Source organism: Glycine soja, chromosome 4, assembly GCF_004193775.1.
Source record: "Glycine soja cultivar W05 chromosome 4, ASM419377v2, whole genome shotgun sequence".
NCBI lineage: Eukaryota > Viridiplantae > Streptophyta > Magnoliopsida > Fabales > Fabaceae > Glycine > Glycine soja.
In genome coordinates, this window is record NC_041005.1 from 25865852 (window position 1) to 26010030 (window position 144179).

Below are 144179 nucleotides of genomic sequence, written 5' to 3' on the forward strand. Positions count from 1 at the left end.
TCAAAGTTTTGTTTGTGAAAGTCAATAGTGGCTTAGTGACAAAATAATACTTGGGTGTTCTTAGATCTAGAGGGAGTCTAGGGGTTGTACCAGTAATAGCCATGAGAATATTTGTAATCCAAAAGTGGAAGAAAAGAATACTTGTTGTAATCAAGGCAGATTAGTGGAACCATTTAGTGGTTGGTAAAGGAGAACTGGATATAACTTAGGTTGAGTAAATCAGTATAAAACAAAATATTTTTACTGTTATTCATTAACTTATTAAAGTATCTCATTGTCCATTACTGTCACACTCTACACATAAGGTTTTTACTGAAAGACAAGTTTTACATCTCAATAGACGATAGTCCACCTTTTGTCACTAGACGAGGTTTATATAAACTTGATTATTATAATATCTTCCATTTTGAAAAGGTTTTATATTTTGACTAATACACTATTCAACCCCCTTCTAGTGTGATTTGTTATATTTCAAACTAACCCTCAAGGTCCTTAGTTGCAGAGATTTAAAAAGAGCAACCAGTGACTTCGCAGGAAAGCGTCAAGGAGCGACTCGTGAAGGTTAGCTCTCAGAGTTCATCATTAGTTTGGTACTCCTTTGGATACTCATCATATCGACGAGGTACTTGTTGCTAGTAAAAGGGAAATAAGGAATTTTGGGCCGAATCATAAAAATAATTTCTCCCAATTTTTTACTTTATTACCACCTTTGAAGTCACCGGTCTTGAAGTTTTTATATGAAGTTGTCATCTTGTATGGCCGACAACAAAAATAGTGTAGAAATTAGCCAGGGGTGGCCTTAACATAATTATACAAATAGAGGACTCAACACTTAGATGGCAGCCCAACCATTTGGATGCAATTGAGAAGGAGCCACATTGAGCACCCGATGGCCCCCATGATGAAGTCGTCAAATCCTCACATGTAGGTTTCAGAAGACTAGTCATACATAAAGAAGAAGTCCCAATGCTCTTTTGGCTCATTCTCCTCGTGATTTTGTACATGCTCAGACTCTTTATTTAAAAATACAAAATTGACCGAAAGGTCTGCATCGGTCTAACATGTCCAGAAAGCAAACGTACACAATTAATGTTCTTGTATTGGCGAGGTAGTGAGCTAGCTTAGCAAATTCTCTATATTAGACCTATCATTGTAACAAGAAAAGGATGTGCCGACTTCCCTATCCACCCAAGTATAGCTGGGAAGGGTGATAAGAGGATACTCTTCCTTTTCCTAAACAACCCTTTGACGCCTCTTTGGGTGAACCTCCACCAAGTGATCGGATTCATCGGCCTCTACACCTATTGCAATGGCAACATCATTTGCATCTCCCTTAACCCTCTTACTATTTACAATGTTGTTGGCCACACCCTCTTACAATTGTTCCAATAATGTCAAGAAGTCCGTTGAGTCCCCCCCATCATTTGAGTTGTCATTGGAATAAAAAAAGACCCTAACAACCCGGTGTTTGATGAAACTTTCAACACATCATCGGTGTTGGCCCTAACCCCAAAACTCACCTCCTCGAACTCCTTTGTGTGACCTTTTGTCGAACCCATTATTGCTATAATACATGTGTACCTAAAGAGTGATTGAGAAGAACTACTCAACTGGGAGGAAATTTTTTAAATAAAGTGTGTGAGGATGATAACGTTCTAGGTCCCCTTTTATAGAAAATGGGCCCTATTCCAAAAGATATATGCACCGTTGGATCAATATAGATCAACAGTTGGCAATCAAAGGTGTTTCCGTGATCAATGATGGAATATGAAAAGACGTCGTGTTAGAACACATTCTCACATTCCAATTGCCATAACGAGAAAACTATAACCACCACAACAGCCGAATACCCCCTTTCTCTGATGTAAGCTCCATTGGAGCTTGTAGGCCTTGGATCTTCTTCATCAATGGATTCCTTTGCTTCTCGAAAGATGAATGACAGAGGAATGGAGAAGGAAGAGAGAGAGGAGACGCCACTTCAAGGAGAAGATGAGTCTAGAAGAAGCTCACCACTATAAGAGGCCATGGATAAGAGCTTGGAGGAAGAAGGAGATGAATGAAGGGGGAGGAAGAGAAGAGCACGAAATTTTGTGCTCTAAAAGAGCTCTGAAATCTGAAGTTTAATTTTCAAATGATCAAAGTTGAAAAAATGCACACACATGACCTCTATTTATAGCCTAAGTGTCACACAAAATTGGAGGGAAATTTGAATTTCTATTCAAATTTTACTTGAATTTGAAATTGAATTTGTGGAGCCAAAATTTCACTAATTATGATTAGTGAATTTTAGATATGATTCAGCCCACTAATCTAAGATCAAGTCCAAGATTCTCCACTAAGTGTGCTTAGGTGTCATGAGGCATGTAAAGCATGAAGGACATGCACAAAGTGTGACTATATGATGTGGCAATGGGGTGTAGCAAGCAAATGCTCACCTCCCCCTCTAAAATTTAATTGGATTGGGCTTCTACCAATTCAATTAAATTTATTTCTCAACACACACATCAAATATTCACTTAATGCATGTGAAATTACAAAACTACCCCTAATACAAAAACTAGTCTAGGTGCCCTAAAATACAAGGGCGGAAAAATCCTACTTTTCTATGGTACCCTACCTACATTATGGAGCCCTAAATAGAAGGCCGAAAAATAATGAAATCTTAATCTAATATGTACAAAGATAAGTGGGCTCATACTTAGCCCATGAGCCCAAAATCTACCCTAAGGCTCATGAGAACCTTAGGGCCTTCTCTTGCATCACTGGCCCAATCTTTTTGGAGTCTTCTATCCAATGCCCTTGGGGGGTAGGATTGCAACATTCCCTCCCCCTTGAAAAGGATTTGACCTCAAATCCATAGGTTCTTGAAACTCAGGGATTCTTTCCTCAACACCTGTAAAAAGAATAAAAACATATGTATTAGTGATGTTGGGTATGTTAGAGTAGGGTAAGGACAAAAAACCCCTTTCTTGACCATCTTCCCATGAGAGAACATAGTTCCTCACCAACTCAATGAGTGGTGCTATAGGTATAGAAAAATATGGGACAAACCTTTCGTAAAAGTTTGTTAAGTCATTGAAGCCCCAAATTTCCCTTATACATGGTGGAGTAGGCCACTCAAGAATGACCTTTATTCTCTTAGGGTCCATGGGAAGCCCTTGATCACTATTTAAAAAGTTAAGGAAAGTAATGGAATAAAACATACCTTTTTCTTTATTTTCATGTTGATTATTCCTACAAAAAATTATGACAAACCTAAGGTGTCCCATATGAACACCTAAGTTTGTATTGAAACAAAAAATAAGAACAAACCTACCTAATGAGTCCCTATGTACACAAATCATGAAGATGTTGGGTGCATGAGTGATTTTACAAAAGAGGGTTGCACCACTCAACACATTCATCATACCACCTATAATAGGGATTTGGTGCCTCATAATACTTATTTTGGGCACCAACGAAGCACAAGGATTTAAACTCTTACGAACCAAACCCTCATCCAACAACTCCTTTACTTGAGGAATAACCTCAAGCTCAAGAGGTATGGCGGTGCTAAGGGATGTTTCCCTTGATAGGAGAAGGTAGAAAGATTTTTTTAAGAAGGAGTGCTCTTTTGATATCACATTTTGTTGAAAAATGATTTTCCTTCTTAACAATATTCTTGGAGGAATCATTTTCCTCTTTTTCCTTCCCCTTGGCCTTTGAAGACAAGGCCTTACTATCTTTCTTTTTTCTTTTGGTTTTCTAGTTTTTATTCCTCATCCCTCTTATCTTTCATAGTTACTTGATCCTTGGCCACCTGTGAAGGTGTTTGAGGATGCAACACAAATTTAGTGCCAAGACGGGTGAGGGTAATCTCATTAGTTAGGCCATTGTAAATGATCTTTCTATCAAATTCCCATGGCCTTCCTAAAAGAATATGCCTTGCCTCCATGGGAACTATATCACAATTAACTTCATCCTTATATATCCCAATGGAGAAACGTACCTTCACTTGTTGGTTAACTATCATTTCCCCTTATTCATTGAGCCATTGAAGTTTATAAGGTTTTGGGTGAGGACTGATAGTGAGGTTCAACTTGGAAACTAATCTTGTGCTACAACAATTGCAACAAGATCCACTATCCACAACGAGAGAACAAGTATTATTTAAAATTTTGCATCTTGTATGAAAGATGTTCTCTCTTTGGGATTGAGATAGATCACAAGATTGACCTCCAAGGAGCCTTCTAACCATTAGGAGGTCACCTTCTTCATGGGGGTAGACTTCCTCACTAGTCTCTTCACCCCTTACTTCATCTTCACTTCCACTAGAGGAAGGGGAAGAAGTAGTCTCCTCTTGACTACTATAAATGTCTTGACCCCTCATAATCATGGTTTTCTTTGTGGGGCATTGAGAGGCAATGTGACCTCTCCCAAGACATTTGAAGCATTTAATGTTGCTAGTCCTTTCTTGGGAACTAGTCTTAGGGGTGGATTTCTCTATGGTCTTACCCTTATCTTCCTAGGGTTTTGAAGGTGCAGCCCCCAAAATTCCTTGGGCTTGGTCCTTCCTTGGATAAGAGTGAAAGCCATAAGATTTGGAAGAAGGCTTTCTTTTAAGTTGTTGCTCCACTCTTATACAAAGTTGGACTAGTTCATCTAGGTCCCTATATGGAAGGAGTTCAACCTTATCCCTCACTTCCATATTAAGCCCACCAAGGAACCTAGCTATGCTTGTTCTTTCCTCCTCCCTAAGTCCAGCTCTTAAAAGGAGTAGTTCCATTTGTTATCTATATTCTTCAACACTCATACTACCTTGTCTAAGCCTTTGGAGCTTGTCCACCCTTTCATAGTAGGAGGGAATGTGCCTCTTCCTAAGGGCACTCTTAAGATCATTCCAATACTCTACTAGAGGATCCCCATGAATCCTTCGTTCCCTAACAAGGGAAGTCCACCAATAGAGGGCATACCCTTGAAAGCTAAGGGTAGCCAATGGAACTTTTCTCTCTTCACTAGTATGACGGCAAGCAAAGAGTTGTTCAACCTTTATTTCCCAATCTAAGTAGGCCTCAAAATTTTCTTTTCCATGGAAATATGGGAGGCTAATGTTAACCTCTTGAGGCCTTCTATCCTTTTCTCTTCTTTGGGAATGATGTTTAGTATGTGAACTATGGCGCCCTCTATAATAGTCGCTAAGTTCTTTACTTAAAATCTTGCAAGAGTCATGACTACTAAAGGAAGCATGTTTTTCTCTTTTCATTTCTTTCATTATTTTTCTTCTTTCTTCCTCTCTTATTTTCTCTCTTTTATCTTGACTTATTTCTTCCACTCTTTTTTTCCTTTTTCTTTTCTCTCTTGTTTTTCTTTCCACAACTTAAGGGATCTCAACTCATCTAATATCTTATACAAGGGGTCCTTAGGAGTAGAACCCTCACCATTAACACTAGATGAAGAATGAAGACTCATGTTGATTCCTAAGTTGTGATTCTTTCTTGTTGGGGATTTGAAAACAAAAGGTCAAAGAAACTATGGTTGAAACTAGCCAAAATAAACACTAAAAGATGTGTGAAAGATAAGGTAAAAACTAATTGGTAAAAGGAAAGCTATCTAGGTGGTTTGACAATGGAAGGTAAAGGAAATAAGCTATGAAAGAAAGCAAGAAATTAAAGTGCAAGAAATACAGACTAGACGGATCCTAAGAGTGTTTGGATGACCTCATTTAAGGTTTGCAAAAAAACACTCACTATCCTAAGGGAAAATTGCGTAAAATTATTACACACAAATGGAAGTAGGGTGACCTATTGGAGGCTCCCAACATACTTCCAATGAAAGGCCTTTTTGTTACAAAATTTGAAAGCAAAGAAAATTGCCAATTTAAAAAAAAAGTCCTCAATTTTGGTGGCTATTCTCTCTTTTGTGTTTCACTCAATTTGGAGTGCTTCTTATTCCAATAGCTCTTAAGGTGGTTGGCCCCTTGCTTCTTGACTCAAATTCTTCAAGGGATGACACCAATCCTCCTTTCCAATTCCCTATATTGCAACTCACAAACAAGGAAACAAAGAGACAAGCAATAACCAAAGACCAAAAAAATGAGATGAAAGCTAAACCAATAGAGTTTTAACAAGACAAATTTTCAAGGATGATTCAACAATTAAAGCAATGAAAAGCACATAAAAGCAAGCTAGGACTCAAAGAGAAACTTAGAATGGCTCTAGAGTAGAGTAAAAAAAAACAAAAAAAAGACTCAAGAAACCTCTAGTTTTGGCACTTGTTTTCACACTAATTTTCAATTGAAATTTCAGAACTAAGATTGGTATAAAATAGGCACCAATTATAGAACAAATTTTTGAGCCAAAACAACAAGCACACTTCCCTTTCACTTTTTTTTTTCCTCGAGACTGATTTTTTTGCCAACTTGTGTGATTTTTATTATTTTTTCCTTTAATCCAGATGTCTAGAAAATTCATTAAAAATTTCATCTCAAAAAACGTAGTGACCAATTCCCAGTAATTTATACAATGTGGTATGTTCAAGCTGCCAGCACCAGCGATTTCAACCTAGAAATCAAGAGTAGTGTTTATGTTGCTTAAGGCTTGGATAATTACAATTTGTGTTTGCTTATGCTCAATTATCTTGAATAACACAATTCAAGAGAGCTTAAGACTTATTTTGATTCACAAATCCAGCCACAACTCAGCACCACTACTCAACTTCATCATAGGCATCATGTGGGAAACTTATAAAACAAAAAAAAAAAAGAGTTCAACAACAAGACTACTTCTAGGAATTGATTTAGAACATGTTATGAACTAAATAACATGCATGAATTAGACTCAAAATTCAAAAGATAGGCTAAGAATGACAAGAATACATGAACAAATGTATCTAGAATTCAATCAACAAAATAAAAATTCAACACAAACTTAGAACATAATGTGACAATTACTATGACTAAACATGACTCTAAGACAACATGGATTAAGTGATTTATACTTAGATTTTTGTGTTTTTTTTTCTAATCAATATTTTGGAAGAAAATTTAGATCTAAGGTTCAGCACAAGAATATTATGAATGAAAAATGATAGAACCTAAAATCAACACAAAAACATGATTCAAGAGTAGATCTACAAAATTTGAACCATAGAAATGCAAGAACAAGTGTAGATCTAAGATTTAATCGGTTTATTTTTTTTAATCTACTCTAAACAATACCAAACCACAAGACAATGAAGGATATACATGGAGAATAAGATGAAGAACAAGAAATTAAAGAGAATTCATCGAACAAAATGATAGAGGAAGCAAAAGAGCATCACCTAGATGAAGATGCTCTTGATACCACATGATGTAAGCTCCATTGGAGCTTGTAGGCCTAGGATCTTCTTCATCAACGGATTCCTTTGCTTCTTGGAAGATGAATGGCAGCGGAATGGAGAAGGAAGAGAGAGAGGAGACGCCACTTCAAGGAGAAGATGAGTCTAGAAGAAGCTCACCACCATAGGAGGCCATTGATAAGAGCTTGGAGGAAGAAGGAGATGAATGAAGGGGGCGGAAGAGAAGAGCACAAATTTTTGTTCTCTAAAAGAGCTCTGAAATTTGAAGTTTAATTTTCAAATGATCAAAGTTGAAAAAATGCACACACATGACCTCTATTTATAGCCTAAGTGTCACACAAAATTGGAGGGAAATTTGAATTTCTATTCAAATTTTACTTGAATTTGTGGAGCCAAATTTTGGAGCCAAAATTTCACTAATTATGATTAGTGAATTTTAGCTATGGTTCAGCCCACTAATCCAAGATCAAGTCCAAGATTCTCCACTAAGTGTGCTTAGGTGTCATGAGGCATGTAAAGCATGAAGGACATGCACAAAGTATGACTATATGATGTGGCAATGAGGTGTAGCAAGCAAATTCTCACCTCCCCCTCTAAAATTTAATTGGATTGGACTTCTCCCAATTCAATTAAATTTATTTCTCATCACACACATCAAATATTCACTTAATGCATGTGAAATTACAAAACTACCCCTAATACAAAAACTAGTCTAGGTGCCCTAAAATACAAGGGCGGGAAAATCCTACATTTCTAGGGTATCCTACCTACATTATGGAGCCTTAAATACAAGGCCCAAAAATAATGAAATTCTTATCTAATATGTATAAAGATAAGTGGGCTCATACTTAGCCCATGCGCCTAAAATCTACCCTAAGACTCATGAGAACCTTAGGGCCTTCTCTTGCATCACAGACCCAATCTTTTTGGAGTCTTCTATCTAATGCCCTTGGGGGGTAGGATTGCATCACTCTCACTCACCAAAAAACCCTCTCAATCTTTACAGACCAAGATGGCTTGGGGGGTTTTGTATACATGATATGTATTCGGCTAAGGGAGAACAACAAACCTAAGCCCTTGGTTTCCTAAGGCGTCTTAGGGAGTATTCAACCATTATGAGAATGGTTCTAATCTTATAAAGTACTTAGCTGAATACCCTCATAAACCTTGCTTTGTCATTATCTTAGATTAAGCCGAACGTTTAGGTTGTCTAAACTCACTTAGAAAAAGATTACCTAAACGATAATCTACCTACCAAGGCCCATAAATGTTTATATAAATAAGGTAAGACCCCCCCAGGTAAAAACAGAGTTCATTTCTACACATCTTTACTATCCTAGTATTTGCTCAAAGTCAAGATCTTATTTGAGTGTCAGAGTGTCTTTTGCAGATACTTTCCTTTCGGGCAAACCTTACTTGAGACAGTGGAGGACAAATAGGAGCAAGGAACTCGTCGACAGAAAGAAGTGTCTGGCCACTATTTAGCAGGAACGATAATTATAATAATTAATTTCTAATTAATAATTATAATTATATTTTATTTTCTAAAATATACTTATTTACATGTATCAAATATCAAATTCATAGTACGCTAGTAATAAAAACTTAAAAAGTGCCTCTAAAAAAACTTAAAAGTAGATTCGTGATTTGTTTTCATCCATAGGAATTGAACTCAGATACCAAAATTTATAATAACTAACACACACAAATCAATCAATTGGACTTTCTTAGTAGTAGACTAGTGATTGTAATTTTCTATTTAGAAGTATAACCTGCTCTCTCTTTTCCACTTTTAATAACATACCATAAACCATTTTTTTTTTTAATAAAAACTAGTGGTTGATTCAAGTAGCATATATTTGATTTTTTTTAAGTAAGGTTCTAAATTTGAGTCTTGTGTGTGAAATTTTTTTCACTAGAAAATTTGGTATCATATCATATTATGAAATTTGAATAAGATTGTTTCCTAATTTGAAGGAACTCGAGGGAAATAGGTTTACACTTAAATTAGATGTTTCTTTTGGTGGTTGTTAATCTAGGAGTAATGCAACACATAACATAATGATTATGGTGGTAATACCTGTAAAGATTTTCATGTCCAAATTAGAAAATAATTTTGATAGAGTAATAGTAGAAGGCTTCAACCTTGTATTTATAAGTAAGGATGCTTGGTTATGCGACAATTATTAACTATAATATATTTATGATTGCCCATAGCCATATTTTGGTGCTAAAATTTGGGAAATTATTGAATGCCTGCTATTCTAATTAGATTAGACGATTAAGGTTGTCTAATGGTATTTCAGAAGACATGGTATGATTAGACATGATGTGCAGAGTAAAGGTTGTCCAATGATTTTTTCAAAAGACTTGGTGTGAGAGGACATGATGAGCATAGCACATGGCTCTTTCTAAAAGAGCATTACCTTGTAATTGTAGTTATTACTTTTCTTTGTGACTTGTGTTAGGGTGGATTTATCGAACAGTTTGAGTAGGGTGTCGGTCTAAACTAATAGTTGACCAGGTTTTGTGATGCTCCATTATCTTGAAGTTTTACTAAAATGTTTTGTCTTAACCGTTAAGGGATCTCGAGTCAGTTTAATGTACTAAGTCTGTTAAAAGTTCCAACCCAATCTAAAATACTTCTAATGAAAGATACCTACCATAATATTGTAAGTGACCAAAAATAGTTTTATTTAACATGACAGCATTGATATAAAGATTCATTGTAATTATGGGGATCATTGTAATTTTGTAGAACAAGGTTCCTTATGAATTTCATTCAATGTTCATACATACATACGTGCATACGTTTTATTGTCTTACTATATGTAAGTATGTATCACAATGTAATGTATGTATAAACATGAAATTTAGAAGGAATTATTATGAATCACCTAAACATAGTTTGTGAAACTGTAACTCAGTAATTATAATTGCAATCACTTTCTTTTCTCTTTTTTGATTTTAATATAGCAGCCAGGCACGCACATGACATGAGGAAGGCAGAGCAGGCAAGAATTTCCATTCATATTTTCTTGTAGACTATTAAATTCTAGGTCAATCAAGAATGAAAGAATAGACACAAACAATGAGAGAGAGACAAGGCAACTTTGGCCACGTTAAAGATATATAAATAAAGAGCATAATAGAGAAGGGATGTGGGGGGAGAGAGAGAGAGAGAGAAGAGGGAGTGAGAAATGGATGTGAAGAAAATTGTGGTGGTTGTAGAAGATGTGAATGCAGCAAGAACTGCTCTAGAATGGGCTCTTAGAAACATCATTCGCTATGGTGACATAATCACCCTTCTCCATGTCTATAATCACTCCACAAGATCAAGAAGCAGAAGCAAAGCACGTCTTCTACGCCTTAATGGCTTCAAATTAGCCCTTTCCTTTCAAGACATGTGCAACAGCTATCCCAACGTACGTACCCTTTTTCAGTTTGTTTTTGTTCTCTTTCAATTATTATTACGTTGTGGATTTTGCCGTGTTCAAATTAACGGATATGTGTCATATATAATAATAGGATTGTGTTACAGACAAAGGTTGAAATAATTGTCATAGAAGGGGACCAAGAAGGAACCAAGATTGCTGCCACGGTGCGAGAGATTGGAGCTTCCATGCTTGTGGTTGGACTCCATGATTATAGTTTTCTATACAAGTAAGTCCAATTTGAAAACATTTCCATGTTTTGAGTTCAATTTCAAAAGATAAATGCATATTGGAATTATTAGTACTTCTAACATAGTTGTGATGGGTGGATGATGTTGATGACCCTCCTTAATGATGTTATATGGGTCCTCCCTCAGTCCCTCTCCTTAGAATTTATAGCTATTTTAGACAAAATTGCAGTGGAATTTTCTCTCTTGTCATTGTCAACATGATCTGGGTGATCAATGAACACCTGAAATTCAAGGTTCTTTGGATATGCATTTGAGGGAAACAGAAAGGTTAGGTTCTAATAAGAGGTCAATTTCAACAAACTGATAGGTTTTGGGGATTTCACTTTATCTATCTTAATCAGCAAGATCAGGGCCTTCATAAGACAATATCAACATGGATATTAGTGGGACCTGGGTTTATTAATTGTCCAATTTGTGTTTGTTAGTACATTCTTTCTTTCTGCTGCTTTAGCTTAAAAAGGTTTATGCAAGTGAGCTTCAAAAATTGGTCACGAAAAGCCTTTGCAAATGCACGTGCCTTCTTTAATGGTGACAAAGCCTTTTGGGATCCACTTTTAATTTTAATCTGCTTTGCCTTTAAAAGAAGCACCCATGTTGCGTTCAGAGATGACTATGCTCTAACCATGTATCTATGCTCTAACTTAATGTGAATAAATCCTTTTTGTCAAATTTAAACATGATAAGGTCATTTCTCTCTTGATGGAGATTACTAGTGTGTTTGATTTGGTGGTAAAAATTATGGTGAATACAAAATCATGTAAAATCATTACAAAAATTACTATTTGTTTTAAAAAATTATGGTGAGTTTAATTCACCTTATTACCAAACATGCACTCTATATGTGGCAGTATCATTTCAATTGCATTTGACACCTAATCACATTTCTTAAGCTCATACCAAATAAATGCATTGATTTCTGTTATTGTTTCTTTAATTTTACTTATGCAACATTGTAGTGTTACTAAGAGAACTCAAAACAGTGTTTTTATTCATTTGTAACATAGATTGGCAATGGCCCATTCCCATAATAGCATAGCCAGCATTTTCAACTGCAGAGTACTTGCAATCAAGCAGTCTCATGCGTCATCAGTGAGGCCCATGATATGTGCACTGTCTGTGCTAGACAGTTCAACCAACATGGATTTTTCTCAAATTGATGTTTCTAGATTACAGTAAGTTTCGTGACAATATGTCTTACCATCAATAATTTCTCAACATATTCAATTATTTACTAGAGATTAGGAATTTGGAGTTTAAGCATTATTAGATTGTTTCCTTGTGCTTTTTAAGTAATGACTCGTTTTATGGTTCATCTTCGTTTGTTTTAACCAAAAGGGATTCATAAATTTTTAGTGAATAAATCATCAATTTGGTCCTAGAACCGAAATTCACCATTTCTTTTAAATAGTTCTTAAACTAATTAAATTATATAACTAGTCCTTGAAATATTATAAATGTTATATAATCCCTCAAATATTGAATTTATTATCAAATCAATTCCTTAATATTATTAAAAAAATATTAATCCAGGGACTAAATTGATGTATAGTCAATATTTTAGAAATTGTTTATATAATTTCATTAGTTTAAGGACTATTTGAGAGAGTGATATTTTAGGAACTAAATAGATGGTTTATTTAATTTTTAGTTGTTATAAATGAGCCGTTAATTAAGGTTGTTTAATACAACAGTAACAGTTTATTCAATTATATTGCAGAGTCCCTCGTAGCCCTCCCCCAAAAATTCCATACCGAATCTGTCCTAACCCATCTGCAATTATTTGGAGATCAAAGAAGTCTAGGGGAGAAGGTGAAGGACACAATTTCGTACAGAAAATCTTTTCACTAAAGTAGCCCCCAAAAGTAATTTAGACTCTTTTTTTCTGTGTTCTAATTTCCTATAAGTTATGTCCACCTGCCACACATACACATACAAAAGGGTGCAATTGACATAGTATAGTTTGGTTGTTTATGCCTACATTTTTGTGGTTGTATAAAGGATCTAGTGATATATAACATTACCTTGGTACAGATTCGAAGAGTATTAGAGTTTTTATCCCCAATTTATTTATTATCTTGTATCCATGTATAACGAATCTTGGCCCCTGCTAAGTGCTAGATGACGAGGGAGATGACGAGACAGTGCCTCATTGACAAAGTTTAATTTTTTTTGCTTGTTCATGCTCCACCGAATTAAAATATATGTTTATTCAATTTATGAAAAGGAGTTCATTTCAGGAACAGATTATGATTGTATCACTGACACAAACTTATCTTTAGTCCAAGTTTAAGAATCTCGGTTTATAGAAAGTTTTAATTTACTATTTTAGATTGAGACACCACTTCTTTTTCATAAAATGTTTTTACTATAACTAACAAACAAACTAGATAGTTTAATTGGCTTTATTTTCATACAACTTCTATTTTACATAAATATTTTAGAGACCCTTGAAATATCACCACAAGAAATTGACTTCTCCAAAATTATGACAATTGATGTGTATAATTAACTTTTCCTATTTTAAAATATTTTTTAAAATGATCACGAGATGTTTCAGAATGAGTTTAAAATATATTTTGCTGAAACCAAAGATATAAAGCGCTCAAATTCTATGAAGTGTTTTGATGATAATAAAGATTATTGAAATTAATGGACGGCTAATAATGTTATGTACAGACGTATATATGTATGTTATAAGAACAACGCGCTCTTTCAAGAAAAAGAGAAAAAAAACGACGCTCTTTATCATGCTTTAAAACATGTGTAAAGGACTTTAAATAAAAATGGTTTTATACTAAGCGTCCAATATACTGTTTTTGAACTAAGCATCCGATCCTCTCAAAAAAAAAAAAAAGAAAAAAGAAAAACTATGCATCCGATATCCTTTAAATAAAATAGATTGAATTAAATATATTTTTCATACTTATAGTATTTTTTTTTTTCATTTTACTACCTAAAAAATATTTTTCTTTTGTTTTACTATCTAATATCACTACTACAAATATTGCCTTTTACATCACCTGTGCTACGACGGTTATTTAGATAACCGATTTAAATAGTGACGCGGTGGCATTTTTGCAATTATTTTGAAAAAAATTACATTTTACGACATACATTCTAAGGCGGTTATTAAAAACCGCCTTAGAATGTTATATTATATAAATTTTACGACGGGTTTTAGTGTAAAACCGTCGTAGTTGGGTTAAAAAAAAACAAAGCCCGTTAAAACCTTCCCCTCTTCGTTACTGAACCCTAGCCCCTCTTTCCTGTTCTGTGAGTGAGCACATTGACAGAAGCAACGTAGCCCTTTGCTGTTCTTCCATTCGATCAACCCGACGATGCACGTGGATGACTCTTCTTACGGCTCAAAGTTCCTTTGAATCAGGGAGTTCGTGAAGAGCAAGGCTTTCTCTTCGTTTTTGCCTCTTCATTTTTGTTCTGCAGCATTCTACAGCCATTTCTGGCAGCCTTTTATTCCACTAATGGTCAGAATAGCTTAGTATGTAATCTTTTTTTTAGTCATGGTACTTTTGTCATACATGGGATATAATTTTAATAGGTGATATTTGGTTTTATGCTGTGCATGCAGGTGCTTTAATTGGTGGGAACAAAGCTAGAAGGCATAATAACAGATATGTGTTTGGATAGTCATGACAAATCTCATACGATCAAAGGAACTTTGCTTGTGAGGCCTAGTGACCACTTTTTCTGGTTTGGATAATTGGAAGTCCCAAGCTGCTACTTCATCTTATTAGCTTCATATTGTTTCAGGTTATTCTTTAACACCGTACAATTCTTGATTCTTATACTTGGAAAACATGTATTTAAACTCATTATTAGAGTATTTTGCATCATGCAGAATTTCTTTCAACTAGCATTTTTCACATGGACTTCGATAAGTTCCCCATTTTATTCGCTTGGAAAATAACAATAATAAAAAAATTGGAAAATTTGTGTTCTGAAAATATTGTTTTTAAGAAAAAAACGAGATTGAAAATAAAGAAAATTAAGAGAGAATGTATTAAAGTAGAATGAAAATACTGTATAGCCAGAGCCTTTTTTTTTGTCAATTTTTTTCTTCCACAATGAGTTAGAATTTGAGTTGAGTATTGATCATTGGGTAAATAATTGGTAGTTACTATTCTAATTTATCTAACAAAGTCACAATTACCTTAGCTGTATAACTGTAATTAAAATAGGAAAAAAAAAAGAAGATAGCAAAATCAAATGGAGGATATGAAAAATTTTATTCTTTGTTTCAGTAACAAATATAACATATTGTTTTCTGTGAAGTACAGATCCGATTCGACATCAGATCATGCTTTCATCAAGAAACTGAGAATATTATCATAAGGGTACTTCGAAATCTCAAAGTTGGGTTAGTCACTTACTTACCTTCTCAACAATTTCATTTGCCTTCCCTGCATGGTTTCTCAAACAGATTTATTTTTGATAGAGAGAAATTTAAAGTATCATTTGAGGGTCCTTAGTCACAGTCACACATGTTGTTGGAAGATTTTTTATTTTTTTTAATAAGCAAAAACAAATTTAATCATAAGCACGAGGTCTGCCATTCAGTGGGTAGCATGCCTTGGAACTTGTCTAGCCTTTTGGTTCTGGTTCTGTGGTTATTAAGGATGTTCCTCCAAGGACTACTGTTGTCGGGAACCCAGCAAAGCTGGTAGGAGGGAAGAACAACTCTGTTAAGTTGGATAAGATTTCTATCTTCACCATGGACCATACTTCACATATTGCTGAATTTTATGATTATTGTGTTTAGACTTTAGAGTGTAGTGTAGTGTAATGTAATAATCCTCAAGCATGTATGCTTTGCAGTTTTGTGTTTGGGATTTTAGGTGAAGTGATTTTGATTTTTGATTGGGGCTATTTTGTTTTTTTACTATTTGAGTGTGTACAATAGCAGCAATGAGATTTGAACCTAGGACTTCATGTAGACTACTCAAATCTCTTAACCACTAGGCCAACTCTGGTGGCTACTGGGGCTATACTTGTATCGACAGCTAAAAAGCATTGATATAACATGATGCATGTGACACAGATATGATACCTAGAGGACAGGGGGATGCAACAAATTTTTAAAATTATAAGACACAACATGACTAAAAGTACATCATAAACGAAGTAACATGAAAAGTTAATCTTAAATCCAAAGGGAATTTATTTTTGAAAGTGAACACTAGTAATTGCAGACATCATGGAATGCTATATTTTATTTAAGTATTGTAATATCTTATTTGTGTTCACATAAAAGTTTAAAAAGAAATTTAAAGCAATTGTGAGATGCAGTTAGTAATATTCAAATTTACTTTTGGTTTAAAGGAGGAGAGTGGAGGAATTTTAATGCAAGGGAGAAGTTCCTTGTTTGTTTCACAGGGGAAAGGGAAGTGAAGGGAGGTGAAAACCATTATATATTAAGAATGGTCTAATAAAGTTATTAACGATAATTTAGTTCAATGAATGTAAAAGTTTCTCTCCCCTCCAAATTCCCCAATTCTTGAGGGAAAGCTAAAATTAAGTGAGGAGAGATTTTAACCCCCTCCCTTTCCCTCCAACCAAACACTATGGAAATGTTAGTGAAGTATCCCACATGGGTATGACATGGTTACTATTTTGAAGTGTCTGTGCTTCCTTGATTCAGCTGCTAGTTAGTTAGCTATAACTATATACTAGAGTCTACGGTCACATTTGATTTGGATTCAGGGAGAAAAGTGATATCAATAAAGGTTATTTTTTACTATCTGTTTTTCTACTTTTCCTGCTCTAGTTCTATAATCTATTCTGACAAATTGTGATCCATACATTCTGTCTTGTTTTCTAATACTAGCCTCAACCATTCAAAGTCAGCAGCCTGTCCTCTTAACTATGATAGACTGTTGATCACAGACTGAAGTGCTGAATTGAGGAGGCATACATCTTTCAGGGTTTGGAGTCTTGATGGTGGCATGTAATTGTTTCTTAGCTTAGGCTAGTGTTACACCCTAGAGAAAAAAAGGGGGAGGGGACCGGGGAGGTATATTTAGGTTGGTTATAATAGTTATTCTTTATTCAATGTTGTAACCACTTTCATGGTATTCATGTTGTTCTAAAATTTTACTTTTTTACCTATCATTAGTCTTGGTCCGTTAATAGGGATGTTTGTGGGTCGGTTTTGATCGAATTCAGGATTCAACCTAATCAAATTTGATCGGTTTGATTTTCACATTTTTTAAAACCCAAACCAACTCATTCATGTATGGTTTTGTTTGGTTTGGACCAACGAGTTATTTATTTAAATTTAATCTTTTTTTTCCTTAGAACTACTATTTTATATTATAATTCATCTAATTATCCAATACAATTAATACAATATTATCAAATGTCTGGAAGTAGTAAAATTGATTCATTTAACATCACCAACATAATATTCTATAATAGTCAAATACAAATTAAAATAAAATATTCTTCAACTAGATTTATTATAATAGTATGAATTATAACTATTTCTTACAATAAGTTTTACTGCAACAATATTTGCTACAACCAGATTTGTTGCAACTAGATTTGTTAAAACAAATGAACAAAACATGATCCATTAATATTATAAACATGAAAAAAAAGTAAAACAAATAACAATGTACTTGAAAGTACTACCTTAAGAAGTCCCAACACCTGCTGTTCCAACACTTGAAGTTTTAATATTAGCAGAATTTAAAATCAAATCAAACAACTCTAAAAATTAACACAAAAATTAATTGATATTTTATAAAAATATAAAAATGAAATAAGAGATTACACACCTGATTTAATCTTTTCCACTTCATTTATTTCAACTTGCAAGTCATTAACATTTTGCTTAGTAGATCTAAGCAAATTTTGGGCACAAATGAGAGCTTCAAAAGTAATAGAACTCAAGGAACTATGAAATGAATCTAGAATTTTATCCCTTGTACTAAATGTAGACTTAGATGATACAATAAATACAAGAATGACCAATATATCTCTAGCCATACTAGAAAGAATATAATATTTACATACTTTCAATTTCCACCAATTCAAAATGTCAAACTCAGGGTGGTCATCTTCAACATCATCCTCTAAATACCTATATAATTCATTTTTTTGCACCTCACCCTGTTTTTTCTTCATTTTCATTCTAAATTCATCATCCTTATCATTGTTGTCATCATTACGTTGTGAGGCCATGTTTGAAGCCAATGTACTAGAATTAGCTGAATTGCTAATAGAATAGGAAATGGAATGCTCTAGTACATATTGTTGAATCAGTTTGTGAATGAGCTCTTTCAATTTTTTCATCATCTCCATACTCTTCTCAACACCAGACATGCGATTGAAACAAAATTGAATGTACTCACATTTATAATGAGGATAAAAAACATCAATAAGCAAAAGGTAGTTAATTCCACCACTTTCCCAATATTTGTTAAACTTTAATTGCATATTTGTTGTCATCCTTTGTATCACTAAGTCATCACTATCCCTCCACTTATTTAGTGATTTTTGAATACTAACCAGATTCTTAAAAAAAGTGTTAGGAGTAACATGCAATGATCCAAAAAAAGAAAGAGTTGCATCATAGAAAGTCTTCAAAAAGCTAACAAAAACATGAGCATGTTGCCAATCAATCTCTTCAGGACATCCTTCCCCTTCACTAGATATAAGATTTAACACATATGCAAGCTCAACATACTCATAGCAATAAAATGCATGTTCATATTTTTCAGCAACATCTAACATCAAATAAGTAGAGTTTCACCTAATTGGTACATCAAGTATTAACATGGCCTTAGTGGATACACTTACTTCTTCAACATACCTCTTAAAACTTGCAAATCTACTTGGAGAAGACTTCACAAACTTACATGTAGCTCTTATTTTTCTAATGGATTGGTCAATTTCTTTCAATCCATCACTAACAATTAAATTCAAAATATGAACAGAACATCGCATATGCATGAACTCTCCGTTCAATAAAGTATGCCCATTTTAAACATTCAATGCTCTAGCTAAATACGAAATAGTCATGTTATTAGTACTTGCATTATCCACTGTTACATCACATACTTTTGAAACCCCCCATTCTTGTAAACAATTCTCTAGGGTTATCCCTATGGTTTCACCTTTGTGGTCAGAAATCAAACAAAATTTTAATATTTTTTATTCAATTCTCACCCTTCATCAATGTAATAACTTGTCACACACATGTAATTCATATTTTGAATTGACATCCAAGTATCCATAGTAAGTGAAACCATTTGTTTATTTGCAAACAGCACATGCTTCAACTTCTCCTTTTCATCATTAAACACATGCATGCAATATCTGGCAATAGTGACATGAGAAGGAATTTTAAATTTAGGTTGAGCATCTTCCATGAACTTCCTAAATCCTTCATTTTCAACAAACTTAAAGGCAAGTTCATCAATAATTATCATCTTTGCAAGTGCTATTAGAGTCCACCCTTGATTAAAATCAACAAGTTTCATACTAACTTTACTAGGGTCACTCTCACTACCACTTCCAAAAACAATTGTCTTTTGCTTTTTATCAACCTGCCTATATAGGCTTTTCGTACATTGTTGGAACACATGTCTTCTCAAGTTATAGGTTCCATAGATAGAACTAGTTGTTGCATATGATGCATTACAATACTTACAATAAGCCCTACCATCTTCCTTTTTAATAAAATGTTCCCAAACATTAGAAGGGGGTCTAGCAGCTTTATTTCCCTTACATCTACTTGTGCAGATTCAGGTTGTTGTTGTCCTTGCCCTTATTGTGGTGGAGTTTCATGTCCTTGTGGTAGTGAAGGAGCTTCTGTCCCTTGTTATGATGGACTTCGAGTATTACATGGAGAAAGAGTGCTAATTGGTGGAATTGGAGATGAATCATTAATACTCCATATACCACTTTTCTTTTCCAATTGTCTCATTTGCAAATTCTAAAGAAACTATACAATAATAAAAATAGAAAATTCACTAGCAAAATAAAAATCAAATTCATTGCATGAGAGAATGAGAGGAAACAAATAACTCTTCAAGAGAACCTATACAATAATAAGCTCTTTCACAGAGATTGACCCTATTCCATATTATCAATGACATAGAATACCTCTTCGACCCCTTTTTCTTTGAGACTTGATTTCCGCAAGAGCATCCCCAACCCAAGCTCTCTATCTTTCTATGCAAATGAACCAATCCAACATAAAAATAATCAGAGTTATTTCAATATAAAGATTATTCACTAAATACAAAAAACAAATAGAAACATTGCCATATATAAATGCGCATTTTAATTATAGCAAGCTTTGGATAGAGGTATTAATTAAAATTCTAAAAAATCTATCCACAATAAAAAAATAGAAGTGAAGTAACATGGATTTGTGGTGGTGCGGACAACGAATTAAATTGTAACCCCCAACATTAAAATGTAATGTGTCAAAATGAAAATGTGTTTCTAATTCTATTAGTGTAATGTGTTTCGGTGTTTGTAACCCCCAACATATTAAATTGTTAATATTTTATTAAAAGCACTAAAGGAAATAACGCAGTACCACACCTTCCCTGATTGTCAAATTATTTTTTTAGTTTTTAATATATATATATATATATATATATATATGTGTGTGTGTGTGTGTGTGTGTGTGTGTGTGTGTGTGTGTGTGTGTATGGATGTATAATAAAATTTATACTTTAATTACGGGTTCACAAGTTGGGTCAACGGATCTATAAATCTACACTCGTGACCCAACCCATACATAAATGATTTTGATCAGTTCGGTTTAGTTTTGACCTAAATACATAAACGACCCAATCCACATTGTTCGGATTGGTTTAAGTCAATTCGGATTCTTAAGTGATAACGTGACATTTTATTAGCTTGTCACATCATCACTTAATAAATTTAAACTAATGATAGATACCAAAAGTAAAAGTTTAAAAATATCAAATGGTAAAATAATATAAAAAATTACTTAGTAAATTTTAAAAAAATATATATTATAGCTATAAAAAAAATATTTAAATCAAATGTTTAATATATAAGCTAATTTTAACTTATCATTTTTTTCTTATTTTGTTCCTTTTTAAGTACTTCTAAATTAATTTATCCAAACAACCTCTAAATGAGTTTCACTCATTTTTGTAGTTATAATAAATTTTAGCAAATGATCAAATATAGAATCTTATTAGAAAATGTGTTGTTATTACTCTTCTAAATTCTCTAAAACTCAATGTCACACACGAATCATGGCTTCTTGCCCAACCCAGCTTCCTCTATGCACATCACTCTCATTGTCTCCACGGCCATCAGGAAGGCTAGGACAGATGCTCCCTTGATGTTTCGTTTTGTGTGTTTTGAGATTCTCAATTTCTTATTTTCTTCATCAATTTATGTTCTACTCATTCACTCTACACCTTGTAATCAAAGTATTTTCCTTAGGTGAGATTTTAGCTCTACCTCATCCCTCCTAAAAGGGACTAGATTTCATTAGAGCTAAAGAAAATGATCCGTTTTAAGCTGTAGCAGGTTGTGGACAATTTATTTATAACATGGTAGATAGAGGAAGCCTTGTTTCCTCATCATCCATTGACAGTACGAGGGGCGTTTAAATTGTCGTGTGCATCCAACATACATTCATATTGCCAATTGAGATGGTGATAGTGACATTAAATATATTTTTAGTACATCAAATTTAAAATAATATTTTTTACACTCAAATTCATGAAATGTTTTTTTAGTCCCTCTGACTCATTTTTGACAATTTGATAACATAATTTGTGACAATTTAAAGAATAAAAAAAGCATTCATAAATTTGAATGACTAAAAACGATATACCTCCAAATTTGAAGAACCAAAAACATATTTAAACCATTATAAAATAAACAAATTTTATGTAACCATACAACACAAAGTAAATCCTTTTATTTCATTCCTTTCTCAATTCCAGCAATCAAAACAACACATTTCCATTCAAAATTCACTTCTATCTCAATTTCTTTCATCTCTATTTCTTTACCTCCTAATTTTAACTTGTATCCAAACAAAGTATTACAGATGACTATCGAGTATACAAAAAAAAGGAAGAATTGAAAGAATATGCATCTCCATAATCGTTGAGGGATAAAGCTATACAGTAAAATTTCCTTTATCAAAATCGGTTGTGGGTTGTTAAAACCACTTGCTGACTTCTTTGCATCTCTAGATTAAGTGCTCTCGTCCATAGTCATGCACAATTACAGGCACAGTTATAGGAGGGATCTACAAAAGAAGCAGATAACAGTTTGGGTAACCAAAAATTATGTTAAAGCGAAGAATTAAAAAGAAAGGGTATACAAAGATATTCACAATTTTATCATTGCTCAAGAAGAAAATAATTGGATTTAAGAGTAAAGAGCCAAAGGATAGGTAATGTACACGAAAAATTAATCATTTAAATTCAATCATAAATCACCTAACAAAAAAAAGTAACCCATAAGAAAATCAGAATGGAAGAGTTGTTAGCATTCTAAAAATTCAAAAAACGTAACAGAAATCAAGTAACTGAATGTCATCTAATTTAAAAGATAGTACCACCAAGGGGTGACAAAGAAATCACGGTGGAATGAAGGATTCTACGACGGTTGCTAATTGTATCACCCTGAGATATTATAAGTTATAAATTGATGTTTAATTGTATTTATTGTGTTATTTGAGTATATAATAGACTTGAACAAGTTGAAGTATGCCTTGAATGAGTCATGTGTGAATTTCTTGATGTGGATGTTGAATTATGTGGAGTTTTGTTGGGCGAAGTTGAAATTATGAGATTTTAGATTTTACCAAAACCTAGTTCAGCGAAATCGCAATACCGAATTCATTAACCGTTGGATCGTCTTCAAATTTTGTCTGCATCTCCCTAAGATATGTTTCTACAGTCTGACCATTGGGATTTTGAAAAGTAATAACTTTTGGTCTCCCACTAAGTGAGAATGGTGTGCTAAGCGCAATTCCAATCGAGGGGAATTGCGCTGAGCGGCCCAAAGGTGCGCTAAGTGAGCCCTAGTGCAGGGGGGCTGCACTAAGCCTAAATTCTTGCGCTAAGCACAAGAAGTGAACTTTGGCTTAGCGCGACAGGCCCGCTAAGCCAAAGTTGCAGGTTATAAATACGTCCTCAGCGTGAAAAACAAGATTTTTCACTCTCCTCTTCTCCAAAAATGCCACCCAAACCCTAAAACCTCATTTTCCACCACCCAAGACCACCGGTGGCCGCCGTAAGCCTCCGTTGCTTGCCGTTGGACCCCCACACCAAGAGGAACACTTTAATCGGAGTAGAATTCTCAGAATCCTCCTCGAAGATTCGATGGAGAAAATCCCTCAATCCTCCATTTCAAAGTTTCTCTGAGGTAATCTTGACTTCTAAGCCTTCTCCTAGCTAGTTTGAGTTCCTGTTAGTGTCTCTTATGTGTTGGGTACTGTAATAGGGTGTTTTTACACTTCCTTTGAAAAACCCTAGAGAATGAGACATTGTAAAAGTTATATTTTTATAACATTGAGGTTATTTTTGTGGCATTCATTGAACCTTGATCACATTGGCGTGATCGGAATTTCAAAATGATGTTTCCATTTGTAGAATCCGAAACACCCCTCAGCTCTTTATGTTTTGACAAGGGTATTTGACCCCGAATGTTACCTTTGACCTTGTTTTTGAAATCCATACTAAATTCCTTTCGTTTTGGCGTAATAGAGACTTGCGTTGGACCGACAAGCGCGATCGATAGAGAGACCTCTAAGTGACGCAAAGAGAAACCGACGGGGAGCTCACGATAGGTGAGGGGAGTTATTATAAAATTTACTGTTTTGACGCCATAGTTATGGTCAGGGAACCTAGCTATGAGAATATCTACCTGTCCCTGTTGCATGCTGATTTTCTTTCAAGAAAACTATGTTTTTAACGAATGGGATGCGATATATCTATTATTGATGAATAACATTATTATTTATTAAACTTGTGTTGTTTGAAGACCTGGGGAGTGTGGACCTCAGGCATGAAAAATATATTTATATGCGGAATGCGACTTATTGTTGATGTTGCTATTGGTGACTTTAATTGATATGTGGTGATGTTGATATTTACGATGATATTGATTTGAGATGACGTTGTTAATGGTGATCATGTCAACATGAATTGATGTTATTATTGATGGTTTTATCAATATGGAATGAGGTTGTTGTGGTTATTGGTGATGTCATTGAAATGGAATGTTGATGATGTTGGAAATGCATTGACAAGTGCATGTTGTGTATGTTCGTGGGGGGCGGAGTGCACTGACCTTGTTGGATGGCCCATTCGTGGGGGACAAGCGTGGTTAAGGAATCTAAGCATTTCTGAGGGGATGCTTAAGCGCTTTAATTGGTTCATGGTCTTTGGCACTTGCTTTTGGCCACATTCATACGTCGTATGTTGTGTATGTCCATGGGGGGGGTGCATTGACCTTGTCGGACGTCCCTTGTATGGGAAACTAAAGTGGTTAAAGAATCTAAGCATTTCTGAGGGGATGCTTAGGAACTTTAATTCATCCATGGTCATTGTACTTGATGGTGCCCATGTTTCATACCTCATATGATATGGGAAATAGTATAAACTATGGCAGTATGTACTTTGTACTAGGGGGTGTGTCACTTGGTAGGGAACTCCTTGTGGCCCCAGGTTGATCACCTAGGGGGGGGGGGAGTTACGGTGCACGACTGGGTGACCTCGACAAATACTGCATGGTTTCCTAAGTGAGGTGTCGTGTAGACACGCTTAGGGCTATTTCCTTGGTATTGGATATGGTACGTATCGCATTGCATCTAAGAGTTGAGGTCAGGTGCATGCATCATTTTGAGCAGTCTTGATAGGATCCATGGATGGATGATGTGTATGATGAATAATTGTTGAATGTGGGTGTTGAATATGAATGTTATGTAAGCTCATGAATAATTGTTGAATGTGGGTGTTGAATATGAATATATATTTGTGAAATTCAAATTTACTATGATTTTCATAAGCAAAATAATGGAGTAAGAAAGAAAAAGAATTTAATTTTTCCAATTATTAGAGTGGTGATATCGTAGCGACGAGGCGGGTCGTTACACTAACCATCTTTGAAGGCCGCATCGTGACGGTCCTCTAACAACCGCCGTAGAGTGCTTGCATTTTACAACGTCTATTAACTTGAAACCGTTTTAGAATTGAAGAATTCTATGATGATTATTCCTTAAAACCTGTCGTAGAATGAAACTTGCACCCCTTAATTAGCATGAAACTTATTATAATAAAAATTGAGCTAAAATTAAATAATAATGACAGCTCCAGAACATACAATGGCCACATCCACCTATCCATTGAAGGACAAGTTGGGTATGTAATGCTTTAACAGTTAGTTTAGTAACAAAAGATTGAACTCAGCAAAGGCGTGTCCCAAAAATGAAATGGACATTAAAAAGCAACCTCTTTATGCTCCACTGTCAAAGATCCTCTTCAAATATTCTGGTAAGAAACATATAAAACTTAATGAAATGAAAGTAAAAAAATGTTTCCAAACATACACCATGACCAACAAAGTCAGTCTCTAGAGTATTAGCTATTAGGCTATTAGTGCATGAAAAAAAAGGATGAAATACACAAAAAAGATAGATAACACAAACCTCACCGCCAACCTGTCCATGGTAAGTGCCAGCTAATGATTGACCCCACAACCAATTTGTTGTATCACCTCTATATATTAAAGCTTTAACGGGATTATCAATGAGCAATTGACTATGATCACCATGACACAACCTGGGAAAGTCACCCCTGCAAACCCGTAATAAGATGCTAAACGACTTATAACATGGACAGAGGTTAGACATACATGCATAACAATGTAAGCATTACCACTACACCAACAAGCGCTAGAATGGGACTCATCCCACTCCATTAATGCAAATTCTGCATCAGGGAAGCCTAAGTATTGTTTGAAAAACATAGGCTAAAAAAACATATTAAGAATGGAACTTTTATTGAAAGAACCTTCAACAACAATGATAAGGCTATGATGAAGCTTCATAACCATGTTCCCATTGGACACGCCTGTGTAAGAAACAACTTTATGCATTCGATATCAACATCAACGATAGGTATATTCACACAAACCTATCCTTATTCCCCTCATATAATTTGCTGAAGTTACAGTTGTTTAGATAGACATGTACCTCTTTCCAATAACGAGGCACTTGCTGAACTTAGAAACGCATACACAATGCTCCATCCATCCAGCACATTAGTAATTTTGACGCAACAAGCACATGTTAACATATAATATATAGTATGAATTAGTTCAAAAATTGGTAATAACCACAAATTATAAATAACAGCTTCATATGAACATTCATCAATGTAGTTGTGGAACCTCATATTTGTTGATGTCAATTGGGCTATCATCAGCACTATCGACATTCTCAGCTACACAATAACCTGCATAATGGGTAATTCGGTCGCACAAAAATAACTGATCCTATTGACACACCTACCAATTGCGATATCAATGCATTGTCTAAGGGCTTTGTTGCATAGAAAATGAAATAAAGAAATATCTATATTAATTCTCAAATAATTGCCAATAATTGTACAAAATTGTTTATAACAATTATGTTAAACATCAAATACACCACAATGGTTCTTCCTATCTCATCTAAAGATATGTACATAGATGTTTTTAACTTTTAAAAAATATGCTGCCCATTTCTTGTGAATTGTTGTCATGCTCTTAATGTCTAATGGTGTGCCATCACCAAACCACTACAAAAAATTTAAAGTATAGAAATTAGTGACCTACATGTGAAATGAATAAAAAGGTGATACTCAACAATTAATTTTTTCTTAAAAGTAAATATACCATGCTCCAATCATTCTTCAACCCCTCGCTTACTATGTTCCACGTCAAATGCATGAGATAATAACCACACTCATACCCACCGATTTAAACATGACTCTACATTGAATATAAAAAAAAAGATTGAATCAGACAATTACAAACTTACCAAACATCACTAGTCAGAAATAAACATTCATTATATGACTAACCTTTATTTCAATCCACTGCATTGCAACTTTATCAATATGGCCATCCAAACTACTTTTTAATGTCCTCATTGCACTGCTTAATAAAAAATGTCAACGTGTAAACGAGCACACAAATATTAGTGTTTCGATGTTTACAATATATTAAATGACTTATGATATAATACTTAACTTGTTAACTGCAGTTTTGATATGAATATCAGGTTTCTTACGCAACGAAAAGAACCAAACAACAACATCCTTCATAGGATACAAAACAACTAGGTGCTAATGGGCCCTACATTTGAAAATAATTAGGTACATAAAATACAAACATTCTATACATGCATTTGATAAATTTTACTTATTGATTCAAGTAAGCTCCTAGGTAGACCTCTCGTTGGGATTCCTTAACCATGTTTCATTGTAATGTTGACATTCAGCATGTTTGCCCTTTGCATTGTGTATGGACTGAAGCTCAAGGAATCCATACACCAAACCATGTCCCAAGGTCAAACTCCACTCATCCATAAACCTATTTTGATCATTTGAAATGAAAAATTTAAAGTCTTGTATGTTTTAACCACCAATATTAATTAATAGTCAATTATATAGAATGTACTTACATCATCCACAACTACAGTATAGCTATGTCTAGACATTTCTCACCTGATATTATTTCATTTACATAAGAAAATGTTAAGAAGAACAATGCATCCGCATTTGGAATCCCAAATTTACTCCTATCCCATAACAACTTATCAGGGTTGTCGTAAATGTCATACATGGCCCTAATCAACTGACGCAATAGATCCTTTGCACCAACATCATTCGACCTTTTAACATGTTCAACCACTTTCTTAGGAGTAACATGTGAATCCTATATGAAGAATGAAAAGAAAAATTAAAGTAATGATAGTAACTAATTTATATCAATCTATGGTTGTCTTAATACATGTTAAACATAATAAAAAATACCTCATGTGATACAAGTTTGACAAGATTTTCCGGCCATGCAATGAATGTGTCAAGGGCTTGCCTGACATAATTTCTGACGTTGAAAATGGGACTTCAGCGTCACCATCATAAATTTTCATAACACTGACCCTTACCACATCATCTGTGTCACAACCTACCCTACGACAGGAGTGCGGGCAAAAAGCCAAAGGAGTGTCTTTCAAAAAGAAAAACGCGTGGGAGTCGCCACCGATGTTTATTCAAGGAAAACATTAGAAAAACCAAAAAGAGTTATGCGAATTTTGAAACTAAGGGTTCGGGAGTTGTTTATGCATAAGGAAGGTATTAGCACCCTATGCGCCCGTCACAAGGGACGAAAGTCTTTAATCAAGTGTGCAAAAACATGACTTCAATATTATTTACTTTTCCTTTTTTATATTTTAATTTTTTTTGGGGTCAACAAGGGTGTTGCCCTTGCTCCTACGTATCCTCAGGTGCGATGAGGAATTCAAACCTACGTAGTTCTTTAAGTCTAAAAGTTTGTGTTTTAAATTGATTTTATGTTTTTGAAAGATTGATTTTAATTGCGAACAAAAAGTCGTTTAAGACGTTGGACTTTGAAACGATGTTTTAAATTTTAAAAAAGCGGAGAGAATCATTAAAGCGTTGGACCTTGAAATGATCTTTTAAATTTGAAAAGCGGAGAGAATCGTTAAGGCGTTGGACCTTGAAACGATCTCAAGTGATATTTGATAAAAAGAAGTTAGTTATGAGTTGGTTTTATCTTGGTTTTGTTTATTAACTTTCAATCTCTTTTAAGACAACTTTACAACACTAGCGATCGGTTAAGATTTACTTTACAAAAAGAAAAGAGATTACCGATGATAGAAGAAGGAGATGAATATGCACAAAAACAACAAAGAGGACCCCTAAGGGGCATAGATCACGCTCAAATCTATAAGAACACACACTAACCGAATGATGAACGAAGAACATGGAGCGAGAAACGACATAGGGATCGATCACGGTCGTGATTCGGCAGCGCTATGGCCTTGTTTTCATCTTCTTTCTTCTTCTTTTCTCTTAATTCTCTCAATTCCCTCAAGTCTGAACCTTAGAACCCCTTCCTTAACTCCTCTTCCCGCCTATTTATAGCCAAAAAAGGCATTTGGGACCATGGCAGCTCGCCCAAGCGAGCTCATGCCTTAGTCATGAAGTAACTGACTCACCCAGGTGAGCTGCAGCTCGCCCAAGCGAACTGGTTTCTTAACATTGAAGTCTTTTGATGGCCCAGGCGAGCCAGAGGCTAGCCTAGGCGAGCTAAGGTCCAGGAAACTCAATAAAAAGACCCTTTTGCCCCTTCTTTTTGGTATCCTTTGCATTCTTGATCAAAACATTGAACGATTTTTCATTTCGTGCGGTAATTGGTGTTGAACAACGCATTTTAGCTAGCGAGAATCAGTGAATGATAGTCCCCAGACGAAATTAGAGTATGACAATCTGCATAAGCGACATTGTGTATGGTAGACCCCCTATCATATATGTTTCCCAAGGCCACCAAACGTGTACAATTATCACCTTGCACATACAACCCCATAGTCAATATAACATTAGCATCATGTTCTTCCCCTGATGCATGGACAACAATTTCAGCATTGCTACCCTTTGTGCTCACGCGTGCACCTAATATCTGTATATCCATGTCAATCGGGGGTGTGTACACCAATCCCCTTTGAGACAACTCTATTTTGATGGCCTCGTTCAACTCCTGTTTCATTTTTCCTAGAGTTTGCTTGTTTTCTTCTTCAATTTCATTCCTCATTTTTGATGCAATCCTCCCAAGAAGGGGACCCAGCACTAGTGCCATGGCTAGGAGACTCCAAGAAGATTGCGCCAGAGATGCAGGAGAAGGCCCTGGGTTTTCATGAGCCTTAGGGTAGATTTTGGGCCCATGGGCTAAGTATGAGCTCACTTGTCTTTGTACATATTAGATTAGGGTTTCATCATTTTTGGGCCTTGTATTTAGGGCTCCATAGTGTAGGGAGGGTACCCTAGTAATGTAGGATTTTTTAGCCCTTGTATTTTAGGGCACCTAGACTAGTTTTTGTATTAGGGGTAGTTTTGTAATTTCATATTCATTAAGTGCACTATTTGATGTATGTGTGTTGGGAGAGAAATTTAATTGAATTGGGAGAAGCCCAATCCAATTAAATTTTGGACCATCCTAAGGGGGACGTGAGCATTTGCTTGCTACATCCCATTCTCAAATCATATAGTCACACTTTGTGCATGACCTTCATGCTTTATATGCCTCATGACACCTAAGCACACTTTGTGGAGAATCTTTGACTTGATCTTGGATTAGTGGGCTGAACCATAGCTAAAATTCACTAATCATAATTAATGAAAATTTGGCTTCACAAATTCAAATTCAAATTCAAGTGAAATTTGAATAGAAATTCAAATTTCGTGCCCCTTCTATCCCTCTCCCTCCACTCATCTTCTTATACCTTTAAGCTCTTACCCATGGCTTCCTATGGTGGTGAGCTTGTTCTTGCCTCATCTTCTCCATGAAGTGGCGTCTCCAATCACCTTTCCTCCTTCTCCATTCTGCTGCCATTGATCTTCAAGAAGCAAAGGACTCCATTGATGAAGAAGATCTAAGGTCTACAAGCTCTACATGGAGCTACATCATGTGTTATCAGAGCATCTTCATTTAGGTGATGTTCTTTTGCTTCCTCTATCTTTTTGTTTGGTCAATTCACTTTAACTCCTTGTTCTTCATCTTCTTCTTCATGTATCTCCTCCATTTTCTTGTGGTTTGGTGTTGTTTAAAGTAGATTAAAAAAAACCCGATTAAATCTTAGATCTACTTTTGTTCTTGCACTTCTATGGTTCAAATTTTATAGATCTACTCTTGAATCATGTTTTTGTGTTGATTTTAGGTTCTATCATTTTTTAGTCATAATTTTCTTGTGCTGAACCTTTAGATCTCAATTTTCTTGCAAATTATTGATTAGAAAAGAAAACACAAAAATCTAAGTGTAAATCACTTCATTCATGTTGTCTTAGAGTCATGTTTAGTCATAATAATTGTCACATTATGTTCTAAGTTTATGTTCAATTTTGATTTTGTTGATTGAATTCTAGGTACATTTGTTCATGTATTCTTGCAATTCTTAGCCTATCATTTGAATTTTGAGTCTAATTCATGCATGTTATTTAGTTCATAACATGTTCTAAATCAATTCCTAGAAGTAGTCTTATTGTTGAACTTTTTTTTTTTGTTTTCTAAGTTTCCTATATGATGCCTATGAAGAAATTGAGTTGTGGTATTGAGTTGTTGCTGGATTTGTGAATCAAAATAAGCATTAAGCTCTCTTGAATTGTGTTATTCAAGACAATTGAGCATAAGCAAACACAAATTGTAACTATCCAAGCTTTAAGCAACACAAGCACTACTCTTGATTTCTAGGTTGAAATTTTGGTTGCTATCAGTTTTGGCACACTATCTTCTTAACTCCACCATGGCTTGAATTCTTTGCATTTTGAGCTGAAACTTTAACTAGATAAAATAGACATCTGGACGAAAACAATGAACAAAAATAAGGAAGAAAAGGTGATAAAGATTAGCATCAAAATACACGTCTAGAACAACAACAAAAAATGTGTTTGCTTGATTTGCTTAAAAAATTGTTCATTATTTTGAGTTGTATTAGAAGCCTATTTGACTCCTTGGAGTTGTTCGTCTTTTAGATGTGTTGATAAATTGACATAACTAGAATTTTGTTTTTAATTTGTCAATCTAATCTAGTGCCATTCTAGGACTTCCTTTGTGTTCCACCTTTGCTTGTGGTGCTGTCCTTTTGCTTTATTTTTTTTTGAATCTCATTGAATTAATGTCATGTTAAATTTCCTTTTGGTTTAGCTTTCATTTCATCTTTTGGTTTCTTGCTTGTCTTTTTATTTTTTTTTTTGTGTTTTTTAAGTGTTGCCTACAATAAGAATTGGAAAAGGAAATCAGTGCATTGCTTGAAGGAATATTTTTTAGTCTTGGAGGTTAACCATCCTAGGAACACCATTAGATTTGAAGCAACAAAAGCCTCACCAAATTTTGAGTGAAACACTTGAGAAAACAAACAAGCATTGAAGACCTTAATTGCTTTGTTAAATTTGTTGTAATAGAACAATTGAGTGATGAATTTTTTTTTCTATTGCAATTCCTTGTATTTGGACATTCTTCAGGGGTGTATTGGGAGTCTCCAAGAGACCACCCAAACCTCTATTTGTGTGTAATAGCTTAGTGTAAACCATGTAGACTAAGTGAAGAGCTAGTTGGGAGCTCCAAAGGGTCATCCAAGCCTTCACATAGGAAACCGTCTAGCTTGCTTTAAATTTCCTTTACCTTCCATTGTCAAACCACCTAGATAGCTTGCTTTTTACCAATTAGTTTTTACCTTATCTTTCACACCTCTTTTAGTGTTTATTTTGGCTAGTTTCAACCATATTTTTTTTTACCTTTTGTTTTCAAACCCCCAACAAGAAAGAACCACAACTTAGGGACCAACATGAGTCTTTATTCTTCATCTAGTGTTAATGGTGAGGGTTTTACTCCTAAGGACCCCTGGTATAAGATATTAGATGAGTTGAGATCCCTTAAATTGTGGAAAGAAAAACAAGAGATAAAAGAAAAAGGAAAAAAAAGAGTGGAAGAAATAAGTCAAGATGAAAGAGAAAAAATAAGAGAGGAAGAAAGAAGAAAAATAATGGAAGAAATGAAAAGAGAAAAACATGTCTCCTATAGTAGTCACAACTCTTACAAGAGTTTTAGTGAAGAACTTAGTGACTATTATAGAGGGCACCATAGGTCACATACTAAACATCACTCCCAAAGAAGAGAAAAAGGATAGCAAGCCTCAAGAGGTTAACATTAGCCTCCCATATTTCCATGGAAAATATAATGTTGAGGCCTACCTAGATAGGGAAATGAAGGTTGAACAACTCTTTCCTTGCCATCATATTAGTGAAGAGAGAAAAGTTCCATTGGCTACCCTTTGCTTTCATGGGTATGCCCTCTGTTGGTGGACTTCCCTTGTTATGGAACAAAGGATTTATGGGGATCCTCCAATAGAGTATTGGAATGATCTTATGAGTGCCCTTAGGAAGAGGCACATTTCCTCCTACTATGAAAGGAAGCATATGGACAAGTTCCAAAGGCTTAGACAAGGGAGTATGAGTGTTGAAGAATATAGACAACAAATGGAACTACTCCTTTTAAGAGCTGGACTTAGGGAAGAGGAGAGAACAAGCATAGTGTTCGTGATTGTCGGCAAGTGTACTAATTCGCACAAGTAGTATAAAACGGTAAAACCGAGTATCATATCCTCAGGGAATTTGTTTCACCTAGACCACGTATATTCAGTATGTAAACACTTATAAGGATTGAAATAAAGCAAATGTTGGGTTTTGTACTATAAAATCTATTTGAACATAAACAGAATATTTAAAGCTACAAAAAGTGACAACTATCAAGTTTAAAACGCTGGGGAGTGTCCTACTAAATTTCTCTTGCTGTATACAATGTGTTTTTCTCTATTTAACGTTATCCTTGTGTTCTTACACTGATAAATTACTCAAACCATGATTCCTCATATGAATGAGCCTAACTCTTTTTAGACTTTGTTCTTGATTCCTCAACAAACTTGATCTAAAAGAGTTGCACTAAGCCTACAGTGTAAAATGGACTAGATTATTGCACTCCATTCCTAGACATACAAATTTCTAGCTTGCTCTATCAAGTTCTAAGGTTTTAAAGCATTTTCCAATACTAAAAAGCCTAGCTAGACATACAAATGGGTGATTAAGCCACAAGCATGTAAAATAAATATAGATAGAAGCAATGAACACAGAGAAATAACATTAAAAAGATAGTAAGAGTATTACATCAAGAGGTTCAGTAGTAACTCCCCAACAAAGAGGCTTATCCTTCCATTACAAGCAAAACTTCAAAAATACAAGAAAGAAACTATTTTTGGTGAAAGAAATTGGAAGAAGATGATGGAGAATGTCTTCTCCAGCCTCTAAACCCTAAATCTCTCTATTTTTCCTGAAGCTAAGCTCTCTTTGCTGCTCAAAACTCGTCTCTACCAACTCTCTACCGGCTCTCTTTTGAAACTCCGACAACTTCAGTGTTTTAAAGGCTCTTGGACTCTTCAGCGAGCATGTCTTGCTGAGTGCGAGTTAGTGAATTTACGCTTAGCGACCATGGGCGCGCTAAGCGCGAGAAGAGACAACGTCCTCACTGGGCGGGCTGGCTGTGCGATGGGCGTGCAGATCTTTGGATTATCCTCTTGTAGGGTTTCCCATCCGCTAAGCAAGCTGGATGCCTTGCTAAGCAAATGCATCTCGCTGAGCGGATTTGCCTCGCTAAGCGAGTCATCAACAACTTTAACTTTCTCTTCTTTGGCTTGAAACTGAGTTGGATTCATTATTAGGTCACAAAATTGGAGTTTTTACCCTCTAAAATCACACAATAATGAAAATATGTACAATTCCTACAAAAAGAACCACAAATTGGAGGCACAATGCTATTTCCTTGCAAATTTTCAATACCAATTTAACTTATGAATAACAACTAACAAACTCCCCCAAATTTACAGTTTTTCTTGACCTCAAGCAAAGAAATAACAATTTACTTGTCCTCAAGTGAAAGGAATCAATAGTGGTTAGCCACAATCGTGTTTGTTTCTAATGTTTCAATCACATGAACAGAGAAACCTAGCAATGCTTCAACCATCAACCTTTCACAAAAATATGCAGTATTTCAAAGATATGAACATGTCTATTAAGCAGCACAAATGAAATAAGTTAGCAAGCATGATAGGTATCAAGGAAGGTTAACCATGCTTAATCCTCACGACCACTGTTTCTCTCACAAGCACAAATGTTTAAGGTAGTTCTTCAATCAACAACCAACATAAGTCTCAACTTTTGCATTTCATCTCATTCCATACAATCACAAACACACAAAATGAATCTGAAGGACTTTCTTAGCTTGTAACAAGGTTGGGTTACAAACAATTCATAGTTTTTCTAGGATGCAAAACTTAGGTTCTGAGAGAGCATTCATCCTTAGAGCATCTTCTTCTTTAATTCCCAGCTTTTATTAATATGCCACAAGCATAATAGACATTCAGCTCAAGCAAAAACACACAAAGTTTCACTTATTCTTAAAATTTCCATCTTCTTAAAGTTTCAATCATGGCCTTCATCATTTCCAAAATCATGCGTTCATTCAGTATTAAGAGATTCATGCAAATATCAGTACTTGATGCTAGTTGTTCTCTCACAATTTAGATTCACACATCTCACCGGGTTATAGCAAATGATTACCTTCGCTATTTACTTGTCAAACAAACTAACATTTTCATTCACACCCCTAATTTCATGTTTTTTCTCTTCTAACTACCACATACTTATTCAAGGCATGTGATCTAGTATCGCAATTCATGCAAACAATCTAATTCAAATAGATCAACAAACACCAGAAATTGAAACCAAAACATGTTTCAAAAACCAATGTGCGTAGTTTAAAAACCATAAACTGTTCAAAAAGCTATAAAAGTGCTAAGTAAATAAATAAAACTAAGCTAAACTGAAAATTAAAAACTATATCTAAATAGAAGAAAAATAAATAGAATCCTGTCTTCACTCCTCCTGAGCCGGTGCTGGGTCGTCCTGAGGTGATGTGGGGGCATCCTGGGCTGGCAAAGGTGTGTCATGAGCTGTAGTGGGCCAGGGGTTCCAGGTGCTCTGCGCTGCGGTGAAATTTGCAACGTAGTCTATGTCAGCAGTGCCATCTCCCTCATCTGTGACCTCCATAGGCGTGGTAGCAGGGGTATCCTACGGTGTCTCCTCTGGCTCTGGATGTGGCTCCTGGGCTATAGGAGCCTCACCTCCCCCTACAGGAGAAGGCTGGACTCCTGAACAGGCCACCTGGGCCATAAAGTCCTCCATGATGATGATGGGCTGATGTTGAGCCAAGTCATGGATACTCTACATCACCAGGCATAAGCCATGGTGGAGGCTCTGCAGCATCGGCACGATCGTGTTTGTGCTCAAAGTGGAGGGGCCGGAGGGTGCAGTGAGTGCTAGGGGAAGGACTGGTGTTGGCATACGTGCTGGTGTGGGAGCTGGAGTAGAGGTAGAAGCATCTGAAGGTCCTTGAGCCCTGGCCTAGCGGGACCTAGGGAATGTGATCATCGGATCATCCGGGTTCTAGCAGTTCTTCCTGATATAGGCTAAGTTAATGGCCGGGCTCAGGGACTCGAAAGTAAGGGAATCTGGGACCACTCCTCTGGCTATGCATAAAGCAGTGATTAAGGAAGGGAAGCCAATGTAGATGCAAAGACTTTGGCTTTGATGTTTTGATGATGCCATGTGATCATGCACTTCTCAAGTTTAATTCAAGACAAAAATCCAAGAAATTCAAGATACATTATCAAGAAGATCTCTAGTGATTTAGGAAGGGAATTCCAAGTTGAAATAGCAAGAGGTTTGGCCAATGAATTTAAGCAAAAATGTTTTTACAAGAGATTTACTCTCTGGTAATCGATTACCAGAGGATGTAATCAATTACCAGTGGCCAAAACACTTCCTAAAACGTTTTTAAAATAATTTTGAATATTTTTGAAGGCATGTAATCGATTACATGAGGATTCTAATCGATTACCAGCAGCTGAAAATGTTTACAACAGTCATTAGAAATTTGAATTCAAAATTTAAAAGTGTAATCGATTACTCATGGATGGTAATCGATTACCAGCAGTTATTGAATGTTTTGATTCAAATTTTAAAGCCTGTAATCGATTACACAAATCTTGTAATCGATTACCAGAGGAGAATTTTACAAAATAATTTCCAAGAGTCACATATGTTGAAATGACTTTTTTAATGGCCATCAAAGGTCCATTTATATGTGACTTGGAACACGAATTTGCTCAGAGTTTTTTAGAACAAAAAGATCTTATCCTCTCAAAAAGAAAAATTATCTTATCCTCTTAAAAATTCCTTGGCCAATACACTTGCAATTCAATAAGGAATTATTTTGAGTGCTCCATTGTTCAATCTATCTCTTTCAAGAGAGATTTCTTCTTTTCTTCATCTTATTTCTGAAAAGGGATTAAGAGACCGAGGGTCTCTTGTTGTAAAGCAATCTGAACACAAAGGAAGGGTTGTCCTTGTGTGGTTCTGAACTTGTAAAGGGCTTTTGCAAGATAGTGAAACTCTCAAGCGGGTTGCTCGGGGACTGGACGTAGGCACAAGGGTGTGGCCGAACCAGTATAAATCTGAGTTTGCATTTTCTCTTCCCTTAAACTCCTTTATTTATTATTGTTTATTGCTTCTATTCAGTAAGTTTAATTTGCATAATTATTTAGGAATTCATTTTGAAAGGAATCTTGGGTTTTGGGTTAAAATCAAAATAGAATTTTTAATTAGGAAAAAGTTTGTGATATCTTAATTCAACCCCCCCCCCCCCTTCTTAAGATATCTGAGGCCACTTGTCTAACAGCCAAGCCGAGAGGAGTTGGACTGGACCATCTGTGATATCTGTCCAGAAATGATGGAGCCCACATCCATGTCCATCTTCATCACCAGTCCGTAAACTAATCTCGCCCTGTCCATATTAAGATCGGACGTGTGAGAAGTAGGGGCGATGTTAGAATATGATAGAAAACTCAAGGTCTGAGCAAGAGTCGTGAGGTCCTTCCTGAGAAGCTTCCAAGGTGCTCCCTCAGCGTTAAGAACAAATCCTCGCCATGGGATACAAAGCTTTGATGCTAGCTCCTACGGGTCCGGATGTGTGTGATAGAACTTCGAGTAAGTGGAGTATCGCTCCCATGGCTCCTAAACCACGGGGGTCTCCAGAAACTCGTTAAGAGTTGCAGCATCAAACTTAATCAACTTGCCCCGTACCCTGACCTATCTTGGAGATTTATCTTCTGAATCAAACAGGTTAGCATAGAATTCCTTGACCAAGGCCACATCAATGTGATTATCTGGCTGCCTGGTCAAGGCTCTGCTCCATCGATGCCTCTCATGCTCCTGACAAGACTCATCATACTATGTAATCTGTAGCTTAACATTCCTCTCTGTGAGGATGTTTCTGGCATGCATGTTCTGCTCGTACCTCTCCCACGCGACCTCAGACACAAACGTGGATGTGTCATAAGGCTTCTGAGGTCGGGAGTGGACACTCTTCTCTTCCAGGAGGTCATCTACACCAAAACAAGCAAAGGAATTGATGTTAGACAAGGTTTATTGAAAATAGATAATAGAAAACAAAACAGGAAAACAGAGTTGGCGGTGTTAGTAATCTTTTATGACTAACTTTTGTATAGAAAAGTTTTCCAAAATGTATATAAATCTCCCAATTTATGGTTCTTTTTGGTAGGATTGTAAATATTTCTAGTTTAGTTTTCATATGTGCTCAGTAGAAGCCTTTCTTATGAATTTAATGTAAATTTAACCTCAATTTCAGGTAAAAAAGAGAAAATTATGAAGGTGCAAAAGTTGCTGTCTCGCTAAGCCTGAACCATGTGCTTGGCGAGACCAAACCGCTAAGCGAGCCAATAGTGGCTTAGCGATTGAGGATAAGCCTGAAGAGAGTTCTTTCACGCCAACAAGCGCCTAGCGCGTATGCAGTTGGCTAAGCAAGATGATTGTCTCTTCCGCACTAAGCGCGAGATTGGCGCTAAGCCAAATCTCACTTGCGCTTAGCGCAAGAATGGCGCTAAGTGCGCCTTCGCGGACAGAAAGCCATTTTTTAAGCCTAACTTTTAGGGAGATTCTAGGTTAAAGAGTAAGTCCTAGGTTTTTAGAGGTAGAGGAGGAATCCCCATTGCTTTGTAATCTGGTATTTTCTCTGAAACCCTTCTCCTATTTGTGAAAGCTGCTCCCTTGTAATGGAGGGCTAAAATCCTTTGTTGGGAATCTCTGCTGAATACTTGATGTAAATATTATTATTATCTATTTGAAGTTATTTTCATGTGTTCAATGTTTCTATCTACGTTTATTGTATGCATGCTTGTGGTTTGATCACCCATTGGTGTGTGTTAGGAACTTTAGCAATTGGAAAATGTATTGTTTCCTTAGAACTTGATAGAGCAAGGCTAGATAACTGCATTGCTAGGAATAGAGTGCAGGGTTTTGGTTTATATTATGCTGTGATTATAATGCTGTTTAAATTAAGCTAAGTTCAACAAGAGACATCTACGAATGAAGTTTAGTTTAAATTAGTTCAAACTCATGAGACATCAGTGTTTGGTATTTTTGTCCTCAGTATAGAATACATAAATAACTTTAAATAGAGAAAAACTCTAATTGCATCAAGTATCTAGGTAGAAGGACCCAACGCTTTTACTTATTTGTTTTCACACTCAATTGCTTACGTTTACTGTTTCTTTGATTAGAACATAAAATACCTTTGTTTTCAATTCATGACACTTAATTCTTTTTACAAGCACTTGCATTTTGAATGACACTTTTCCAAGTAAAACAAGTTCCCTAAGTTCAATACTTGGTTCATTCCATTTTAATTATTTACTTGATGACTTGGTGCACTTGCCGATTAGATTTCACATCCACAAAAATAAGTAGTAGTACCAGGTTGTGAGCAAAAGTATTTTGGCGCCGTTGCCGGGGAACTTCTCTTTATTTGGAAAAGTTTAGTTCAGTTTGTAGGTGTTTATTTTTTATTCTTTGATTCATTGTTTGTTTTGTGAATATTTAGTTACTACATAATTAATTGTTCTTTTGAATTGGTTAACTGCTGTTTGCTTGTTTTGCATGCTTAGAAGGTCTTCTGCAGGTGTTTTGATTCCTATAGATTTGGAGATTTAAGCCACTTGTAGGAGGAAAAAGCCGTTGAGCGAAGAAAAAAAATCTTGCAATACAGGACAGTACAACTAAGTCCGAGGGAACCCATTAGATCTTTAAGCAATAAGTTTTGTCTTCTAACGTGTATTTTTGGTTACTTATTTTGTTTAACTCTTTCTTTCTTGAGAACCTATCCTTGCAGTGTGGAAATCCATAAGAACTTATTCCATGACTAAACTTTAGAAATGGAAGACCTTTTTAAGAGGTGGAATGAGCATCTTGACAGCACACGTTTAAGGGTGAACCAACCACCACTGATAAATTGTGATTTTTGTGGAGGAGAGCATTACAATGACAATTATCATCTCTACTCCATCAATAAATTTGGGTGGGGACGGGAGTTAAGTCCTTACAATCAATATGAAGAAGAAAGAACTCCTAGTCTTGAAAGTGTGTTTGAAGAATTCTTGGCATACCATGCTAGCTCTAAAGCCGATCAAACTTCAATGAAAAGTCAGGAACTTCAATTTGGCAAGAGCTACTCCATAGAAGATTACCAAGGGGGACTCGAGTTACAACCTTACAATCAAAATGAAGCATAAAGAGGTTCCAATCTGCATAATTTGTTGATGCAATTTAAGGAAACAACTAAATCAACTCAACAAGCATTCAAAAGTGCAGAAATTCAGTTTGGTAAGCTGGTAGACGAAGTGACTCAATTTGTGGCCAGAAGAGGAAAAGATTTTGTAGAGGTTGAAGATCAAGAGGAAAGCCCTGTAAAAGAGCATGAATCAAGATAAAAAGATAAAGAGAAAGGTGAGGAAAAAGCGCAACAATGGGAGGAGTACTCAACAGTAGAAAATCAACAAGAAAGAATTCTCCAAGCCAATACCTTTCCTCGTCAACTGATTGTCAAGGAAGAAAGGCAGGGAGAACATGAGAAAACCTTTAAGTGTCATTCCTTCCTTGATCACCGAAACCTCTCCTACAATGAATTGGAATGTACTTCCAAAATACATGAAGTTCATGGAATTTCTAGCTAAAAGGCGAAACTGCAAGGAAGATGTGTTCTATGCGACCTTCATGCCACCTTGAAGGCATTTGACTTGTCAAGCTAATGACATTAAAGAATCGTTTACTGGGAGGCAACCCAGATTTTCCTTTAGTTTTTTTTTTAATTATTGTTTTTCTGTTTACTTTTGCATTTAGTTAGGATCATCTTGCTTGTGATTGCTTGGATTCATCATCTTGTTTTGTATTGCATAAAAGGGGTTGAACTACTTCTTTGAAGCAGTGGACGAAAAATTTAACTTACAAAAATTTTCAGTAGTCCACTCGCTAAGCGCACATCCCATGCTAAGCGGATTTTCCTTCTTGCGCTGAGCGAGCTCTTGCTTATGCTAAGCGCCTTAACCCCTGATCATTGGCTATAGTGGTCTCGCTAAGCGCATGCTTCACACTAAGCCTAAAAACTTCTTTGGATTTCAATTCTTTTGAATTGGTCTGAGCGCAGTTGCTCGCCAAGCGCGCAAACCTTTATGGAATTGAATTTATGAGAATTGCGCTAAGCAAGCCACCTTGCTTAGCGAGACCCACTCTCTGCATTTAAGAAGCAATTTATTCGCTAAGCACGGCCATTGCCTGCTAAGCGTGGGTTGTAGGACAATCAGATCTGCAGAACCCGCTAAGCGCGTATCTTCGCGCTAAGCCCAAAATCTTCTCTGGAATTTCAAATTTTTGAATTGGGCTTAGCGAGCAGATTCGCTAAGCACGCTTGTTTAAAAACTCAAACGTCACTTTGGGCTCGCTTAGCGAGTCTACGCGCTAAGCGAAAGGATCGAAATTTGCATAATGTAAAGAGGCGTAACTGCCTTTGGTAGTTACCACCCCATTCTCTTCAGCATCTCCTCCTTCCCTGCATTTTTCTACACCTTTCTTTCATTTCCAAATTGCCTGCAATTTTTGCTTCCTTTGCACACTCAATCTCAGCAATTCAAGTAAGTGTTTCAACCTTGTCTTTATTTTCTTAAAATTTTTAAACTTTTGGTTAGTTGACTTAGTTACTATTTAGGTTTAGATAGTTGTCTTGATTAATGCTTTTAACTTAGTTGCTAGTTAGAGTAGAGGTTAGGGTTTTATTGTGTATACAATGTGCTTGTTCTGTTTAGGTTTAGATGGCCTAATAGAGGCCTAATTGAGGGGTTAAGAAAGCCCCTGCTTTTCTAGAAATCGCGATGAGTGGGCTAAGCGCCTTGCTACACTAAGCGAGTTCATCGTTTCTGTTGAACATTTGGATTTCCAGATGAACTCGCTAAGCGCGTTCATCTTCTCTAGTTGAAAGTTCAATTGCTTATGAACTCGCTAAGCCCGTCTTTGCGCTAAGCAAGTAATGTGTTTTCAGACACTTAGAAATTTCTATTTTTGTTGTGCGCTAAGCATGCCCTGTCACGCTAAGCGCAATTATCTCTCTGTTTTTCTATTTGTTGGAATTAGGCTTAGACCTTCTCGCTAAGCCAGTGTTGTTCAGTAGAGTAGTCGCGTTAAGCATGCCTTGCCGCGCTAAGCTCAAATCCTTATATGTTTTGAAAATTTATGGAATTGGGCTTAACGAGCCTGCTCACTAAGCCAGTTCTATAGAAAAAATTGGATCCGTGTTCACTCGCTAAGCGCGTGGCTATCACGCTTAGCGCATGAGTAGTTTTTCCTGAGGCACACTGAGTCTCTTGCGCTAAGCGCCCAGACTGATTTTTAGTTTTATTTTCTGCTTTTCAAATTGAATAATTTCCTGTCTAATCTTGTGTTTTGATTCTTTTGTGTTGCAGATGGCTCCCCGTAAGAGAAAAGCCACAACTTCATTGTCCTAGGCCAGTTATGACTTATCCAGATTTGTATCAAGGGATGCCTGGGACCGTTACTTAGATAACATCCTCAGCCGAAACATTCTTCTGGAGAAGAATGTGAAGCTATACATTACTAAGTTTGATGACTTCAGAAGAGAAGTTGAGAGGAGGAACTAGCACAGGGAGCTTACTAATTTTTCTAAAGGAAGCATAGATGTGGCAGTTGGTAAATAATTCTATGCAAACCTATATGTCCCTGAGGACAAAGCACCAAAGCAAGTTAGGGTTCGAGGGCACCTTCTTAAGTTCGATGTGAAATCCCTCAACACCTTCTTGAAGACTCCAATGGTCTTGGAGCAAGGGCAGAGCTTACCTTCTTTCTTTAGGTTGCAGGTTGAGGCCAGACCCTCAAGAGCTGGCAACCCGGCTATGTATCGCTGGAAGGGAATTTGTTCTTAACACTGAGGGCTTGCCATGGAAGCTCTTGAGGAAGGATCTTACAACTCTAGCACAGACCTGGAGTGTTTTATCTTATTCTAACCTAGCCCTGACTTCACATACCTCTGATCTTAATCTTGACAGGGCTAGGTTAGTTTATGGGCTAGTAATGAAGATGAACATGAACATAGGAGCACTTATATCTGAACAGATCTTGCTCATTGCTCAGTCCAACTCCTCGAGGCTTGGATTTCTAGCCCTCATCACTGCCTTGTGTAAGGCCCGAGGAGTCACCTTAGATTCTCTCACTTATGAGTCACTCAGCCCAGCCATTAATTTGGCTTATATTAAGAAGAATTGTTGGAACTTGGATGACCCTTCGGTCACTTTTCCAGGGACCCAAAAATCTAGGGCTAGAAGATCTGAGGCCCCATCTCCTTCAGCTGCCCCTACTCCCCCTACTTCTTCTCTCCCTTCAGCACTAGCAGCCCCAGTTCTTCTAGGTCCCTCTGCTCAGAGCTCAGAGCCTTTCATGTCTATGCTTAAGAGCCTGCACCAAGGCTAGCTCCTGATTATGCAGAGCTTGCAGGATGTGGTCCAACAATGACCAATTATGAGCATGGAGGAGTTTTTGCAGAAGGTTGCTTGGCCAGGAGTCCAGCCTTCTCCTTTGGGAGGGGGTGAGGCCTCCGCAGCCCAGGAACCTCAGCCAAATCAGGAGGATGACTCTTCTGAAGCCACTCCCACTCCACCTGAGCCATTTATTTTTTAGGATGATCCAGTGACCACAGAGGGTACTCAGCAGGCATCTCCAACAGGCATTCTTGCACTGGACTTGAACAAGGAGGTCATGGATCAGGACCCACCACCAACACAGGACCAGGATCACTGACAGGATTTTTATTTCCCTGCTTTTTGAATAGTTTTAATATTATCTCGTCTTTAGTACATTTTATAATTTAGATTTATGTTTATGTTTTAGTCTTTAAATTTCAGTTTATAGTTTTTATTTTGGTTGATAGCTTGTATAAAGCTTGATTGAACAGTGCACTTATATTATCCAGTGGTTTGATGCTTGGTTTTGAAATTCAGTGTTTGTTGATTGGTTTGAAGTGATCAATTGTGTGATTTGAGTGAATTGGGATGCGTAAATCATATGTTTTGAATGAGTGTGCAGTGATTAGAAGAGAAAGAACATGGATTAGGATCATGACTGAAAATGTTAGTCAGTTTGACAATTTGATTGTGAAGGTACTCATTAGCCATAACCCGATGAGAGTGTGATCTTTAATTGTGAGAGAGCGACTAGCATTAAGTAATGGTTTTTGCATGAATCTCTAAATATGGAATGAATGCATGAGTTTGAATAGGATGAAGGCCATGTTTTGATTGAATCAGCCACTTAGCTAAAAAGCTTACCTCGTGAATGAATGACATATCCTTTGCACCCATTTTGAACTGAAAGTATGATTGTTTGATTGAACCTTGAGCCTATACAGTTTATCTCCTTCTAGCATGTCTTAGGTTGTAGGAGAGCATCATTCATAAAAGGATATTACGGTTCAAAGTAAATTTGCCCCAAATTTGGGGGAGTTCACTGGGTGAAAGCTTCCAATGGTAAGGAAATAATAGCACACACAGTAAGTAATAAGTAGTTCAAAAAAAAATTGTCTATAAGTATCATAAATAAAATGTGTGTGCTGTTAAATGAGAAAAAGAAAAGCTAAGTACTTAAAGGAATGTAATAGAGGTTGAGAATTATTATAGAAAAGGTTAATCTAAGGGTAAATGCTCTCCTAGAACCTAAGCTTTTGCATCCTAGAAAAACCATGATTTGTTGCAACCCAACCTCATTACAAGCCTAGTAAAGTCCTTCAGATTCAGTTTGTGTGTTCTTGACTGTATGATATGATATGAGATGAAGTGAAAAGATTGAGACTTATGTTGGTTGTTGATTGATGGATAACCTAAACACTTATGCTTGAGTGAAACAGTGACCGTGAGGCTTTGGGTGATGATCCTTCCTTGATATTTGTCATTCTTACTAGCTTATTTCAATTGTGTTTCTTAATAATCATGTTCATATCTTTTAAAAGCTGCATGTCTTGTGAGAAGCTGTTGATTGAAGCAATGTATGTCATTCATGTCATGTGATTGAATTCTTTGGAATAAAAACCTTGTGGATAACCACAGTGATTTTGTCACTTGAGGACAAGTGAACTATTTTTTCTTTGCTTGAGGGCAAGCAAAACTGTAAATTTGGGGGAGTTTGTTTAGTCGTCTTTTACAATAAACTTTTGTATAGAAAAGTTTTCCAAAATGTATATAAATCTCCCAATTTATGGTTATTTTTGGTAGGATTGTAAATATTTCTAGTTTAGTTTTCATATGTGCTCAATAGAAGCCTTCCTTATGAATTTAATGTAAATTTCACCTCAATTTTAGGTAAAAAAGAGAAAATTATGAATTTGCAAAAGTTTTTGTCTCGCTAAGCCTAAACCATGCGCTTAGCGAGGCCAAACTGTTAAGCGAGACAGCAGTGGCTTAGTGATTAAGGATAAGCCTGAAGAGAGTTCTTCCACGCCAGCACGCGCCCAGCGCATATGCAGCTTGCTAAGCGAGACGGTTGTCACTTCTGCGCTAAGCGCAAGATTGGCACCAAGCCAAATCTCACTTACTTGCGCTTTGTGCGAGAATGGCGCTAAGCGTGCCTTCACAAACAGAAAGCCCTTTTTTAAGCCTGACTTGCAGAGAATGGGAATAGGTCTGAATAGACTGGCAATTGTGTGCAGAGAATAGAGGAAAAGCTGAGCAAGGAAGCAAAGGCCTTAACTTTTAGGTAGATTCTAGGTTAAAGAGTAAGTCCTAGGTTTTTAGAGGAGGAGGAGGAATCCCCATTGCTTTGTAATCTGGTATTTTCTCTGAAACCCTTCTCCTATTTGTGAAAGTTGCTCCCTTGTAATGGAGGGCTAAAATCCTTTGTTGGGAATCTCTTCTGAATACTTGATGTAAATATTATTATTATCTATTTGAAGTTATTTTCATGTGTTCAATGTTTCTATGTACGCTTATTGTATGCATGCTTGTGGTTTGATCACCCATTAGTGTGTGTTGTTAGGAACTTTAGCATTGGAAAATGTACTATTTCCTTATAACTTGATAGAGCAGGGCTAGATAACTGCATTGCTAGGAATAGAGTGCAGGGTTTTGGTTTTTATTATGCTGTGATTATAATGCTGTTTAAATTAAGCTAAGTTCAACAAGAGACATCTGCGAATGATGTTTAGTTTAAATTAGTCCAAACTCACAAGACATCAGTGTTTGGTATTTTTGTCCTTAGTATAGAATACAAATAATATTAAATAGAGAAAAACTCTAATTGCATCAAGTATCTCTATAGAAGGACCCAAAGTTTTTACTTATTTGTTTTCACACTCAATTGCTTACGTTTACTGTTTCTTTGATTAGAACAGAAAATACCTTTGTTTTCAATTCATGACACTTAATTCTTTTTACAAACACTTGCATTTTGAATGACACTTTTCCGAGTAAAACAAGTTCCCTGAGTTCGATACTCGATTGATTCCATTTTAATTGTTTACTTGACGACCCGGTGCACTTGCCGATTAGATTTCACATCCACAAAAAAATAAGTAGTAGTATCAGGATGTGAACATGCGCTTAGCGAGACAGACTCGCTGAGCGCGCCTTCAAAAAATAACAGCATGCGCTTAGCGCGACAACAAAAAAACATAGACATTGGCTAAGCGAGACACCTTCGCTTAACTGAAACAACACAGTGGCTAAGCGAGCATGGCTTGCTAAGCCTTATTCTTTAACAGAGAACTAATTGTGCTTAATGAGCATGTCTCACTTAGCGTGACACACTACACAGGCTTAGTGCTAGTGGGCGCTTAGCGGGACTTGACTACTGTAATATTAATGGCTTAGCGAGCAAGCTCATGAAGCCTTATTCTAAAACAAAGACGAAATTGCTCTTAGCGAGCACAGCTCGCTTAGCGCATGCACAAAAATTCTATAGAACTAAATTGCCTTGGGCTTAGCGAGACAGACTCGCTTAGCCCAGGCTTATTCACAATCAGAGGCATGTTGGCTTAGCGAGTGTGGCTCGCTTAGCAGCAACGGGAATACCAAGCGCCTCTATGTCACAGTCCTAACTATGTGTACTCGCTAAGCGCGGCATGCCGGCATAGCGAGTTCATGCAAACTCAGAAATTAAAAAACTGAAATTTACAGGCTTGCTAAGCCGTTGTGCAATGGCTTAGCGAGTTCATACAAATATGCATAAATTTAAATAGAAATGATGAACTCGCTTAGCGGGACAGGGCCCACTTAGCGTGCTCATCAGAAAACCCAGAAATTCAACCAAAACGGATGAACTCGCTTAGTGAGCCTGGCTCACTTAGCGAGTGCATCGAATTTCCAAAAAATGGGGGCTTCGAAGCCTCAACTCCCTAGCCACTTTTCAGGCATAGGAAGCCTGAGGCTTAGCCCTACAAACAACCTACATTACATCCTAAACTAAAGCCCTAACGACATACTAACTAAACAACTAATTACAAAGCCACAACATCATCAACAAGAGCAAATCACAGAACAAATAATATGTCTTCTACCCTAGGGTTCAAAAATTTAAAATGAAAATTGAGTAAAGAAACTTACTTGGATTGCAGAGATTAACTGAAATGTGAGGCATGGAGCAGAGACAGAATGAAAGCACAGTGAAAGGATGGAAATGATTGCAAATGATGTGTGTGGGAAGTTATAATTTTTGTGAAGTGTAACTGCCTAAGGTAGTTATGTTTTATTTTTGGCAGTTTCAATCTGCTCACTAAGCGCGAGTGACTCACTAAGCAAGCACTCGGTGACATTTGATTTTTCAGAATTTAAACTCATGTGCTTAGCGAGACTAACTCACTTAGCCCAATTCAAAAATTAGGAAACCCGAGAGGTTTTTGGGCTTAGCGCACAGGTGCACGTTTAGCAAGTTATGTAGCTTTGATTGGTCTGAAACTTTCGCTAAGCGAGACATGGCTCGCTTAGCGGATTAAATGCCTTATGATGCAGTAGTTGGGTTGCGCTTAGTGAGATGGTCTCACTTAGTGCTATTGCCATTCCAGAGAGGGTTTTGGGCTTAGCGGGATGACCCGCTTAGCCCAATTTCCATGAAAGTCCAGGCAGAGAGCCTTTTGCGCTTAGTGCACAGGTGCGCTTAGCGAGAGACTATATTGCGCTTAGAGAGCTGACTCGCTTAGCCCTATTCCATTAAATGCACAACCCAAGAGGTTTTTGGGCTTAGTGCGACTATCTCGCTTAGCGACACCCCAACAGCCAATGGATGGGGGTTGGCAGGCTTAGCGAGAGATGCTACTCGCTCAGCACATAGGGTATGTCTCGCTTAGTGCACAGGGCGCGCTGAGCGAGTAGGATGATTGAAGATTTTCTAAGTTCTTTTCTCATCCCATGCTTTAGAGAATCTTTTGGCCAACCCTTTATAATACAAAACATGCTTAGCACTTTACTCTAGCAATCTCAAATGATTCAAAACCTAACCACATGCATTGATGAATAGAAAAATGAATGAGAAAACTAAGAAAAAGCTGGGTTGCCTCCCAGCAAGCACTTATTTAACATCACTAGGTTGACGTATATTACCTCTAAGGGTCTTGTAAAACCTTAGCTCTGGCCACAAGAAGAGCTGTCTCATTCTCAATCTTCTCCATCTTGGAATAGACATTTTGGTCCTTTGAATGTTTCACTGCATCAAATAGGTTAAAAGTAACCTTCTGATCATCTATACTCATCTCAAGGTTACCCTTTCCCATATCAACGACACAATTGGTTGTTAACATGAATGGACGACCTAGAATCAGTGGAATCTTAGCATCCTCTTCAATGTCCATAATCACAAAATCTGCAGGGAAAGTGAATTGACGCACTTTGACCAACACATCCTCCACTACACCATATGGCCTTGTGATTGAGCGATCTTCCAGTTGCAATGTCATCCTTGTTGGTAGGATTTCCAACTCTCCTATCCTTTTACACATGGATAGGGGAATTAGATTGATGCTAGCCCCTAAGTCAATAAGCGCTTTCCAAACTGACACAACACCGATTGAGCATGGAATAGTAACACTCCCTGGATCCTTATATTTTGGTGGAAGGATCCTCTGGATGACCGCACTACAATTTCCTTCCACCACAATGTTGTCTCTATGGATATATTTGCCCTTCTTGGTCAGCAGATCTTTGAGAAACTTGGAGTAGAGTCGCATCTGTTGCAAGGCTTCCCCAAATGGAATAGTGATCTCCAATTTCTTGAAAATATCAAGGAAACAAGCAAAGTGTCATTCCTTGTCCTTCTTAGACAGCACCAAAGGATATGGTACTTCCTTTCCAAAACTTGGGTCAGCCTCTTTTTTCTTCTCTCTTGCCAACTCACTCTTGGTCTTTTTCTCTTCCTCACTATCTCTCTTTTTTGCATTTTTTTCTTCCTCATCTTCATTTATTTTTCTCTCATCCATCTTATCTCCCTCATTTTCTTTTTCTCCCTCAGCTCCTAACTCCTTCTCCTTATTGGTCTTACTTTCATTCTCCACAATGATCTCCCTCTTGCTTCTGGTCATGACATCCTTGCATTCTTCCTTGGGATTTTTCTTAGTATTAGCTCCAAAACCTCCAGAAGAATTCTCAGCTATTTGGTTGGCTAGCTGCCCTACTTGAATCTCCAGGTTCTTGATGGCTGACTCAGTGGTCTTATGATTAGACATTGAAACCTATATAAACTGAGCCAAAGTTTCTTCCAGCTTGGTGGTCCTCTCATACAAGTTAGGCCCTTGATTAGGAGGTTTGTTGGAAGGTCCTACTTGATCTTTATTGAAATGATTCCCTAGATGTGACCTCCATCCTTTCCCTTGATTTTGATTGAAGTTCCCTCCTTGCTGGTAACCTGAAAAGCCGCTTGAATGAAATCCCTGTTTGTTTTGATTCCCCATGTAGTTTACCTCTTTAGCAGAATCATCTTGGGGTATACAACATCCGGATTCTTGGGCTCCTCCACAAATGCTATAGCCTTCAACCTGCATAATAGCTTAATGAGAGGGCTGGGCAACTTGTAACTATGTTGGCAATTTGATGAGTGTTTCGGTGAGTGATTCCAGCTGCTTAGATAACAGCTTGTTCTGTGCCAACAATGCATCTTGTGAAGAGAGTTCCAACAGGCTTCTCTTGGTGGGTATATGAGTTCTATCACACAAGATAGCATGATCACTAGCAACCATATTCTCAATGAGTTCCATTGCTTCTTTTGGAGTTTTCAACTTAATTTTTCCTCCAGCAGAAGCCTCTAACAATTGTTTGGACTGAGGTCTCAAACCATCAATGAAGATATTCAACTGAATAAGCTCTATGAATCCATGAGTAGGTGTCTTCCGCAGTAAACCACAGAATCGTTCAAGCGCTTCACTCAAAGACTCATCTGGAAACTGATGAAATGAGGAAATAGTTGCCTTGCCTTCAATTGTCTTTGATTCAGGGAAGTTCTTCTTCAGAAATTTTTCTACTACTTCTTCCCATGTCTTCAAGTTGTTCCCTTTGAAAGAATGCAACCATCTCTTAGCTTCACAAGCTAAGGAGAATGAAAACAAGCTCAACCTTATTGCATCTCCCGACACCCCTACGATCTTCACTGTATTGCAGATTTCTATATATGTTGCAAGGTGTGCATAAGGGTCTTCATTGGGCAGACCATGGAATAGATTTCCTTGGATCACCTGGATTAAGGAATGTGGATATGAAATGTTGTGAGCTTGGACTTCCGACCGCACAATACTTATGAAAAATTGTGGCACGGTAGAGCTGGAGTAGTCCTCAAGAGTAACCCGCTGTGGTTGGTCTTCCGCCATGATGTAAGCTTCAGATGCAGCAACTTCGGATTCCCTCAAGTCTGCTGGAAATGCTGAAGATGATTCAGATGAAAGAGTTCTCTTGGTGCTTGGTTGAACTTTCCTTTCTTGTAAATCTTTCTTACTTCTTTCTGCGTTGTTCCTCTTGCAAGTAGCTTCAATCTCCAAATCTAATGAGCTAAATCACCTACTGAAGAATTACCTCGCATACAAGAAGCAACTAAACAGAGCAGCAATTAACCAAGTCAAGAGAAAAATTGAATTCTGTCTATTCACAAGAAATAATTAAAGAATAAAGAATAAATGTTTCCAAACTGAATTATACTATCTAAGTGGAAAGAAATTCCTCGGCAACGGTGCCAAAAACTTGTTTGTGATTGTTGGCAAGTGTACCGATTCGCAAGGGTAGTATAAAACAATAAGACCGAGTATCGTATCCTTAGGGAATTTTTTTCACCTAGACCATGTTGTTGGATTTCCCCTATAGTTACTTTTTGGTCCACTTTTTCTTTATACAAATATGTTCAAGGGAAATCCGGTTTGCCGAAAAGCGTACCGGGTCGTCAAGTATTTAAAATTAAAACGGATGAATCTGAGTATCGAACTCAGGGAAATAGTATTAGACAGAGTTAAATTCATAAATAAGGAATTGTTGAAAGAAACATTGATAATTGATGATTTAGAACAGAATTAAACTAAGTCTAGGCTAAAAAAAGAAACAGTAAAAATGCAAGAAAGTAAGATTGATAGCAGTAGGTAAAGGTGTTGGGTCTTTCTAACAAACCAACTGATGTATATAAAGATGTTTCTCTAATCAATTATGATTTTGTGTTTTATGTTGTAGCCTAAATTACTAAACCTCGATCCCTAGTTAGACTGAATCAATCCAAGCTTTGTCCTCAGATCCCTCTTGTTGGACTAGGCTTAATTTGGACAGCCCTCCAAGGTTTAGACTAACTTAAACTAAGCTTCGTGCTCAGATCCCTCTTGTTGGACTAGACTTAGCTTAAATAGCTTACAAAAGTTTAGACTAATTTAGCCTAAGCTTTATCCTCAGATCTCTCTTGTTGGACTAGACTTAGACCAAACAACATTATTGTAACATCATATTTAAAACGAGAACTTAATCCGCAAATCCCTCATTTAAGACTAAGTTCCAATCCTGCTTCATTCAAGTTCTAAGGCAACAATACATTTCCCAATGCTAAAGTCACCTAACTATGCACACAAATGATTGATCAGACCAAGAGCATATAGAATGTAAGCACTGAAAGAAGCATTGAACACAAGAAACACAATTAATTAGATATTAAAGTAATTACTTCAACTGTTCTTTAGAAATCCCCCACAAGGGTGTTTAGCCAGCCATTACAGGAAAACCCTAACAATAATGAGATTAAGAGTAGAGAATAACTGCTCATTACACAAGAAGGGGATCCTTCCTCCTCTTCTCAGCATTTCACAATCACTCTGCAACACACTAATCTCTCTCTAATTAGAAAACCTAGGTATCTCTGCAAAAGCTGCTCCTCTTGCTGCCTCCAGAGCTCTTTTCCCGAAATAGGCACTGTGGTGTGCTTTGGAATTCTGTGCAAAAATCTCTGTAAAAGTGTGTACCCTAATTCTACACAACATAGGCTTTAAATAGACTATGAATCTGTGACGTTGTGCTTAGCGCCACCCTCGCACTTAGCGCAAATAAGTGGATTTGAGTTTAGAACCAGTCGTGCGCTAAGCCTGGCTGAAGACAACTATTGTGCTTAGCGCACTGATCTCGCGCTTAGCACGCGGCCTTGATATTGATGCTCTGCTAGATTGTTCTATCGGGCTAAGTGCGCTGAAGCTGCGCTTTGCCCAACTGATGAGCTAAGCTCAACTGTCACTTTTAGCAATTCATGACTTAGCCTCTTTTTCACCTAAAATTGCACAGATTTCATCATTAAATCCAATGAAATATTCTAGAGACAACTTTCACGTTAAAACAAGATTTATTTACAAACTACTATGAAATAACCATAAATTGGGGGGAACAATACAAGTTTTGGAATGTGTTTTCTATACAAAAGTTATTCGTATAAGACGACTAACACACGTATATTCAGTATGTAAACACTTATAAGGATTGAAATAAAGCAAATGTTGGGTTTTGTACTATAAAATATATTTAGACATAAACAGAATATTTAAAGCTACAAAAAGTGACAACTATCAAGTTAAAAGCGTTGGGGAGTGTCCTACTAAATTTCTCTTGTTTTATAAAATGTGTTTTTCTTTATTTAATGTTATCCTTGTGTTCTTACAATGAGAAATTACTCAAACCATGATTCCTCACATGAATGAGGCTAACTCTCTTTAGACTTTATTCTTGATTCCTTAACAAACTTGTTCTAAAAGAGTTGCACTAAGCCTATAGTGTAAAATGGACTAGATCACTACACTACATTCCTAGACATACAGATTTCTAGCTTGCTCTATCAAGTTCTAAGGTTTTAAAGCATTTTCCAATACTAAAAAGCCTCACTACACATACAAATGGGTGATCAAGCCTCAAGCATGTAAAATAAATATAGATAGAAGCAATGAACATAGAGAAATAACATTAAATAGATAATAAGAGTATTACATCAAGAGGTTCAGTAGTAACTCCCCAACAAAGAGGCTTAGCCTTCCATTACAAGCAAAACTTCAAAAATACAAGAAAGAAACTATTTTTGGTGAAAGAAATTGGAAGAAGATGATGGAGAATGTCTTCTCCAGCCTCTAAACCCTAAATCTCTCTATTTTTCCAGAAGCTAAGCTCTCTTTGCTACTCAAAACTCATCTCTACCAACTCTCTACCGGTTCTCTTTTGAAACTCTGCCAACTTCAGTATTTTAAAGGCTCTTGGACTCTTCAACTTCCGAAGGCTCGCTCAGTGAGCATGTCTCGCTGAGCACGAGTTAGTGAATTTTTGCTTAGCGAGCATGGGAACGCTAAGCGCGAGAAGAGACAACGTCCTCGCTAGGTGGGCTGGCTGTGCGCTGGGCGTGCAGATCTTTGGCTTATCCTCTTCTAGGGTTTCCCATCCGCTAAGCGAGCTGGATGCCTCGCTAAACGGATGCATCTCGCTGAGCGGATCTGCCTCGCTAAGCGAGTCATCAGCAACTTTAACATTCTCTTATTTGCCCTAAAACTGAGTTGGATTCAACATTAGGTCACAAAATTGGATTTTCTACCCTCTAAAATAACACAATAAAGAAAATATGTACAATTCCTACAAAAAGGACCACAAATTGGAGGCACAGTGTTGTTTCCTTGCAAATTTTCAATACCAAATTAACTTATGAATAGCAACTAACACATAGCTAGGTTCCTTAGTGGGCTTGATATAAAAGTGAGGGACAAGGTTGAACTCCTTCCATATAGGGACCTAGTTGAACTAGTCGAACTTTATATAAGAGTGGAGCAACAACTTAAAAGAAAGCCTTCTTCAAAATCTTATGGCTTTCACTCTTATCCAAGGAAGGACCAAGCCCAAGGAATTTTGGGGGCTGCACCTTCAAAACCCAAGGAAGATAAGGGTAAGACCATAGAAAAATCCACCCCTAAGACTAGTTCCCAAGCAAGGACTAGCAACATTAAATGCTTCAAATGTTTAAAGAGAGGTCACATTGCCTCTCAATGCCCCACAAAGAAACCATTGTTATGAGGGGTGAAGACATTTATAGTAGTTAAGAGGAGATTACTTCTTCCCCTTCCTCTAGTGGAAGTGAAGATGAAGGGGTGAAGAGTCCAGTGAGGAAGTATACCCCCATAAAGGTGACCTCCTAATGGTTAGAAGGATCATTGGAGGTCAATCTTGTGATCTATCTCAATCTCAAAGAGAGAACATTTTTCATACAAGATGCAAAATTTTAGATAAAACATGTTCTCTCATTGTGGATAGTGGATATTGTTGCAATTGTTGTAGCACAAGATTAGTTTCCAAGTTGAACCTCACTATCATTCCCCACCCAAAACCTTATAAACTTCAATGGCTCATTGAGCAAGAGGAAATGATAGTTAACCAACAAGTAAAGGAACCTTTCTCCATTGGAACATATAAGGATGAAGTTAATTGTGATATAGTTCCCATGGAGGTAGGGCATATTTTTTTAAGAAGGCCATGGCAATTTGACAGGAAGATTATTTACAATGGCCTAACTAATGAGATTACCCTAACCTATCTTCGCACTAAATTTGTGTTGCATCCTCAAAGACCTTCACAGGTAGCTAAGGATCAACTTACAATGAAGGACAAGAAGGACGAGGAAAAGTTAGAAAAACTAAAGAGAAAAAAGGATTGTAAGGCCTTAGCTCCAAAAGTCAAGGAGAAAGAAAAAGAGGGAAGGTGTTCCTCTATGAAAGTTATAAAAAAGAAGAGTCATTTTGCAACAAAAGGATAGTAAGGCCTTAGCTCCAAAAGTCAAGTAGTCTTTCTACCCTCTCCTTTCAAGGGAGACTACCCTTAGCACTGCCATAATTCCTCCACTTGAGACCATTCCTCTAAAGGTCCAAGAACTCTTACAAGAATTTGGTGATGTATTTCCCAAAGAGATACCCCCTGGGTTACCTCCACTTAGGGGAATAGAACACCAAATAGACTTAGTCCCAGGAACAAGCCTTCCTAATAGGCCAGCTTATAGGACTAATCCTCAAGAGACCAAGGAGATTGAATCCCAAGTTAAGGAATTGTTGAAGAAGGGATAGGTCCAAGAGAACCTAAGTCTTTGTGTTGTGTCTGTGTTATTGGTGCCAAAGAAGGATGGTAAGTGGAGAATGTGTACAGATTGTACAGTCATCAACAACATAATTGTGAAGTATAGGCACCCCATTCCTAGGCTTAATGATATGCTTGATGAGTTGCATGATGCAAATATATTTTCCAAAATTGATCTTAAAATTGGTTACCACCAAATAAGGATGAGAGAAGGTGATGAGTGGAAAACCGCTTTCAAGACCAAGTTTGGGTTGTATGAGTGGCTAGTGATGCCTTTTGGGCTCACTAATGCACCAAGTACCTTCATGAGGCTAATGAATCATGTCCAAAGGGAGTTCATAGGTAGGTTTGTAGTTGTTTATTTCGATGATATCTTAGTCTATAGTAGGGATGTTGGATTTCCCCTGTGGTTACTTTTTGTTCCACTTTTTCTTCATACAAATATATTCAAGGGAAATCCGGTTTGCCGGAAAGCGCATCGGATTGCCAAGTATTTAAAAATTAAAACGGATGAATCTGAGTATCGAACACAGGGAACTAATGTTAGCCTGAGTTACGTTCAGAAATGAAGCATTGTTGAGAGAACATGTATGATTGATAATTTCAAACAGAATTTAAACTAAACCTTTATGCTAAAAACTATATAAAATGCAAGGTAAGTAAAAGTTACAGCAGTAGGTAGAAATGTTGGGTCTTTCTAACAAACAAGCTGATGCATATAAATATATTTCTCTAATCAATCATGCTCTTGTGTTCTATGTTGTACCCTAAATTACTAAACCTCGATCCCTTGTCAGACCGAATCAATCCAAGCTTCGTCCTCAGATCCCTCTTGTTGGACTAGGCCCAATTTAGACGACCCTCTTAGGTTTAGACTAACTTAAACTGAGTTTCGTCCGCAAATCCCTCTTGTAAGACTAGGCCTAGACTAAACAACATTATTGTAACAACATAATTAAAACCAAAACTTAATCCACAGATCCCTCTTATAAGACTAAGTTTCGATCCTGCTTCAATCAAGTTCTAAGGCAACAATACATTTCCCAATGCTAAAGTCACCTAAGTATGCACACAAATGGATGATCAGACCAAAAGCATACAAACATTAAGCATTGAAGGAAGCATTGAACATAAAAAACATAATCAATTAGATATTAAGTATTTACATCAGCTGTTCATTAGAAATCCCCAACTAGGGTGTTTAGCCGGCCATTACAGAAGAAACCCTAACAATAATAAGCTTCCAAAGACTAGGTATCTCTGCAAAAGCTGCTCCTCTTGCTACCTCCAGAGCTCTTTTCTCGAAATAGGCATTATGGTGTGCGGTGGAATTTAGTGCCCTGGGCCTTGTCAAAGTTATTTCCCTAATTCTACAGAAGACAGACTTTAAATAGGCTCTAAATTCGCAACGTTGCGCTTAGCGCCACCCTTGTGCTTAGCGCGAGTAAGTGGATTTGAGCTTAGTGTCAGTCGTGCGCTGAGCCTAACTGAAGACAACTGCTGCACACTTAGCGCACTGATCTCATGCTTAGCACACGGCCTTGATATTGATGCCCTGCCAGATTCTTCTATTGTGCTAAGCGCGCTAAAGATGCGCTTAGCGGTGGATGCACGCTTAGCCCACTCATGAGCTAAGCTCAACTGTCACTTTTGGCACTTCATAACTTAGCCTCTTTTTCACCTGAAATTGCACATATTTCATCATTAAATCCAATGGACATATTCTAGAGATAGCTTTATCCATAAAAAAAATTATTTACAAAAATTACTTCAAAACAACCATAAATTGGGGAACTATACAAGTTTTGGAAAATGGTTTCTATACAAAAGTTAGTCGTATAAGGCGACTAACAAACTCCCCCAAATTTAAAGTTTTGCTTGTCCTCAAGCAAAGAAAGAATAGCTCACTTGTCCTTAAGTGACAAAGACAGTGGTCAATCAAAAGAAAATGGTGTCTGATTCATAAAGGAATTCAACCATATGAACTGAATATCATGGAATTCTTAAATTAATTACTTCTCAAAAGCATGTGGCTTTTCAAAGATAGAAGCATAAGCATTAGAGTCACAAATGAAATAAGCTAGTAAGCATGACAAAAATCAAGGAAGGATCATCAACGAAAACCTCACAATCATTGTTTCACTCATGGTCAAGTGTTTAGGCTTATTCCTTCATAAACAACCAACACAAGTTCCAACCTTTGCATTTCATCTCATATCATACAACAATGAACACACAAAATGAATCCGAAGGACTTTCTAGGCTTGTAATGGGGTTAGGCTGCCAACAATTCATGGTTTTGCTAGGATTCAAAAGCTTAGGTTCTAAGAGAGCATTCATCCATAGAATAACCTTCACCATTTTCATTCATTCCTACCCCATACTCGCCCTTTATTTAGGCACTTAGCTTCCATTATTTTGCAACATACACACTTATTAATTTCATTTGTACTTACAATTTTTTTTTAACACAAAAAACATTATATACATAAACAGTGTGTGTATACTATTTTCTTTGACCATTTCAATTCTTACCCAGTGCCTCCCCAAATTTGGGACAGATTTACCTTGATAATAACTCCCCTAAATTTGGGACAAATTTGCTTTGAACCCAGCTTCTGTGGATGATGCTCTCCTACAACCTAAAATAAGGTAGCAGAAGATACAACTGAATAGGCTCCAGGTTCAATCAATCAATAAATTCATTCAGCTTAAATTGGGTGCAAGGGATAATTCATTCAAACATATGGTCAGCTTTTTGGCTAAGTGGCTATTCATAATCAAACATGGCCTTCATCATCCTCAAATTCATGCATCCAGTCCATACTTTAGAGATTAACGCAAAAATCAATACTAAATGATAGTCATTTATCTCAAAATTTAAAGATCACACTCTCATAGGGATACGATTAATGCATTCCTTCACAATCAATCTGACAACCAACTAACATTTTCAGACATACTTCTAATCACATGCTCATTCTCTTCTAATGACTGCAAACTTAATCAAAACAATCATCTAATCATCCCAATCAATTCAATTCATACATTTACTCAATCAAATCATTTTCAAACACTCATTTCATACCAAACAAGCCACTGCATACAAAGTTCAACCAATTCACTGTTCAATCAAGCTTTTTGTACAAGCAAACAAACAACTACACTACTGAAATTTAAATGCTGAAATTTAAAGAACTGAAACATAAAAATTGAAATTTAAATGACATAAATCATAAAATAACTGAAAATAAACTAAAGTGTTCAGAATGCAAAAATTTAAACGTCTTGCTCCTCCTGTGGCTGGTCTTCATTAAGATCCAATGCTGGAGCTACTGATGAATCCTATATAAGCTGCTCAGGCTCTTCAACTGGTGCATCATCCTCAGGTATATGCACAGGGGCTGGAGATGGCTGTGGAGTCTGATCTGGAGTAGTCTCCTTCTCTACTGGTGCTGGTGCTGGTGGCTCTTCAGTATCAGGCTCCTGGTGTTGGTGCTGGTGCTTAGCACGAGTAAGTGGATTTGAGCTTAACACCAGTCGTGCGCTGAGCCTGACTGAAGACAACTGTTTTGCTTAATGCACTGATCTTGCACTTAGCGCGCAGTTTTGATATTGATGCCCTGGCAGATTCTTCTGTCGCGCTAAGCGCGCTGAAGCTGCGGTTAGCAGTGGATGCGCGCTTAGCCCACTGATGAGCTAAGCTCAACTATCACTTTTGGCACTTCATAACTTAGCCTCTTTTTCACTTGAAATTGAACATATTTCATCATTAAATCCAATGGACATATTCTAGAGACAACTTTATCCATAAAAAAAAAATTATTTACAAAAATTACTCCAAAATAACAATAAATTGGGGAACTATACATGTTTTGGAAAATGATTTCTATACAAAAGTTAGTTGTATAAGGCGACTAACAAGGGACCTAGATGATCACTTAGGACTTCTAAGGCAAGTTCTTTTAATTCTTAGGAAACTCACTCTCTTTGCTAATATAGATAAATGCCCATTTTGTGTCGATAGTGTAGTCTTCTTAGGTTTTGTGGTTAACAAAAATGGGGTCCATGTGGACCTTGAGAAAATCAAGGCCATCCAAGAGGGGCCTACCCCAAAAAGTGCAGGAGATATTAGGAGCTTTCATGGGTTGGCAAGTTTCTATAAAAGGTTTGTTCCTACTTTCTGTACACTTGCTTTGCCACTCAATGAGTTGGTGAAGAAGAATGTGGCATTCACATGGGGTGAGAGAGAAGAGCAAGCCTTTGCTTTGCTATAAGAAAAGCTCAACAAGGTACCCGTTCTAGCTCTCCCTAACTTTTCTAAAACTTTTGAGCTAGAGTGTGATGTCGCTGGTGTAGGTGTGGGGGCTGTGTTGTTGTAGGATGGGCACCCTATTGCTTACTTTAGTGAGAAACTTCATGGCGCCACTCTTAACTACCACACGTATGATAAGGAGTTTTATGCCTTAGTTAAAGCCTTCCAAACTTGGGAACATTACCTTGTTTCCAAGGAGTTTGTTATTCATAGTGATCATGAATCACTTAAGTACATTAGAGGGCAATGCAAGTTAAATAAGAGGAATGAAAAATGGGTAGAGTTTGTAGAGAAATTTCCATATTTTATCAAATACAAAAAGGGAAAGACCAATGTGGTTGCAGATGCTCTTTCTAGGGGACACACATTGCTTTCTTCCCTTGGAGCTCAAATTTTAGGATTTGATAACATAAGGGAATTGTATGTTTCTGATGAGTACTTCTCTCCCATTTATGCTAGTTATGGGCACAAGGCCCAAGATGGATTCTACATTGCAAAGGGATATTTTTTCAAGGAGGGAATGCTTTGTATACCCCAAGGATCCATTAGAAATTTTTTGGTCAAAGAAAGCAATGAGGGTAGGCTAATGGGGAATTTTGGAATTGATAAGACTCTTGTCTTCCTCAAGGAAAAATTCTTTTGGCCCTATATGAAAAAAGATGTCCATAGGTATTGCACTAGGTGTGTGATTGGTTTAGAAGCCAAGTATAGGGTGATGCCTCATGGGCTATACACACCCTTATCTGTTCCATTTGCACCCTGGGTAGATATTAGTGTCGACTTTGTCCTTGGGCTTCCTAGGACCCAGAGGGGTGTAGACTCTATCTTTGTGGTGGTGGATAGGTTTAGCAAGATGGCACATTTCATACCATGCCACAAGGTATATGATGCTAGTCACATCTCAAGATTCTTCTTTAGAGAATTTGTGGGGCTTCATGGTTTGCCTAAGACTATTGTGTCTGATAGAGATGCTAAGTTCCTTAGCCTTGTTTGGAAAACTTTATGGGCAAAGCTAGTAACTAAGCTCCTTTTCTCCACCACTTGTCACCCACAGACTGATGGGCAAACAGAGGTAGTGAATAGATCTCTATCCACATTGTTAAGGGCTCTCCTAAAAGGAAATCACAATTCGTGGGATGATTACCTTCCTCATATGGAGTTTGCCTATAACAGGGCGATTCATAGAACTACCAGCTAGTCATCTTTTGAGGTTGTCTATGGGTCCAATCATCTCACACCTTTAGACCTAATTCCCCTTCCACTTAACACTTCTTTTATACATAAAGAAGGGGTATCTAGGTCAAAGTTTATGAAGAAATTACATGAGAGGGTTAGGGACCAAATAGAGAACCAAATAAAGGTGTGTGCAGGTAAATGCAATAAAGGAAGGAAGGAGTTGGTGCTTAATGAAGGGGATTGGGTTTGGCTCCATCTTAGGAAGGATAGATTTCCTACTAAGAGAAAGTCCAAACTTAGCCCTAGAGGTGATATCCCTTTTCAGGTCTTGGAGAGGATCAACAACAATGCTTATAGGATAGACCTCCCAAAGGTGTATGGAGTTAGCAACACCTTTAACATTACTGATTTAGTTCCTTTTATAGGTGTAGCTGATTCAGATGATGAGGGGTCTGCTGATTTGAGGACAAATCCTCTTTAAGAGGGAGGGGATGATGCAATTCTCCCAAGGAGGGGACCCATCACCAGAGCCATGGCTAGGAGACTCCAAGAAGATTGGGCCAGATATACAGAAGAAGGCCCTAGGATTCTCATGAGCCTTAGGGTAGATTTTGGGCCCATGGGCTAAGTATGAGCCCACTTATTTTTGTACATATTAGATTAGGGTTTCATTATTTTTGGGCCTTGTATTTAGGGCACCACAGTGTAGGGAGGGTACCCTAGTAATGTAGGATTTTTCAGCCCTTGTATTTTAAGGCGCTTAGACTAGTTTTTGCATTAGGGTAGCTTTGTAATTTCACATGCATTAAGTGCCTTATTGGATGTGTGTGTGTTGGGAGAGAAATTTAATTGAATTGGGAGAAGCCCAATCCAATTAAATTTTGGACCATCCTATGGGGGAGGTGAGCATTTACTTGCTACACCCCATTGCTACATCATATAGTCACACTTTGTGCATGTTCTTCATGCTTTACATGCCTCATGATACCTAAGCACACTTAGTGGAGAATCTTGGACTTGATATTGGATTAGTGAGCTGAACCATAGCTAAAATTCACTAATCATAATCATAATTAGTGAAATTTTGGCTCCAAATTTGGCTCCACAAATTCAAATTCAAATTCAAGTGAAATTTGAATAGAAATTCAAATTTCCCTCCAATTTTGTGTGACACTTAGGCTATAAATATAGACCTTGGGTGTGCATTTTTGCAACTTTGATCATTTGAGAAATTACACTTCAAAGTTCAGACCTCATTTGAGTCATAAATTTCGTGCCCCTTCTACCCCTCTCCCTCTACTTATTTTCTCATACCTTTAAGCTCTTATCCATGGCTTCCTATGGTGGTGAGCTTGTTCTTGACTCATCTTCTCCTTGAAGTGGCATCTCCAATCACCTTTCCTCCTTCTCCATTCCATTGCCATTGATCTTCAAAAAGCAAAGGACTCCATTGATGAAGAAAATCCAAGGCCTACAAGCTCTACATGGAGCTACATCAATTTCCTCCTTAAGGTTGACTATAATCTCATTCCTCCACTCTTCCTTAAGGCTTCCAATTATCTCAACCAACTGTTGTTGGCTGATGGATGTGGAGGAGCTGCTTGAGCCACATGATGCCCTTCCATAGTATTGAGAAATTGTCACACCTGATCTTGCTGCATGAACACGACCTCCATGCTCCGGTCGCCTAATGGCAGTGTTCAGTATATCGTCACGACCTTGGGGAACAAAGGATCTCTGTGTCATTTGTTCTTCTAACGAGTCCTATATGAACCATACACTCACAATGGTGATTTTTTAAATAACAAATTAGTCAAATAAAATATGAAAGATGAACTCACAATTTTATAAGATATTTCCTTTGTTGCTTGAGATGTCATCTAACCATATCGCTTTGTTCAGGCCAATTTCCACTTAACATGTCTTTCAATGGGAGATGGGGGGGGGGTCGTCAATTCATGGAGTATTCACAATCAACATTGCTTTCTGTTGTCTTTTCTTAATTTTTTTGTCTAACAACTTCTTTTCGAGCAAACCATATCCTCCACGAGCAGTAAATGGGGACAACCGTTGTGTTTTTGAATTTCCCGTGCTCTTTTCCTAATTCCCTGTCATGCATAATATATAATTTCCATCAAGCTAATTAAAATTAAATCATATAATTAAATTGAAAATAATAGTTAAAGGCATCCATATCTAACCTACCAATTAGATGTCTTCCGGGTTGTAGCAAATTCCTCCCAAGTATGTGGATCTATACCATATTTTACAGAAGGATCCTCTTTATGTTGTCCCTCATTATTATCATACACAAATTTGGTGGTGAACTGAGACTTAAATTGCCTCAATCTAGTGGCCACTATTGACATGACCTTCTTCTTGGCATTTGCTACTTCTGGGATATCAAATTTGGCATGCATAAGAAATTTGGATGTCAACATTTTTAATTTTTCATAACAGAAAATTAAATACACCTCCCTGTTAACTGGACTTACCAATATTTCGTCCCACACTAGCTCCTTTAGAGATTCCGGTACATCTATCCAATTGCTATGTACAATTGGAATCTTTTCTCGAGCTACTACCCCCAAATAGCTGTGGAGCTTCTCTTTATGTGGGTCTGATCCTCTCCCAGTTGTAGCATCGAAGTTAACCGCTGGTCTAGGTTGATCTAAGGTTCTTAAAGTCAACCTTCTGAGTCATGTGAATTGTCTACTTCTCTTAGACGCAACCTGTGAATGACCATCTAAATGCGGAGGGGAGCTTGGCGGTGATCCTATGACCCTGTGCAAATAAAACAAATTCATGATCAGTAAATTGATTACATATAGATATAGTAAGAAATTATAAATATCGACATTAAAAAAATTGGTTACAAATAATGCAATATGGTATACATTACTTTCATACAATGCAGTTACATAGGAATGTTCTCCCATAACCCTTCATCATGATCAGTATGGGTTGCATGTACATCATCCACGTCGTTGTGTTCATTTATAGAAGGCAATTGTTTTCAAAAAGCAGGCATCTCACTAATGTCAAGTGTTGAATCATCATTTTGGTGACTGATACCACTTGCTCTTCCTTGTAGAACCATTGACAATCTTGAATCACATGGATCTTCGACGTAAAAGACTTTTCTGGCTTGTTCTGCCATAATGAAAGGTTCATCTATTTAAGCCACCTTATTAAGGTCAACTAAAGTAAATCCCAGTTGATCTTGATGCACACCAGTATTCGCATTAACCCACTTACACTTAAATAAAGGCACTCTAAATTCACTGTAATCAAGTTCCTAAATTTGATCAATGACTCCAAAGTAAGGCATGGACGCTTGATTGAGGTCATACCCGAATCAAATAAACATTAAAATGCAGTAACTAGGAAGTGATCCTAGGTCGTTTCCCAACGAGCAATGACTAATCAAATGTTCATAATATGCTTCGTTATAATAGTAACAGGAACGATTGGGGGGGTTGTTTTGTGAATTTAAGAACAAGCAAATTGGAATACGAAATTAATAGTATTAAAAACGTGTTGTTTCCTTTGATTCAGAAGCTATTCTCTTATCCTAGGTTGTGAGGATTTCACCCCTAGCAGTTAACCACTTAATCCAACCCTAATTTAATTTACTAAGCGAAAATCAATTTAGGGTTATCAATATGTGATTAAGCAACACATACACCAATTAAGCCCTTGTTCATTAAGCACGAACGTAATTTAAGCACACAGGCAATTAATCGAACACGAAGAATGCATAGATTAACAGAACGCATGTGGGTTAATTGGTGAAGGGAAAACCGATAAGAGAGCAACATTAAAAACAGAACCTCAAAGAGAATTACGCTTCATCCTCAGAGGGAAACAACAATAGAATTTTAGCCTTCCATAGTTCAATAGAAGCAGCAAATATAAATGAAACTAAAAGCAGAAACGTAAATGAAGCTAAAGGCAGAAAACGTAAATAAAGCTAAAGGCGGAAGAAGGAATAAAAACGAAATTGAAATTAGAAGCATAGAATGGATAATTGAATTCATGTGAACAGTAATATCAAGCTCCAAACGTAAAACCCTAAAACTCCTCAATAATAGAATAACAGAATAGCCCCCCTACACGAATCCCAAGGCTGCTATTTATAAGGGTCACTCAAAGTCACTAGGCCCTATTACATTATTTTGGCCCAAAATGAAATAAACACTGAACAACATAAAATAAAATTGCAATCTCCTAATTAGAAATTAACTAAGGTAAACATTGCTTTATTTTCCCTCTTTAAGTCCACAACCAAAATCAGGATTAAGCTCAATGCTTCATTAATTCCTGAAATTAGGTTAAAATCATCAAATTAGCTGAATGAGCCCAAATAATAAAACTGCCTAATTAATTTGACAATTAAGACTAATTAGTAATTAAAAAGGTGCAAAAAGGTTTAAGAAATAGGAGAAAATAATGGCACATCAACGCTTGAATCAGATTGTTTTCTGATGCACTACAAAAGTGATCAAAATTAGCATGAACACTGACCCCACTTTTCTGCATGGTACTTTTATCATCTTGTGATTTGGTGTAGAAGGAATAATTGTTGATATAATACCCCTTCCAAGTAGGGACATTGAGATTTCGCCCAACAACTAACAATCTTAATATTTTAGAAGCACTGTTATTAGCTAATATTGTTTCTCTAACCTAGTTGATGAAAGTTTTATTGTGCTCTTGCAACACCCTCATAATGTTAATTTTTGGGTGACTAAAACTGACATTTTTTTGTGATAGAAATTGTGTTGTTTAATACATATAGATGCGCTTGTGAGACCTCCTGTCGAGTCATTGTGACAACATTGTATCCTCGTGTACCTTTACCTCCCCATGTCCGGTCATGACGAGTTTCAGGAAGCCCGACAGATTTAACTGTTTTAATGTAATGGGAGCAAAACTCAATACATTCTTTAGCAATGTACCTTTCAACAATGGAAGCTTTTGGATGGTATTGATTCTTGGTATAACCCTTTAAAACCTTCATGTACTGCTCAATTGGATACATCCACCGTAAATAAACGGGATCACACAATCAGATCTCCCTCATGAGATGAACTATTAAGTGAACCATTATGTCAAAAAATGATGGAGGAAAATACATCTCCATTTGACAAAGGACAATGGCAGCCTCATTCTCCAAATCATCCAATTGTCGAGGGTCAATAACTTTGCAACAAATAGCATTAAAAACAAAGCATAAACAAATTATGGCTACCCTAACTTTGTCAGGCAAGATACCGCAAATGGCTACAGACAATAGTTGTTGCATTAACACATGACAATCATGAGATTTCAAGACAACCAATTTTGAATCATTGACAGATACAAGGCTCTTAATAGTTGAAGAGTATCCTTGTGGGACTTTTAGACTTTATAGACATTGACAAAAGCTTCTCTTCTCTGTTGTTGACATTGTATGACATGTTGGTGGCAAGTACGTTCGTCGATCGTGTGATATTGGATGCAACTGCTCTCATATACCCATTTCAACCAGGTCTTGATGATACTTCAAACCATCCTTTGTCTTGCCTTTAATGTTAAGAAGGGTGCCAATTAAACTATCACAAACATTTTTCTCCACATGCATAACTTCTATACAATGTCTAACATCAAGATCGGACCAGTATGGAAGATCAAAGAATATTGACTTTTATGGGTCAAATGATGCCTTCTTTTGGGTCTTCCCAAAGATAGTTATGGTGTCATTGACCCAATCATAAACTTCTTTTCCAACTAATGGTTTCAGTGCACTTTCATTTTCCTAAATCTCATTAAAAGCTTTCTTTAATCAAATGATATGGGTGATAAGCTTTGAGAAATATTTGGTGTCTGGTATATACTGTCTTCTTTCTGTTTTTTAGTTGGATGAAGCTCGTATTTTTCTCACAGATAGGACATGCATGATGTCCATTGACACTGTACCCACTTAAATTCTCATATGTTGGAAAGTCATTAATGGTACAGAAAACCATTGCGCATAACCTAAAGGTCTGCTGTAGATACCCATCCCACACATCAACCCTGTCTTCCCACAATTTTCCCAAGTCTTCAATCAAATGAGTGAGATACACATCAATATCATTCCCTGCCTGCCTTGGACCCGCTATTATTATACAAAGTATTATGTACTTTCGCTTGATGCACAACCAAGGAGGCAGGTTGTAAATCATCAACAAAACAGGCCATGAACTGTGGTTACTGCTTAGGTTACCAAAGGGATTCATTTTGTTGGAAGCAAGACCAAGCCTTAGGTTTCTTGCCTCGGCCACAAAATCTGGATACAAATGATTGATTGTCTTCCATTGCAGAGAATCAGTCGGATGTCGCAGCAATCCATAACTTTTTCTGCCATCTACATGCCATGTAAGGTTTTTTGTATCATGTTCATTAGTAAACAACCACTTAAACCTTGGTATTATTGGAAGATACCAACACACCTTTGTTGGACATTCGATGTTTGTGGTTCATCATCATTGCTTTCGTCGTCCTTCACTTTGTACCATGAAACACCACATGTGGGGCACTTAAGCATTTCTGCAAACTGATTTTTGTACAATATGCAGTCATTAAGGCATGCATGGATTTTCTGGTACTCCATTCCCACTGGACATAAAATCTTCTTTGCCTTGTAATTATTCTTCAGAAACATGTTATCTTCCGGAAGCATCATTTTCAATAACATAAGCAATTCAGTGAAGCTCTTGTCACTCCACCCAAATCGTGCCTTCAAGTTGACCAAAGCTAACACCGCTGACAACCTTGTGAAAGTTGTGCACCCCGAATACAGAGTCCTCTTTGAATCATTTTCTATTTTTTCATACAACGATGCATGTACTTGTTCAAAACCGTGTTGCCAAGATCGCGAATCATGTCTTCTATACGATGTCCCATGTCTACATTAACTGGCTCATTGTGAGAGACTGTTAGCCTGTCTGGCAACTCTTCGTACCTTATCTATTTTGTGTAATTAGGAATGATCCCATCACATATAAGATGTGACATTTTGTCATTTAATGATTGATGCCTCCCATTTGCACAATTAACACATGGATAGAAAAATTTTCCACACAAAGATGCATTACGTTCAGTAAATTGCAAGAAGTCTTCAACACCATTCTCATACTCTTCAGTAACACGTGATGCTTTCATCCAACTTCGATCCATGTTTCCCATTTGTTGTGGCACTTCTTTAAGTTATCCAGCATACATGAAAACCTCACTTTTTTCATTAAAAGTATGGCCTAACCCCATTCAGGAAGACATTTTTTATAGTTGATTTGTACGTATAGGTTAATTGTCTTTTGTTAAATTTGATGAAATTTTGGTAGCATTTCGCATTGGTCTCCAAGTACACGACATGAAAGCGGTGTCATTTGATCATCCACCACATTCAAGTATGGACTTGGAGAACAAATTGAAATGCAATACACCGAAATTTCATCAAATTTAACAAAAGACAATTAACCAATACATAGGAATCAACTATAAAAAATGAGTCTTCCCAAACCATCCAAACTGACAATTCAAGATTCAATACATTAATTAATGCAAATTTTCTGCATTAATCGTTGTATTGAATCTCAAACGGGAAACTAAGGTTTACTCGCAATGCACATAACTGTTTAAGTAAAACAATAGTGATATATCAAGAAGCATGTAATAATGATAGGTGTGGGACAATCAAATACATACCTCGTAAGATGGTCACTAACGAAAGTAACGAGTGCGACCAGGGAAGTGTTATATTATACAAAACTGTTGACTCAAGTACAGTGCTTGAAAAACACAACTTGGTTAAAAGGAACACTTCCACTGTTTTGTAAATTAAAAGAAATTCTTGTAAGTTAATTAATATAGAAGCCATTCCCTCTTATTCCTTTTACATTTATGGTTAAAAGGAAACACACAAATTTTAGCAAATGGACCCGAAAGAGAAAGTAGGAATAAAAAAATACCAAATCATGTTGTTCACAAATTATCAGACCCGAACACCATAATAATGTGACAGAACACTAGAAAATTGTAGCATTTGTTGCATCATGGAAAGCATCAAAATTTACTACCCAGAGTATAATTATTTTTGTTTTCTCATGCATACAAAATGTGCCTCAATTTCATCAGAATGTGCCTCAAAACTTTAAAATAAAGAATGCAAAAAACTATAAACGGAATTAAAGTGCATGAAACATAAAAGAAATAGAAACGACGGCAGAGCCGAACAAAATCTGTGAGGGGAAGAAGAGAAGAAACCGAAGCGACGACAGAGCCGCACATGATCAATCAAGAGGGAGAAGAGATATGAAAATAAAACTTTGAATTTATTGAAACAGAAAGAAAAGCTTACAAAAGATTGTTTCCTAGCAGAGCTTTTCTCTCTAAAATCTAAAATCTGACTATCTGGAAGGGTACTTCACAACTAAGTCGAGGACTTCTTTTATAGCCAAATTGAGTTATTGTTGCTACAGTACCGGTTATGTGATCGAAACTATTTGTACAATAGAAGTAAATTGCAATTAATCATCATTTAAAGAAATACCAAAACAGTCATCTTCGTTTTGGTAAAAAGGATCATCATCTTCTGAAGAGTTAGTTTCTTCCTTCTTTGAGGAGGAACCTTCATCTTCTTCTTGCTGCAGGATTTGTAAGACTTCTTTGAGATTTTTGGCCAAACTTTCTTTTGATCTGGCACTTGCAAGGAATGCAGCGAGTTGGGACTTCTGGTTAAGAAACAACGAAATCTCAGGATCAACTGCTTTGAGGAGCTCTAGATGAGCCTTAAACCAATACTTGACCTATTCTGGTTCTTCTTTAGAGGCATTGAATTGTGTCCACCACTTTACAAAGGCATGCCTCTGAAGTGACGGGAAATTCTTTTTTCCTTTGGTTTTGTTGTACCTGTATTTCCAGGAGAAAATCTAGGATAAAGCAAAACTAGAAAAATATTTGAGGTCTGCTGGAATTCTTGATTCTTGGGAATTGTATAGTTTGTTAAATTGAGCATATCCTTGTTGGACTTGTTCTGGAAAAATTTCAGGTATTGGGCCGAAGAAGTCCCACCATTGAAGAAACCAATTGGGAAGTCTTAAAGTAAATAAGCCATGAATGTTTGAATTCGGTATTTTGGTGCCATAATACTTTGGTCCAAGCATCGATATAATCCCAATAGGTATAACCTACAGGATCAAAGGTGCAAAAAATTTCTAGGCTTGATTTAGGTTTGGTCCAAATTGTCTTGGTTGCATTACCTTTAGGATCTGGATTGTTGAATGAGTGTTTAAAGATTGGTCTTTTGGATCTTTGAAATGTTTGATAGACACTGAGTTTGAGTCTATCAGTATGAACTCATAAAAAGTCCTTGTTTTATTGATAGTAGTGGGTTTGAAATGGAATCCTGGAGGGAAAGCCTTATTTGTAGCCTCGAAGGGATTTTTGTCCCAATATTCTGGTTCCATCTACAAAACAGTTGAAAATTTATTTTTATAAACATAACTGTTATTTGTTTTGGTGGTGTTTGTGGTTGAGATAGGGTTTATTTCCCTTTAGGATTGCAAATTATTTTCGATTGTGAGGAATTTAGAATCATGGTTTGTAAGTCTCTTTCAAAATCATCATTAGATTCTAAGACAATATCTGCCCAAGTCTTTTTAACTATTTTTGGGAGTTTGGTAGACCCATTTCTTGTAGGGCCTGGACAGTTTGTACTGAGAAGGCATAGTCGGCCTTTGTCTGTTTTGCGGTTGCAGGTTTTGGGGGTTCCTGAGTGGATGACGCAGGTTTAATGGTGACTATTTGGGACAATGACCCTTCTTTTTTAGGTTTTTGGGAAGATGCTCCAGCCTGGGTTGGTGACCCAGAGGATGTGGAAGAACTCCTTTTGATGGTTGGCTCAGGCAGGGCCAACTTAAAACCTTTACCTGTGTTTTTTCCTCCCCGTAGGGAGGTTTCAAACGCCTTAGGCGGCATGAGAATTTTTCTGTAAGAATTCATGGGTAAAATAGTTAGGTAGAGAGTTTGAGGTGCCCTTGATATATTCTATATCAAAATCAAAAACACTTAAAATTGTTTGCCATCTTACAAAAATCTGTTTCGAGACAAGGTTTTTTACATCCTTTTGTAAAATATCTTTGACTGATTTACAATCAACCCGAATTAAAAATTTCTGATTTAATAAATCAGATTGAAATTTGGAAATGCACAAAACAATTACTAAAACGTCTTTTTTAACAGTTGAATATTTTAGTTGTGCAGAATTCCAATGCTTTTATGTGTATGCAATGACATGTTCTTGGTCATGAACTCTTTGTTTGAGGATACCACCATAACCTATGTCAGATGCATCAGTTTCAACAATTTTGAATGCCTGCGGAATTGGGAGATATAGACATTTTATGGATTAAACTTTGAGTTTGATGTCCATCACAGTTTGAGTATGGATGTCAGTCCAAGGAGGCGGATTTTTCTTCAGCCTATCATGCAATGGCTTGACAATATTGTTTAAGTATGGTACAAATTCTCCTACATAGTTCAGACAACCAAGGAATCTTTGTAGCTGAGTTTTGTCTAAAATTTGGTTAGGGAATTTGTCCGCGAATTCTAGTGATCTATCTATGGGTATGATTGTACCCTGGTGAATGTTATGACCAAGGAATCAAATCTTTGTTTGAAATAGATTGATCTTTGTTTTGGAGACAGCGAGGCCGTTTTGTTTGATGATGTGAATAAAAGTTTGCAAATGTTTAAAATGTTGGTCTATGTTTTGGGAGAAGATTAAAACATCATCTATGTAAACAATGAACAATTTTGAATAGGGATTGAAAATATTGTTCATGATTTTTTGGAATTCTGAAGGGGCCTTCTTCAGACCGAATGGCATAACATTCCATTCGTGTTGCTCGAAAGGTATTGTAAAGGAAGTTTTTTACGTATCAAATTCTTGTATCTGGATTTGCCAAAATCCGGATTTCATGTCAAATTTGGAAAATAAGCTATGAAAGGTTTATAATTAAGTAAATCTTTTTTGTTTAGAATAGGATACCTAATCCATTGTAAAGCTTGGTTTAAAGGTTTATAATTTATGACTAAATGTGGTGTACCCTATTCAAGCTTTGATTGTTTATTGACGTACAAAGCAACGTAATACCATGGGCTTGTACTCTTTCTAATCAAACCTTTATCAAGCAAATCTTTAATTTCTTTTTGGAAATATTGGAGAAGTTCTTCATTTATTTGGATTGGTCTAGCTTTTGTGGGAATTTGTTTTTCCATAAACTCTTTCTCATAAGGGAGATCAACAATATGTTTCTTACGGTTCTAGAATGTATGTGCCAAGTCGGAACAAATGGTTAATTGGATATGTTGTAACAGGGTTTGGATTTTCTCTTTTAATTATGGTTTTTCCAATTGTGACTGAATGTTATTGCAATAGATTTCTTCTTTTAAGAAATTGATTTTACTAATTTTCTTTTCTGAAATTTATATTTCTTGTGATTGGGTTAGTAGAAAGATTAAATATAATTTTTCTTTCCAAATGAGTGGTAGTTATTCCTTCCCTAGATATCTGAAGGGGGAATAAGGCTCTAATGAAGGGTGTTCCTAAGATAACCTCATTCTTTAGGTTTTTTACCAGAAGAAAGTTTGTGTTAATCCTAAGACCCTGATTTTCTATGATTCCGCTTGATAATTTGTAAATAATCTTTAATTTTGAGCCATTAGTCGTACTTAGTTTTTCTGAGGTTTTCTCAAAGAATTTTGTTGGAACTAATCCTTTCAAAATACAGTTTGAATCAACCCCAGTGTCAAATAGGGCCATTGTTTCTAAAACAAAATCATTAATAATGATTCTAATGTTTATATTAAATTTTTGGATCTTAATCTTGTTGATTAATCCCATAAACATTTCATCTTCTAGATTTTCATTTTCTACATCCTTCTCAAAATCACTATTTTCTTCTAGTTAAGATAGGATGATCTGATGAATTTCTTGTTGTTGACGAATTTCCTTAACTACCTTTTTCAAATTATTAATCTCTGTTTTGAGATCTTGGATTATGGTTGGTTTTGCTGAAGTGTTTTCTAATCTTTTGAATATATTGCAAACATCAAATTTATTATTTGTAATAAAGTCTTTTGGCCTGGGTTTGGTTTCCAGAGACTTTCTCAGTTTTTCCAGGAAAACCTTCTTTTCCTGGGGGTCTGGCATGGAATTGATTGCTTCAAACAAGAGATCTTGTTCTCTTGTTATAGTATTGATTTCTAGTATATCTTCATCGTCTGTAGACGATGGTTGGTCATCTTGTTGAATTAGGTTTAGATTCTCTTCAGAGGATGTAGAGGATGTATTTTCCGATTCTTCCTCTGAGGTTTCGATAAGCAGATTATTAATCTGCTCTTCAATGGTTGGATCTAAGTTAAGGTTTCTTAATTTTTTCTTTAACCTACAGTATTTGCTAATGTGGCCTTGTTTCCCATAATTGTAGCATGTTATCTTGGGTTTTATTTTTGGCTTTGAAGTTTCAGTTTATTTGCTGGTTGAGGGTTTATGCGAGTATTTCCTTCTTAGAAATCTCTTTTTGTTGAAGGTTTTACTTCCATGGGATTCTTTGCTAAGGTTTTGTTTCTTCTTTTGCTTTGGATAGGCGGGTAGTCCAAATTGTTTGCAGCAGGATCCTAAATCTCTCTTTGTCTGGGCCTTCTCTTTGGCTAATTGTCTTTGGATTTTGGAATCTTGACAAATTTTCAAAGCTACTTTCTGAACATATGAAATTAATTGACCATAACTTAAACTCTCATATGGGATGTCTCCATTGATAGATTGACTACGGATTTTGTCTCTAACCTTATCTCCGAATGATCTTGGAAGACTAACTAGAAATTTTTCTTTCCAGGAAGGTTGTTGGCTATCCTCTCTTGTGTAAACTCGAGTTAGGAAGGTGTCTCTATACCACCTAAAATCTGCTAAAGTTCTACACTTAAGATTGGATAATAATTCTATTGACCTATCTTTCAAAGTGATGGGTCACCGATAAAATGTTGAGCTATTGTAAAAATAAGGGTATTAACAACGTCACCAATCTCTTTATTATCATCATTTGTAATGACTTTTCCATTGAGATCCATTTTGACTGCGCCGTAAATTTTTTATTTTTCATCATTAGTGAGATAATTATCCCACCATCCCTTTAATTGGCCGGAAAATCCTACCACTAGGATATTGATGATTGTTTCCTTCGAACACTCATGGGATGTCTGGTATGTTGAAGCTACCATCATCATGTGTTGGAGTGTATTCATAATATTATACTCTATTTGGGCATCTATATTCCATTCATAGATGTTGTTTGCGCTGAAACTTTTAAAATTATTTTCGCCTCTTTCTTGTAACAAGAGGTTAGGGGTGGTTGGTCTTTCGTAATAAAGTTTGGAGGGTGCTTTCCAATGTATGGAATTTATTGGATTTATATCCTTCTCAGATACTGAACCTATTTCAGTTTTGTGTTCTGAATTTTGATCACTATCTTCATTAGTAACATTAATTAATTTGGAGGTGCTTCTTGTTCTCATTTTTTATGTTTCTTTCGAAGGTTGGGGTGTTTCAAGGATGACTCTAAGTAAACTATCAATCTTGTTTAATAATTCACTGTTGTTGTCACCTACTCCTTTCGTAAGGATTTTGTTTTTTCTAAGTTCCCTAATTTTTTGTTTTGCCTCTTCACTAGCCTTAAAAGGTTTGAATAAGGGTTTTTCTGTGGGGACATCTGACAAAGATTCATCATGAGTTTTTGGTTTAGGAGTTGCCTTTGTTTTAATGGATTCTCCTAAAACTTGAAGGTATTTATTGGTGTAATTAGCCTGTTCCTTTAGGCTCTTGGTGTCTTTGGAAGTTATTTCTTCATTGACATCTTTTTTTTAAATGGCGTGGCCATGACAGGTTTGTCATTACTGTCTTTGACCTTTGGTAATTGGTATTGAGTTGTTGGAGGTCATTCCCATTGGATTAACTCACCGTCTTTGATTTGCCAGTTTGTAATAAGATTGGTTGTTGGATCACCTATGATATCTTGTTTCCACGGGTAATCTAGGTTCTCTTTGATGGTATAAGCATGAAACCAATCAAAGAAAAGGACATTAATTTGGACTCTTTCCACAAACTCATAAAATTTGTCTTGGATTTGCTTTCTGTTTGAACCCTTAAAATGCTGAAAAAGCCATCTCCTTTGAGGTTCATTCTCTAGAGAATAAAAGTCTTTTCTAAGGGTATCCTTATCAATGCTAAATTTGTTAGATAACATCATAAGGTTCATGCATAGAGGAGTATGTTAGAGATTGGATCGACTTCTAGTCATCCTCTTGTTCTTAATTGTATGTTGTTCTAGGTATACTAAAAGTTGTATCTAATCCTTGGAGGTTTATACTAGTAAACTGGTTTTGTGACGCAGATCTAGTTAGTCCTATTGGGATTGATCGGGTTCTTATCGAAAAAGACCTTCTTGTCGATTTGTATTCGGATCTTGAGGCTTCTATTCTTGATGAAAAAGAGTTTCTCCTACTAAAGGTTATTTCTACTTTGCTGGAGTTATCTTGCTTAATTTGTTCTATGGTTGGAGTGGGTCGAGGAACTGACGGTGTTGCCTTGTCCATGACACATTTTTTAAGGAAAGTTACTTCGTCCCATTTTATGGTTCTTGGGAGAGAAACATTGGCCTTTTCATATTAATGATTGAAATTCTGATACCGATGACAGATGTCGTACCGGATGTCACGACATCACGCTTCAGAACATGCAGATTATATTTGACAGTATGAACAGATTAAACAAGTAAATAACACAAGAGAATTGTTAACCCAGTTCGGTGCAACGTCACCTACATCTGGGGGCTACCAAGCCAGGGAGGAAATCCACTAAAATAGTGTTAGTTCGAAGATCTAACAGCCACTGTTTACAACCTTCTCACCTAACCACTACCCATGCAACCTCTACCTAAGAGCCACTCTTAGATATGAGAACCCCTCTCACTCCCTCTCAATCACTCTCCCGTGTTTACAAATAAATCAAAGACACACCAGAGATTGCTCTCTGAACAATAGAGATCAACTCTACACACTCAGGTCCAACACTTGATGTTAGGGTACCATCAAGGTGGCTCACAAAACACTCAAGTCCCAAAACTCACAAAATAACTCTTCAATCTCGGACTTGGTGGAAAACCCGTGCAGCCTTCATGTTTATATAGCAGTGTACGTATCTGGGCTGCAACAACTTGCGCTGGATAAGATCTATCATTCTCCTGAAAATCTGCACTTAAAGATCTAAAAGATAAAGTTTTATCTTTTAGTTTTTATCTTCAATCTCTAATCCCTGAACGAAACTATTCAAGTTTGTAATTCAAACTTTAATTATCTTTTAATTCGTTCCTAAAGATTATAGCGCCTAATCTGTTGCTAACTGCACATTAATCTGTTAAAGATATAACAGATTTATGTGTCCAGTATTTTCGGGCAGGATGTCCTGGACATTGTATCCGACATCGTGGATCCTGCAGCTTCAATTCTTCATTTGACATTTTATCTTGCCTTGTGCATTGTGCAGCCCAATCTGATTCCTTGACATAATGTTAGACATCATGTGCAGCAACTCCAGCTTTCCTTCATTGTCTAAGTGCTTATGTTTTAACAAAATTTTAGCCAATCTTTTAAATCTCAGTAAAGCTAAGCACTAACAATGATAAACAAAGTTGTCTCTCCTTTTTGTGGTTTCAAAAGGACTCTTGATGCACAAGTGTTCATGACCTTGTACTGAATTCTGTATATTAATGCTGTTGGGATTGATCCTTCTTTCATGTCAAGACCATGAAAGTGGATGTTTAGGAATAGAGTCAAGAATGTTTCTATCCATCAAACTCACTGTTTTGTTTGGGTAACAATTAAAATAAACTGGACCTTGTCCTAGGCTTATTTCTACTATTCCTATTAAGGAATATTCAAATTTGTTGTGCCTAATATCTCTAAGACACATTAAAACTGCGGCATCGATGCCCATATCTATTAAAGGTTTGATGGGTACCTGGACACATCCTATGTAGGTACTTGTATTTTCGATTGTGTTCATAAATTAAATTTTTTGAAAGTAAATGAAATTCTTCCCATATGTCTTGTCCTAGAGGAATATTGTTTTCTACAGTTTTGATTATGTAATCAAAATTATGTTTGTCTTTGATTGTCTCAGGAACATACAGTGAGTCCTAAGGGATTTCTGGAATACTCCAATCATCCATATTTTGGTTTATTTCTTCGAATCGGACCTCCTCATTGAAGAGATTGTGTTTTGGGGCGACCTCGTGGTTCTGGTTTTCTTGCTCATTGAGCAAATTTAGGTGCCTAGAAGAACTGCTTAATTTGAGGATGATGATGATGAATTAGAACGAAAGGAAATACGGGAGAAGGAACATAAAAGACGCGACATAATAATTTCATCCTCTAGTATTTTTGCTTTCGTTTGGTTTCATAGAAGTAATTCCATAAGGTTATATGTTACTAAATTTCTTGGATCTGAAAAATTAAAAATTTTTAACTCTTTTTTTTAGAACAATACAATTTAAATGTTACTCTTATAGTCACCAGTACATTATGTCTTAATATTTTACTTGAACAGTACACCTTAGCCTTACTGCCCTTTCTCATTCACGGGACTTACTGCTACAATACCATTCAATTAAAATATCGGACTGTTGTACGTCCAAGAGTACTGTTCAAACATGTACCGTTTAAATTAAACGTATTGTACATCATCGAAAAATATTTTCTGTACATAGTTTCAGATCCATAAAATCAATCTGCATATATCTTTATGGACACTATTCCTACTTATAATATGTATATTGCCCTTCTAATGTCAAATATGACAGATTGTAACTGTAGTCATATGATTAAATGCATGTTTGGTTGAGCTATTGTTTGGAAAATAATTACATGCATTTTCAAAAGCATTCTCAGAAAATTACAAGAAAAATTGCTTTTTCCCCCAAAAAAATGCACTAAGTCTTGGTAAGACCGAAACAGTACTAGTTGCAGCAGCAGTACTAGTTGATTTTTTCTACATCAACGCCTTGGATCATTTTTTTTCTCATAAGGGAATATTTTCTGCCACTGTCAGCCCAACGGGTAAATGGGACTTGCACGAAGGCAACATTGAGGTTCCTAATTTATTTAAGGTCATGTTTGGGAGGGTTGGTCTTTGCTTTCTTGAGACATTGCTGCTACTGTTTCGTTCAAACTCCTTAAATGGTTAAGGTATGCATATCTAATTGGTGCGGACAATTGATAACGTGACATGACCTTATTGGCTTATCAAATGGCGTTGAACAATAAAATAATAGGGTTACAAATACTATGGTCACCTAATCACTGACACTATTGGTTCAACAAATTCCACTTAGATACAACTCCAATTTGCAAGTAAACTTTGTTTGTGGTTAATTATTTGATCAGGCATATAACCTTGAGCTGGAAAAGTTGAGAATTGAACTAAGACATGCCTAACAACTGCATGCAGTATAAACCCGTCAGAAAATTGACCACCCAATTAAGGTCTTCATACACCTTCAACTTCTATACAAGAAATTAATGAAAAGCATGTTTCATGGGCAGTTGCATCATCATCACGATGTGATGATAGCCTGTAAGAACAATTATCATTATTATTTAATTATTTTAATAATAATAATTAATAAAAAGAAGAACAAGAGTTTAGTTTGATGTATATATATAAAAGCCAAGTTAGCTAGAAACACTGCCAATGTACGTGAGACATATGGTCATGTTGTCATCCGTACGATTATTCACTTTTATGTGTTTTTTCATCTTTTGCTTTGGATTAACATTGCTTGACAGTTTGGTGAGTGTGTATGGACACATGTGCATGGCTGTTTACTAATAAGAGTAAGAATGCCAAAGCAAAATTAACAAGTTTCATAGCCAAAGTGACGGATCATAATGAAAAACTAGCTACCTAACTCTCCCTATTTTTCTTTTAATCCATTGTATTATTGGTATTCAAACATTTTACAAGATTTTGGCATATCTCAATCTTCTTCGGGTCAATGACCTGCTGCACTTTCACTTTGACTATGGTTGAAAGACTTGAAAATTTTTACTTTTTGTGGAAAATAAAGATTAAGGAAGGCGTTTGGGTTGGCTTTTCTTTTCCCAATCACAGCCACACGAGACACAATGATTTTCACTTTTTGACAGAAACAACGTTTTGGTTTGATTTAAAATAGTTGCAAATGGAGTATTACAAGTTAAAACATTAATCTAGGAAAAGTAAACAGTTTGTAGCGCTACACTACTATGGATAATAGCCTGTTTTTTGTTCTTTGTTTAATGTTGAATTGGACAATGTATACATAAAGCAAAGCAATATATATACTATACGAGAGCATATGAAGAAAAGGTTTATGAGGTCATGGCAGAAAAGAAAACTACAGAAAATATAACATGTAAACTCATAATGATTTGGATGTAATGCCCTGAGGACAATACATTAATATTAGATATATGACATATATGTCACAATACATATATAAGTTCATCTAATTCATGTTGGGCGTAAACGTTACATATATTCAACAACACAAAAGGACTAGTTCCTCGCTATTTAATTATCTGGAGACTTAATAAAAAAAAAAAAGTCATTGAATGAGAAAGGATTTCAAAAATAAGAAAACGAAAACTAATTATGGGATAATCATTCCAAATGAATATAATTTTCTCAGGACCTCAACATATGATGCAATCATACCCCCCAAAGGCATTGGATAGAAGACTCCAAGAAGATTGGGCCAGAGATGCAAGAGAAGGCCCTAGGGTTCTCATGAGCCTTAGGGTAGATTTTGGGCCCATGGGCTAAGTATTAGCCCACTTATCTTTGTACATATTAGATTAAGGTTTCATTATTTTTGGGCCTTGTATTTAGGGCTCCATAATGTAGGTAGGATACCCTAGAAATGTAGGATTTTTCAGCCCTTGTATTTTAGGACACCTAGACTAGTTTTTGTATTAGGGGTAGTTTTGTAATTTCACATTCATTAAGTGAATATTTGATGTGTGTGTTGGAAAATAAATTTAATTGAATTGGAAGAAGCTCAATCCAATTAAATTTTAGAGGGGGAGGTGAGCATTTGCTTGCTACACCCCATTGTCACATCATATAGTCACACTTTGTCCATGTCCTTCATGCTTTACATGTCTCATGACACCTAAGCACACTTAGTGGATAATCTTGAAGTTGATCTTGGATTAGTAGACTGAACCATAGTTAAAATTCACTAATCATAATTAGTGAAATTTTGGCTCCACAATTTGGCTTCACAAATTCAATTTCAAATACAAGTGAAATTTTAATAGAAATTTAAATTGCCCTCCAATTTTGTGTGACACTTAGGCTATAAATAGAGGCCATGTGTGTGCATTTTTTCAACTTTGATCATTTGAGAATTATAATTCAAAGTTCAGACCTCATTTGAGGCACAAAATTTCGTGCTCCTTCTCTCCTTCTTCCTCCCCTCATCTTTTCCTCCTTCAAGCTCTTATCCATGGCTTCCTATGGTGGTGAGCTTGTGCTTGACTCATCTTCTCCTTGAAGTGGCGTCTCCAATCATCTTTCTTCCTTCTCCATTCCACTGCCATTGAACTTCAAGAAGCAAAGGACTCCATTGATGAAGAAGATCCAAGGCCTACAAGCTCCACATGGAACTACTTCATGTGGTATCAGAGCACAAGAGCTTCAAGTAGGTGCTCCTTAAACCTCCATTAATTGTCAGCTTTACCTTCTCCTCCATTATTGTTTCTTCATTTTTCTCCATGTATCACCTCACATGTCTTGTGCTAAAAGTTGTTAACATGATTCTTTGGAATTTCCACCGATTAAACTTGCTATAGAAGCTAGATTTGATTTTCTATGGTTCAAATTTCTTATTCTTGTTTTAAAACCATGAATTGTGTTGAGTTTAGGTTCCTTTGAGTTTTGTCTTGCTATTTTTTGTGGCTAATACCTAAACCATAAAATTCTTACAAAAACATTAAAGTAGAAGAAAACCTCAAAAATCTAGAGTGACTTGTTCACCTATTGTAGTTTTGTCATAGAAGTCATGTCTAGTCATGAAACTTGTCACATAAGATTTCTTATGTTGTGCTGAATTTTATTTTTCTTGTTTCTTTGTATAACTCATTTGTTCATGAGTGTATGAAATTATTTTAGCCTATTAGTTGATTTGAGTCAAATCTTTCATGTTCATTTGTCCTTAACATGTTCATGCAAAATTCTTAGAGAGTTTTTGATTGTGAACCTTTTCTTGAACTTTTAGGTTTCCTTATGATTTTGTCTAATGTGAATTTCAGTTTTGGTGATTGAATTGTTGATATTTTGATCCTAAGTGAATATTGAACTCCTAAAACTGTGGTAAACACGCCTAGTGAGTTAAACGTACATAAGAAGGTTGAGCTTAGCTATTATAGGGGGTGTGTAGCTAAGCTCTAGCTTCTCATCTCAAGGAGGTGAGCTTAACTATTAGAGAGGTGTGTGTAGCTAAGCTCTAGCTTCTTTAGGAATCTTCTCAAGGAAGCTTCTCAAGGAGGTGAGCTTAGTTACTAGAGGGGTGTGTGTAGCTAAGCTCTAGCTTCTCAAGGAAAAAATTATAAAAAAAGAACCATGTGATTTAGATAAAAGGAAAAAATATAAAAAATCCCACAATTTGGCAAGAAAATTAGTGTCCAGGAAAAAAAGTGAAAGGGAAGTGTGCTTGTTGTTTTGGCTTGAAATTTGTTCTATAATTGGTGCCTATTTTATACCAATCTTAGTTATGAAATTTCAATTGAAAATTAGTGTGAAAACAAGTGCCAAAACTAGAGGTTTCTTGAGTCTTATATTTTTAGTTTTTTTTTACTCTACTCTAGAGCCATTCTAGGTTCCTCTTTGAGTCCTAGCTTGCTTTTATTTTCTTTTCATTGCTTTAATTTTTGAATAATACTTGAAAATTTGTCTTGTTAAAACTCTATTGGTTTAGCTTTCATTTCATTTATTTTGGTCTTTGGTTATTACTTGTCTCTTTGTTTCCTTGTTTGTGATTTGCTATATAGGAAATTGGAAAGAAGGATTGGTGCCATCTCTTGAAGAATTGGAGTCAAGAAGCAAGGAGCCAACCACCTTAAGAGCTATTAGACTAAGAAGCACTCCAAATTGAGTGAATCGCCAAAGGGAGAACAACCACCAAAATTAATGATGCAATCCTACCCCGCAAGGGCATTGGTTAGAAGACTCCAAGTAGATTGGGCTAGAGATCCATGGAAAGGCCCTAGGGTTCTCATGAGCCTTAGGGTAGATTTCGAGCCCATGGGCTAAGTATGAGCCCGCTTATCTTTGTAAATATTAGAATAGGTTTTTCCTTCGTCAAGGCCTTGTATTTTGGCCATTCTAGTAGTATAGGGTTTTAGCCTTGTATTTCGGGGCATTTTGAGTTGTCTTTGTAATAAGGACTTTTTTTTTATTTTCATGTTTTTTGTCATGGGGGTGAGCTTAGCTATTATAGGGGGTGTGTAGCTAAGCTCTAGCTTCTCATCTAAAGGAGGTGAGCTTAGCTATTAGAGAGGTATGTGTAGCTAAGCTCTAGCTTCTTTAGGAATCTTCTTAAGGAAGCTTCTCAAGGAGGTGAGCTTAGTTATGAGAGGGGTGTGTGTAGCTAAGCTCTAGCTTCTCAAGGAAGTTTTCTCAAAGAAGCTTCTCAAGGAAGTTTTCTTAAGAAAGCTTCTCAAGGAAGCTACCTAGTCTATAAATAGAAGCATGTGTAACACTTGTTGTAACTTTGATGAATGAGAGTCTTGTGAGACATACTTCAAAGTTCCACTTCTCTCCCTCTTTTATTCCTTGAATTTCGTGCTCCCCCCTTCTCTCTTTCTTTTCCTCCATTAAAGCATCCTCTTCAAGCTTCTTATCCAAGGCAATTCTTGGTGGTGAAGCTCCTTCTTCCTTGGCTTATTCCCTAGTGGATGGTGCCTCCCCTCTCCTCTTCTCCTTTGCCTTCCGCTGCATCTCTATGGTGAAAAATCACCATTGAAGGACCTCATTGAAGCTCAAAGATCCAGCTTCCATAGAAGCTCCACAAGCAAGCTTCCATCAAGTGGTAATCAGAGCACAAGAGCTTCAAGTAGGTGCTCCTTAAACCTCCATTAATTTTTTTGCTTTACCTTCTCTTCCATTGTTGTTTCTTCATTTTTTCTCCATGTATCTCCTCACATGTCTTGTGCTAAATGTTGTTAACATGATTCTTTAGAGTTTCCACCAATTAAACTTGCTATAGAAGCTAGATTTGATTTTCTATGGTTCAAATTTCTTGTTCTTGTTCTTGAACCATGAATTGTGTTGAGTTTAGGTTCCTTTGAGTTTTGTCTTGTTATTTTTTGTGGCTGAAACCTAAACCATAAAATTCTTACAAAAATATTAAAGTAGAAGAAAACCTCAAAAATCTAGAGTGACTTGTTCACCTAATGTAGTTTTGTCATAGAAGTCATGTCTAGTCATGAAACTTGTCACATAAGATTTCTTATGTTGTGCTGGATTTTATTTTTCTTGTTTCTTTGTCTAACTCATTTGTTCATGAGTGTATGAAATTCTTTTAGCCTATTAGTTGATTTGAGTCAAATCTTTCATGTTAATTAGTCCTTAACATGTTCATGCAAAATTCTTAGAGAGTCTTTGATTGTGAACCTTTTCTTGAACTTTTAGATTTCCTTATGATTGTGTCTATTGTGAATTTGAGTTTTGGTGATTGAATTGTTGGCTGAAATGTTGATCCTAAGTGAATATTGAACTCCTAAGACTGTGGTAAACAATCCTAGTGAGTTCAACATACATAGGAAGGTTGAAAGTAAGCCCAAGGCAATCAATATACCATGCTTAAAAAAAATCGTTGGTGCTGGCAACTTGGACATACAAACTTGTAAAAATTACTGAGAATTGGTTACTTCGAATTTTGAGCTGAAATGTTTACTGAAATTTCTAGACATCTTGAAAAAAGTTATAAAAAAAGAACCAAGTGATTTGGGTAAAAGAAAAAAATAATAAAAATCACACAAGTTTGCAGAAAAATCAGTATCCAGGAAAAAAAAGTGAAAGGGAAGTGTGCTTGTTGTTTTGGCTCAAAATTTATTCTATAATTGGAAATTTCAATTCAAAATTAGTGTGAAGACAAGTGCCAAAGCTAGAGTTTTGTTGAGTCTTTTTTTTTCAGTTTTTTTTACTCTACTCTAGAGCCATTCTAAGTTTCTCTTTGAGTCCTAGCTTGCTTCTATGTCCTTTTCATTGCTTTAATTGTTGAATAATCCTTGAAAAATTGTCTTGTTAACACTCCATTGGTTTAGCTTTCATTTTATTTTTTTTGGTCTTTGGTTATTGCTTGTCTCTTTGTTTCCTTGTTTGTGGGTTGCCATATAGGAATTGGAAGGAGGATTGGTGCCATCCCTTGAAGAATTTGAGTCCAGAAGTAAGGGGCCAACCACCTTAAGAGCTATTGGACTAAGAAGCACTCCAAATTGAGTGAATCACCAAAGAGAGAACAACCACCAAAATTGAGGACCATTTTGTAATTTTGTAATTTGCAATTTACTTACCTTCATTGCTTTCAAGTTTTTGTAACAAAAAGGCCTTTCATTGGAAGTGTGTTGGGAGCCTCCAATAGGTTACCAAACTTCCATTTGTGTGTAATAATTTTCGGCAATTTTTACTTAGGATAGTGAGTGTTTTGTTGGGAACCTTGAATGTGGTCATCCAAACACTCTTAGGATTCACCTAGTTTACATTTCTTGCTTACTTACATAGCTTATTTCTTTTACCTTCCATTGTCAAACCACCTAGATAGCTTGCATTTTACCAATTAGTTTTTTTACCTTATCTTTCACACCTCTTTTAGTGTTTATTTGGCTAGTTTCAACCATAGTTTCTTTTACCTTTTCTTTTCAAACCTCCAACAAGAAAGAACCACAAATTAGGAACCAACATGAGTCATCATTCATCTAGTGTTAATGGCGAGGGTACTAGTCATAAATACCCTTTATCTAGAATCTTATATGAGTTGAGTTCCCTCAAGTTATGGAAAGAAAAACAAGAGAGAAAAGAAAAAGGAAAAAAAAGAGTGGAAGAAATAAGTCAAGATGAAAGAAAGAAAATAAGAGAGGAAGAAAGAAGAAAAATAATGAAAGAAATGAAAAGAGAAAAACATGCCTCCTATAGTAGTCATAACTCTTGCAAGAGCCTAAGTGAAGAACTTCGTGACTATTACGAAGGAAGGCATAGGTCACATCTTAGACCTCACTCCCATAGAAGAGAAAAGGAAAGAAAGACTCAAGAGGCTAACATTAACCTCTCATACTTCCATGGGAAGGACAATGTAGAGGCTAACTTAGATTGGGAAATAAGGGTAGAGCAACAACTTAAAAAGAAGTCTACTTCAAAATCTTATGGCTCTCACTCTTATCCAAAGAAAGACCAAGGTCAAGGCATCTTTGGGGTGACACCTTCTAAGCCCAAAGATGATAAGGGGAAGGCAATAGAAAAGCAAGCCCCTAAGGCTAGTATGCAAGAGAAAACTAGCTCTATAAAGTGCTTTAAATGTCTTGGAAGAGGACACATTACTTCTCAATGCCCCACCACAAAAACCATGATTATGAGGGGCCAAGACATTTATAGTAGCCAAGATGAGGCTACTACTTCACCTTCCTCTAGTGAAAGTGAAGAAGCAAAATGGGAAGAATCTAGTGAAGAAATCTACCCCCAAGAAGATGGACAACCATTAGTGGTTAAAGAGAAGTGTAAGGAGGTAAGTGTCTCCTCCAAGAGGTTAGCTAAGAAGGAAACTCATTTTACAATAAAGACAAACATTAAAGAAACTTTTCCTCTTAGACAACCTCCACATTTTCTCTTTTGTTAAAAGACACTTGCTAGCATTGCCACACCTCTTGGGCTTGAGTTTATTCCTCAAGTAAAGAAGTTGTTGGATGAGGGTTTGGTTCGCAAGAGCTTAAATCCTTGTGCTTTTTTGGTGCCCAAAATAGGTATTATTAGGCACCAAGTCCCTAAAATAGGTGGTATGATGAATGTTTTGAGTGGTGCAACCCTCTTTTGTAAAATCACTCGTACACCTAACATGTTCATGGTGTGTGTACATAGGGACCCATTAGGTAGGTTTGTTCTTATTTTTAGTTTCAATACAAACTTAGGTACTCATATAGGACACCTTAGGTTTGTCATACTTTTTGGTAGGAATAATCAATATGAAAATACAGAAAAAGGTATGTTTTATTGCGTTACTTTTCTTAATTTTTCAAATAGTGATCAACGGGTTCCCATGAACCCTAAGAGAATAAAGGTCATTCCTGAGTGGCTCACTCCACCAAGTATAAGAAAAATTTGGGGCTTCCATGACTTAACAAACTTTTACAAAAAGTTTGTCCCATATTTTTCTATACTTGTAGCACCACTCATTGAGTTGGTGAGAAACCATGTTCCTTCATGGAAAGATGCCCAGGAAATGGGTTTTCAGACCTTACCTTACTTCAACATACCAAACACCACTAATACATGTGTTTTTGTTCTTTTTACAGGTGTTGAGGGAAGGAGCCCAGAGTATGAAGAACCTCGGGATTTGAGGTCAAATCCTTTCCAAGGTGGAGGGAATGATGCAATCCTACCCCGCAAGGGCATTGGTTAGAAGACTCCAAGTAGATTGGGCTAGAGATCCATGGAAAGGCCCTAGGGTTCTCATGAGCCTTAGGGTAGATTTCGAGCCCATGGGCTAAGTATGAGCCCGCTTATCTTTGTAAATATTAGAATAGGTTTTTCCTTCGTCAAGGCCTTGTATTTTGGCCATTCTAGTAGTATAGGGTTTTAGCCTTGTATTTCGGGGCATTTTGAGTTGTCTTTGTAATAAGGACTTTTTTTTTATTTTCATGTTTTTTGTCATGGGGGTGAGCTTAGCTATTATAGGGGGTGTGTAGCTAAGCTCTAGCTTCTCATCTAAAGGAGGTGAGCTTAGCTATTAGAGAGGTATGTGTAGCTAAGCTCTAGCTTCTTTAGGAATCTTCTTAAGGAAGCTTCTCAAGGAGGTGAGCTTAGTTATGAGAGGGGTGTGTGTAGCTAAGCTCTAGCTTCTCAAGGAAGTTTTCTCAAAGAAGCTTCTCAAGGAAGTTTTCTTAAGAAAGCTTCTCAAGGAAGCTACCTAGTCTATAAATAGAAGCATGTGTAACACTTGTTGTAACTTTGATGAATGAGAGTCTTGTGAGACATACTTCAAAGTTCCACTTCTCTCCCTCTTTTATTCCTTGAATTTCGTGCTCCCCCCTTCTCTCTTTCTTTTCCTCCATTAAAGCATCCTCTTCAAGCTTCTTATCCAAGGCAATTCTTGGTGGTGAAGCTCCTTCTTCCTTGGCTTATTCCCTAGTGGATGGTGCCTCCCCTCTCCTCTTCTCCTTTGCCTTCCGCTGCATCTCTATGGTGAAAAATCACCATTGAAGGACCTCATTGAAGCTCAAAGATCCAGCTTCCATAGAAGCTCCACAAGCAAGCTTCCATCAATTAAGGACCATTTTGTAATTGGCAATTTACTTACCTTCATTGCTTTCAAGTTTTTGTAACAAAAAGGCCTTTCATTGGAAGTGTGTTGGGAGCCTCCAATAGGTTACCAAACTTCCATTTGTATGTAATAATTTTAGGCAATTTTTCCTTAGGATAGTGAGTGTTTTGTTGGGAACCTTAAATGTGGTCATCCAAATACTCTTAGGATTCGCCTAGTTTACATTTCTTGCCCTTTAATTTCTTGCTTACTTTCATAGCTTATTTCCTTTAACTTCCATTGTCAAACTGCCTAGATAGCTTTCCTTTTACCAATTAGTTTTTACCTTATCTTTCACACCTCTTTTAGTGTTTATTTTGGCTAGTTTCAACCATAGTTTCTTTTACCTTTTGTTTTCAAACCCCCAAGAAGAAAGAACCATAACTTAGGAACCAACATGAGTCTTCACTCTTCATTTAGTGTTAATGGTGAGGGTTCTACTCCTAAGGACCCCTTGTATAAGATATTAGATGAGTTGAGATCCCTTAAGTTGTGGAAAGAAAAACAAGAGAGAAAAGAAAAAGGAAAAAAAAGAGTGGAAGAAATAAGTCAAAATGAAAGAGAGATAATAAGGGAAGAAGAAAGAAGAAAAATACTAAAAGAGTTAAGAAAAGAAAAGCATGCCACCTATAGTAGTCATGACTCTTGTAAGAGCATAAGTGAAGAACTTCGTGACTATTATGAAGGAAGGCATAGGTTACATCTTAGACCTCATTCCCATAGGAGAGAAAAGGAAAGAAAACCTCAAGAGGATAACATTAACCTCCCATACTTCCATGGGAAGGACAATGTAGAGGCTTACTTTGAATTGGAAATAAGGGTAGAGCAATAACTTAAAAGAAAGTCTACTTCAAACTCTTATGGCTCTCACTCTTATCCAAAGAAAGACCAAGGTCAAGGCATCTTTGGGGTGACACCTTCTAAGCCCAAAGATGATAAGGGGAAGGCAATAGAAAAGCAAGCCCCTAAGGCTAGTATGCAAGAGAAAACTAGCTCTATAAAGTGCTTTAAATGTCTTGGAAGAGGACACATTACTTCTTAATGCCCCACCAAGAAAACTATGATTATGAGGGGCCAAGATATTTATAGTAGCCATGATGAGTCTACTATTTCCCCTTCCTCTAGAGAAAATGAAGAAGCAAAAGGGGAAGGATCTAGCGAAGAAATCTACCCGCAAGAAGAAGGACAACCTTTAATGGTTAGGGAAGAGTGTAAGGAGGTAAGTGTCTCCTCCAAGAGGTTAACTAAGAAGGAATTTCATTTTGCAATAAAGACAAATATTAAAGAAACTTCTCCTCTTAGACAACCTCCACATCTTCTCCTTTGTAAAAAGACACTTGTTAGCACTGCCACACCTCTTGGGCTTGGTATTATTCCTCAGGTAAAGGAGTTGTTGGATGAGGGTTTGGTTCGTAAGAGCTTAAATTCTTGTGCTTTGTTGGTGCCCAAAATAGGTATTATTAGGCATCAAATCCCTAAAATAGGTGATATGATGAATGTGTTGAGTGGTGCAACCCTCTTTTGTAAAATCACTCATGTGCCCAACATCTTCAAGATTCGTGTAGATAGGGACTTATTAGGTAGGTTTGTTCTTATTTTTTGTTTCAATACAAAACTAGGTGCTCATATGGGACACCTTAGGTTTGTCATACTTTTTTGTAGGAGTAATCAACATGAAAATATAAAAAAGGTATGCTTTATTGCATTACTTTCCTTAATTTTTTAAATGGTGATCAAGGGGTTCCCATGAACCCTAAGAGAATAAAGGTCATTCCTGAGTGGCCCACTCCACCAAGTATAAGGAAAATTTGGGGCTTCCATGAATTAACAAACTTTTACAAAAGGTTTGTCCTATATTTTTCTATACTTGTAGCACCACTCATTGAGTTGGTGAGGAACCATGTTCCCTCATGGCAAGATGCACAAGAAATGGGTTTTCAGACCATACCTTACTCCAACATACCAAACACCACTAATATATATGTTTTTATTCTTTTTACAAGTGTGGAGGGAAGAAGCCCAGAGTTTGAAGAACCTCAGGATTTGAGGTCAAATCCTTTTCAAAGGGGAGGGAATGATGCAATCCTACCCCCCAAGAGCATTGAATAGAAGACTCCAAGGGCTATACATGAACCCACTTATCTTTGTACATATTAGATTAAGGTTTCATTATTTTTTGGCCTTGTATTTAGGGCTCCATACTGTAGGTAGGGTACCCTAGAAATGTAGGATTTTTTAGCCCTTGTATTTTAGGGCACCTAGACTAGTTTTTGTATTAGGGGTAGTTTTGTAATTTCACATTTCATTAAGTGAATATTTGATGTGTGTGTTGGAAAATAAATTTAATTGAATTGGGAAATAAATTTCACATGCATTAATTTCAGTCTTTTACATTTTCCAAGACTACAATGTCTTCAATCTTTTACATTTTCAAAGACTACAATGTCTTCAATCTTTTACAATTTCAAAGACTTCAATGTCTTTTGTCTTTTATATTTTCAAAGACTACAATGTTTTCAGTCTTTTACGCTTTCAAAATGTCTTCAGTCTTTTACGCTTTCAGAGTCTTCAGTATCTTCTGCTTTATGTTTTATAAGACTACAATGTCTTCTGTTTGATGCTTTCAAGACTTCAATTTCCTTTACTTTTATGCTCTATAGGACTTCAATGTCCTCCATTTTACGTTTTAAAGGACTTCAAGGTCCTCTGTTTGGTGTTATAGGACTTCAATGTCCTTTTGTTTTTTTGGTTTCACTTCTTTTGTTTTCTCTAGCACCTGATTTTGAATAGCAAGATCACTCATATGAAATTAGGGTCCTTATCTCTACCAACCTTTTATTTTCAATAATAGATAAGTAAAGAGGGGCAACTGTCAGACCCTAATTTCGTTCAGGGAATGCTTTTTATTGTTCGACACCAGTTGCAATGCAAGGTCGAGGGATCGCTCAAATCGATTGTTGAATCCAGGAACAAAAACCATAAGGAAAAGGGCAAAATGGCCATTTTTGGAAATTTTTGGACCCTACCTTGCCCAGGCTAGCATCTGGCTCGTGTGGGCCATGAAATTCCTTCAACCCTAAGTAACTAGCTCGCCTAGGTGAGTTGTCCCTGCCCCAAATGGATTTTTGTATAAATAGCCATGTAGGGGAGGGGTTTAAGGGTGGAGGAAGATTAGATAGGAAGAAAAATGAAGGGAGATGAAGTAAAAAGAAGAAAAGCGAAGCCGAGGTGCTACCGAATCGCAATTAAGGATCATTCCTTACATCGCTCCTCTTGCTAGCCTTGTTCCCTGTGCAACAGCCGATTAGTGCTTCTTCCTTTTCTTTTCTTTTCCTAAGAGTTGAAAGTAATCCATGTACCCTTATGGATCCTCTCTGATATTATGTATGTATTCATCTTCTTCCCTTTATCATTGGTAATTTCATTTCATTTGTAAGTTTCAATTCTAGCTGACCACCAGTGTCGTGGAATTGTTTTCCTTTCTTTTGTAAGACTAGAGACTAATAAACAAAAAAAAAACAAATAAAGGAAATCAATTCACAACCAAACTTCTTTTTATCAAATATCACTTGAGATTGTTTCAAGGTCCAATGCCTTAACAATTCTCTTCGTGTTTCAAAATTTAAAACATCATTTCAAGGTCCCACACCTTAACGACTCTTTGTTCGCAATTAAAATAAATCTTTCAGAAGCATAAAATTAATTTAACACAAAGACATTCAGACTTAAAGAACTACGTAGGTCTAAATTCCTCATCGCACCTGAGGATACGTAGGAGCAAGGAAAGCCCCTTGTCGACCCTAAAAAAAATAAAGAAATATAAAAAGGAAAATAAATAATTTTGAAGTCATGTTGCGCACACTTGATTAAAGGCTGTCGTCCTAAGTGACAGGCGTGTGGGGTGTTAATACCTTCCCTATGCACAAACAACTCCCGAACCCTTATTTTCAAAATTTGCAGACCTCTTTTTGGTTTTTCTAACATTTTCCTCGAATAAACATTGGTGGTGACTCCACGTGTTTTCTACATTAGAAGACACGCTTTTATTTTTTCCGTGCGCCCGCCCGTCAAAGGGTTGGTTGCGACACCTCCCCCATAGCATCTTAGTTTTTTATTCCACCTAAAAAGTAGATAATTAGAATTGACTGCAACATTTATGAGAGAGAGGGACAGAGAGATCCTATCTAGCGTATATCAGTTCATGTTGGTTCTAGGGTTAGAACCATATAATTAACAAGGCTACCTTAGCTACCCCCATTCCTTCGGCTTTTCTCTTAAATCAAACACTTAATATACATACTTCCTCCCACCTTAGTCAGATTTACAATTGTTTTCCAAACTAAGTCAAACTTAGGATTGAAGAAAACATATAAGCTCTAAGATGCTAGAAAAGATGAATGATGGAGAAATCTCAAATGCTTTCCCTGACCAGAACCCTTAAACTGCTACATGCAAGTAATTTGTTTAATTCTTTCATGGCTTTTACACTTATACATATATATACATCATTCTCAGTATCTTTGGTTTTCTTCATTCTGTCTCTCAACCTTTACTCATCATCATTATAACAATAAGTATATTCAAAGTTAATAGTTTTTTCACAAAAAAGAGCAATGGTTAATGGTTTATTATTATGTGAATGAATTAATGAATAATATTTTGTACATGCACAAATCCTGATGCTGAAGTCATAGCCCTATCACCAAAGACTCTGATGGCCATTGTGTGAAATCTATCTCAAGGGTTTCCAAATGGACCAAAACCTTCAACTCCATCGATGAGGGCACAACCTTCCTTGGAAGCTGAAGCAAAGAACAAGGAAAGAAGTAAGAAATTGAGTTTATGTGTGTCAAGAGAAGGCATTGTCCACCACCACCTTTCAATGGCTCTCGGAGACCTAACTAGGATAAGGAAGCACTTTAGAAGAAGGCACGATGAGAAGAAGTGGAGGTATGAGAAGTGCTTATGCTCAAAGCATTATGTTGTTTAGTCAGATTGACACTCAAAAAACATATGCCACTAAAGGATACAAATGTGATTGTGACTCTTAGTGCAGTGAAAAGAACTTGAAAGAATCTATACATGCAAGTTTTATTACCTTTTTGCAATCATCTTAAACGACAAAAGTTGTAAGCTAGTTTTGAATTATCATACATTACCTTATGTGACTAACAAATTGTCTTAATATCATTTACTAATCTAGGGAGTGAGGTTATGAATCCTATAGGTTAGGATTGAACTTGTCCCTAATTTCTCGTGTCTTTCTCTTGTTCCCATTGAAAAAGTGAAACATGGTTAAAAAATAAAACTCTCTTGGTTGTTATTCTTTATTACCAGCTCATGTAGTTTATTTTCATAAGCTATACTTAAGTGTTACAAGTGGTAAAATGCTACAGTCTCACTAACACTACTACAAAAGGATGCTAACAATGTAAAATGGAGTAACATCCTATATTACTTTGAACAACTGAATGACCTAAGCAAGAGATGATCAAAATAACCCAATCTAAGAATGAAAGAGATTATTGCAAAGAAGACGAAGGCAAAATAATTAGCAAAACTTGAAAGACAGAAACATCAACATTCATCACAAGAATTTGAATATTTGGAAGAATGTGCTAAAAGAGAAGTCTCATAAAACAAAGAAACGGAGTTGAGAGTCATGGTTCCATGCCGCAGTATTGGAAGTTTACATGGGATGAAATAGTCTTAGGTACTTAATCTTTCTGAAAATTAGACAGTTAGTGTACGCAGTAGTATATAAGTGCAATGTGTATGACACAACAAGCAATTCCAGCAGGAGGTACGCAAGTTATATAAATAAAATGGATATGCAACATAATGTTCCATAATATAAGACAAAACAATAAGTATATAGTGCTTGATTTATTGTTGAAAATTTCTAGCATTTTATATGCCAAGTTTTCATATTCTCATTCATAGATCAAAGTTTATAATCCTATTTCAAATAGAATGTTTTATTGTTAAATTGAGTAATGTAGTTTAACCTTACTATGAATTAAAATTGTGACATAGTAAGTATAATTTCACAATCAGGTTGCTCTGTATTACACTCAACAGAATGCATCACCATTATTCATTTTGCATAAAGCTGAAATTAAACACCATAGGGACGAAAATGCAGCACATTTTCTAATAGTCAGTTATAGACGAACCTGGCTAGGTAACAATAAGACCTCCCGGTAGGTGAACAAGCCACCACTAAAATCAACTGAATGTTTCCCAAGAGCTACTATCCAAATACAAGGAAATAGATCAAAATACGAATTGTATGAAAATTCAACAAGGCCCACTAATGGTGTATTTAGATCCCAACAGTTTGTTTCCCATACAACCCCATAAAACCAAGAAAGTTAGACGCGAAAGTGTGAGCTTGAAAACAAACCTAGCCTTCAACGCGATCGGTTTTACATGACGACGATGGCACACCATGTTTGACGGTCAGTGAGTGACAAAGGACGTTAGTTGAGTGAAGGAAAAATATGTAAGGTCACTTACTTCATGCACGAGGGTCATCTGTGAGTGACTTTAGCCACCAGCCTCATTTAATTGACAATGCATACGACGACGATGTGTAAAAAAAAAGTCGTGGAATTCTCATTTCAACGATGGTCCTATTAAAAACCATCCTTGTACGATGCATTTGAAGACGGGTTTTACTACACTGTCGTTGTTGGTGCACATCATAATCACAAAAATGCCACCATGTATTCTTCTAAGACGGTTTCAAAGGATTGATGTGTAATGTGCATCGTAAAAACATCTTTTTCTAGTAGTGAATATAGACGTACCATAAAACCTTTACAGTATACATTTTATCAACTTACCATTCCATGGTCTGTAACAATGGCCGATACATAATCTAAAGGAGTAGCATCATCGTTGTCCATAAAAAAATAAAATATAAATTAGTCTATCTATTTTGGGGGGCTGTTCTTACAAATGACATGTCTAAAGCATAAAAAGCTTACAACAAATTTAGAAGTTGAAAATTGTCTTGACTAGTCCTATCGTCCAGATAATTGACATCCATTCTTCTAGGAATCATGGCAATAGCATCCGGGTCACCTGCATGAATTTTAAGTTTATCAAATTTAGTTGCCAACTGTGTTTCAAAATATGGCATGTAGATTGTGGAAGTGCTGTAAGCCAATAAAAGTGGGAGGAAATTCCCTATTTTTTCATAACAAATAATACTTAATAACAGTACAATTGATTCCCATCTTTCTCTTCTAATATGTATTAAGTATATGTTAAAGTGAAAATTCCACACCAACCAACTTAAACTTACCTAGTTCATTATAACATATTGAATCAAGTTGCACCCTTTCATGAAACTTATAAGCTTCACAATAGATCAATACAGGAACACAAAATGCATGAGCTACCATTGCAACACATGTAGTCCCAACCTTTGAATATGCAGTTCCATTACACAAAATGGAAGAATCTCGAAGAAAAACTCGTGTGACCTTATGCATCACATAATAAATAGCATTTAAATGGGTATATGTACAACTCAGGCCCCTAGTCACCAGTTCCATTACACAAAATGGAAGAATCTCCAAGAAAAACTCGTGTGACCTCATGCATCACATAATAAATAGCATTTAAATGGGTATATGTACAACTCAGGCCCCTAGTCACTAGTCTCTGAAGTAAGGCATGACATTCAAACTTTGGTCATGAGTCTACCAACACAACATGGAACTGTTTCCCAAGATCATGGGCATATAAAAGAATCATCTCAACAACACATGATGATTCATATGTATGAAGAACATCTCCATCCCTAATTTTCGAAGCAACATGTCCAACAACCACCTTATCAGTAAGAATTATTTTTTCATTGATGAATTGATTAATATCTGAACAAAGAGCTGCTTTTGCTTCAGATTCAGTATCACTCAAAGGCAACTTGGCAATACAACTCTTTATAAACCTAATTGCATTTCCCATGCTAATAGAAAGTGGTATGCAGTCAGAAAAAAAAAATGAAACATAACTATTGATTTTTGTAGTTAAATCCCTGACAAGGACTTTTGCAGATGGTGTGGAGTAGTCTATAACGGCTTCCTACATCGGGTATTACTCCCAGATATATCTCCTTCCAAATAACGCGATCCAACCTGATGTAGAAGCAAAGCTTCATGGTGAATCAAAGGTGATTCAAAGGTGTTTTGATGATAACAGTGATGATAACAAAAGATGATGACAAAGGTGATGACAAAAAGCTCAAAGATCAATCAAAGAACAACTCAAGTAAATCAAAGATCAATCAAGAACAATTCAAGAGTTCAACATAAGAATCAAGAAGAATTCAAGACTCAAGAAGAAAGTCTAGAGACAAGAATCAAGATTCAAGGTTCAAGATCTCAAGAATCAAGATCAAGATTCAAGACTCAAGATTCAAGAATGAAGAGAAGACTCAATCAAGATAAGTATTAAAAAGTTTTTCAAAACTTTGAATAGCACATGAGTTTTTGACAAAACCCTTTACCAAAGAGTTTTTACTCTCTGGTAATCGATTACCAGATTGTCGTAATCGATTACCAGTAGCAAAATTGTTTTGAAAAAGTTTTCAAATTGAATTTACAATGTTCCAATTAATTTCAAAAAGCTGTAATCGATTACAATGTTTTGGTAATCGATTACCAGTGCTTTTGAACATTGAAATTCAAATTCAAATGTGAAGAGTCACATCCTTTCACATAAAAGCTTTGTGCAATCGATTACACTTATTTGGTAATCGATTACCAGTGTTTGTTTCTGAATAAATCAAAAGATGTAACTCTTCAAAAGGTTTTTGACTTTTTCAAATTGGTTTTAAGTTTTTCTAAAAGTTATAACTCTTCTAAATGGTCCTCTTGGCCAGACATGAAGAGTCTATAAAAGCAAGGCTTTGATTTGCTTTTCAATATACTTTTTACATTCATTCAATCAATCCTTTACAAGCCTTGAATCTCTTTGAATTTCTTCTTCCTCTTTGTACCAAAAGGCTTTCTGAAGTTTTCTGGTTTTCCAAACCTTGAAAACTTGTGCTATTCATCTTTTCATTCTCTTCTCCCTTTGCCAAAAAGAATTCGCCAAGGACTAACCGCCTGAATTCATCTTCTCTTGAATCTTGAAATCAAACTTCTCTTGATTTGTTGACTCAATCTTGAAATCATTCTTTGGGCATTTTGTCATCATCTTTGTCATTATCAAAACTACTTGAATCACTTGATTCATCATCATGAAGCTTGCTTCTACAGAAACCAGTATACCCATGACAAACTAAAGCACAAAATTGCCAACATGCTTAATTTTTCTTTTACTTTATCCTCTGATAGAAAATTTACTTACACCTATAAGAAGGAAAGAGTGTTACTATACAACAAATGCATGAACTTTACACAAAATATTTTTTTAATAAAAATAAAAATATAAGCATGGTGACATTGTGACAAACATATCTAGATAATTTAAAAAAAAAATAAGTGTCCACTAGCACTATTAAGAATACATCTCCCAAAACCTGAGCATAAACACAACAAATAAATGTAAACAAACCATGTTCAAGAGGCTTTTATTTTTTATACTACAAATTAATACCAGTAAGAGACATGATATGTAAAACTCGCTACACACATTGGAACCCAAACACACAAACTCATAAAGCATATTAGAGATATAAGACCAACCATAAACCTTCACCTAACAGCTTAGCTTGTGTCTGGTTATCAACTGGAAAGTCATTGTACACACAATACAAAGGAGAAAACATGAAAGGAAAAACATTGTGTTGAGCATAACATCCATCAAGCTCTATTCTAATGGAAAAACCAGACACACACTAAATTTTTTCTTGGAATTACCCTTTGACATGATATCAAAGCCATTACGATTATGAGGTAAGCATTTCAATTATTACCGGCCATTCTTCAAAATTAAATCATATTTTAGCATAGTATAATGGACATATGCATTGTGCATGTTCTGAGACCAATGGGATTTTGTGTAATTGCATTAGATAGCCTGAGCATGTAGTCCTATTGAAGTACCAAGCATATCCAAGAAAATACCCTAATGCATGTCTTTCGAAGATGATATTGATGTAGCAAAAACATCGAAAAAGGGAATAAAGGGTAAATTTTCTAGAGTACTGTCATCATGCTTTGGAATCACAAGGTTTCTGGTTAAGTTGAAGTAATACAAAGCATGTGGAATACAAAGCGCAGGAAAATGTTTAGAAAAAACCAAAAAGAGTGTCATACCCTAATTTTGTCCGAGGGCATTTGTTTGTCGACATCTGGACCTTAATTGATCACTTCGGGACGCTTAACACCCATCGCAGAGGAATCCGTAAGGTTCCGTGATGCTTCAAAAAGAAATCGGCTGAAAAACACGAAAACGGGAGTGTATTTAGCAAAGTGGGGGTGTGTAAGTAGACTGTTACACCCTAATTTCATCCAGGGACCATTGTTGATCGCTTCAGAAGGCTTAACACCCATCTCCGTGGAATTCATAAAGTTCCGTGAGGTTTCAGAAAGAAAACAACAAAAAAAACACAAAAATGGGGGGTGAACGTATCAAACTGGGGTATAAATAACAATTTTCAAATCTGGGCCCATCTAGAAGATTCTGGACTTTTTCTTGCTTCATGTGGAATCAACCTAGCTCGCCTAGGTGAGCTGGGCAGCAACCACATCCCCCACTTTGTTGAAAAATGGCATTCGGGGCTTCCGTAATACTTCAGTAACATTTCCATAACCCTGGGAAAGCATATTTCACTTAGTATTTGCGAAGAGGAAGAGAAAGAAGAACAAAATCAAGTCCGATATGCTTCCGCAACTTTTCCGTGAAATACAGAAAAGGAGGGCTGAACTTATCAATTTGGAGGGTGCATCAGGAAACTTCCTGAGCTCGCCTGGGCGAGCTGGGTGCAACCTCCTCCCCATTTTGGCTATAAATAAGGGCAAAGAGGCTGAGTAAAAGGTCCCTAACCCCTATACTGTGTATTTTAGTTGTTTTGAGTGAAAAAAAGTGATTTTGTGAAGAAAATCCAAGCCTAGGTGCTTCCGTAACGCTTTCGAGACGTTTCTGTGAGCAATTTCGTGAAGATTTTCCACCGTTCTTCGGTCTTCAACGTGTAAGTTTTCGAATCCGAGACTTTCAATTCATTTCTTGTTTTGTTGGCTTTCATCTTCATTTCTTTCACTTTCGGTTTTCTTTTTTTCCGCTTTTAACGAGCTTTTAACCGTTTATTAAAGCCGTTATCTCGCCTAATAATTGATAAAATGAATTTCAACTGATCATTTGTGTTGTAATCTCGTTTGATCACTGCTAAAATAAAATCTAACTGATCGTTCGCACTGTAACCTCGGTTAAATCAAAAAGCAAAATAATAATAAAATAATCAAAATATCTTTGAAAAAAAAATAATAAAATAATCAAAAAATCAATCGAACGTTTTTCTTTGAAAGTTTCCTTGAATGAATTGACTAATAACCAAAGTGAAACTAAGGCTAAAATCAACTCACAAACCAAGCTTTGTCCGCAAAAGTCACTTAAAACCGTTTTAAGGTCCAACACCTTAAAACGGTCTTCTTTGCTTTTATCGGTTAACATGGACCGTTCAAAAGCATAAAATCAACACATAACTTTACCGCTTTCGCAAGAACTACGTAGGTCTGAATTCCTCACCACAAATCGAGGATACGTAGGAGCAAAAGCCCCGGTTTTGTCGACCATCCCTTTAAAAAAACAAGAGATCGTTAATGGTCCAATGCCTTAACGTTTCTCTCCTTTCAAAAGAATCAAAAGATCGTTTAATAGTCCAACGCCTTAAACGACTTTTGTTCAATTAAAATCAATCTTGCGAAAAAAGATAAAAATGACTTAACCAACGTTTAGTTCTCAAAGAACTACATAGGTCTGATTTCCTCATCGCAATTGAGGAATACGTGTGAGTGAGGGAAACACCCTTGTCGACCACAAAAAGATAAAAAATACAACAGCCCCATAAAAAGCTAAAAAACATAAAAAAGGGGAAAATACATAAAAACATAAAAAGGGGAAAATACGTAGTTTTGAAGTCATGTCTTGCACACTCGATTAAAGGTTGTCGTCCCTTGTGACGGACGCGTGGGGTGCTAATACCTTCCTCGTGCGTAAAAACAACTCCCGAACCTTTCACACTCAAAGTTCATAAACCACACGTTCTGGTTTTTCCAATGTTTTCCTCGAATAAACGTTGGTGGCGACTCTGCGCGCCTTCCTCCCTTGGAAGGCGCACCCATGAATCCCGCGTCGCCCTCCTGCCGAAGGGTAGGTTGCGACAAAGAGGTATGCGAATTTTGAAAATAAGGGTTCGAGAGTTGTTTACGCATGGGGAAGGTATTAGCACCCCACACGCCTGTCACAAGGGACGACAACCTTTAATTGAGTGTACAACGTGACTTCAAAATTATTTACTTTTCCCTTTTTATATCTTTTTATTTTTAGGGTCGACAAGGGTGTTGCCCTTGCTCCTACGTATCCTCAGCTACGATGAGGAATTCAAACCTACGTAGTTCTTTAAGTCTGAATGTTTGTGTGATAAATTGATTTTTATGTTTTTGAAAGATTCATTTTAATTGCGAAAACAAAGTCGTTCAAGGCATTGGACCTTCAAATAATATTTAAAATTTTGAAAAGCGGAGATAATCGTTAAGACGTTGGACCTTGAAACGATCTTAAGTGACATTTGATAAAAAGAAGTTAGTTATGAGTTGGTTTTATCTTAGTTTTGTTTATTAACTTTCAATCTCTTTAAAGACAACTTTACAACACTTGTGATCGGTTAAGATTGAACTTTACAAAGAAAGACGAGATCACTGATGAAAAATGGAGAAGATGAATATGCACATAATAACAAGGGGGACCCCTAAGGGTACATAGATCACATTCAATCCTCAAAAATAAAAACTAACCAACGGTCACATGAAGAACATAGAACAAGAAAACAACCTAGGGAATGATCGCGGTCGCGATTCGGTAGCGCCTCGACTTTTCTTCCTCTTCTTTCACTCTTCTCTCAATTCTCTCCACTTCTGACCCTTTGAACCCTTTAAAACACCCCTAGGACGCCTATTTATAGGCAAAGGGTCACTTTGGGGCAGTTACAGCTCGCCCAGGTGAGCTGAAACTTAACCCTGAAGTAGTGAGCTCGCCCAGGTGAGCTAGTCCCTTAGCCTTGAAGTTATTTGGTGGCCCAGGCGAGCCAAATGTTGGCCTAGGCGAGCTGGGGCTTAGGAAAAACAAGGAAAAAACCCTTTTGCCCTCCTTTCTTGGTATCTTTTGTCTTCATGATCGAAACACCGAATGGTTCCTTGCTTTGCACTGTAACTGGCATTCAACACTATAAGTCAACTAGCAAGGATCAAAAGATCAACAAATGATAGTCCCTAGACAAAATTAAGGTATGACAGTTGCCTCTCTTTACTTATCTTTTATTGGAAATAAAAGGGAAGTAAAGATAAGGACACTAATTTCATTCGAGCGACCTTGCTATCCAAAACGGACGCCAAAGAAAACAAAAGAAATTAAACCGAAAAAGCAAAAGGACATTGAAGTCCTATAACACCAAACAGAGGACCTTGAAGTCTTTAAAAAATGTAAAAAAAGAGGACATTGAAGTCCTATAGAGCATAAAAGTAGAAGTCATTTGATGTTTTTTTTAAAGCGTAGAAACAGAGGACGTTGAGTCTTATGAAGCACAAAGACAAGGACATTAAGTCTTATGCATGATAAAGACAAGGACATTGAGTCCTATTGAGTCTTATAAAAGACAGAAGATGTTGAAGTCTTAAAAAACGTAAAAGACGGAAGACATTGAAGCCTTTCAAATGTAAATGACTGAAGACATTGAAGTCTTTGAAATGTAAATGACTAAAGACATTGAAGTCTTTGAAATGTAAATGACTAAAGACATTGTAATCTTTGAAATGTAAATGACTGAAGACATTGAAGTCTTTGGAATGTAAATGACTGAAGACATTGTAGTCTTTGAAATGTAAATGACAGATGACTTTGAGTCCTATGAAAGCATAAAGACAGAGGAATTTGATTCCTATGCAAGATAAAGGCGAGGACTTTGAGTCTTATCAAAGATAAAAGCGAGGACTTTCAGTCCTGTGAAAGATAAAAGCGAGTACTTTGAGTCCTAGGAAAGATAAAGGTGAGGACTTTGAGTCCTATGAAAGATAAAGGTGACGACTTTGAGTCCCATGAAATCATAAAGCAAAGGATGTTGAGTCCTATGAAACAAAGGACGTTGAGTCCTAGGAAAGATAATCCATGTTGTCTTAGAGTCATGTTTAGTCATAGTAATTGTCACATTATGTTCTAAGTTTGTGTTGAATTTTTATTTTTGTTGATTAAATTATAGATACATTTGTTCATGTATTCTTGTCATTCTTATCCTATCTTTTGAATTTTGTGTCTAATTCATGCATGTTACTTAGTTCATAACATGTTCTAAATCAATTCCTAGAAGTAGTCTTGTTGTTGAACTTTTTTTTTGTTTTCTAAGTTTCCTACATGATGCCTATGATGAAGTTGAGTTGTGGTGCTGAGTTGTGGCTGGATTTGTGAATCAAAATAAGTCTTAAGCTCTCTTGAATTGTGTTATTAAAGATAATTGAGCATAAGCAAACAAAAACTATAACTATCCATGCCTTAAGGAACATAAACACTACTCTTGATTTCTAGGTTGAAATCGCTGGTGCTTGCAGCTTGAACATACGAACTTGTATAAATTATTGGGAATTGGTTACTTCGAATTTTGAGCTGAAATTTTTAATGAATTTTATAGACATCTAGAAAAAATTATAAAAAAAGAACCAAGCAATTTGGATCAAAGGAAAAAATAAGAAAAATCATACAAGTTGGCATAAAAATCAGAGTCCAGGAAAAAAAATGTGAAAGGGAAGTGTGCTTGTTGTTTTGGCTCAAAATTTGTTCTATAATTGGTGCCTATTTTATACCAATCCTAGTTCTGAAATTTCAATTGAAAATTACTGTGAATACAAGTTCCAAAACTAGAGGTTTCTTGAGTCTTTTTTTTAGTTTTTTTTACTCTATTCTAGAGCCATTTTAAGTTTCTCTTTGAATCCTAGCTTGCTTTTATGTGCTTTTCATTGCTTTAATTGTTGAATAATCCTTGAAAATTTGTCTTTTTAAAACTCTATTGGTTTAGCTTTCATTTCATTTTTTTGGTCTTTGGTTATTTCTTGTCTCTTTGTTTCCTTATTTGTGAGTTGCCATATAGGGAATTGGAAAGGAGGATTGGTGTCATCCCTTGAAGAATTTGAGTCAAGAAGCAAGGGGAAAACCACTTTAAGAGCTATTGGACTAAGAAGCACTCCAAATTGAGTGAATCACCAAAGAGAGAACAACCACCAAACTTGAGGACCTTTTTGTAATTTTGTAATTGACAATTTACTTACTTCCATTGCTTTCAAATTTTGTAACAAAAAAGCCTTTCATTTGAAGTAAGTTGGGAGCCTCCAATAGGTCACTCTACTTTCATTTGTGTGTAATAATTTTAGGAAATTTTCCCTTAGGATAGTGAGTGTTTTGTTGGGAACCTTAAATGAGGTCATCCAAACACTCTTAGGATCTGCCTAGTTTGCATTTCTTGCACTTTAGTTTCTTGCTTACTTTCGTAGCTTATTTCCTTTACCCTCCATTGTCAAACCGCCTAGATAGCTTGCCTTTTACCAATTAGTTTTTACCTTATCTTTCACACCTCTTTTAGTGTTTATTTTGGCTAGTTTCAACCATAGTTTCTTTTACCTTTTGTTTTCAAACCCCCAAGAAGAAAGAACCATAACCTAGGAACCAACATGAGTCTTCATTCTTTATCTAGTGTTAATGGTGAGGGTTCTACTCCTAAGGACCCCTTGTATAAGATATTAGATGAGTTGAGATCCCTTAAGTTATGGATAGAAAACAATAGAGAAAAGAAAAAGGTAAAAAAAGAGTGAAAGAAATAAGTCAAGATGAAAGAGAGAAAATAAGAAAGGAAGAAAGAAGAAAAATAATGAAAGAAATGAAAAGAGAAAAACATGCCTCCTATAGTAGTCATGACTCTTGCAAGAGTTTAAGTGAAGAACTTAGCGACTATTATAGAGGGCGCCATTGTTCACATACTAAACATCACTCCCAAAGAAGAGAAAAGGATAGAAGGCCTCAAGAGGTTAACATCATTCCCCACCCAAAACCTTATAAACTTCAATGGCTCAATGAGAAAGGGGAAATGATAGTTAACCAACAAGTGAAGGTACCTTTCTCCATTGGGACATATAAGGATGAAGTTAATTGTGATATAGTTCCCATGGAGGCAGGGCATATTCTTTTAGGAAGGTCTTGGCAATTTGATAGGAAGATCATTTACAATGGCCTAACTAATGAAATTACCCTCACCCATCTTGGCACTAAATTTATGTTGCATCCTCAAACACCTTCACAGGTGGCCAAAGATCAACTAACTATGAAAGATAAGAGGGATGAGGAAGAAAAACTATAAATACAAAAGAAAAAGAAGCATAGTAAGGCCTTGTCTTCAAAGGCCAAGGGGAAGGAAAAAGAGGGAAAGGATTCCTCCAAGAAGATTGTTAAGAAGGAAAATCATTTTGCAACAAAAGGTGATATTAAAAGAGCACTCTTTCTTAAACAATCTTTCTACCTTCTCCTATCAAGGGAAACATCCCTTAGCACTGCCACAATTCCTACATTTGAGAACTTACCCCCAAAGGTCCAATAACTCTTATATGAATTTGGTGATATATTTCCCAAAGAGATACCCCCTGGGCTACCTCCTTTAAGGGGAATAGAACACCAAATAGATTTAGTCCCAGGAGCAAGCCTTCCTAATAGGCCAGCCTATAGGACTAACCCTCAGGAGACTAAGGAGATAAAGTCTCAGGTTAAAGAATTGTTGGATAAGGGCTGGTTCCAAGAGAGCCTAAGCCCATGTGTTGTGCCAGTGTTGTTGGTGCCCAAAATGGATGGTATGTGGAGAATGTGTATAGATTGTAGGGCCATCAGCAACATCATTGTAAAGTATAGACACCCCATTCCTAGACTTGATGATTTGCTTGATGAGTTGCATGGTGCCAATATCTTTTCAAAAATTGATCTTAAAAATGGATATCACCAAATCAGGATGAAAAAGGGTGATGAGTGGAAAACCGCTTTCAGGACCAAGTTTGGTTTGTATGAATGGCTAGTGATGCCTTTTGGGCTCACTAATGCACCAAGCACCTTTATGAGGCTTATGCATCATGTCTTAAGGGATTTCCTAGGTAGATTTGTAGTTGTTTATTTTGATGATATTTTAGTGTACAGTAGGAGCCTAGATGATCACTTAGGACATCTCAGGCAAGTTCTTTCAGTCCTTAGGAAAAACACCCTCTATGCAAATATAGAGAAGTGTACCTCTTGTGTAGATAATATAGTTTTCTTAGGATTTGTAGTTGGTAGAAATGGGGTCCAAGTGGACCTTGAGAAAATCAAGGCCATCCAAGAATGGCCCACCCTAAAAAGTGTGGGAGATTTTAGGAGCTTCCATGGGTTAGCAAGCTTCTATAGAAGGTTCATTCTTAATTTCTCTAAGTTGGTGAAGAAAAATGTGGCATTTACCTGGGGTAAAAATCAAGAGCAAGCCTTTGCTTTGCTCGTAGAAAATCTTACTAAGGCACCTGTTCTAGCTCTTCCTGACATTTCTAAAACTTTTGAGCTAGAGTATGATGTCTCTGGAGTGGGAGTTGGAGCTGTATTGTTACAAGGTGGGCACCCTATTGCTTATTTTAGTGAAAAACTTCATAGTGCCACCCTCAAATACCCCACCTGTGATAAAGATCTTTATGCCTTAATAAGAGCCCTCCAAACTTGGGAACATTACCTTGTTTCCCCACCTATGCTTTAGATGAACATTTCTCCCACATTTACGAGAGTTTTGGGAAAAAGGCCCAAGATGGATTCTATTTGGCTGAGGGGTATTTGTTCAAAGAGGGAAAGCTTTGCATACCCCAAGGATCCATTAGGAAATTACTTGTGAAAAAGAGCCATGAGGGTGGGCTCATGGGCCACTTTGGGATAGACAAGACCCTTTCTTTACTTAAAGAAAATTTTTATTGGCCCTATATGAAGAAAGATGTCCATAATGTAGAAGCAAAGCTTCATGATGAATCAAGATTGATTCAAAGATGTTTTGACGATAACAAAGGTGTTGACAAAAAGCTCAAAGGTCAATCAAAGAATGAGTTCAAGATGTTCAAGATAGAATCAAGAACACTTCAAGATTCAAGAGGAAAATTGATTTCAAGAACCAAGACTCAAGATTCAAGAATCAAGAGAAGACTTAATCAAGATTCAAGATTCAAGAATCAAGAGAAGACTTAATCAAGATAACTATGAAAAGCTTTTTTCAAAAACTGAGTAGCACATGGATTTTTCTAAAAACATGTTTACCAAAGAGTTTTTACTCTCTGGTAATCGATTACCAGAGTATTGTAATCGATTACCAGTAGCAAAATGAATTTGAAAAAGTTTTCAAATGAATTTACAACGTTCCAATTGATTTCAAAAAGGCTATAATCGATTACAATGTTTTGGTAATTGATTACCAGTGCCTTTGAACGTTGAAATTCAAATTCAAATGTGAAGAGTCACATTCTTTCACATAAAAGCTTTGTGTAATCGATTACACTGATTTGGTAATCGATTACCAGTGATTGTTTCTGAATAAATCAAAAGATGTAACTCTTCAAATGGTTTTTGACTTTTTCAAATTGGTTTGAAGTTTTTCTAAAAGTCATAACTCTTCTAAATGGTCCTCTTGACCAGACATGAAGAGTCTATAAAAGCAAGGCTTTGTTTTGCATTTTAAGACAATCTAATCAATCCAATACAATCTTTTACAAGCCTTGAATCTCTTTGAACTTCTTCATCTTTTTTGTGCCAAAAGCTTTCCAAAGTTTTCTGGTTTTCTAAACCTTGAAAACTTGTGTTATTCATCCTTTTCATTCTCTTCTCCATTTTCCAAAATGAATTCACCAAGGACTCACCGCCTGTATTCTTTTTGTGTCTCTCTTCTCCCTTTTCCAAAAGAACAAAGAACTAACCGCTTGAATTCTTTTGTGTCTCCCTTCTCCCTTGTCAAAGAATTCAAAATGACACAGTCTGAGAATTCTTTTGATTCTTCCTTTTCCCTTATACAAAAATTTTCAAAAGACTAACCGCCTGAGAATTCTTTTGTATCCCTATTCACAAAGTATCAAAGGTTTAACCGCCTGAGATCTTTGTCTTAACACATTGGAGGGTACATCCTTTGTGGTACAAGTAGAGGGTACATCTACTTGGATTGTTGACTGAGAACAAGAGAGGGTACATCTCTTGTGGATCAATTCTAGTAGAGGGTACATCCACTAGGTTCAAAGAGAACAAGGGAGGGTACATCCCTTGTGGATCTTTGCTTGTAAAAGGATTTTTACAAGGTTGAAAAGAAATCTCAAGGACCGCAGGTCGCTTGGGGACTGGATGTAGGCACAGGTTGTTGCCGAACCAGTATAAAAACTCTTGTGTGTTTGTCTCCTTCTTCCCTACTCTTTTACTTTTCGCTGTGCATTTTAATTTCCACTTTTACTTTTGGTTAAGTTTCTCTTCTACTCCTTATTCACTTAACAACATAGTAAAAGCCTTAGAAGAGTAAATTTTTAATTAGTAAAGGTTTAGGAATAATTAATTCAACCCCCCCCCCCTTCTTAATTATTCTGAGGCCACTCGATCCAACACATAAGCATTACACTAGGTGTGTGGCTTGTTTACAAGCCAAGTCTAGGGTGATGCCTCATGGGCTATACACACCCTTACCCATCCCATCTGCACCTTGGGTAGACATTAGTATGGACTTTGTCCTTGGGCTTCCTAGAACCCAAAGAGGTATAGACTCTATCATTGTGGTGGTGGATAGGTTTAGCAAGATGGCACACTTTATACCCTGCCACATGGTGGATGATGCTTCATGGTTTGCCTAGGACCATTGTGTCAGATAGAGATGCTATGTTCCTTAGCCACTTTTGGAAAACCTTATGGGCTAAGCTAGGAACTAAACTTTTTTTCTCTACCACTTGTCATCCACAAACTGATGGGCAAACCGAGGTAGTGAATAGGTCTTTATCCACCATTTTAAGGGCTCTTCTGAAAGACAACCATAAGTCCTGGGATGAGTATCTTCCTCATGTAGAATTTGCCTACAACAGGGGGGTTCATAGAACCACCAAGCAATCCCTTTTTGAGGTTGTCTATAGGTTCAATCCCCTAACACCATTAGACCTCATTCCCCTTCCACTGGACATTTCTTTTATACATAAATAAAGGGAATCTAGGTTAGAGTTTGCAAAGAAGTTTCATGAGAGGGTTAAGAACCAAATAGAGAACCAAACAAAGGTGTATTCAACTAAAGGCAATAGAGGAAGAAAAGAGCTAATTCTTAATGAGGGTGATTGGGTTTGGCTCCATCTTAGGAAGGATAGATTCCCTACTAAAAGGAAATCCAAGCTTAGCCCTAAAGGGGATGGACCTTTCTAGGTTTTTGAGAGGATCAATAACAATGCCTATAGGTTGGACCTCCCAGAAGAGTATGGAGTCAGCACCACTTTTAACATTTTTGACTTAATTCCTTTTGCAGGTGGAGCTGATATTGAGGAGGAGGAACTAACAGATTTGATGTCAAATCCTCTTCAAGGGGGAGGGGATGATGCAATCCTCCCTAGGAAGGGACCAGTCACTAGAGCCATGAGCAAGAGGCTCCAAGAGGATTGGGCTAGAGCTGCTAAAGAAGACCCTTGGGTTCTCATGAACCTTAGGGTAGATTTATGAGCCCATGGGTCAAGGTTGGGTCCAATTATCTTTGTACATATTAGATTAGGATGTCATTATATTTGTTCCTTGTATTTAGGGCTCCATAATGTAGGTAGGGTACCCTAGAAATATAGGATTTTTCAGCCCTTGTATTTTAGGGCACCTAGACTAGTTTTTGTATTTGGGGTAATTTTGTAATTTCACATGCACTAAGTGAATATTTGATGTGTGTGCTGGGAAATAAATTTAATTGAATTGGTAGAAGCCCAATCCAATTAAATTTTAGAGGGGGAGGTGAGCATTTGCTTACTACACCTCATTGCCACATCATATAGTCACACTTTGTGCATGTCCTTCATGCTTTACATGTCTCATGACACCTAAGCACACTTAGTGGAGAATCTTGGAATTGATCTTGGATTAGTGGGCTGAACCATAACTGAAATTCACTAATCATAATTAGTGAAATTTTGGCTCCAAAATTTGGCTCCACAAATTCAAGTGAAATTTGAATTGAAATTCAAATTTCCCTTCAATTTTGTGTGACACTTAGGCTATAAATAGAGGTCATGTGTGTGTATTTTTTCAACTTTGATCATTTGAAAATTAAACTTCATATTTCAGAGTTCTTTTAGAGCATAAAATTTTGTGCTCTTCTCTTCCTCTCCCTTCATTCATCTCCTTCTTCCTCCAAGCTCTTATCCATGGCCTCCTATGGTGGTGAGCTTCTTTTAGACTCACCTTCTCCTTGAAGTGGCATCTATTCTCTCTCTTCCTTCTCCATTTTGCTGCCATTCATCTTCCAAGAAGCAAAGGAATCCATTGATGAAGAAGATCCTAGGCCTACAAGCTCCAATGGAGCTTACATCACCTTCTAGGTGGTCTGGTAGTTTTAAGTGGGGCTTAGGTCTCTATTACAATAAATGTGTGGTTGTGTTTGTTGAAATCATTAACAATGTGCCTTTTTGATTTCTTCTTACCATTATTTATTGCCTTGAAGACGACTTCGAAATCCTCGAGTCAAAATTGATCATTGTCTAGGTTTGTTGGCCTTTAATAGCAAAAATTTTTGCGGGCATGAAGTACGTCTCCTCAACCAACGATGACATCGACAAATATCCTGTTCCTTTGAACATGGAATTTACTGACTCAAACAAACTTGTAGTTATATGTCCCCAACATTTCCCCTCATTGAAGCATTGTACCCAATATTTTTAGGGTAACTAATCAAGCTATTTACCTGCACTTGGCTTATTCTTATGGATATTCCTAAGATGCCATCAGTGCATCTTCTCCACAAATGTGTACCCTGTAAATATTCAATCAATTTAATACGTTATGAAATTTGAATTTAAATATAGTTTAACGAGATAAAATAACATATTAAAGATTCTCACCAGCCTACACGAGTGTCTTCTTTAAATGTTTGCAGTTGGGGTTACCGTGAAGGAAATTTTGTGCAATGTGGCACAGGCAGAAGAGATGAGATGTGTCCCTAACCCATAAGTTACTTGGGTTGTTGTAGGCACTTATAACCAAAGGGTGTCTATCTGAAATGAGAGAAATGTTACTTTACGAAATAACATGCCTTCTCAAATTCTTTAGGAAGAACCCACATGCTGAAGTTGTCTCTCTTTCTAGGCAACCGGGAAGATATGGTGTGTGGTAGCTATCAATAATGTGCTAGTATACGTCCCATAAAGTCATGTACCATGATGGTTTTGCACTATGCAAACCCATTAATGCATGGACCGAATGATCAAAAGACACCTTTAAGCATTTTTTGCCATGTACCATTTCTCCCTCTTTAAACACCAATTTTGTTTGAGTAGTGACCACAGCCCCGGGAACACATGATTGCAAATTTCCCAAAACTTTTTGGAAGCTTAGCATATGATTCTTCCCACTTTCCATGAATCATCTATAATGCTCTTTGCTTTGTTAACCATGTCTTTTTATAGGATGGAGTATAAGTCATTAATGTTTTGATCTCTACCATCAACATTTTGATGGAGATTGTTGGGTTCATTTTGACAATGGGTTGGATGATGTGCGCTAAGAGGTGTGTTTACCAAGTTGACTTTGATCCTGCCTAAGCATTGGTGCGAGACAAGTCTATTGACCTTTGATGCTTTTGATAATTCATTTCTTATGCATCTTTCAATTGCATGTGCCTAAGCTCCATGTACAACCATTTTCATGTGATTTACACACGAAGTTTAGCCTTTTCTGGTCAGAATATATTGTTTTGCAGTCAAAATTATGTATGATGTTGTATTATTTGACTGCTTAAATACATTGAACTTTTTCGTCGAAGGTCATGCTAACCTCGAGTGCACCAGTTGGTAGTGGTACACAGCATTGATGGTGCCCATGTTTCATACTTCATATTGCATGGAAATAGTATAAACTTTGTCAGTAAGTACTTATAGTTTCTCATGAGGGGGAATACTTGTGTGGATGATGTGTACGGAGTTACATGTATAAGCTAATTTACTTTCCATTATGTGGATGATGTGTACGGAGTTACTATATCTATATATGTATTCATTTAAGTAATTGTGCACTATTTGGTGTATGTATATCGTGAAAAATTTACTTTGATTTTTCATAAGCAAATTAAAGGATTTTTCATTTAAAAATTGAGATTTTTATGGTTTAGAGTAGTGATATCGTAGGGATGAGGCGGGTCGTTACATTAGTGGTATCATAGCCGGTCAAACCTTTTGACTAGTGAGTTGTGAGTCTGCTATGTTTTTCTATGCATTTTGTGGTTGCCTTGTTGAATGCTTGATGTTTGTTGTTTATATTTAGAACTTTCTCACCTTGTTGTGTTTCCATGAGTTATAGAGATTTGATTGGTGGAGTCATAACATGTTTGTTCCCCTGATGTCTACTATACCATGAGTTTCAATGCCTTGTCATGAGTTATCAAACTGACCATCTGTACAATTTGTGAAGTGCAATAGGATGATATAGCAAGCAATCATGAATACAAAGGATGGAAAGTGAGTGTTAATGTCTCAAGAGATTTAGAGGAGTAATTTCTCGAGGCATCAACTCTCAAAAGTAACTAAGTAGGGACTTGAGATAGGTGTGATTTTGTTCTGTTCTTTTTCTTGTTTGTGTGTATTCTTTCCATGTTCTCACTTCCTGGTGTGTACAGGGAGTGATGGCTGGATGGAATGATCGTGCGATAGCTGATGCTCTCCAAGCCTTAGCTCAGGCTATGGGGAATCATAATAAGGGAGAAGCTGTTGGAGATGTTGAGTACCAAGGGTTGGACCGCTTCCAACAAAACAATCCCCCTGCTTTCAATGTAGGATACAACCCTGATGGTGTTCAGAATTGGATAAGGGAGATCGAGAAAATATTCTGAGTGATGGCATGTTCGGAGGGGCAAAAATTTTCTTTTGGTACATATACTCTGGTGGAAGAAGCTGAGTATTGGTGAGAGAACACTCGCTAATGCTTGGAGGCTAAAGGTCAAGTTGTGACCTGGGAAGTCTTCAAGAGGGTATTTCTGGAGAAATACTTTCCTGAGGATGTTAGGAACAAGAAGGAGATGGAGTTCCTGGAGCTCAACCAGGGGAACATGACTGTGGCTGAATATGCAGCCATGTTTGAGGAGCTGGTGAGGTATTTTCCCCAATATCAAGGAAGAGATGGTGAAAGTTCAAAATGTGTGAAGTTTATGAACGACTTGCGACCTGAGGTCAAGCAAGTTGTGAATTACCAAGGTATTCGTCAGTTTCCACTTTTGGTGAACATGTGCCAGATTTGGGATGAAGACTCCCGAGACAAGGCGACCTATTATAAGAGTACAAGTCCAATGAAGAACAAAAAGAATGGACCTCAACATTAGGGAAAACCGTACTTGACCCCTCCTAAGCAGTATAGTAATCTCCCCAACAATCAGAAGACTGTTGTTATGGGGTTTGTTGGTGGTAGTGGTAGCAAACCCACTAGTTTCTCAACTCAGATCACTTGTTACAAATGTGGTAAGCCAAAGCACATCTCCTCAAATTGTGTTGATAAAGGCACGACCTGTTTAACCTGTAGAAAGAAGGGGCATATTCAAAGAGATTGCCTATATCCCAAGAAGGAGTAGAATGGTCCCTGAATGACCAAACTGGACATTTGAAGGCCATGTGAAGAGTCTTTATCCTTAACAGTGTTGAAGCTTCAAAATCCAAAGATCTAATCCAAGGTAAATGTTTCATAAATGGGATTCCCTTATGTCATTTGATTCCGGTGCAACCCATTCTTTTATATCTTGTTCATGTGTAGAGAAACTTAAGCTTTATGTGTCTTCTTTAAATAAAGATCTAGTGGTAGAGACCCCAGCTAGTGGTTCTGTGTTAACTTCTAATATGTGTTTGAATTGTCCTGTGGAAATTCCTAGTAGAAAATTCTTCATTGATCTAATTTGTTTGCCGTTGAGCCAAATTCATGTTATTCTAGGTATGAACTGGTTATCTTCCAACCATGTTTTATTAAATTGTTTTGATAAAACTGTGGTGTTTATCTTTGCCAACCAAGTTGTGACATACTTAAAAGAAGATGCTCAAGTGTACATGATCTTGTCAAACCTAGAAGTAGAGACAAAGGTTTCCATGGGTGACCTCCCTGTTGTCAGAGAGTTTCCTGAAGTGTTCCCTCAGGATATATCCGGTTTACCACCTGAGAGAGAGAGATAGAGTTTTCCATAGACCTGGTACCTGGTGTTGGACCCATACCCATAGCCCCTTATAGCATGTCTCCTATAGAGTTAGTCAAGCTTAAGAAACAGTTAGAGTTATTGGAGAAGCGGTTTGTGAGACCTAGTCTGTCACTATGGGGAACAGTAGTGTTTTTAGGGAAGAAGAAAGATAGGACCATGAGGTTGTGTGTAGACTACCGCCAATTGAATAAGGTGACGATTAAGAATAAGTGCCCTTTGCCTAGAATAGACGACCTTATGGACCAGCTGGTAGGAGCTTGTGTGTTTAGCAAGATAAACCTTAGGTCAGATTACCATCAGATCCTAGTGAAGTTTGAGGATATTCCGAAGACTACTTTTAAGACCAGTTATGGTCACTACGAGTATATAGTCATGCCCTAGGGTGTGACTAATGCTCCAGGTGTGTTTATGGACTACATGAATAGAGTCTTTCACCCTTACCTCGATAGTTTTGTGGTAGTATTCATAGATGATAATTTGCTATATTCCAAGACTAGAGAGGAACATGAAGAGCACTTGAGGATTGTGCTGCATACCCTTAGGGACTGACAACTTTATGCTAAGTTGTCCAAGTGTGAGTTTTGGTTAGAGAAAGTTAGTTTCCTAGGGCATGAGATATCTCAAGGGGGTATTGATGTAGCTCCATGTGGAGCTTGTAGGCCTTGTATCTTCTTCATCAATGGAGTCCCACTTCAAGGAGAAAGAAGAAAGATGATTGGAGACGCCACTTCAAGGAGAAGATGAGTTAAGCACAAGCTCACCACCATAGGAAGCCATGGATAAGAGCTTGAAGGAGGAGAAGATGAGAGGAGGGAGAAGAGAGAAGGAGCACGAAATTTTGTACCTCAAAAGAGGTCTGAACTTTGAAGTGTAATTCTCAAATGATCAAAGTTCAAAAAATGCACACACATGACCTCTATTTATAGCCTAAGTTTCACACAAAATTGGAGGGAAATTTGAATTTCTATTCAAATTTCACTTGAATTTGAAATTGAATTTGTGGAGCCAAAATTTCACTAATTATGATTAGTGAATTTTAGCTATGGTTCAGCCCACTAATCTAAGATCAAGTCCAAGATTTTCCACTAAGTATGCTTAGGTGTCATGAGGGATCTAAAGCATGAGGGACATGCACAAAGTGTGACTATATGATGTGGCAATGGGGTGTAGCAAGCAAATGCTCATCTCCCCCTCTAAAATTTCACTGGGCTGGGCTTCTCCCAATTCAATTAAATTTATTTTCCACCACACACATCAAATATTCACTTAATGCATGTGAAATTACAAAACTACCCCTAATACAAAAACTAGTCTAGGTGCCTTAAAATACAAGGGCTGAAAAATCCTACATTTCTAGGGTACCCTACCTACATTATGGAGCCCTAAATACAAGGCCCAAAAATAATGAAACCGTAATCTAATATGTACAAAGATAATTGGACTCATACTTAGCCCATGAGGCCAAAATCTACCATGAGAAACCTAGGGCCTTCTCTTGCATCTCTAGCCCAATCTTCTTGGAGTCTTCTATCCAATGCCTCTGTGGGGTAGGATTTCATCATTCCCTCCCCCTTGAAAAGGATTTGACCTCAAATCCAGAGGTTCTTGAAACTCAGGGATTCTTTCCTCAACACCTGTAAAAAGAATAAACACATATGTATTAGTGATGTTGGGTATGTTAGAGTAGGGTAAGGACTGAAAACCACTTTCCCAGCCATCTTCCCATGAGAGAAATAGTTCCTCACCAACTCAATGAGTGGTGCTACAAGTATAGAAAAATATGGGACAAACCTTTTGTAAAAGTTTTTTAAGTCATTGAAGCCCCAAATTTCCCTTATACTTGGTGGAGTAGGCCACTCAAGAATGACCTTTATTCTTTTAGGGTTCATGGGAAACCCTTGATCACTATTTAAAAAGTTAAGGAAAGTAATGGAATAAAGCATACCTTTTTCTTTATTTTCATGTTGATTATTCCTACAAAAAATTATGACAAACCTAAGGTGTCCCATATGAGCACCTAGGTTTGTATTGAAACAAAAAATAAGAACAAACCTACCTAATGAGTCCCTATGTACACAAATCATGAAGATGTTGGGTGAATGAGTGATTTTACAAAAGAGGGTTGCACCACTCAACACATTCATCATACCACCTATCATAGGGATTTGGTGCCTCATAATACCTATTTTGGGCACCAACAAAGCACAAGGATTTAAGCTCTTACAAACCAAACCCTCATCCAACAACTCCTTTACTTGAGGAATAACCTCGAGCTCAAGAGGTAGGCGGTGCTAAGGGATGTTTCCCTTTATAGGAGAAGGTAGAAAGATTGTTTAAGAAGGAGTGCTCTTTTGATATCACATTTTGTTGCAAAATGATTTTCCTTCTTAACAATCTTCTTGGAGGAATCCTTTTCCTCTTTTTCCTTCCCCTTGGCCTTTGAAGACAAGGCCTTACTATCCTTCTTTTTCTTTTGGTTTTCTAGTTTTTCTTCCTCATCCTTCTTATCTTTCATAGTTAGTTAATCTTTGCCCACCTGTGAAGGTGTTTGAGGATGCAACACAAATTTAGTGCCAAGATGGGTGAGGGTAATCTCATTAGTTAGGCCATTGTAAATGATCTTCCTATAAAATTTTCATGGCCTACCTAAAAGAATATGCCCTGCCTCTGTGGGAACTATATCACAATTAACTTCATCCTTAAATGTCCCAATGGAGAAAGGTACCTTCACTTGTTGGTTAACTATTATTTCCCCTTGTTCATTGAGCCATTAAAGTTTATAAGGTTTTGGGTGGGGAATGATACAGAGGTTCAACTTGGAAACTAATCTTGTGCTACAACAATTGCGACAAGATCCACTATCCACAATGAGAGAACAAGTTTTATCTAAAAATTTTCATCTTGTATGAAATATGTTCTCTCTTTGGGATTGAGATAGACCACAAGATTGACCTCCAAGGAGCCTTCTAACCATTAAGAGGTCACCTTCTTCATGGGGGTAGACTTCCTCACTAGACTCTTCACCCCTTACTTCATCTTCACTTCCACTAGAGGAAGGGGAAGAAGTAGTCTCCTTTTGACTACTACTAATGTCTTGACCCCTCATAATCATGGTTTTCTTTGTGGGGGCATTGAGAGGCAATGTGACCTCTCCCAAGACATTTGAAGCATTTAATGTTGCTAGTCCTTTCTTGGGATCTAGTCTTAGGGGTAGATTTCTCTATGGTCTTACCCTTATCTTCCTTGGGTTTTGAAGGTGCAGCCCCCAAAATTCCTTGGGCTTGGTCCTTCCATGGATAAGAGTGAAAGTCATAAGATTTTGAAGAAGGCTTTCTTTTAAGTTGTTGCTCCACTCTTATACAAAGTTGGACTAGCTCATCTTGGTCCCTATATGGAAGGAGTTCAACCTTATCCCTTACTTCCATATTAAGCCCACTAAGGAACCTTGCTATGCTTGTGCTTTCCTCCTCCCTAAGTTCAGCTCTTTAAAGGAGTAGTTACATTTGTTGTCTATATTCTTCAACACTCATCCTCCCATGTCTAAGCCTTTGGAGCTTGTCCATAAGCTTCCATTCATAGTAGGAGGGAATGTGCCTCTTCCTAAGGGCACTCTTAAGATCATTCCAATACTCTAATGGAGGATCCCCATGAATCCTTTGTTCCCTAACAAGGGAAGTTCGCCAATAGAGGGCATACCCTTGAAAGCTAAGGGTAGCCAATGGAACTTTTCTCTCTTCGCTAATATGATGGCAAGCAAAGAGTTGTTCAACCTTCATTTCTCAATCTAAGTAGGCCTCAACATTATCTTTTCCATGGAAATATGGGAGGCTAATGTTAACCTATTGAGGCCTACTATCCTTTTCTCTTCTTTCGGAGTGAGGTCTAGGATGTGACCTATGCCTTCCTCTATAATAGTCACTAAGTTCTTCACTTAGGCTCTTACAAAAGTCATGACTACTATAGGAGGCATGTTTTTCTTTTTCCATTTCTTTCATTATTTTTCTTCTTTCTTCCTTTCTTATTTTCTCTCTTTCATCTTGACTTATTTCTTCCACTCTTTTTTTCCTTTTTCTTTTCTCTCTTGTTATCTTTCCACAACTTAAGGGATCTCAACTAATCTAATATCTTATACAAGGGGTCCTTAGGAGTAGAACCCTCACCATTAACACTAGATGAAGAATGAAGACTCATGTTGGTTCCTAATTTTTGGTTCTTTCTTGTTGGGGGTTTGAAAACAAAAGGTAAAAGAAACTATGGTTGAAACTAGCCAAAATAAATACTAAAAAAGGTGTGAAAGATAAGGTAAAAACTAATTGGTAAAAGGCAAACTATCTAGGTGGTTTGATAATGGAAGGTAAAGGAAATAAGCTATGAAAGTAAGCAAGAAATTAAAGTGCAAGAAATGCAAACAAGGCGGATCCTAAGAGTGTTTGGAAGACCTCATTTAAGGTTCCCAACAAAAACACTCACTATCCTAAGGGAAAATTGCCTAAAATTATTACACACAAATGGCTCCCAACTTACTTCCAATGAAAGGCCTTTTTGTTACAAAATTTGAAAGCAAAGCAAATTGCCAAATACAAAATTACAAAAAAAAAGTCCTCAATTTTGGTGGCTATTCTCTCTTTGGTGTTTCACTCAATTTGGAGTGCTTCTTAGTCCAATAGCTCTTAAGGTGGTTGGCCCCTTGCTTCTTGACTCAAATTCTTCAAGGGATGACACCAATCCTCCTTTCCAATTCACTATATGGAAACTCACAAACAAGGAAATAAAGAGACAAGCAATAACCAAAGACCAAAAAATTAAATGAAAGCTAAACCAATATATTTTTAACAAGACAAATTTTCAAGGATTATTCAACAATTAAAGCAATGAAAAGCACATAAAAGCAAGCTAGGACTCAAAGAGAAACTTAGAATGGCTCTAGACTAGAGTAAAAAACACAAAAAAAAAAGACTCAACAAACATCTAGTTTTGGCACTTTTTTTCACACTAATTTTGAATTCAAATTTCAGAACTAATATTTGTATAAAATAGGCATCAATTATAGAACAAATTTTGAGCCAAAACAATAAGCACACTTCCCTTTCACTTTTTTTTTTCTTTTCTGGATACTGATTTTCCTGCCAACTTGTGTGATTTTTCTTATTTTTTCCTTTTGTCCAAATCACTTTTTTCTTTTTTTATAATTTATTTCCAGATGTCTCAAAAATTCAGTAAAAATTTAAGCTCAAAATTCGCAGTTACCGATTCTCAATAATTTTTACAAGTTCGTATGTTCAAGCTGCCAGCACCAGCGATTTCAACCTAGAAATTAAGAGTAGTGTTTATGTTGCTTAAGGCTTGGATAATTACAATTTGTGTTTTCTTATGCTCAAATTTCTTGAATAACACAATTCAAGAGAGTTTAAAACTTATTTTGATTCAGAAATCCAGCCACAACTCAGCACCACAACTCAATTTCTTCATAGGCATCATATAGGAAACTTAGAAAACAAAACAAAGTTCAACAACAAGACTACTTCTAGGAATTGATTTAGAACATGTTATGAACTAAATAACATGCATGAATTAGACTCAAAATTAAAAAAGAAAGGATAAGAATGACAATAATACATGAACAAATGTATCTAAAATTCAATCAACAAAATCAAAATTCAACACAAACTTAGAACATAATGTGACAATTATTATGATTAAACATGACTCTAAGACAACATGGATTAAGTGATTTGCACTTAGATTTTTGTGTTTTTTTTTTCTAATCAATATTTTGGAAGAAAATTTAGATCTAAAGATTCAGCACAAGAAGATTATGACTGAAAAATGATAGAACCAAAAATCAACACAAAAACATGATTCAAGAGTAGATCTATAAAATTTGAACCATAGAAATGCAAGAACAAGTGTAGATCTAAGATTTAATCGGTTTATTTTTTTTAATCTACTCTAAACAGTACCAAACCACAACACAGTTGAGGATATACAGGGAGAATAAGATGATGAACAAGTAATTAAAGTGAATTGATCGAACAAAAAGATAGAGGAAGCAAAAGAACATCACCTAGACGAAGATGCTCTTGATACCACATGATGTAGCTCCATGTGGAGCTTGTAGGTCTTGGATCTTCTTCATCAATGGAGTCCTTTTCTTCTTGAAGTTCAATGGAAGTGGAATGGAGAACGAAGAAAGATGATTGGAGACGTCACTTCAAGGAGAAGATAAGTCAAGCACAAGCTCACCACCATAGGAAGCCATGGATAAGAGCTTGAAGGAGGAGAAGATGAGGGGAGGGAGAAGGAGAGAAGGAGCACGAAATTTTGTACCTCAAAAGAGGTCTGAAATTTGAAGTGTAATACTCAAATGATCAAAGTTCAAAAAATGCACACACATGACCTCTATTTATAGCCTAAGTGCATACAAAATTGGAGGGAAATTTGAATTTCTATTCAAATTTCACTTGAATTTGAAATTGAATTTGTGGAGCCAAATTTTGGAGCCAAAATTTCACTAATTGTGATTAGTGAATTTTAGCTATGGTTCAGCCCACTAATCCAAGATCAAGTCCTAGATTTTCCACTAAGTGTGCTTAGGTGTCATGAGGCACGTAAAGCATGAAGGACATGCACAAAGTGTGATTATATGATGTGGCAATGGAGTGTAGCAAGCCAATGCTCACCTTCGCCTCTAAAATTTAATTGGATTGGGCTTCTCCCAATTCAATTAAATTTATTTCCCAACACACACATCAAATATTCACTTAATGCATGTGAAATTACAAAATTACCCTTAATATAAAAACTAGTCTAGGTGCCTTAAATACGAGGGCTGAAAAATCCTACATTTTTAAGGTACCCTATCTACATTATGGAACCCTAAATACAAGGCCCAAAAATAATGAAACCTTAATCTAATATGTACAAAGATAACTGGGCTCAAACTTAGCCCATGGGCCCAAAATCAACCCTAAGGCTCATGAGAACCCTAGGGCCTTCTCTTGCATCTTTGGCCCAATCTTCTTAGAGTCTTCTATCCAATGCCCTTGAGGGGTAGGATTGCATTAGGTATAGTTGTAGACCCCTCTAAGATAGAAGTCGTTCTTGAGTGGAAGAGTCCTAAGTCTATATTTGAGATTAAGAGTTTTCTGGGCTTAGCAGGATATTACCGGAGATTCGTAGAAGGTTTCTCCAAGTTAGCTTTACCTTTGACCAAACTGACTTGTAAGGGTAAAGCTTTTGTGTGGGATACCCAATGTGAGCATAATTTCCAAGCCCTTAACCCGAGAAAACCCTTTGAGGTGTATTTTGATGCATCAAATATAGGTTTAGGAGGAGTGTTGATGCAAAATGGCCAAGTAGTGGCCTATGCTTCTAGACAAGTCAAGACTCATGAGAGGAATTATCCCACCCATGATCTGGAGTTGGTTGCTGTAGTTTTTGCCCTTAAGATGTGGAGGCATTACTTGTTTAGCACCAAGTTTGAGGTGTTTAGTGATCATAAGAGCCTTAAGTACTTATTTAGTTAGAAAGAGCTGAACATTCGTCAAAGGAGATGGTTAGAGTTTCTTAAAGATTATGATTTTGAGCTTAGCTACCATCCTGACAAAGACAATGTAGTGGCTAACGCCTTGAGTAGGAAATCCCTACATATATCTACCTTGATGGTTAGAGAGCTGGATCTCCTAGAACAATTTAGAGACCTTAGCCTTGCGTGTGAGGTTACCCCTAATAGTGTGAGATTAGGAGTTTTGAGGATCACCAATGAGTTAGTAGGATATATCAGGGAGGGTTAGAAGACTGATCATTTTCTAAGGACTCAATTAGAAGCTATAGAGTTAGGGAGACATAGTAGTTTCAATGTGGGATCGTATGGAGTCTTGAGACTTCAAGATAGGATTTGTGTTACCAATGTGCTTGAACTTAGGAAGATGATCTTAGAGGAAGGACATAGGAGCCACCTGAGCATCCACCCTGGTTCTACCAAGATGTATCAGGATCTAAAGATAATGTTTTGGTGGCCTAACATGAAGAGAGAGGTTAGTGAGTTTGTGTATGCATGTTTAGTCTGTCAGAAGGCTATGATAGAACACCAAAGACCTTTAGGGAAATTACAACCCTTGGAGATACCTTAGTGGAACTGGGACAGTATTTCCATGGATTTTGTTGTAGGAATACCTAAGACCCCCAGAGGTTTAGATTCTATCTGGGTTATTGTTGATAGACTAACCAAGTTTGCTCACTTTATTCCCATTAATATCATATTATCCTTGGAGAAGTTGACCTCCCTGTATATTAGTGAGATTGTCAGATTACATGGTGTGCCATCTAGCATAGTGTCTGATAGAGATCCTAGGTTTACCTCTATATTTTGGGAGTTTGAACAGAGCATTGGAAACCAAGCTTAGACTAAGTTCAGCCTACCACCCTTAGACTGATGGCCAAACTGAACGGACCATTCAGTCGTTGGAGGACCTTTTGAAGGCTTGTGTCTTAGAACAAAAAGGAATTTGTGAGAGTTTTCTGCCATTGATAGAGTTCACTTATAATAATAGTTTTCACTCTACCATTGGCATGGCTCCTTATGAAGCTCTGTATGGTAGAAGGTGTAGGACACCCCTATGTTGGCTAGAGCCTAGAGAGAACTTCACCTTAGGACCTATAGTGGCACAACAAACCACTGAGAAGGTCAAGTTGATCTAAGAGAGGATGAGGATTGCTCAGAGTAGGCAGAAAAGCTATCAAGACAAGAGGAAGAAAGACTTGGAGTTCAAGGTTAGTGATCATGTATTCCTGAGAGTCACTCCGTGGACTGGGGTTGGTCGAGCATTGAAATCCCAAAAACCCACACCTCATTTTATTGGTCCTTTCCAAATTCTCAAAAGAGTCATTCATGTGGCATACCAAATTGCATTACCCCCATCTCTTTCTAATCTTCACAATGTATTTCATCTGTCTCAACTCCGTAAGTATATCCATGATCCATCTCATGTGATCGAATTGGATGACGTACAAGTGAAGGAGAACTTGACATATGAAAAATGGTCATTGAGGATCAAGGATAGGCTGACAAAGCACCTAAGAGGGAAGGAAATTCCATTGGTCAAGGTGATATGAGGAAGTGCATTAGAAGAAGACGCCATGTGGGAACTAGAGAGTCAGATGCGAGGAGCCTATCCAGCCTTGTTTGAGTCAGGTAAATTTTGGGGACAAAATTTCTAAAAGGGTGGGAGAGTTGTAACACCCTAAAATATCGCTCATTATAAATCGATGTTTAATTGTATTTATCGTGTTATTTGATTATATGATTGACTTGAATGAGTTTACGTATAGTGTGAATTAGTCATGTGTGATTTGCTTGATGCAGATGTTGAGTTATGTGGAGTTTCATTGACCTAAGTTTAAATTATGAGATTTCAAATTTTACCTAAACATATTCCAACAAAATCGCGATCCTAGATTCGTTAACTGCTAGATCGTTTTCACATTTTGACTAGAGGTTCCTAAGACATTTCTGCAAGGTTTGACCATTGGGATTTTCAAAATAACAATTTATAGCCTCTCTCTTAGCGTGAGAAGTGCTCTAAGTGCAATTTCAACCCGAAAGGGAATTGCGCTAAGCGAGAATTGTCACGCTTTGTGCAAGAGGAATTGCACTCAGCGTAAATTGTCACGCTCAGCGCAAATCCCAACCGTGAAAATTCATGCTTAGCACCAAAAGTGGACTCCCGCTTAGCAAGACGAGTTTGCTAAGCGAGATCTGCATATTATAAATGTTTTCCAGCATGAGAAACACAATTTCACGCCTCTTTCTCTCTCTCAAAAATTCATCCAAACCACCCTAGAAACTTCTCCTCCACCACCCACGACCACCACGAGTTGTCGTTGCTTGTCATCAGACTACCACACCAAGAGGAACATTTTAATCGGAGCAGAATCCTCAGAATCTACCTCAAGGATTCGGTGGAGAAAACATCCCTCAATCCTTTCTTTTATAGCTTCTTTGAGGTAATCTTGATTTCTAAGCCTTTCTCTTAGTTAGTTTGAGTTTCTCTTAGTGTCTCTTGTGTTTTGGGTACTGTAATAGGGTGTTTTTACACTTTCTTTGAAAACCCCTTGAAAATGAGACATTGTAAAAGTTATCTTTTATATAAAATTGATGTTATTTTCGTGACCTTCACTGAATCCCAGTCACATTGGCGTGATCGGGATTTCAAAATGACATCTCCTTTTAGTAGAATCCGAAACACTCTTAGCCCTTTATTTTTTGACAGGGGTAATTGACCCCGAATGTTGTTATTATCCTTGTTTTTTAAATCTATACTAAATTTCTTTCAATTTGGTATATAGAACCTTGTGTTTGGATTGACAAACAGGAACGAGAGAGGTACAGACGCAAAGAGGAACTGACGTAGAACACAAGAGTATGTTGTGTGTATGTTGGACTAATGGATGTTTGTGTATGCTTATGGTATTTTTAATGTTTTCTTACTAAGTATGGTTATTTGATTTTTGAGTTAATTTCTTTTATAATAAACTCACTCTTGCAATTTTTGTACCGTGTGGTTGGTACATGTGATGATCATGAACCTTTGTTTGTGGGAGCAGAAGGACAGCAGTAGAGTACGTGAAGTAAGATTCTTTTGTGGAGCTGCCAAGCCGACATGATGACGTTGGGATTATTTTGGGAGAGAGTTTTGTTTTGTTAATCAACTCCTCCGTAGCTGGTTTTATATTTCTTTTTTGAATTGAGGATGTAAATCACAGATTTATCTATATGTATAAGCTAATTTACTTTCCATTATGTGGATGATGTATACTGAGTTACTATATCTATATATGTATTCATTTAAGTAATTGTATGTTGCTTTGTGAATGTATATCGTAAAAAATTTACTTTGATTTTTCATAAGCAAATTAAAGGAGCTTTCATTTAAAAATTGAAATTTTCGCGGTTTAGAGTAGTGATATCGTAATGACGAGGCAGATTATTGAGCCCACTGAGCCCAAGCGGATTATTAAGATCCGCGTTAATGCGGTTGTCGGTGCATGTGAGTGAATAGTGTACACCTATCCACATCACAGACAAAAGCCTATCCATTGCATCATGACTTTTGATCGCACTGTTTCACATCGCTTACCTAGCCCACACGGATTATTGACATCCGCATAAATTCGTTTGTGGTTTAGTAAAGGATCATATTATTAAAGTAAATTGAAAATAAAAATTGAAAAGCATGTAACAATGCCAAATACATAATAAAGACGAACAACTAATTAAAAGCAATACAACAACAAAATATGTTAAATTATTCGTTCTAATTTCAGGGAATTCTCCATCTCCGCCTAGCTTAGGTCATTAACTTGAGAAGGTGATGATGAATCATGAACATCAACTTTAAGTTTCATACATATTACAACAACAACAACAACGCCTTATCCCACTAGGTGGGGTCGGCTACATGGATCAACTTCCGCCATAATGTTCTATCAAGTACCATACTTCTATCCAAATCATTAAGTTCGAGATCCTTTTTGATAACCTCTCTTATAGTCTTTTTGGGTCTTCCTCTGCCTCGAATTGTTTGTCTTCTCTCCATCTGGTCTACTCTCCTCACTACAGAGTCTACCGGTCTTCTCTCTACATGCCCAAATCACCTAAGTCTATTTTCCACCATCTTCTCTACAATAGGCGTTACTCCAACCCTCTCTCTAATAGCTTCGTTTCTAATTTTATCCTGTCGAGTCTTACCACACATCCACCGCAACATCCTCATCTCCGCTACACCTACTTTATTCTCATGTTGGCTCTTGACCGCCCAACATTCTGTTCCGTACAAAATCGCCGGTCTTACCATAGTCCGATAAAACTTTCCCTTTAGCTTGATCGGTACCTTTGCATCACATAACACCCCCGATGCTTTTCTCCATTTTATCCATTTCATACATATTACACTTTACATATTTTCAAATGTGTCAAACATGCACTAAACACCTTCTTCATCAATAATTTGAATTGTCCTATACTCAACACGACTATTGAATTAGTATCCAAGAAAACGATACCAAAATGCAGTAATTATAGAGGTAGCATCATCATCTCTAATTGATGACTATATTGCAGTGATTATGTCTTGTCACTTCTGAAAATTGCATTTACGCTTGAACTATGGATGATCTCACCATTCATATAAACGTATGCATAAATTGGCTTTGAACTCATTTTGCTTGCTATCTTTGTTTTCTCGCACAATGTGATTTGATGCAACTATTCAAAGTCTATGGTGATATGATGCCTTTATATATACAATCAATCACAGGTCCATGGTTCACATGATTTGGAATTTCAATGCATGATAGTAAGACAATCATGTTAACATGCTTTGGAATCTCGAGACCTTATAATGAGACAAATTGTAAACGTGCTTTGGAATCTCGAGGTAGTTTATATTATAAATTGATGGGTGGTGCATGTCAATACCACATTTTCATCACCCAACTTCAAATTTTATATTATTTGTACCTATTTTACCATCAAACCTCATTGTCATGGCTCATATACTTCTATTGCGTCATCAACACTTTCACCGTTCACGTACCACAAATAACGACTTAATCACTTCGTATTACCATACAATACCTAAACCACAACCACAAATTGTACCATTATTATCATTTATCGGGTTCCAACATATTGCCCTAATCAAACAGTGTAGAATTGATCCTCTAGTGATCACTGCATTGATTGAACGATGGAGGCCTAAAACACACACTTTTCACCTGCCATGGGGTGAATGCACCAGCACACTCGAAGATGTTGCATTGTATCTAAGCATTAGGGTCGATGGTCGTGTTGTGATAGGACCTAACTTTCTAGATTGGGATGAGTTATGCGACAAGTTACTAGGCAAAATCCCTCCAGATAATGCACATAAGGGAGTCACACTAAAGCTGACACGATTTCTTACCACCTTGCACGCACCATTACCAGGAGAACCAACAATACATCAACTACAATGTAGGTGTAGAGCTTACATAATGTACATGATTTGTTGTGCTTTAATACCTATTACATGATTTTGAAAACATAAAATAGTTGGGGTTCTGCTTGTTTAGAAAACCTGTTCAGAGAATTATGTCAGGCATCATCGAAGTTTGGTAGAGTTATGGGTGGTTGTCTTACTATTGCAGTCATGGGCTTGGTACTGCATGCCTTTTATTGCACCAAAGAGTTCCATGGCCCAAAACCACTTATTTTCTCACTAAAAGGTTATTACAAATAATGAAATCACAATTTTTAGTTTCAATGATGCACATTTTAACATTACAAAGAATAGTGGTTTTGTTTCATTTACATTTCAGATGGAGTGGTGGTAGATTAGAACATAGGGACACACCTCATGGTGACTTGGTCGGGCATAGATCTCGCATAGATCATATGGAGAAGCATCATATATATTACTATCATCAACCACACCATCAATATGTACATATTAACATTTACGAATGTTGCATTGTTAACATATATTTCAGTTTTCTTGGGTCCCATATAGAGGATTTGAAGAGCACCTACTAAGACATGCATATAGAGACAAGAACATTTGGTCTGCATGTACTGTAATTATTTGTTTTTCTATTGTGGAATGAAATCAAAAAAACCGGATCAAGTTACAATTTGGACTACATCAAGACATAACTATTGATCCCATGAATCTTGATCCAGATTGACATGCAAGACAATCATTACAGTGACTAGATGGAATATCATGCAAGGTAGAGTAATATCTAGAAAAACAAATGAAATGATGTTTGAACTAGACCATGGGTTGAAGGGCTAGTGACACATACACCATAGTATATAGAATGGTATAGGCAAAACATTATTTTGTTCTTGTCTGTTGCATAACAACTAAATGATTCACCGCACAATAATTACCCATAATGTTACAAGGACAACCGTTGAATTCCTCATTCCACATCCTCGGTCAATGTTTTGTACTTCATCACCTGCTTATCAAACTTTTGGCCAAACTCGCAAGTCAGACAATGCAACTAACCTTGAATGGATAACCAATTTATTTGGTGATGATTTAAATACACCAAATTTTGCAACATCATATTTGGCTTATTTACAACAGTTCATTGCACCATATTCATTTGGAGAGCAAGGACAAAGTTCTTTAGTTGTAACAACTCACACTGAAAACCCTGAGACAGAACAACAACATCACCATCATGAGGGAGAACCAGTGATACAAAAAAAAGAAATCCATGACGTAATCAACGTCCACCGTCCTGTGGGACTGGTCATCATCTTGGTCATTAAAGTATAAAATGTTGTGATAATGAGATCAATTATGTTTAAGTACCCTTCTAATGTAGTTTTCAAAATCATGTTAAAATGGTCATGCCATGTTATATTATGTTTAAGTGATCATGTTATGCAATTTATAAAATTTATTTCCAATACATTATAAATATCTGTGGCAAATTTATTTCATATTTTTCATGTCAAAGAATCCAAAAAAAATATATCGTATAACAGTTTCATCAAGAAAACCTCAAATTGATAGTAAAAAAATCTATGTTTTCGACCTTTAAAACTATGTTTAAGTGCTTATGTTATGCAATTTATAACATTTATTTCCAATAAAATAAAAATATTTGTGCCAAATTTATTTCATAGTTTTCACGTGAAAGAATTCAAAAAAAAATATCATGTGACAGTTTGATCAAGAAGGACCTCAAATTATTACTCAAACATAAAAAACTATGTTTTCAACCCTTAAATCTTGTATTTATAGTTTATGAACAATTTCAATAATTTTGAATTTAAAAATCGTTTGTTATTGTAGTGACCCTTGTCACATCTCGAGGCCATGTGCGAGTCAGGCTCACATGCCAATTACCAGTGCATGTGACTGCACAGTGAACACCTGCACGCAACATACAAAAGCCTATGAAAACGATTCAAGCTATTTTTTTGTTATTACTGCTCACCGCACTAACCCTTATTGCATCTCGAGGCCATGTATTAGGCAGGCTCACAAGCCATTTACAAGTGCATGTGATTGCACACTGAACACCTGAATGCAACTAACAAATTCTATAAATATCACTACCAGTTGAAGACATTCGTATAACTTTCAAATGCTCATCTAAACCACTACCACTATGTCTCACCCAACTGCATATGTTTGTATTTACTACAACAACCAAATTTGCAGCACTAATGAGAGTACCACCTTCATTAGTAATAATGCAAGAACTTTCATGGTCAACAAGGTCATAACTCTTACACAATTGATCGAACTAGTTCAACAAAAAATAAACACTGAACCACACCAACATATCCAACATCTCCACTTTCGATGCCCCATATTTGAGCCAGGATAACAATATATGTACACATGTTTTATTTTGAGACATGATCATGATGTTGGACAGATGTTCAACATTTTTTACAACAACCCAACACTATCATTTGTGGAGTTATTTGCCACAATTTGTAACAATAATAACCCACCAAACAACCAAAATGACTCAACCTCCAATCCGGAGGACCTATTAGATGAATACAAACACAATGTAGATTGTTGGGTCAAAGACCATGGTAGTGATAGTGACTCCTCTTTTGGACTGGAAGGATGTAACATGTCTCCTTCCCACGAACCAATAATCAAATGAGATTGATAATTTGGGGATGATCCGTGTGTTAGTTGTTTCTGCTTTGAGGTTTTCCTGTGTTGTGTTATGTTTGTGTTAAGTGCTTTAACATTATGTCATTATAAGTTTGCATTACCTACCTTGTTTTGTTGTTTTTGTTTATAGTACTTACTTTACACAATGAAAATATCATTTGTTTCAATTTATGTTAACAACGAAAATAACAAAAACTGACAACTCCCTAAAGCACAAACACTTGAAATTGATAAGTCTGTGCGAGTTAATTGAGTCTCTATTATTTACAGAAAATTGACATTGAATTGAAAACTCAATTTAAATTTAAAGTCTAAAAGTAATAATGTACGTCTAGTGCACCATGTAGTAGAGTAAAATGACATTTGAAATTGACAACACTTTCCAATTTACCCAAGTCTTTGGAAAAAAAACAATAGATGTTTCACCGACAAAACTGACTTTGAATTGACAACTCAATTTAAATTTCAAGTCTTAAAACAATAATGGATTGGTACACCAGGTAGCAGGGTAAAATCCCAGTTGAAATTGACAACACTATGCACTATATCAATAAAAGAGAAATTGGAATAATGACATGTCTCAATCAACTTTGGATTCCAGACAAGCCTCTATCAAAAAGACAATTCCAACCTTATGAGAATCCAGTACACATCAACGGGGAAAATATTCAAACAAATATAAATAACACAATATACCTTCACAAATGAAATTCAATCTCAATATTATGGCCTTCTTAGGAGAAACAAGCACTCTAACTATTGCTAACTCAAAATTAGCATTCATTTTTCCAAATGGATAAATCAAACACAACCAAACTGGTGTTTATTTTTAATGTCCTACTCCAATACTAATGTGAGTTCCTAATGAGTGTTCTTTTGAGACACTAAAGAGTAGAATGCACAACACCCTTCGACTAACCAATGACCAATTTGTCCATGAAATCTACTATCGGCAACCATCCATAGATGCAGGTCAACAATCTTTTTTCATTCTTTGCAATTGAAAAATGATGATGATGTTAGCACAATGTTAATGTGCAATGAGCAATACCCGCTTTTTGGCCCTATAGAATTATTATGTACCATCAACAAAACACCCGATGGTATACTCAACCTTCTTTGACCCACCATCACTCCTACTCATGACAAGGCGGTTTTTTTGGTTACTCCTTCACTGAAACAAACCCAATATGATTTGAAATTCCTTCGAGATGCAATATCGAAACACTCAAGGATGTCATCAAGCAAGTTGTACCTCTAGGGATTCTCCCTTATGGAATTCACGAATCATAGGTGGTCAGACAATTGTTCTTTCGACAGTTAAGCCATACAAAATATTCAAACAAATTAATCAAATATGAAATACATAGTTGAAAAATGATGAAGACGTGTTAAAGGTTTTAGTAGAATCCAACTACTAGAAGCATTTTTGTCCACTAGAAATTTTAGCTATTTTTAGTAAATCAGTAACCCAACAAACTCCAATAACCAATGCAGATGTTGTGCATGATGAACAACTCGCTAGAATGATTCAAATAGAAAAAGACATGTTCGATGCACAACATCTTTCAAACTATGATTAGTTTCGTCATTTTCATATTTCAATTGTTATTGTTAGTATGTTCCATTATTTTTATTTTATTATATTTCGTTTGTTATATTTGTCTCTCTAATTGTTAGTATTTTTCGTTATCTGAGTGTTTTAATTTCTTTATATAACATAACTAAGATGTTGTAACTATATATTCAATATGTTTTTAATTAATCTATTTTTTTAATCACTTTTCCTTTTTTATTTATTTTAAGACTATTAATTAATTATTAACATTTTATTTAATTAGAGCATTTTTAAATTTAATAAAATAACATTTAAAAAAGAAACGAAGGTGGGAAGTCGAGTCCTCAAACAGGACTTCTCAAAGGGTAGTGTAGTTCAAGAATTAAATTGAGAATTAATGTACATTGACAATTATTTAGAGAAAAGTAATGTAGATAGAAAAAAAATTCTAGAATCGGATGTTAATAATTATTAAGGTCCGTTTGCGGTATTTTTCTATTTTGAGTTTTGAAATTATTAAAAATTCAATTCAATTTTTATTTTGAGCTATCAATTTTAGTTATTTTTTGTTTTTAATTTTAAAAAATTGTGAATTAGAAATAGATAAAATAAGCTTATTATTCTATTTTATCACACTCCATTATAAAATCATGTAATATAAAAATATATTAAAAAAATTAAACACAATAAAAAAATTATTAAAAATAAAATTGTACAATAATTTTTAAAAAAATATAATGACACAAACATAACACTATTAATAATATGTTGGGATATATAACATAAGTTTCTACAATTTGTATTTAATTTCTATCAAGCAAAAAATTACATCAGTAAAATAAAAAATATACATAGGATTTATATTTCCAAAATGTAATAATAATAACAATTAAATATAATACAATTACAGTATTACGTTACTTACATTCCATAATAAATGGACAGACCTAGAACAGGGATGGGCCATACTTGCCTAACTTATTCCGACTTCTACTCATACTTAGACTACCAAAAAAAGGAAAAAAAATCAAAATAATCCATTGAAGAAGGAAATGGTTGTCAACTTGTCATGGATTGCTACATTAGAAGCAAGTCGTCCTTTTCTCTCTTTCGCGGCTATTTAACTACTTCATTTCTGTATGCTGAACGCGAACGGGTCTAACACAAACCATTCTTGGTTTATGATTTATGCTTCATGCTCAAGGTCAAGTAGATATAATTATAGCAGTCCAAGTCAACCACTGGCTAGTCTGGCTTCTCATTCTGACCAGTGACCAGAACAATTAACTTGGCCAATCCCCGATTCTCATTCCACATCGTTTGTCAAAGTCAATGATATTCTCCTTTCCATTTGCCCCTTTGAATAAGTAATGTGTCCAGCGGCATTTTTTTTTAAAGTTATAAGATAATACTACAGATTCAATAGCACTAGATGATTTATCAAGAGACAATGCTGAACAGAAATAACACCATCTTACCATCCGAAGTTCCTTACCAATTGCTATTAGTTCTACGTATTACTAAGTTTTTTTTTCTTGTACACTTTGAATAATTTCTCTTTTTGATAACATCCTTTATCCACTACATGATTGACAATGTCTTAGCTCTTTTGTTAAAGTTAGGGGTAAAACGGATGGCACTCAACCCATGAATTCATCCGACACTATCTAATTATATTTTTGTGAATTAGATTAGGTCAATGTATTGAATAATGAGTTTGAAGTTTTGGATCCAACTAAATCCAATACAATCCAAATATATAATATTCATATAATAAAAATATTAATTTTCTATTAATATATAGAAAACGGCATACCTAAAGTAAACTTTCATACCTATATTAGTCTCATATTCACTCTCAAAAGCCCCAATAGAAGAAGAGAGTTTCTCTTTGAAATTGAGTTATTAAATAGGTTACAACCTTTGAAGTTTATGTTTTTGTCATTATGAATGAGTTATTACTTAAACAATTTGCAGGTTTATAGTTTATCATTATGAATGAGTTGTAAAACAAATTTTGAAAATATCCTTTTACTATTTTTGAGTTTTAGGTATTTTTAATTTTTTTTTAAAAAACAAAATAGATGACAATTTTTTTAATGACTCACCCTAATGGTCAAACTCAACCCAACCCAATTAAAGTTGGTAAATCCAATTCAACTCAATTGGGTTTAATTGGATTGGGTTAAAAAATATACTAAACTCAATCCAACCCGGGTCACCTACACGTAAAAGTGGCCTAGATTGGATCAAGTTTACACCCTTAGTTAAAGTCATAAACAAAAGTATGTTTAGATTGGGCTTGATGCATATCATGCCTAATCCGTGAGAAAAAATTGTTATTCTCACCCCAATTATGATAGAAATTATTATGAATAAAAATAATTAAATTAATTATTACAAAAATTTCCTTTACTAATAGTATTCAAATTATTTGTATCATAATTAATTTGATTACAGTTAAAAATGGTCATTTGTGTAATTATTAATTCAAATTTTAATTAAAAATATTTATATCACAATTAATTCTATTATTAGTAAGATTTGAGGGTAAGAATAGCAAAATTGAGGGGTGGGAATAGCAAAATTCAGCGTAAGAATAGCAACTCCCTCTATTAGATAAATCGTCTCTTTCCTTCTTCCATCTTACAATAGTCATAGATGAGAACTTATGAAGTTTCACTTTGGCTTTGTGCTAACTTTGGTGTGGATGGCTCCTCCATTTTATATTTGTTTTCATCCACAATAGTGAGTTTGTTGCATATCCTATCTAGATAATGTTAGGTATGGATGGCCATTCATACTTACCTTAGATTTTGATAAACAATAATGAATATAAATTATTGATAAGTTAATGAGTTTATGACAAGTGGACAAGATCAACATTATTAAAGGACTTAACAATTATTTACATCGTCCACACTCAAAGAGAGAAAAGCTCTGTTAATTATTAATTAGCGTTCAACGTGCTAAAATCAAGAGCGTCAATTCAATATATTAATCAATATTATACACTGAGTATAATTAACACTCACGTCCAATTGATATGAGTTTTGTACATACTCTTATAAGTGATCAACATAGTTCGAAAAGGTCGTGATAATCGAAAAAGAAAGTACACATATTCTCTTTTATGAATTTTCAGTTTGTCTCTTTTTATTTGAATTGTTAACATTTGAATTTAAGGAAAAGACATAATAGAAGAGAATAAAAGGTCTACACAGTATATTCCTCACGGGTGGCTTTCATCGAGTACAAGGAGCACATGTAGTTGTCTGTACTTCTGTGCATATCCTCGTGAATCAGAGAATGACACATAGTCTCATCTCCCATTGTGAGACAAAGGTTATTTCAAGGACTCAACACTAATCCTATAACAGATCCTTTACTGAAGTCTATGAAAGGAAGACTCTACCCAAAAGGAAAGATGACACACTTATTACGAGAAAACGAGAATAATTCTGAAGCAAAACTCTACACAAATCACTGGATGATTCATTTAAGCTTTTATTGTTTATCATTTTCTAAGCAAAGTTATCTTGTATTTGAGCTTTACTATTTATCCACTCATTAAGTGTTATTGAATACTTGTGTTCATTCAAACTATTGTTTGTGAAAGTTAGGAGTGGCTTAGTGTTAAATAATACTTGTGTTTTCTTATATTAAGAGGGAGTCTAAGACAGTGCCAGAAGTAGTATTAAGAATACTTGTATAGCCAAGAGTGGCAGAACAGAATAATTGTTTTTCAAATCAAGTTTTGATTAGTGGAACCCTTTATTATTGTGTAAAGGAGAACTGGATGTAGCTCAGTTTGAGTGGACTAGTATAAACCAAGTGTTTCTACTTCTCTCCTTAACGTTTTATTAAGCATTCTCTTAGCACTTTCTATCATTCTTTTCATACCAAGTATTTGCTTGAAAAACTATTTTAAAAACTCTATCTTACCTAGTTGGAAGATCAAACTTGGCTTTATCAAAATCTGTTTTCTTTTCAATGGATGACTTACCATACATATACATATTTGCCTATATTTGTGATATAAGTGTTTTAAAAGAAATTTATTATCTTTTATTAACACATTATTCAACCCTTCTTGTACTGTAATTGTTGTTATTTCTTATAAAACTTGATCTCAATGCTTTCACAAATGTGCATGCTTAGAGGACACTAGATATTCTTGACATCCAATTGAGCCTTCACTACCCTGCAAATGCTAAGTCACATCCATTAGGGTAGAAATCATCTTCTTTGGCATGCAAATGCCTGAATCTCAGGTCAACTTGCCTTATGGTGACTTTGTTCACTTGATCCATAGACAGAATCTGAAGAATTTAGTAAATAGCAAGCTCTTTAGTCTCTTTGTTTGAGGAAGGCATAGTTTTCTTTTTCTTAGCCTTCTTCTCCGTAGACTAAGCTTGGGCTCTTGACACTACTCTTTCCTTGATGTTAGTCTCAACTACGTCTTTCATCCTTTGTGCTTCTTCAGGAGTAAGAGCACCCATGTGTTGTATTATCCCTAAATGATGGTACCAAGGAATACGAACAACAAGGCTTTTACCTTCTTCATCAACTAGATATTCTCGTTGTGTCTAGGTGGCATCCATTACAACTATAGCATCCTCAGGCAAAGCCTTGAATTCCTCAATGAACTCATGAACATAACCTAATTAGCATTCCCACTTTAGACTAGTCATTGACTTCATTGGATGGATGATGATCTCTTAATGTTCTTTGTACACCTTCTCTTTTTCTTTTTCTTTGTTATGCTCATTCTCTTTGATCACCAGCAAAGGGAATTTTTCCCGTGTCCTCTTGAGACTCTCTAGTTGTCCTTCCACTTGTTCAACAAAACTTATGTACTTTGGATGGTATGACATGCTAGTAACAACAGGTAGAAAGTGTGGATTGTCCCATGCACTTTGATTAAGGAGTCTAGGTTGGTTAGTTGGACAAGGAATAGTGTAAAAGACATGATATTTGGGGGTTCAAAACCTTCTTCCCCAAGGAGTTTAAGGTGTTTATCATGAATAAACTATTTTTTTTGGAAAGGCTTTGGGTAGCTTAGACACCAAGGGTTTGCCATAAAGGGGTTTACCTTCAGAGTTCAAGAGATGATTACATTCTTCATCAAGTAAAACTAGGTCATGTAGAACAATGATGTAATTGTCTAAAATAGGATGTTCAAAGGGGTAGGTTGGGTTTGGCTTGTGGATGGTTTTGTTCAAAGTGGTACTAGGTTTGGTCTCTTTTAGTAAGATCTCAAGTTTGAGTTTTGTGGATAAAAAAACATGATTAAAAGACAAGATTTCACTAAAGGTGATCAACCACTCTCAGATGAAGATTAATAACCAATCAATTTGATGAATAATAATAATAATAATATATGAAACCAGGTTTTTGAAAAATTAATTCAATGAAAATGTAAAATAGTTGGAGTTTATCTTGAAATTTGTCAATAAAATATTGAGATGGCTTTAAATAGTAATTATAGTATGATCACGATTATTTTGTCGCTATCTTTTGAAAATTATATTGCATATAAATACAATTTATGTGATTACAATTGTGATCATAGAGAATCTAAAACTTGTTAAGGGGTTTAAATAAATTGATTGAATGGAGTGCATCAATTATTGTAAATCTCATATATTATCTTTGATCCTGACAAAAAAAATTAAAATCTTTTACAGTCACTACTATAAATAACCTTTTTAACGACGGTTGAAATAAACATTTAACGATGATTGTCAATCGTTGTTGTTGCTAACGTCGTTAAAAGTAAAATATATTTTACGACGGTTCTATAAATAATCGTCGTTGAAACATGAGGTTTTTAAAGATAATTATTAACTCTTAACTGTCTTAAAACGTATATATCCTAAGACAGTTATTACAAAATAACTATCTTAGAAAACTTATAAGGAAAGACTTTCTAAGACGGTTGTTTGTAATAACCGTCTTAGAATGTACACTTTCTAAGACAGTCATTACAAACAACCGTATTAGAAAGTCTGGCATAGCATGCTTTCTAAGACGGTTATTTTGTAATAACTGTCTTTGAATGTATACTTTCTAAAACGGTGATTACAAACAATCATCTTAGAAAGTCTTTCCTTATAAGCTTTATAATAATAACCGTCTTAGAAGGTATGTAGAAGCAAGCTTCATGATGAATCAAGATTGATTCAAAGAGTTTTGATGATAACAAAGATGATGACAAAAAGCTTAAAAGTCAAGAACACTTCATGATAACAAAGATGATGATCTCAAGAATCAAAGAATGAGTTCAAGATTGAATTAAGAGCACTTCAAGGTTCAAAAGGAAATTTGATTTCAATAATCAAGAATCAAGTTTCAAGATTCAAGTTCCAAGAATCAAGATCAAGATTCAAGACTCAAGAGTAAAGAATCAAGAGAAGACTCAATCAAGATAAGTATTAAAAAGTTTTTTCAAAAACTGAGTAGCACATGAATTTTTCTCAAAACCTTTTACCAAAGAGTTTTTACTCTCTGGTAATCGATTACCAGATTGTTGTAATCGATTACCAGTAGCAAAATGGTTTTCAAAAAGCTTTCAACTGAATTTAAAACATTCCAATTAATTTCAAAATGTTGTAATCGATTACACTGATTTGGTAATCGATTACCAGTGTGTTTGAACGTTGAAATTCAAATTTAATTGTGAAGAGTCACATCCTTTCACAAAAAAGCTTTGCGTAATCGATTACACTGATTTGGTAATCGATTACCAGTGATAGTTTCTGAACAAAATCAAAAAATGTAACTCTTTCAATAGTTTTCAAGTTTTTCTAAAAGTTATAACTTTTCCTAATGGTTTTAAAGTTTTTCTAAAGGTTATAACTCTTCTAATGGTTCTCTTGACCAGACATGAAGAGTCTACAAAAGCAAGGCTTTGATTTTCTTTTCAAGGCATCTTTCTAATTCATTCTTTAGACAACAAACTTTTGCCAATTGATTTCTGAGTCTCTTTGAATTTCTTCTTCTTCCTTTTGCCAAAAGCTTCCCAAAGTTTTCTGGTTTTCCAAACCTTGAAAACTTGTGTTATTCATCTTTTTCATTCCCTTCTCCCTTTGCCAAAAAGAATTCGCCAAGGACTACTAATCGCCTGAATTTTTTTTGTGTCTCTCTTCTCCCTTTTCCAAAAGAACAAAGGACTAACCGCCTGAATTCTTTTGTGTCTCCCTTCTCCCTTGTCAAAGAATTCAAAACGATACAGTCTGAGAATTCTTTTGATTCTTCCCTTTCCCATATACAAAAGATTTCAAAGGACTAACCGCCTGAGAATTCTTTTGTATCCCCATTCACAAAGTTTCAAAGGTTTAACCGCCTAAGAACTTTGTCTTAACACATTGGAGGGTACATCCTTTGTGGTACAAGTAGAGGGTACATCTACTTGGGTTGTTGACTGAGAACAAGAGAGGGTACATCTCTTGTGGATCAGTTATAGTGGAGGGTACATCCACTAGGTTGTTCAAAGAGAACAAGGGAGGATACATCCCTTGTGGATCTTTGCTTGTAAAAGGATTTTTACAAGGTTGAAAAGAAATCTCAAGGACCGCAGGTTGCTTGGGGACTGGATATAGACACGGATTGTTGCCGAACCAGTATAAAAACTCTTGTGTGTTTGTCTCCTTCTTCCCTAGTCTTTTAATTTCCGCTGTGCACTTTAATTCCCGGTTTTACTTTTGGTTAAGTTTTTTTTTTGTTCTTCATTTACTTAACAACATAGTAAAAGCCTTAGAAGAGTAAATTTTTAATTAGTAAAGGTTTATGAATAATTAATTCAACTCCCCCTTCTTAATTATTCTAAGGCCACTCAATCCAACAAGGTATATTTTCTAAGACGGTTATTACAAAATAACTGTCTTAGAATTTTATATTTTATGATCATGCTTTTCTAGGTTATATATACAGTACCTTATACAATTTACACTATTAACACCTCTAAGATTTCATCAACTTAGTTATTAATATCCACAGATGGTAGAAATGCCAGTATTCTACAAGGATATGGGAAACAAATTATTTCCTCTTAAAAAAAGTAAAAGATTTTGCCCAGATATTGCCACCTATGATGCAAACAAATAATTAATGAACATGATGGAGAGTATAAAAATGTTTAAAATCAATAGGAATATTTTTTTTATTGTTTTCTCACCCAGATATTTTCAATAAAATTTGCATTCAAACAATAATAGCTTATCAGTTTTTTTTCTATCAAACTAACTAATCAACCATTTTATGCAATAAAGCAAGTAGTACAGATTCCTTTCATTACAAACTCCTATCACAAAATAAAAGTTAAACAAACAATAACAATAATAAAAGGATGAAAAAACCTTAATTGTAATGAGGTCCGTTATGTCAAATTTTTCCTTCTTTTGGATCACTCTTCGCATGTACTGGATTGCAAATTTCACCTGCAACAAGAAAAATGAAACAAAATCAGCATAACAGTAAGCGATGGCACTAAGAATTTATTCTTGTAATAAGAACTGAATAATGTATCAATTTAACAAGATTTTGAGATCTAAGACAGTGACGGGTGAGTGGAGCAAGAGCACTTTGGTTCCTATACTTAAAATATTGAGACTAAAATTCCAAAGCTTATAAAACATTGTGTTGGAATCCTACAGATTGAGTTCAGGATTCATTGGCTCCTCCTCAACCCTACGTATTTAGATATCTTTCATCTCCTTTTTTTCTAGCTCACTCACTCCGCTACAACTTTTCTTCTTTGGCTTTGTTAGTGTTTGACAGTGAAATTATATATATATATATATATATATATATTTGAATGGAGGATAATTTTTTATTTTTTAAAATAAAAAATAGTATAAATTTAATGTTTTGCTGCTTTGTTTGTTTTTATAAATATCAGATAACTCTCTAAACGTCAAACATATATATTTTTAAACATTATGGTGAGTACATTAGTTAACAAATCAATAAATAAATTTTGTATCAAATTTTTTCATGGAGTTGGCTGCGTAAGTATTATGTTTCTTATAAAACATTTTCACTTTTATTTCTTAAATAGTAATATATATATATATATATATATATATATATATATATATATGTAAAAGATATGAAAAGGATATAATTGAAAAATAATTAATATTATCTTAGTCTTTTAAATTAAAAATTAAAAGTGGATAAGTAAAATAAAAAAAAAACAGATAGAGAATATACCTTGCATTACTACCATTTTAGCTAAACTAATATATATATGTTATTAATTGTTGTATATATCAAATAAGTATTATATGTTCAGTATATTAATGTTAATTAAGCTTTGGATGGTTGATTTTTAGAAAACTGAACACACTATGTTTGTGTAATAATAAAAAGTGTTTTATGTGCAGTCCAACTAAAAGATATAATGTTCGAGTCAATTCAATTCATCTTTTCTGTGTTCCAAACAATAAATTTGATTGGTAAATTCATTGAAATCCTATTCTTTTATAATGAGCTCCGAACATGAAAATTGATTTCTAATTCAAAACAATGAAAATCACATCAAATCATTTCAAATTTAATAACTCCAAGCATATCCTCAAGGAAATATTACCATTTTACTAAAATCATTTTAGTCATTATAAACTAATCCAGACATAAACAAAAGACATGAAAAAATTAGCCTTTAAGTGACAAACCTGTAATTTGTTGAATAAGTTGCTCTTTTGACGAGCTAGAACCAGAAGCATTTGATGATCCCAGTTCTTCTTGCACAACATTATTCTGGTAAAAATAAAATAGTTTATTGTAAGTTCTATGCTATCTATGATTTAAATAACAGATAGATGGTACCAAGGGAAAAACTTTCTAATTTTATCAACTTAGTAAAAATCTATTTGGATCGCATATTCACATGTACTCCACAAATGCTAATTCATCAACCTGTTCGTGGAAATCAATCTAAAATCTTCTTGATTCTAGCATTGAAACATAGAGCCCTGTGGTATCAATTGATCAATGTAGCTACCCCACAAATTGGGATAAGGCTTGGTGACACTGGTGTTCATTGTAGTTGATCCAAGAAAAAGCATATCACAACACAATAATAGTAATCCTGGGGAGAAATGGGAATACTTATGCAACCGGAAATGGGAGAGAAGGAAAAATATATCTTTCGTTTAGTCAATGGTTTTTTAGTCACAAGGAACATTGATTCTGCAAGCTATAGACATGTCCTAATCTTTCTTGAAAATCAGAGGAGTCTAGTTAGACTCACATACCTTATTATTTTCAAACTCAAATGAAATATTGGCCTACCATTTTTTCCAATATGTAACAATAGTTAGGACTGGTAACTGCTACCTTCTACGTTCTTTTTTTATTAATGTTTTTTTAATATACAAAGAATTCACAAAGAAAAGGAGAGATGCAAATGCAAGACGACAAGCAATCCTCAAAAAATACACCAAGAACGAAAGGAAATAAAAAAAAAACTATGAACATGAAATATGTAATACAACATGTCAATCTCTCTCTATATCTACCAAAGACACTCCCAAAAAGGACCATTAGCAGGAACCTACAAAAAAGTTAAGTGAACTAATTGATCCCAAATGAACTCAAGAGGCAACAATCAACCAGTAAAAGTTGTAGCATTTCTTTCCAGCTAGATACACCAAATAACTGCAAATTGAGAACAGTACTAAAACCTTTGAGAATCTCTATTGGTTCCACGTCCTCTTAAATTAACAGAGACGAACTTCTTAAGAAGCTTGGGGAAACCCCAAAAAACAACTAACAAATTATTCCAGAGAAGTGAAACTGCAGACTAATGCAGAAACAATTGAAAAGCATTTTCAGAATCAGTCAGCACATTACACAATAATTAGGAGACAAAGCATTTTGAAGTCTTTGAATCGCTGGTAATAATCTGGTTTAGAAAGAATCACCACTGGGAGATGAAGTGAGAAACTGGAAGATTTGAAGAAAATAAACCCAAGAGACCAAGACCACTAACCTTTTTACCTTATTTTATAAAATTTATAAAGATAAATTTGAATAGTTGGACCATCAGGTTTATCCATCTAATTAGCCAAAATGTCAGAGAAAAGAAAAAAGAAAGGGAATTGCCAACCACTTAGTTATTGGACATACCCATACTGAAGAAATGGAGATAATAACACATAAAGATGAATGTTAATGATCAGAACAAATCATTATTTGAAAGCTATTATTGAAATTGAATTGAGTAACTCTCATTGGTCAAATTCTTAATTATTGAAACATTTTCAAAGGAAAATAGACAATGGCAAAACATATGTCAAAGTTTTTTGTTGACCAGTTCTGTCAATTGAATTTTTAGCAATGTAACAAAAATAAAATATAGTAAAAGTTCATTATCATTTCAAGAATAAATGTTTGAATGATTCTAATATATAGTTCATTGAAATGGAATGCTAAATACTAAAAGATTCCCTAAACAGATACCAAGACCAAAAACCTCATAAGTACTTTTATAGGAAAAATAAATGAAGCATAGAAAAAGCATGTATATAATTATTTATCACTATTAATCTTGTTCATACACTGTCCGGGTTGGTTGCATCATCAGAAAGCGCAGGCTGTTCACTGTTAGGTTTAGCTTGCTGGTTTGAATTTTCAAAACCAGAATGATTCTGACAATATAGAGGAAGTGGTGTGACAAAGGAACTGTTTCTTGAAATAGGAAAATATATTGGAAAACAATGTCAGTTGAGTCTAACATACAATTCACATCAATATTCTCCATACCAATGGATAGAAACATGTTTACCAACCACCATTTACCTGAGCACAGTCCCAAAATTCTGCGCCTTCTCAAACTTACCATTGTTAGTTCAAGTTTTCTTACCAAGTCATGAAAGCACAGTGGTTAACTTCCTATGATGTCAACTTTTTGCATCAATTTAGCTAGAATAGTACCTACAAATAAAATAGTTTAAGGTAATGAGAATGACAAGCTAGACCTATAACTATAAGGGAAGAAGAAAGTTCCAAAATCAATTCCATATTGTGAAACCAAATAATGTCATGTCAGATATCCAAATATTTACTATCAAGTCAAAAAAATAATTTGCAGCCAATGAGTAAAAGACAAAAGGTGTCTTAGAAGTATGCACATGATTATTTATGCTACAAAAGGAAATGATCTCTTCCTAGTTCTGGGACCAGAAATAAATAGATAATCATGAGAAGTTATCAGTAAAGAAGGAAAACACTTGTTACACATTCAAAACTAAATCCTAACAATACAAGATTTAGCTAATTATCCTGCTTTGACTTTTATGCAGTGCAAACAAAGTGATCTTGCTATTCATGCTAGGACCACCTTAGCCAAACTCATCCGTAAACAAACATACACAAATGAAGAGAAACCTAAAGTGATTGTAGAGGGTTGTCCTTTTGAAGACGCTTTAATATACCAGAAATTCTTACAAGCTGACCAACGTTCGAAGCTTTAACTGTTGGATCGAGTGGCCTCGGAATAATTAAGAAGGGGGGTGAATTAATTATTCCTAAACCTTTACTAATTAAAAATTTACTCTTCTAAGATTTTTACTTATGTTGTTAAGAGAATAAGGAGTAGAAGAGAAACTTAACAGAAAGTAAAAACGGAAATTAAATGCATAACGAAAAGTAAAAGAGTATGGAAACAAACACACAAGAATTTTTATACTGGTTTGGCAACAACCTGTGCCTACATCCAGTCCCCAAGCGACCTGCGGTCCTTGAGATTTCTTTCAACCTTGTAAAAATCCTTTTACAAGCAAAGATCCACAAGGGATGTACCCTCCCTTGTTCTCTTTGAACCTAGTGGATGTATCCTGCACTAGAACTAATCCACAAGAGATGTACCCTCTCTTGTTCTTAGTCAAATCCAAGTAGATGTACCCTCTACTTGTACCACAAAGGATGTACCATCCAATGTGTTAAGACAAAGATCTCAGGTGGTTAAACCTTTGATACTTTGTGAATAGGGATACAAAAGAATTCTCAAGCGATTAGTCCTTTGAACACTTTTGTATTAGGGAAAGGGAAGAATCAAAAGAATTCTCAAACTGTGTCGTTTTGAATTATTTGACAAGGGAGAAGGGAGACACAAAAGAATTCAGGCGGTTAGTCCTTTGTTCTTTTGGAAAAGGGAGAAGAGAGACACAAAAAGAATTCAGGCGGTTAGTCCTTGGCGAATTCTTTTTGGCAAAGGGAGAAGAAAATGAAAAGATGAA

The 144179-nt window shown here is 36.1% G+C and overlaps 1 protein-coding gene and 1 pseudogene across 2 annotated transcripts; one reads left to right on the plus strand and one right to left on the minus strand.

The window, feature by feature from the left end:
- The first annotated feature begins 10342 nt into the window (after positions 1 to 10342).
- Positions 10343 to 13045, plus strand: LOC114409558. Of its 2 annotated transcripts, none has more exons than XM_028373049.1 (4): positions 10343 to 10742; positions 10859 to 10980; positions 12007 to 12174; positions 12720 to 13045. In XM_028373049.1, the coding sequence occupies exons 1-4, from the start codon at positions 10518 to 10520 to the stop codon at positions 12853 to 12855; spliced, it is 651 nt and encodes a 216-aa protein (XP_028228850.1). In that variant the 5' UTR covers positions 10343 to 10517; the 3' UTR covers positions 12856 to 13045. The 2 variants fall into 2 exon arrangements, 1 of the variants encoding a protein (XP_028228850.1); XR_003666115.1 differs by having other exon boundaries at positions 10481 to 10742; positions 10846 to 10980; positions 12720 to 12750.
- A 9175-nt stretch (positions 13046 to 22220) lies between these two features.
- Positions 22221 to 98557, minus strand: LOC114410700 (annotated as a pseudogene).
- Positions 98558 to 144179: the final 45622 nt, after the last annotated feature.

Bases quoted from the DNA above. Each gene is read 5' to 3' on its own strand.
- LOC114409558 (XM_028373049.1), top strand. From the start codon at position 10,518: ATGGATGTGAAGAAAATTGTGGTGGTTGTAGAAGATGTGAATGCAGCA. The intron at 10,981-12,006 runs GTAAGTCCAATT...TTTGTAACATAG, and splicing joins GATTATAGTTTTCTATACAA to ATTGGCAATGGCCCATTCCC. The intron at 12,175-12,719 runs GTAAGTTTCGTG...ATTATATTGCAG, and splicing joins ATTGATGTTTCTAGATTACA to AGTCCCTCGTAGCCCTCCCC.